The sequence below is a fragment of the Maylandia zebra genome, linkage group LG18 (assembly GCF_041146795.1).
Source record: "Maylandia zebra isolate NMK-2024a linkage group LG18, Mzebra_GT3a, whole genome shotgun sequence".
In the NCBI taxonomy this organism is placed as follows: Eukaryota; Metazoa; Chordata; class Actinopteri; order Cichliformes; family Cichlidae; genus Maylandia; species Maylandia zebra.
Window position 1 is genome coordinate 23319272 of NC_135184.1, and position 115292 is coordinate 23434563.

The 115292-nt window shown below is 41.1% G+C and overlaps 6 protein-coding genes across 13 annotated transcripts; 1 reads left to right on the plus strand and 5 right to left on the minus strand.

Annotated features, from left to right (window-relative positions):
- Positions 1-1354: 1354 nt before the first annotated feature.
- Positions 1355-4954, minus strand: LOC101485959 (pyroglutamyl-peptidase 1). Of its 2 annotated transcripts, none has more exons than XM_004542411.4 (5): positions 4803-4954; positions 4268-4320; positions 3758-3892; positions 2486-2718; positions 1355-2026 (listed from the first exon to the last, which is right to left on the minus strand). In XM_004542411.4, exons 1-5 carry the CDS (start codon positions 4831-4833, stop codon positions 1816-1818), a joined length of 663 nt encoding a protein of 220 aa, XP_004542468.2. In that variant the 5' UTR covers positions 4834-4954; the 3' UTR covers positions 1355-1815. The 2 variants fall into 2 exon arrangements, with proteins under 2 accessions (XP_004542468.2, XP_004542469.2); XM_004542412.4 differs by having other exon boundaries at positions 3758-3874; positions 4803-4953.
- Positions 4955-6870: 1916 nt separating this feature from the next.
- On the plus strand, positions 6871-8804 carry LOC101485682 (transcription factor JunD). Its single transcript, XM_004542410.6, has one exon. The coding sequence runs from the start codon at positions 7134-7136 to the stop codon at positions 8067-8069; it is 936 nt and encodes a 311-aa protein (XP_004542467.1). The 5' UTR covers positions 6871-7133; the 3' UTR covers positions 8070-8804.
- Positions 8805-9114: 310 nt separating this feature from the next.
- Positions 9115-21158, minus strand: rab3aa (RAB3A, member RAS oncogene family, a). Its single transcript, XM_004542409.3, has 5 exons — positions 21023-21158; positions 18073-18297; positions 16445-16563; positions 15935-16059; positions 9115-12249 (listed from the first exon to the last, which is right to left on the minus strand). The coding sequence occupies exons 1-5, from the start codon at positions 21023-21025 to the stop codon at positions 12059-12061; spliced, it is 663 nt and encodes a 220-aa protein (XP_004542466.1). The 5' UTR covers positions 21026-21158; the 3' UTR covers positions 9115-12058.
- A 1218-nt stretch (positions 21159-22376) lies between these two features.
- pde4ca (phosphodiesterase 4C, cAMP-specific a) lies at positions 22377-71609 on the minus strand. 6 transcript variants are annotated; one of them, XM_076876418.1, is made up of 16 exons: positions 71402-71609; positions 33644-33835; positions 32855-32899; positions 32321-32357; positions 31606-31679; positions 31455-31507; positions 30929-31041; positions 28194-28287; positions 27848-28020; positions 27645-27743; positions 27299-27463; positions 27106-27205; positions 26824-26978; positions 26592-26714; positions 26319-26501; positions 22377-25930 (listed from the first exon to the last, which is right to left on the minus strand). In XM_076876418.1, exons 1-16 carry the CDS (start codon positions 71413-71415, stop codon positions 25433-25435), a joined length of 2118 nt encoding a protein of 705 aa, XP_076732533.1. In that variant the 5' UTR covers positions 71416-71609; the 3' UTR covers positions 22377-25432. The 6 variants fall into 6 exon arrangements, with proteins under 6 accessions (XP_076732533.1, XP_023010387.1, XP_004542465.1 ...); XM_023154619.3 differs by lacking the exon at positions 71402-71609 and adding an exon at positions 63635-64302; XM_004542408.4 differs by lacking the exon at positions 71402-71609 and adding an exon at positions 58737-60057.
- A 2705-nt stretch (positions 71610-74314) lies between these two features.
- Positions 74315-79199, minus strand: ifi30a (IFI30 lysosomal thiol reductase a). Its single transcript, XM_012916798.4, has 7 exons — positions 78983-79199; positions 77826-78014; positions 77588-77662; positions 77356-77442; positions 77079-77231; positions 74696-74764; positions 74315-74621 (listed from the first exon to the last, which is right to left on the minus strand). Exons 1-7 carry the CDS (start codon positions 79100-79102, stop codon positions 74556-74558), a joined length of 759 nt encoding a protein of 252 aa, XP_012772252.1. The 5' UTR covers positions 79103-79199; the 3' UTR covers positions 74315-74555.
- A 2651-nt stretch (positions 79200-81850) lies between these two features.
- On the minus strand, positions 81851-114121 carry pik3r2 (phosphoinositide-3-kinase, regulatory subunit 2 (beta)). Of its 2 annotated transcripts, none has more exons than XM_004542403.4 (16): positions 113879-114121; positions 106654-107536; positions 97380-97472; positions 95852-95926; positions 95247-95396; positions 93990-94200; positions 93781-93866; positions 93579-93681; positions 92305-92403; positions 91957-92137; positions 91642-91761; positions 91332-91474; positions 91045-91221; positions 90830-90901; positions 90520-90690; positions 81851-89621 (listed from the first exon to the last, which is right to left on the minus strand). In XM_004542403.4, the coding sequence occupies exons 2-16, from the start codon at positions 106970-106972 to the stop codon at positions 89414-89416; spliced, it is 2208 nt and encodes a 735-aa protein (XP_004542460.2). In that variant the 5' UTR covers positions 106973-107536; positions 113879-114121; the 3' UTR covers positions 81851-89413. The 2 variants fall into 2 exon arrangements, with proteins under 2 accessions (XP_004542460.2, XP_004542461.2); XM_004542404.4 differs by lacking the exon at positions 113879-114121 and adding an exon at positions 109198-109324.
- Between the last annotated feature and the right edge of the window lie 1171 nt (positions 114122-115292).

Consider the following 115292-nt stretch of genomic DNA (forward strand, 5'->3'; position numbering starts at 1 on the left):
CTTATTTTTGTTTTTATGAAAAATAAGAGCCACATATGAGGATATTTGTTTAAAAGTTTGATAGAACAGTAGCAGTATAATGTCCTCGTAAGTGGATATCAGGCCCTTGTAGAGCAAAATTGAGTATTTTGGTCTAAATAACCCAAAATGTGATGTCCACATATGTGGACGCCAGGTCCTTGGAGGTTAAAATATAGGGTTTTAATACACACTGTTGTACTTTATCAGTTACTAATTGCTATGAGGTCCAACCAGATTATAGCATTTATGAGGTTCACATAAATCCTTGCACTTTCTTCTGCTATGGTATTTTAACGATTTTCCATCAGGGAAGTCAAACTCATTTTACATTGGGGCCCACATGCAGCCCACTTTGGTCCTAATAGTGCCAACTGTGAAAACTGTAAATAAGTTTAACCATACATTTAATCCCAGTGTTATCTCAATATAAGGAAAAGGAGTGCAATTTTAACAGTGCCTCAGTTTTACAACATGATAAAGAAATGCAGCTCTGTTTAACAAAATAAATTAGTCAGCATGACTCTTTGGGCTTTAATTGTAAGAAATGTGTGAAATTACAAAAATTATGGTTGCTTATTGCCCACACTGTCCTGTAAATATAAAGCAGAAAAGTTTTAATCAAAAAAAAAAGTCCCATTTGATTTTTTATTATGGACACATTGTAAAAGAACTTTCTGCTGTAGATGGTGAGGGGGAAAGAAAAAGGAAATCCTGTCATTTAATTACTTTTGTGTGACATGAACAGTTGTAAGGGATGTCTTCTTCAGTAGGACAAGCTGCAAAATGCCCAGCAGACTGTATTGGAGCCTTCTGCCAGGCTGATTCTGGCCCTCGCGCCTAATGTTTGACACCAATTTTACATCAGTAACAAGTGTTAAGGGGGGGGGGGGGGGGGGGGGGGGGGGGGGAGTGCATTAGAACTATAGGAGCAGGTTGTTTGTAATCATGAGCTTTCTCCACCTTCCCCCAATCCATCAGGTCAGAACAGGTTCAGCAGGTCTGTTTAATCACGCCCAGCATTACCGTAACTCAGCTGAGCATCACAGGAATCCGAGAGTACGTCAGTTATGAAAGAATTCAGTGTGACAGGACGTGTGACAAAGTAGTTAATTGTTTCACCGAGTACACTTCACTGTCTCGAGATAAACTGCAGGCCTAAAACTTTTTGCATTTTCAAGAGGCTGTACAGAGACTGATGAACAGCTGTTCAGGAACGGCCTAAAGGGAAATGGTGAATTTAATGACTGACATCAAGATCTGTCTAAAAGTTTGCAAGTGAGAAGTCCATAAATAATCTGACCAAAGATTTCAGATCAACAAGGACAAGACCAAGTCTGTATGAAGCTTTTTTTAATTATACACAGTGTTCCATTCGTTTTCCTTTGCAATCCTACCATACACACACAGGACAGACAAATTAAGTTAATCACATTACTGATTGCATTTGCAATATATTCCCTGAGATGAACACATTTTTCCAGGTTCACATTTTGAAAGTCATCACATTTCTGTGGGTGAAGTGCAAAGCGACACGGGGGAATGACAATTTCCAGACACCAACCTAATTGGGAGTGTTAGAGGCATAATATTTCTAAGACACCACACCCAGGTGAGGCACAGATGTGACAAACAAATGTGAATATCAAGCCCTCATTTTCTGCAGCTCCAGGTCGACAGTTGGCCCTGGATGTCACAGGTTTGGGAGCCGCACAGCTTCCCTCAGATGAAAACATTACACCTGGCCAGTTGTGCGTACCCTCATATTGTAAGTCAGTCAAAAGTGGTCAAGTTTTGTTAAGGATTATCACTGCTGTGCTTAGTGCCTTTTTGCACCTCCTCACTGTGACTCCCCTCCAGCAGTTTCAGCATTTCCTGTATGACAGCCTGGAGGGCCCTACCCAGATCCTTGCCGCTGTAGGGTTTTGCTAGAGGAGGCACATGGACAAAAGCAGCACGGCCCTTTCCCAGGTGCAGAGATGTGTAGTAAGTGTAGTCACACAGGTACCTGCAAGGGGCCAAAGTAGGTGGATGTTAGAAAAACTTGCACTCTGTAGCAAAAGTCAGGAGGAGGAACTGATGGGAGATGCACTCAAAGTCTGTGTGCCAACTCTGCAGTAATGGATGTATCCCCGACTGCAGTTTGTAGCACCAGCTTTAAGCATTTAAATAGAATAATGTGCACATATGCCTTCATTTTGTGATGAGATAAAACACACACTTATCGGCCCTTGTTATCAGCTATGGATTCTGTCTGTTGGGCCCGACTGCAGCATTCAGAACAGACGTGTAAACAAAAGCTGTGCAAACACACCGTATGTTTGCTGACTGTATGGTACCGTTTACTTTGAAAGATATCTTATTGTGTTCCTTTGCTACAAAAGGCAGCCACCCATATACGGTGGCTGAACACACCCCGAGTGTGCAGGTGAGTTATTTATGAAACATTTTCAAAAACATCACTAACCTTCCGGCATCCTCAGAAGTGGACACAGTGATGCCAATGCCAGCGTCATTGACCCTTTTACAGATTGTATCCATGTCTAGGATTGATTTTATGCAATCCGGGCCGTTCTCCACGCAGCACTGGGAGGCCGGGCAGAAGCTGCAGTTGTCTGGACGCGTGTAGCCCTTATTATGACCGCACCGTTCAAGAGTGACTGTGGTGGCTAATCCAGAAACACCGACATGCACCACCAGCTGTTCACAGGAAATCAAACAGGAGACACTGGTTCATTTGGGCATTTACTGTATACTGTGCAAAAGTCTTTTGCTTCCAGCAAGCAAACTTCTCATATTTTAAAGTGCTCTGGAGAACTATTACTCAAGACTTTCTTTGAATATTGACTGCTTTTTCACTTATGAGTCCAACCCTGACCATTTCCTGATTAACTAACTCAGACAACTTGACAAAGCACCACATTTTAAATTTTAACTTTTGGCACTTTGTTTACTAGAGGCCTGTCACAAGAACAATTATTTTGATTTCTGTATATGCGCTAATGATGACAGCTGACAGGCGTAAAAAGCACTGTTGCACCAACAAGGCGATTCCCACTAGTTCTCCAAATGGTGTGCAAATTTTGAGGACAGTGGAGATGAAAGGGTCAAAGTGGCAGAGCCAAAAACAAGGACCGAAATGATTCGTATACTGTTACTGAAGCCACATCAGAAATAGTTGTCAAGTAACCAGTCTTTGAAATGTTTGGTTCAAATCATTGTCAGGGTGGAGAAGGCCAGGAGAGAGGTTCAACAGTGAGAGTCAACAGCCTGTAAAACAGTAGACACTCTGCTATGATTCGAGTCTAATTAAAATTTCAATACCACCTGGAAAGTGTATGGCCACAGTCATGGACTGGCCTCCGCAGAGCAAGGACCGCAACATTTTTGAAACTGTGTGCGATCATCTTGATAAAGACTGGAACAAAAGGCAGCCAACATTCAAAGAAGGAAAATGCTTTGAATGTCCTTCAAGAAACCTGGAGAACTACTCCTGAAGAAATAACAAGAACACTTGCCTAGAAGAGTTCAGGCTGTGTTGAAGAATAAAGGTTGTCACGTTAAAACTTTACACTGTTTTTGCCTTACATACTGTGCTTCCACATGTTTCTGTTAAATCACTACACTCATTTCCAGTTTTCCTAACAAAATGTAAAGAAATGAGTGGCTCAAGACTTTTGCATAGCACTACATGCATACAAAACTCCATCTGTAAAATAGTGTGCATTTCTTTGAATACCTGTGGCTGATTCTCTTTCCACAGAGACGGCAGTAGGCGCTTAACAGCCTGGTATTCAACGGGCATCTCACACACATACAGATCTACTGCCTCGCCCAGTCCTAACTGCTCCAGCTCCTGTGAACACACCCAGTGCTTATGTACAAGATAATTGCAATTAGCTTTCCAGGCAATAAACAAACATGAGCACAAAGTGACAGACCCTTTAATCCACAGCTTTGTGCAATATGTATAACAAGCCCTTTGTGAATTTACTAAAGCATTTTTCCATATATGTTCATTACAAATTCACTTAATTTCTTACACTTATTCAATTCAGGGTCATGGTCAAGCTGGAGTATAGCAATTATAACCCCTGATCTGGCCTGTTAAGTGTAATTGGCCAGTGTATATGGTGTTCTTTTGTATTCATTTGTTGCATTTTATTGAGGCATCCCTTGCTTCAAAGCAGGACTTTCCCAACTTTGGAGATAAATTAAACCGTTTTCTTAATCATTAATCTCTGATTACCTGTACAGCAACCCAGCTGGAGTTCACGGTATGCTCAGCAAATGGCTCAAACCCTGCAGAAAAAAAAAAAATTTAAAAAAGAAAAAAGAATCAACTAATTAACCACATCTGTGGCGAGGCAAGCAACAGAGACAGAGTGCTTATCTTTAATGGAGAGCAGGTACAGGACTGATGTTAAAAAAAAAAAAGGGACCCTTCATTTAAAGTGTAAAGGTTACTTCAAGTTAAAAATTAATTGCAGTAAAAGCACGTGACACAGTGAAGAGAAACGGGGTGATTTCTTTGCCATTATCAAAGCCAGGAGACAAAAATCCTTTATCCCCGACAGCGACATTACTCTCTGCAGCGCGTTAACTTTGAAAGCAGAGCCATCATCCATTCATGATGTATTCACGACAGCTCAAGTGCAATAGTAACTGTGCAGCTCAGACATAAAGAACTCTGAGATATAACAGCTCTGCAAAAAAACAAAAAAAAAAGACTTGCAGACACACTGTGCCTATCTCCAGTCCTCTGACCAATCAAGAGCTCTCACCTGTGACAACTATTTTCTTCTTACTGGCCATTGTCCTCGGTTAATGTGACTGGAGCTGTGTTAAATGAGCACTAACAAGGATCCCAGGATTGTCTGCGCTTTGTGCTGTCTTCTTCTTATTCACAGCTGAAAGGAAACGGCACACAAGACGTGGATGGATAATACTGCCATCTATTGTTTGGGCATGCATCTCTCGCTCTCCGCAGCAGCTCATACTACACATAAACGGGGGGGGGGGGGGGGATTTGTGGATTATTTTTTTCTCCCTTTAATCGGGAAATAAATCAGAGACGGGAGGAAGCTGACAACAGTCATTTTTAATGCGTTTTAATGAAAGACAGTGCAATTCGAGCCACGGGAATACTGAAAATGAAAGCCAAGCATCTGTTTTGTATTTATAGATTTAAAGTTAGAGAAGTTTCAGTTGAAAGGAATAACAAACATGAACACCCTCTCTATTTTTTTTTTTTTTTTTTGGGGGGGGGGGGGTCTTGCCAGCCCCCAAGTCCTCAGGTGAACATTTAACCCCCAACCAGCTGCTCCGGTGGAGCTGCTCAGACGCACGGTGAGTGGAACAGGGTTTTGCAGAGCCTTTCTCCCCAGAGAGTCAAAGTCAAAGGACACTTCTCCGTGACTTACACAACCTCTGACACGGCCTGTTTACCTGAGTGTAGAGGACAAGCTTTCTTCTCGGTTTGTTGTTAGAAAGTCACGGCTAATCTAATTTTGCCTTGCAGGAACAGCCCTTCTTTTTTCATTCTCGGTACACTGTGCGGTCCACACCCCTGGGTTGCGAAATGACTCACACATTCTGGACACTGCATCCTGTGTAGCTGGCACAATGAAGAAAATGCGCTCTCCATCGGTGTTGGAAACATTATAAAGTGAATGCTTCACAAGATGTATCTCATTCATGTTACTGGCGCTGTGGCTACAGTCTCCATATCAAACACCCACACGCACAGGACACCTCCACAGACCTCCTACACAACCTGCACTGCAGTCGCTACCCCGCCCCTCCCTCTCTCCTTCTCCCGCCTCAACTCATTCACCTTTCTCTCAGTCTTGCCTGCGTCACTCACCGTGTCTCTGTTGCCACGGAAACTAACGATGCCCTCTCTGCTCTGGTGCTGATGCAGGCGGGCTGTTGACGTCACCGCTGAGCGGTGGGCGGAATAACAATGTTTTGCTCGACCGCAGGGTCTCAACTCGCTGATATACTGTACTGCAAGGATGCTGTATTTGTCTCTCGTACATCTCTCTGTTTATCCCACTCTGCTCTGTGAGGCTGTGAGGGTCTAAAGTACATTCGCCAGCCATATGAGTCATTTCATGCGGGTAAAAAAAAAGAAAAAATAATATTATAATTGCAAAGTAGCTGCACGCATTTTTGTTGAACAAATACATTCGGCTTTGGAGACCTCAGAAAAATACCCTACATAGAGTTTGTTTTCCAGCAGCCACTGATGGACATGTAAGGGCATTAACATTTCCACAAGTTACTTTCAATCACAGTGCACACTGGTTTCCTCCATTTACTTTCAACGTTTCCTTCCCTTTTCTCGTTTATGCTCAGTTTAACCAGGAACACCATGAGACATAATGCCTCATCTTAAGTCTGGTTTATATGAAAGTTACCCGTGATCTCTGAGCCTTTAATCAGGTCTAATCAGAGTGTGATGAATAAATAACGCTGTAATCTGAATTTGAACTTTAACCAACACAACGAGATAGCAAGCCTGCTCTGCTTCCACTTTTCTATTCATTTTCATCTATTAAAAACCTTCTTTTGACTGAGTTGGAGGAACATTTTCAGCAGAGCCTGCTGCGCTCTTCTCCCTTTCCTTGGCCTTCGCCTCTCACACCTTCCCCGCCCAGTCTCTGCTCACTTCTGGCGACCCTGAGCTTTTTTATGCTATGACATCAAACCACAATGCATTGCACTGTTTGGAGTTTACCTAATGTCTCCATGGCGATAAAGGCCGGCTCTGCCCCTTATTCAAATTGAACCGGAAACCAACGTCATTTTGGGCCAATCTCCGCGCTCTGGAGTGACATAATGGAATTTTTAGGGCTAGAAAGCGAGCAAGGTCTGGCGCTGCGCATAGCAGTCGTGCCATCGGGAAAAGACCATATCATATAGAAGCACATCAGAGCCCCAACAGGCACAACAGCTTAGTTGAAGTGGTCGACCGAGTGATAAGACGAGAAAGGAGATAAGGAGACCGGAATACACCAAGTAAGAGTCAGCTGATTTCCTCATGTTTGGATGTGACTGTTGAACAAACGTTAATGCCTAACGCTCAACACTCCCTCTCATGAGGGTGTAGAATGGAAACAAGCCTCTACACAGGCACCGTGGTGAATACTTCGAGGGTCTCCGGTATCTATTCCCAGAACACGATGATGAAGAAGGACATTAATCTGAACCTAGACAATCAGAACTCCGAACTCAAATCTAACCCGCTCCGGGACGCAGACGGACTTCTCAACTCCTCAGACTTAGGACTCCTGAAACTAACCTCTCCGGACCTAGAGCGACTTATTATCCAGTCCAACGGTCTAGTCACCACCACCAACCCGACCTCCCAGTTCCTTTACCCAAAGTCAGCCAGTGACGAGCAGGAATTCGCGGAAGGTTTCGTAAAGGCACTGGAGGATCTTCACAAGCAGAACCAGCTGAGCGAGACGGGGTGCGTCTCTGTGGACAGGCTGGAGCTCCTCGGATCATCCAGCGCAGCAGGCTCTGTCAGCCTTCAGGCATCAGACCTCCCTGTGTACACTACGCTGAACGGCTACGCGGCCAGTCCGCTCGGAGCCACCACCATTAACTATTCCACGGACACCATTCCCTTCCCGCCGCCGCCGTCTCATTTGGCTACCGCGCAGCAACAGGCGGCCGCTGCGGCCGCTCTGTCACGACTCCAGTCTGTCGGCGCTTTGAAGGACGAACCTCAGACCGTGCCGGACATGCAGAGCTTCGGGGAGAGTCCTCCTCTGTCCCCCATCGACATGGACAACCAAGAGCGCATCAAGGCGGAGAGAAAGAAGCTGCGCAACAGGATAGCCGCCTCCAAATGTCGCAAGAGAAAGCTGGAGAGGATCTCTCGGCTGGAGGACAAGGTCAAGACCCTGAAAACGCAGAACACCGAGCTGGCATCCACAGCCAGCGTGCTCAGGGAGCAAGTGGCCCAGCTGAAGCAGAAGGTGATGAACCATGTTAGCAGCGGGTGCCAGCTTTTACCAAACCAGGTCCAGGCTTATTAATTCCAATAATGGTGCTCTTTAGTTGATGTTTATTACTGCTACAAATGTGGCCCGAGGATACAGGCCTGCATTATAAAGAACATTTGTGCCCCGTGTAACAGAAAATCCCTTTCACGAGACGCTTAACGCGAAGCCAGTGTGGATGCATCCTCACGGCTATGGTTGGGAAGCATAAACAGAGACGTTTACACGGAAGTGAACAGGCCTCGATAAGAGCTGCAGGTCAACTGGAAAACGAAAGCTGGTGGGGACTACAGCTTGCAGTGTTTTGCAGCAAACAGACTCACTTTGATGTCCTTATTCTGGGAAAGCCATGTAGCAAAGTGCAATTCACTGAACTGGTGTGGCACTTATTTGTGTGTAAGCTGGACAATCTCAACGTGGGCGCAACCAAAACACCGGGGTGTCACCAAGTGCTGTCATCCACTGTGTAATATAATGCCTTACTTGTTTACAAGCACTTAAAAATGACAAATATCTATATTTTATTTACTGAAACATTTCTTATTTTACATATGGTCTTATTTCATTGTTTTGGTTTTTTTTGGAAAAATGAACACTGCATGTCTTGTCGCTTCTGTGTACAGTAACCTTTGTACTTTCCTTTATGATGGCTACTCTTGTACTTCTACTTGCCAAACTTCCATGAATGTATGTGTATGTGCTGAGAAACTCCATGTATCATGTGTAATGAACGAGTCTACAAGACATTATTAAATTCACTACATTACTACAGCTCAAACGTTTTGTTTCTTAATAAGAAGACAGCCTGCTGATAACAGTTTAAAGGACTTACACGACATCTTTTCTACATATCTCTTTTTGCACAGTTGACACTGTGGGTGTTGTATTAAGTGCTGTAGAGAAGCTGAATCAAACCATAGATGGTCAAACAACTCAAAGGGCAGAAATGAACACATCATTGTAGTACTGTGCCCTCTGCTGGGCACAGTACAACTTACTCTAAACCATTTCTGAGCCATCACATGTGCACTTCTTGTAAATCACCCACACTTTGGGAGAGGTTGTTGAATCCACACAGAACTCCAGCTTTGAGAAGTTGTTTATTGATTCCTTATTTTTAGTAAACCTGGCATTACACAGTTACAGCACAATTCACATTCCTAATGCCTGACGGGCAGAAAGTTCCTATTTACACAGGTTATATGTAACAGGGTGAGGAAAGAGGAGGAGGAGCTGGACGGGAGGATGTGTTTTCCTAAGTTATTAGCAAGTTTACAGCTGCAGTAAGATACACTAACCAAAATTTAAAAAAAAAAAAAAAAAAAGGACAAATGTGGTAAGAATCACTTTTTAATCAAGTGTTCAGCATATTCACTTTATTCCCAAAACACTTTTGATGTTTGGAGCTGCTGCACAGAGTAGAAAAACTACCAGACAGGTTTGATAGCACAAGTCCAACAAGCAATGTTTTTGGCTTTAAACACATCAGCAAGACCCTCTTTATAGAAACTGTACATTCAAACGCCCGAGTACAGTGCTCAAAAACTTTCAGCGAGGCTTCACTGTGCTGACGATGGTCAAAAAAACAAAACAAAAACAAAACTGTTCTATGCTCAGCCTAGCCTTAAAAGTTACATAACTGATATCAAAAGACAAACAAACTTCCCACCAAAGTCATGTGGACATGAGCAGAGGTTTTACACTGGAATGTTTAACTTTCCTCTCGAGGAATCATCTTAAGCTTTGTACACTGTGCACTGTAAACACACATCTAAAAGCTGGGACAGTTTAGCGATTGAATACTACTGAACATCTCTTAAAAAGTTGAGTGCAGAACACAACGCGTAATCTAGGAAGAATACTACAAATAAATTAAGTTATAAATAATACAAAATAAATAATTCATGTGATGAAGCTATGTCTTCGCATGCCTCAGCATATGTCTGAATGCACGACTTACAGGTTTGCACTAAATACACAAGCAAACAAATCCCTTAACCTGAGCCTCACAGAAAGAAAGGGAGAAATAAGAGTCACAATTTAACATGCTCAAAAACATCATATTCTGTCAAAAATAAATACGTAAAGACATAAATATCATCTACAAAGACATAAGAGGCTTCCTGGATATGGCAGGACTGTGCTGCACCAGTGCTCACACTGAATCACATGACTTTCTAGTGAGTGCACGCTGCACATTGTACGCATTGAATGAAAGTAATACAATGTGCAGGGGGCTGTGGGCTTAACATCTGAAACCTTTAGCCCCACCGGGTACCTCCAAGTATCTTAACTGCATGATAGGTGGGATTTCAAATCAGACAACAGCTCATACAGATAACCATCCAGTCAACCAGAATCCATTAAGAACATCAACGACATGCACCTCTTACTACGGCACAGGAATGAATCCAATATCCAAAATCATTCTCACTTTAATATATTATATATGCATTTCACCTTTAGAACATTTATACACTCTTCAGTTAGCGAAATAGATCCTGTATCCTTTTATTTTGTCCTGTGTTAAAAAGCAGCAGTAACAAAAAAGGTTAAAAAGAGGCTCTGTTGCTTTTTTTTTTTTTTTAACGCCGCATTAACATACTCTCCGAGTCTGCTAATAAACATTTGTTTAAAATTTCTGAGACAGGCCTCAAAGTAATTATATATCTACACTCATAGAATAAAGAAATGCACTTCTATTACTACCACTTATTTTCAAAGTTAACATATTTCATAACAAAACTAAAACTGACACACTGTATGCCTATGAAAAGTTTGCACTCAGGTGTTTCCAGTGTTGTAATGGTGAAGTGATAAAGACTTGGTAGGAGAACAATAGGCTCCTGATTCTCTGTCATGGTGCTGAGTACAAGCCAGCCGAGAGTTATTACAGAACAGTAAGAAGTTGACACATGTGCACACTAGCTTAAGTCATGGGCTTCTTTTTTAAAGTTGTACAACCACGGTTCCTATGGTGGCATGCGCATCTTCTACATTAGTCAGCTATACCTGACCATATGATCAAATTCAGAAATGCCTATACCTGCATCTTTTAAGGTGGAATGCACAGGTTCTCTTAAGTGATGTACGAATTTCAACCTGATTAAGCGTCCTGTTAATCTTGGATGCAAAATGTTATCAAAGTAAATGAGTCATACCTTTTCTGTTGACTTTTGTTTTGTTATGAACTACATTGGGGATAAATAAAGTCTTTCTGATTCTGATCTGATTTAGTATAAAATCTCCCTAAACAACAGTATCAGTGCATTTTTAGACTCCATGAGCATAGATGTCTTGATTGGTTGAGTGATATGCACAACTTGCTATTTTTCCACTAATTCCCTAAATTAAAGAGAGAAACGAGCTCTCAAACAACCCTGTAAGGACACCAAACTAAAACACAACTATGACAAGATGATTTCACATGCTCAAAACCACACCTGACCAATTCAAAAACAAAAAAACCATCAACCAACACAGCAACAAACATATTTTCAGTGGAAATAAATGTCGAGGAATTGCCAAATGATTGGTATCTATTTAGGTCTGAGGCATTGGTGCTGAATGGGAGTGGAGGCTGGAGGAGAATACTGCTCCTTCACAACCTTTTAGAGTTCAACCCAATCACAGACACATTAAAAATAAGGAATGATGTAGCCTTAGCCTGACTGGCCTTTTGCAGTTCTGTTATAGTGCGTGTGCAGCTATTGAAGACTTTTTACGATGGTAACCATGTTAAATGTTCTTTACCCCTCTGACCAAATATGCATAATCTCATAATTTCTGTACTACTGACAACAAAAACTTTAAGAACACCACATCTTTGGGGGGAACTGGCTGATGTGGACAGTAGTTGTGGTGTAGTGAGAGGGGTGGAGAACTGAAGAGCCATCTTGCGTCTGTCTCTATGTATGGCAGTTTCTGTGTGTGGTATGAAAACAAACAAAAAGAAAGCAAAACTCAAAAATAAAACCTAACAAGGTGTGTGGATCTCATGACAGCAGACGTGTGTGTAGCTGTGTTCAACAAGCACAATCCTGATGGGACCTCTGAGGCTGCTCGCTGAGCTGTGGCCCCTGTTTAGCTCCGGTGATGGTGGGGTCGTTGTTATCCAGACTCTCTGCCATCCTCTCACAGATGATGTCCACGAGCCGCTCGAATGTCTGCTTCACGTTAATGTTGTCTTTAGCGCTTGCTTCAAAGAACTCAAAACCTGGCAGAAGGGGTGACAGAGACAGATGCGCTGTGGTTACACTTATTGTTTCAATGTGCAGCTTATCCTCTTAACCCAGTGATCTCATCGTGGCAAGACATATCAAGACTAGTCAGGCAGGCAGCTCAAGTCTGATGACATTTTCCTTTATATCAGAGGACTGAAGAGATTTTAAAACCTGTCTCCCTTTGACTGGTGGTCTGAGATCGAACCAAATAGTCTAAGAGTATAAAAAACATCCTTCTCAAAGCTGCAGCTACTTAGCTTCTTTGTGCATTTCCATGTTTGTAATTTCTTAAGTTCTGATGATCTGATCTCTGTTAAACTTCAGATATCTTGTGTAATGCTCATGTTAGCAGTTCACTTTTGCTTAATTGCCTTTAATTTAGAGTTACAGTACTGTGCACAAGTCTTCAGCCACCCCTCATTTCTTTATGTTTTGCAAGGATAGTGGGAAACGTGCAAAAATACATAGAAAAAAGTATATAAAAAGGCAAAAAACAGTTCTCCAGGCTTCTTGAAGGACATTCAGAGCTTGTCTTTGGATGTTGGCTGTTTTTGTTCTGTTATCTGTCAAGATGATCCCACAATGCTTCAGTATTTTTGAGGTCTGGGCTCTGGGGAGGTCAATTAATGACCAACAGTGTACTTGTTCTTGTGTATTTTGGCACACCATGGCATTTTATAACATGTTTTCCTTCCTTAAGAATGGCTTCTTGACAGCTGCCCTTCCATTGAGACCATTTCTGATGAGGCTTTAATAAAAGGCAGCTCAATCAACTGGAAGGTCAGATGCATCTCTTAAGTCCTGTGTTAGGTCTGTGTTGATTTTCCTATTTTTTAAATTCAAATTCAAATTTCAAATTCAAATGTAAATTTTATTTGTCACGTACACAGTCATACACAGTACGATATGTAGTGAAATGCTTGGACAACTGCTCGTGACCTAAAGAAAACAAAAAAGGAAAAGGCTATGAATAAGATAGGAAATAAATATGAAAAATTAAAAAGGGTAAATTTAACTAGGTGGGAATAAAATATAAATTAAGGTTAAAAATGAAATAACTGTACAACACAAATTAGAATGAAGGGTAAATTTAACTGGGAAGAATAAGATAAAATATATAAATTAAAGTTGAAAATAAAATAACTGTACAACAAAATACACAATATAGAACTATATAAGAATGTATGAAGAAATATAAATAAATATATACACAATAACAGCAGCTGTACAAGTATTAACTGGAAATGAAGAATATAGTAACCAGTGTTGTGCAATCCACATTATGTCTTCTGCAGTGCAAATATGCTTAAAGTGATTTAAGTGATGAAGTGAAAACAATGTCCAGAATGTCCAGTGTGTGTGTAAGAACCATATGTGTGGGTCAGTACTGTGTGGTGGTGTGATTGAGAAACCGTATCGCCTGCGGGAAGAAGCTCCTCCTCAGTCTGTCTGTGTTGGTCTTCAGGGAGCGGAATCGCTTTCCTGACCTCAGCAGAGAGAACAGTCTGTTGTTGGGATGGCTGAGGTCCTTCACGATCTTCCTGGCCTTGGTCCAGCACCGCCTGCTGTAGATTGAGTGCAGGTCAGGGAGCTCGGAGCGGATGGTGCGCTCAGCTGACCGCACAACCCTCTGTAGAGCTCGTCTGTCCTGCATGGTGCTGTTCCCGAACCAGGTTAAGATGTTTCCCGTCAGGATGCTCTCTATGGTGCACGAGTAAAAGTTCCTGAGCACCTTGGAGGGCAGTTGGAAGTCTCTCAAGGTGCTCAGGAGGTGGTAGAGACGCTGTCGGGCCTTTTTCACCACGGTGTTGATGTGACAGGACCATGACAGGTCCTGCGTGATGTGAACTCCGAGGTATTTGAAGCTGTCCACTCTCTCCACTGGGCACTCGTTGATGACGGGGGTCTGGTAGTTCCTCTCCTGCTTAGTGCTGAAGTCCACTATCAGCTCCTTTGTCTTACTGACGTTTAGAAGGAGGTTGTTCCTCTGGCGCCAGTTCTCCAGATTCCTAATCTCCTTCAGGTAGGCCATCTCGTTGTTATCAGAGATCAGGCCCACCACGACGGTGTCGTCAACAAACTTGATGATGGTGGTGGAGCTGGTAGTGGCCACACAGTCATATGTGTACAAAGAGTACAGCAGGGGGCTCAGAACACACCCCTGGGGGGCTCCAGTGCTGAGAGTGGTGGAGGCTGAGACATGTCCGCCCATCCTTACTGCCTGTGGTCTGCCAGTTAGGAAGTTGGAGATCCACAGACACATAGATGAGCTGAGTCCCAGATGCTCCAGCTTGGTGGTGAGTGTGGAGGGAATTATGGTGTTAAATGCAGAGCTGTAGTCTATGAAGAGCATTTTAACATAATTCCCCCTTCTAGTGTCCAAGTGAGTGAGTGATGTGTGGAGGAGATGAGAGATGGCATCGTCTGTGGAACGATTTGGACGGTAAGCGAACTGTAGTGGGTCCAGTGTGTCTGGTAGTGAAGAAATGATGAAGTCTCTGACCAGGCGTTCAAAGCACTTCATCACTACTGAGGTGAGGGCTACAGGGCGATAGTCATTGAGAGAAGCAGGGTGGGGTTTCTTCGGGACAGGAACAATGATGGACTCTTTGAAGCATGTGGGGATCACCGACTGAGATAAAGAGATGTTGAATATCTCAGTGAACACAGGAGCTAGCTGGTATGCGCAGTCTCTTAGGATACGACCTGGGATGCCGTCTGGTCCTGCTGCTTTCCTGGTGTTCACTCTTTTGAAGGCTCTCCTTACTTCATGCTCGGAGATGACGAGCACGTTTCCGGTGCTGGCAGTATCTTCCTGTCTGCAGCCGTTAGCGCCGCTAGCACTAGCATTGTTGGAGTCCTTAGCTGCAGCCTCGAAGCGAGCATAGAAAGTGTTCAGCTCGTCTGCCAGAGTCACGGCCGCGTTCGTCATACCGGTTTAACAACATAATCAAGGATATGATTTACCTGCTGCAGACATTTTAGGCCTGCTACATCTTCTTGGGTCCTCCACTTGTCCAGTTTTCTCAAAACATTTTTTGACACACTGAACATCACCATGTTAGTGAAAAAAACTATTTTATGTCTGTCAAATTGGCAGTTTTCATAGATTCAGCTAAAGAAATGGTGACAGATGATGTGTTTCTCCAACAGCCTGCTAGTAACAAAGTGCCTGTCCAAAGAAAAACTCAGAAAGCCTTGAGGACTGTTGTTCAAGAGCACTCTAAACATTATAAGCAAGTCTGGCTCCTTGTATAAACAAGTGAGGAGTGGCTCAAGACTTTTGCACAGCACTGTATTATACTACTACTCTTACAACCTCTCATCCCACTTAAAACGTTGTCTGTAATGTTTTATGATGGCTGCGATGAAGGCCACAAGCCCAAACACACATTAAAACGATAACATTTCTCTGTAAGAGCTGCTGCAGCTTTAACCTCTTGCAAACATCAGTTTCACACACAAATGAAACGATGCAGTGCAGCAAAGCTGAAGAGGACATTAAACAGATATTAAGCATTAAGTTTGCTCCCATAACGACAGCCTCACAAACAAACAGTCTAATCAAAACTTGGCCATCGGAATAAACTTAAATATTCCTGGAAATGGGAGATACACACCCAGAGTGATACAACACCACACACAGTGTCCAGTTTTCATTCTGACCAAATGACTTACCCAGCTGTTCTGACAGCTGTCGGCCCCTCTCTGCAGCCACCACTCGCTCGTCTTCCATATCACACTTGTTCCCCACCAACAGGACCTGAGCGTTGTCCCACGAGTATGTCTTGATCTGGGTCGACCTGTTTGCAAAAACAGGATGGTTTAATGTTCTGACTCACAGAATCTCACAAGCATTTTTTGACATTAAAGCAATTTAATCAGAAAATATTTTGACACATCAGCAGTGACATACACTTCTTCCATCTGTGTTGCAAACACAGAGTTAGAAAAACCAACGGTTATTTTTAACATCACTGTGCATTTGTTTGCTGATTTCAGTAATGACCTACTGTAGTCTAATGATGTATTAGACTATCTCCATGTAGTGGAACCACAGCTGTACATCTCAAATTTAGATGGAGGATACGCTGAACTCAAAAGGAAAGCTGAGCGAAATTAAGAGAAAATAAGATTGCAGCTTAATGAGTCACCACTCTCACAGACAGACAATCAGCCGTCCCTCACCAGTCTTGCACAGCGTTGAAGGATTCCTCATTGGTAATGTCATACATGAGGATGAAGCCCATGGCACCCCTGTAGTAGGCTGTGGTGATTGTCCTGTAGCGCTCCTGCCCAGCAGTGTCCTACATTCAGAGACATTTTTGAGAATATGCAGGATTATTGTGAGCAGAGGACAAAGAACACTGACGAGGCACCTGCAATGGATTTGTGGCTGTGCAAGAGTCTCCAAACTCCCATGAGCATTACACATTCTTGTGGTGTTTCATGTAATGAGTACTTGGTTCCAGTGTCAGGCTTTATGGCTCGTATTAAGTACCCTTCAAGGGTTTACACAACAAATAAAATGAATCTAGGCACAGAAGAGGCCAGTTCTGGTACTGATTAGCGACACACGATAAGACAGACTCCACTGTCACTAATACGATGGGCAGGAAAAATCTGTATTTTAATAAGCAATAAGGTAAAAGGGAAATTCATGATAACTCTGAATATGATGAAATCTAATTTGTTTGCCAGTTTGAAAAGCTGGAGGAATTCATGTTTAGTGTTAGCTGGCAACGTTCTCAAAATGGATTTATCATTTTGCACGTTTCAAAGTATCAAGCTGCATGTGAGCATGCTAGGATCTGATTGGCTCAGGCAGTGAGTGTGAGCCGCCGCTCAGGTGTCAACGTTCTCTTAATTATAGTGAAACTACACAATGATGAACCAACTATGTGTGAGGCCTTGAGGCGGACTTCAAACAAGTATAACAAGTATGCTTACGGTAAGTGCTGTCTCCATCTGTCCATGAGTATAATTAGTCAGATAAATAGACTTCCTTTAACTTTGAGAAACTGGATTTGCAATCTGCTGTTGTTTTATATAGAATAACAATCATGTAAAAATATGAGTGCAAGTGTGTGCAGCAGTCATATGGACTTAAACCACTAAAAAAAAAAAAATCATAAACATGCACGCACTGCAGGCTGCATTTGGTTCAATTTAATTAGCTCTCCAGCTGTCCAACTCCACTGCAGCATAAGAAAATCTTGATTTCAGTTTGAACATTTAAAAATTATGTAATGTAGTGGAACTTATATTATAGTGCCTACTGCAAGTCTCATTCACACTATCACGCATACATTCACAACTCAATTAAATTCAATTTTATATACATGTGCAGCTCCAAATCATAACAACAACAGAAAAACCCAACAATCAAACTACATCCTATGAGCAAGCGCTTGGTGATAGCGCAAAAGAAAAGCTCCCTTTTACTAGGAAGACCTTGTGGTTCAGCTTCTTGCTCAAGGATACTTCATTACATGGAATGGAGAAGCTGGGGATCAATCAGTGACTGGCAGACACCTTTCACCAGTTACCCTCTCATTTCCCACATTTATCATTTTAAACCCAAAGATCTGCTTTGGTAACCACTACACCATCTGTACCTACAATCTCACCTCCTGAAGTTTCACAAGGAGCTACAGCGGTATGTCGGATACAGGTTATTACGTCAAAATGGGATTGTAGGAGATAGTAAGAACTTATAAAATTTGCTTTCATTTTCAATCAAACACTGACAGGAGTTAAGTGTGTTCCATAAAGACATACAAGTACTATTTTTGTGCTATTCATTACATTCTCACCCATATCTGAAGCTTTATCCTCTTGTCATTCCTGTAGATGGTCTTGACCTTAAAGTCGATGCCCACAGTGCTGACAAAGGCTGGCGTGAATGAGTCATCTGCATAGCGGAAAAGGAAGGAAGTCTTTCCTACGCTGCTGTTGCCAATGATGAGGATTTTAAACATGTAATCAAAGTTTTGGTCCGTAGACTCCTTCTGTCCGTATGTGGCATTTGCAGACGCCATCTACGCAAGGATAAGCATAAGTAAGTTATAAAGAACAAAAGCTTGAGGAAACAGCGTGCAATGTTACTTTGCATGAAACAGCAGAAACACATTACAGTATGCACAGTACAACAACTTAAAATACTGCAAACTACATTTGTGCAACCTGAAAAAACGGCAACAAATTTGTTGCAGATGTGTTGTATTTGTTATATTTACTTCCAGCAAATTTGCAGGCCATGTATTCGTGACAGTAACTCCTTAATTAAATAAACAATTCCTCTGCTGGTGGCTGAGAAACTTTATGGTTGGTGCAGTACCCATCAGAACATTTTTCCACCCACTATTCCCTCAGCCAGCAGATCAGAGCTTTACTAACCTGCAAAAAGACAGTTTAATTGTTTTATATACTCCTAGAATTATCTACAAGAGTAGAAAATTGTTTATTAGTACATTTATTTTGCATTATATTTACTGTAAATCTATATCAGAAAACTAATTAGTAACTATATATTTTTTGTAGTGAAATAAATACTGTGTCCACTCTTTAGACCAGGAGTGTCAAACATAATGCCTGGCCCTTTGGATGGCTTTCAAAATTGTGAAGCCGGATATAAATTCAAGACTTTTAACTGTATTTTCACAAGTTTTACAGCTTTTTCTACAAATAAAGAGGTCTCCCAGGGTCATTCATACTACACCAAAGCAATGAAGTTATAGATTTCTGTAGTTTTACAAGTTAACTTCTTATAATTTAAGCTCAAAAAGTCCCACTGGCAGATTTCTTTCATTTACTATAGCAGCATTTCTTTCTCATGCAGAAAAACTGAAGCATACTTCTGAAACGGTGCTTCTTTTTCTTATATTAACATATCTGATTATATTAGCATATCTCTTTCTGTACACTGAGAGAAAGACACATTTCATTGCCCACATAAAAGCGAGCTGTATGTGGCCTCTGATGTAAAATGAGTTTGACATCCATGCTTTAGACTCTCTCCTGCAAGCTGTAGGTACTGTTGCTTGAAAGAGAAAGAGGAGAGTTTCTACCAGCCTTCAGCAAAATTTAGTAGAAATCTGTCAAACTGAAATATGCTGGCACATTAAAGAGCTTTTACTTTATTTTTTTCATTCAGATCACTGCGTAAAAGAAACCCTTAAACTATCTGATTAGATGGTCTGGTGAAAGACTTCTGATGGTATTAAAATGTGAAAATACTGACTGCAAGAAAAACTACAAATTAGTGAGGATTCAGGTGAACTCAGCCGATGGAAACACTGGGCCAATCAACATGGCCAGCAAGCACTTCCATCTAGCTACTGTTCTGTTGAATCCTGTTGAACATGTTGAATTCTATAATTTTCATGCATTTTCCAGTTAGTCTTTAGGTGGTGAAATATTCAGTTTTCTGGCTAAATTTTAACCAGATCAAACAGACAGGAAAAGCATCAGAAGAAAACTACAGACGCACAGAAAAGCCAAATCAATCTATATTACCCACAAACATCCTTTGAAGCCTCTTTTTTTTCTAAACCAACATTTGTCTGAGTAAGGAAGTCAACAACTCAAAGGCACAGAGCTCTGAAATGCATGTACCACATAGAGATCAACTCTATTGCAGAAAGTACCTGAGCTCTGAAAATAATATGATGCAACAATTACGGCATCATGAACTCAATAAGATGTGCCTCATTTCATCGCATGCTGACATCTCTTGTGTATCAAGTGAGCCTTACAGCAGACAAATATGTTCTGAAAAGGAAATAGTCTAAAAATATAGCCATAAACTTGTGTAAGTTTCCAGCACTACAAGGATGGTCTGATAGAGGGTATTACTGCAATCTTACACGAGATCATAACTAAAAACAGCCTCATGCATACCCCTGATGGGGCTAGATAATGGCATTACGGTCTGTTGCGTGAGATTTTAAGCTACTGCCTTGGATGTATCAGGACAGGAATGAAAACTGATGCCGTTTCGCTCAGATGCTGCGTCACATCCAGCCAAAAACAGATCAGAGACACGAGCGTTTCTACGTCATATCAACATAGGTTGGATAAGAAATGCACGCCTCCACTCCACACAGATAAGAGGCCGGAAGTACTAAGGCTTAGCAGGCTAAGCGTCAGCTAAACTGACTACCCTTTCCCATCCAGGGAGGGCTGGGACCTGCGCGAAGCGCTTGGCTGTACAGCCAATTATGGATGCCCGTATGGTGGGCCAGAATGTGCTTCGTAGGGCATTGTATTTTGGAAACGGCCCAAACAGTAGTGCCCTCTCACATCACGTCGCTAATTTAAATGGCTTGAACCACACCACCAATTAACACCGGATCTTAGCTCCGCTGAGAATAAGCCAGAAATTGACAGGTTGGTTCACTTTAGCTAGAGAAATACATGGTAACACTATAACGCGCTTTCATGCACCTTAGTCACCACGAAAGGTAACAAAGGGGATTAAAATAAATTAACGCATTGCGCATAAAACGGAGGTGTTTCTACAAATAATCTGAATTCGGCTACCTTTAATGCTAACACAACAGCCACCGTTACTAGTATTTATATGTGGCAGCAGGGGCTAGCTAAGCATCCCAGCTATGTCAAATGAAGGTTACTCCTCTTAATTTACGGCTAAACACGCTATCAAAATCTCAGACTATATAACCGATTTATAACCCACATGCTTTCTGCTGCTACTGTCACACTTGACAAGGCCTAGAAATAACAAAAAACGCAGGAATTTACCATGAAATGGGTTTTCTCTTCGGCTTTACTGCAGCGGCTAGCCCTGCTTTGCACCTGCAGTAGCTCTTACGCTTCTTGATTGGCTGCCTCCGGCATAAGCAGTTGCTAAGTGTAAGAATGATTGGCATGAGACTTGACCAATCAGAGAAGAGAAAAGACTTCAACATTGCCAGAGTGACCATACAGCGCTGCGTGCGTTTTCTTTCTTAAATTGGCCAAAAGAGAGGACAGGCTCTAATAAAACAAACTCGGAGAATTTGAGAGTTACATGAGAGTTAACATACATGCATAAACCATCCTGTAGTTTGATAAAGTTAAGTAAAACTCTACTCTAAGTACCACTGGGTATTCTGTGTCTCGAACTGATTAAAGTTTGGTGCAGTACTTAGGTAGGATAAAATACAGAAATAAATATTCATCTTATCACTCCTTGATGTATAGCATTGTGTTTCTTAATTTTTTTTATTACTACATTTTAATTGCAATGTATAATACATATTTTGCACTAATCTCCAAAACTCAGCATTCAGTTCAATACATTCAATTAAAATTGATTAAATTTAGCTTTATTTACATGACACCAAATCACAACAATAGTTATCTCGTGGCGCTTTATATTGTAAGGCAACAAACCTACAATAAAAGAGAGAAAACCACAACAACCAAACGACCCCCATGACCAAGCACTTGGTGACATGAAAAACTTCCTTTTAACAGGAAGAAACCTCGAGCAGGACCAGGCTCCGTGAGGGGAAGGGAGTGAAGGGAGACAGAACAAAAGACAGGTTGTGAAAGAAAACTAGACATGAATAATAATTAATGATAAATGCCAAGTGGTAGGGACTATCCAGGGTCACCTGATCCACTCCCTAACCATAAACTTTATCATAAAGGAAAGTTTGAAGCCTTATCTTAAAAGTCGAGAGGGTGTCTGTGAATCACCTAAATACATTACAAACTGGGAGCTGTTTCCACAGAAGAGGTACCTCTCAAACTACTTTTAAATATATTAAGAAGTAAGCCAGCAGTCCAAAAGTGAAGTGCTCTGTTGGGGTGATATGATACTATAAGGTCTTTAAGATAAGATGTCTTTAAATACAACCATTTATCATCTTAATCTGTTATCCACTTAAGGTGACACGAGGCTGGAGCTTTCACAGAGCGAGATCCACCCTTTGGAAATTAGAACTGAAAATAAAATTAGCATTGAACAATGTTTGTCTGCAGTGTCACGTAGAAACGCATTCTCTTTGGAGCTACTTTTAAAAAAGCAGTAATCAATACTCATTTCCTTTAAGTGATAAATGCATTTATGACTTGCTTTTCTCATAAAAGGAGAAAACGGGACATCACAAAGTGAAGAGCTTTTCCTTTATTGGCAAGGCATACAGTTCTAGTTGGACAGAGGGCTAACGCAGCCACAGTTAAACAGCAGAGTTGGATTGTCAAAGCTGCAGAGTTTCAGTTTATGACACACATTCATAAAAATCTCCACGCACAGAAATACTGGTCTTGGTTGGCTGTTGAGGCTGTTCGACAACGTGACATCTTCACTAAGAGTCAAAGAGCTTTCAGATGAGTGCACGTACTCCGAGATCCTTTATGAACACGTGATGCGATCAGATCAGTGATGACAGAGGAAGACAGGCGATAGGACGTGATCCAGAAAACCCAGACGGAAATCTGTCACTCAGCAATTTTTACACCAAGAGAAAAGTGAAAGTGAGTATTCGCTCATGTATAATTTTATATTAGAAGTGAAAAGGAAAAGTTTCTCACACATGAAGCCACGTGTGAGTATTAAAACCTTAGACTAAAAAAAAAAGCTACTTGTCTGTCACATCGTTGCTGACAGGTAATACAGAAGCAATAAATAAACTGTACACAAAGTACTGTGAGGAAAAAGAACACTATGAATTAGTGACACACAGAGAGACACACACTGACTCTTTGCATGTTGTGCTGGTTATAATGTTGTTAAATAGTCCTTTGGTGTTGAAGGCATCTTTGAGAGTTGAGTCGTCGGCTACAGAAAGGATTGCACATGTTTTACTCCAGCATGTCAGTGACCAGAAAAAAATCCCAAGTTAAAAATAAGGCTTCAAAAAAAAAAAAAAAAAAAAAAGGAAGAAAGAAAGCTCAGTCACACATTTAAAACATAAGTTACACTGTTTCATGGTAATAAAAAAGTTTCTCGACAGGATGAGTTTGGTAAGTTCTCTGCATTACTTTCATAGTGTTTGAATCCGGCAGCTAATGTCACACATCTCAACAAAACACTTCTTTTGCACAGTCAATTAGTTCATTATAAAAAGGACCAAAGAAAAGAAAAGACAAGACAAGACAAGGAACTTCAGCCCTTCTGAGCGTCAATGGTCCAGCTCATCCAATTCAATTAAACTACCAGGCCGTCCGTCAACAGAAAAGTGCAGAAGTGTGAGAGAACCGTACAAAGTGCTTTGAGTTTTTTTCCTTCTTTTTAGCAAATACTTCAAAAAAAAGAAAGAAAAGAAAAAGAAAAACATGAGAAAGAAAACTCATTCACCCGGACAACAAACACGTCACTGTTTTAAGACAATATCAGTTACTGTTACGGTTCGAACAGGAGTTCAGTGAGAGAGAGAGAGAAAAGAGCAGAGACACTGAGGTCAGATTGGCACACTGGGTGCTACAATCAACCAACTTTATCAGTCACTGATGGAAAGTAGCCAGTGGCAAAATGGAAATTACAGTACGGGTTGTGTCATGCTTGCTTGGCACTTGTTTTGTCATTGACTACCGGCGTGTCCCTGTGGAGAGCAAAGTACTGATCAATGAGAGGGGAAAAAGAGGGGAGATTCAGGCACAGGGAACTGGCTCTTTGTAACCTCCTGGGTTTTTACAGTTACAGCGATGCTAACATCTGTCATTACAACCTCATCAAGACACTGCCCTCATTAGTGCAGTAATCTATGCTAGTGGATGTTACCAAAAACACTATTTCAGTAGGTAGATGCTGTGAAGTAAGAATAATGGAACTGTAATAGCTTAATGTACTCGTAACTCTACTGTGACACTGAGGTTTTTTTTTCTTTTTTCTTTTTATGTTTTTTTTTTTTTTTCATGATGTCTGTGCTAGTTAGTGTTTCTCAGTCAAAAGCCTCCAATGAGTTCATGTTTTGGCTCGAGCCCTTAAAAACAGACAAAAACGAAGGCTACCTATGAACAAAACTGCAAAGTGCTAAAACTTGAAGGCAAACTGATAAAATGGGCGCCAAACATCAAATCAAATAAAAATAATCCAAACAATAAAGCAATAAAAACAGAAAAATAACCGACATTTTTTTGGGTAGTCCTACAGTTAAATAGGTTTTCAATGTAAGAACTTGCAAATCATTTACCACAGTACCAAAACTTTAGTTCCACATGTGGACACTGGGAGGCACCATAAGCACAGCCCACATCGCTCTGGATGTAACTCCTAGAGCGCCTAACGCTACACTGACCCTGGCTCAGTTTTGTTGCTGACTATATCTCATTAAGATTATTAAAAATGGAAATAATACATCTGAAAACAAGAAAAAATAATATGCGGTGCCAGCTCAGTCGTTATAATCATTAAAGCAACTTGCCTGCTGAGTACAATTAAATCGGCTGTGCAACACCAGCTGAAAGGAGTGCTACTGCATGTATACAAACACAGTGATAGAGTCACTTCAAATATCTGCTACATTTAAGGTGTTTTGCAAAAAAAAAATCCTTCATAGCTCTTCTTTTTGTGCTATGAATTTGCTTACACTTCTTTCAAGTTTGCTGTTAGCTGTAGCTTCAATTTACTATGTGTGAATCTAAATAACAGACAACTGAATTAAAAAAAAAAACTTACTAAAAATTAAAAACCAAAAAACCCCCAAAAGGCAGGCAAACCAGCATTTGCAAGTTTGGCAAGAAGTCTTAAAAGACTTTGTTGTGTTTTCGCAGTCATTCATCACTTCCTCGCTTCTTTCACACAAAAAAATACTCCATTAGAGGAAGACACGTCTGTCTTTAGTCGTAGCGGACTTTAGGTTAGCTGGTAGAAAAGCGTGTATTTTTCTAACTTCTTATCGTCTCTGTGGAACTTCAGCCACAATTTGTCTGAGTGAGAGACACAGATTTCCTGTCCTTACTGGAACAGCGACTGGGGCTATCTGTCTCTCTCCAGTGCAAGTGACTGCTGTGTGAAACTGCAGACTTTCTCAGTCCTCCCCCACAGCCTCCCGCACTCCCGTACTCCCCACCTTGAGTCCTGCTCTTAAACCCCATCTGCAGAAAAACAGAGGTGGTGGCGTTTGCTCGAAGTGGAAGGTGGGGTGTGACAGAGGGCGAGGCACTGAAATCAAGAATAATTAAACGAAAGAAAGTCGAAAGAGTCGAAACTATTGACTGGTGCTATGTGCCAATTCGAAAGCGTGGAACCCCAGAGACGCCTTCATCTGTTTCTCTTTCTTCTGCCATATCTTTCTCCGAGTCTAAAGAAAACGTCCTGCCCGAGTCACTTGTAAGCATTTTGGGAAGCCTTCGAGATACATGAGAGGCCGAATCGGATCTGTAGATTTCATGCCTCCTGCTGCTGTGGCCCTCCTCTTCCTCAGGTGGACTCTCTGTGTCAGACTCCCCCTCTTCTTCTAAGGTCAGCTTAAACTGAAACTTGTCAGCAGAAGCAGACCCGCTACCCCGACCATGTGCCGAAGCTTCCCCTGCAAAGGCATCTTCCTGCTCCTCCTCCTCCTCCTGGCCCTCTGGGTGAGGTGATGGGCTGTGGGGGATCATGCTCTGATACCACTCTCTGTTATCCTCCAGCGTGTCCAGGATGTCCTGCGCATCAGGGTGCACCAGGTCGGCCCATGTTTCCCACAGAGGATGAACGATGTAGTCGATGAAACCCACCTGAAAGAGAAAGCAATGTTTAAGACTGCGAATAACAAACTCAGCAGTGATGCTTTGACTTAATCAAAGAACTCCATCTTTCCGTGAGCGGTTTTGTATCCGAACTAGTTTTCTTCCTGACGTCTACATCCATCAACCACAGGAAGCATGAAGCTAGATACGGCTAATTTTTACAGGCTGTCTCCCTATCATTAACCATCAGGTTCATCATAAAATGTATTTTGAGGACCACTTCAGTGCCTTTTTAGTTCCATTATATAAAAGAGAAGGGATCTCCAAAACCCCCTCACAACAGAACAATCTAAATCTAGGCTGACGAACAGCACCAAGAGGAAAAATACATGAATTTGATTTTGAGGCTAAGCTCGCGGTTTAGGTTAATCCCCACCTGGTTCTTTTCTACTGAAGCATTGTGCTTGTCGCACATGGGGCTGATCTCCATGCCTTTCTCTCTCTCTCTGTCTCCCTGTGTGAAGAACTCCACCATGATGCGGTCTGTCCACTGGCGGTACAGCTCGAGAGGTTTGGTCGGGTTACTCAGGTCTGCACAGTGTACCATGTTCTGAAGAACCTGCAGTGGCAAATTAAACAGGTGTTGTCACATGTCAAATATATAGATTAGATTAGATTGATTCTATCTTTGTATAAAAAGAGTTCTCACCTGTATGCGATCTGAATAGTTGTCTAAAAGCAGGACTCCCAGGCTGGTGACTTTCTTAGTCTCCACCATGGTCTTCAGGTCTGCTAACAGGTTCATGTGTTTGGACATATCTGTGGCGAGCACCTGCAAGAACAACATTAAACACATTAAACCAAACAGAAGTCACTGGGGAAAAAGAAGGCCTAAGCTGAGTGGAGCTACTGCACGTCTACGATCTTAATGGTCCACTCACCATGTCGATGACCATTTTGCGAAGCGACTGACGCTGCTTTTTGTTGAGATTCTGAAAAATATCACAGTTGTCTTCCTGCAGAAGCTTAAAGCCTACAGCCAGGTGGTGATTCTCTAGCACTGACAAGTCATTGTACATCAGGGCCAGCTCTGAGTCTGAAGACAAAAAGGCATAAAAAACTCTGAATGCAAAATAAATCACGATCTCGTCAGCTACATAGTTAAATACACTCAGCACCCACACACATTCAGATAATCCCTGCAGAGCTACGAGCAAACTCACTGGTGTTGATGAGAAACTGATTGGAAACTCCGGGGTGATCCACGTCGTGGATGGCGCTGGCGAACAGCGCAGCGAGGATCTCCAGATCAGTAAACACAGCCTTGGATGACACACAAAGAGAGACAGTTAGTTTTGTGTGTATGCGTGCGTGTATGTGAGGGCATCAACCTGGACTGTGTATTTGAGCGTTTACCTCCAGTGCAGGTGTGGACAGCAGCACGTGTGTTGATTGGACCACGTCTGCAGCATGGATGTTGTTGTGGTAGGCCACATCAGCATGATAGTGGTCCTCCAAAGTCATTGTGAAGGTAATGAAAGTATCCACTGGAATCTTAAAGGACTTCAGCAGCTCACGTTCCTGCAACAGCAGAGGAGAGGATGGCTCATCCAAGGTAAAGATAAATGACTGATTACAAATTGTCTGCTAAGTCATTGCTTCATTGACTTCAGTAAATTCATTATGCACTTGTTTGCTTTGCCGTGTTTGAGGCTATAAAGTACAGGAGCCATACAGTACGCTGTGTGCTGTGATGTGGTACCTGGAAAATGGTGTACATGGTGACTGTCAGTGGGCGATTCCCAGAATACTCAGAGACCTTAAAGATGTCAATACCCCATCGATTTATATCCTCAAGTTCCTGTCAGTGAGAAAGTATAAATACGTATATTAAACAACATTCAGTATGTGGGAAAAAATAGAGAATTAGCCTCAGGGAAATAACAAATGAACTAGTCCTCACACCTTAGCTAGGAGTCCTTCCTGGCTAGCATTGACCCCAAATCGAGGAATGGTTGAAGGAGCGAGGCTGGGACTGTGGGTGGCCTTCTTCACACCGCTGATCTGGGACATAGGACGCTTTTTCTTGTCTTTCTCCTTGGTCGGGGGAGACATGATGTCCATGTCATGTTGTTTCTCTGCCAGTGAAAGTCATCCAGTTAACAGTGATGAAAACAGAAATGCACCACTAACACTAACTTTCCTGCTGTCATGCATTTCAACTACTCCTGTCTGAGCACTGTCCTGTGATTTACATGCATATCTACATGTATGTGCAGCAGTGTGTAGCGTACAAAGACGGCATATTTACCCAGAAAGGTGCTGGAGATGAATTCAGACACCTGGTTCCCTGAGCGGCTGGTTTCTGACAGCTGGCTGAGCTCTCGGTTCAGCATCCTCTTGAACTGAGGACAAACACATGCAAGCATCAATGAGCTTGATCAAACACTCTGTTTGCTAAACTGTGGACAGACTAGGTCGGATCAACTCAGCCGCCTGCTGGAACAACAGTTATCTCTTAACAACAACGTAGAAAAGAAACACTTTACAAGCAAATCACTCTCTCTCAAAACCTGCAAACGGTTCAGTCAAATACAAGTAGCAGATGCCACAGATCATGCTGACATAAGACGTGTTGAGTCTCAGAGAAAGTCAGAAAACAAGCAACACGTGAACCTCAGGGAGTCTCCTACCCTCCCATCCAGTTCATCCCTCTCCTCCCCTCTCCTCACCTGAATGAACATCAACGAGATGGAGATGAAATAAGTCACTTCTGGCATTTCAGCGTAAAGTCAAGCATGGGAGCAAAAATAAAACGAGTGAGCTCTCAGGTTTAACACGCCTGTTCGACAAAGCTGCCTGTCTCGGAAAAATCCACCAGCGAGTGCTGCAGAAGCTTTGATTATAAGTCTGTGGAAGAACAGGAGAATTGAAGCATATGTATGTGGGAATGCTGCTGGATGCCAGGATGCAAGGCAGAGAAGGCAGACTCTCCCCGACTCTCCCTCATCCACTCAGTTACTGCCTGCCCACTATGTGTGTAAACAGAGGGAGAATGGGGTACTCTAATCTCCACCTCCTTTCAAAAATGCCTAAGAATAGCAGCCAATCAGACACCCGCTGCAGCAGCGTGTAGCGAAACAGAGAGCCGTCATTGGCCACGAGACATACACAGTAGGCAGGGCAGAGTGAGGTTGTGAGACACACCATGTGCACCAAGTTTGAAGGTATGAAGGAAAAGCTTTGAATGGATGGGGAGGAGGGTTCATTCTTGTAGCCAAAAATAAAAATAGTACATCACGCACCACAGAGACTTGGGTGCCCTGACCATTAACACAATCAGAGGAGCAAAAGACAAAATGCTTTGACAAAGAAATGCTTAAAGCGGGCTCCAAAAGTTCACTCACAGCTAAATCGTGCTCAGAAGCAGATAGAAAATATTGAAGGATAATTACAGTGGTCTTAATGTTAAGCTGATTTATTCACTTTTATACAAAATTCAAACTTGGTAGTAATTACCATCAGAGGAGGAAAAAAATGCCTATGCGGCATGTAAAAAGCTCTTTCTTAAATACCCTACTCACATATAAATAACTCAGTGATTAAAAGTGGTTGCACGATTGCTCAAAGACCCTTTCTAGGGTCAGTAAAGATCCAGTTTAACAAAGCGGTTCGATAAGGTCGTCAGGGATGCAGAAACATTGTTCACTTCAGCCTCCCATGCACCTGTCGCTGTTCCCAAGGGCCGGCATGGATAATTCTTTTCTTTAGCTCATTGACTGATCTGCAGCAATTGTGGGGGCTGGGGAGAGGAGTGGGCGTGGGGGTGCCTCCAGCGAAACTCCCCTCCGCTGCCACGTGAGTGACGTGTGGAATGGTGTATGCATGAAGCAGGAAGCAGGCACGGTACGTGATTGGTTAATAATGTAATTCAGATTTATGTGATGAGAAGAGGTCTGTTTCCTTATGTTTGGACGCTTCTATGAAGTGGGTGTTTGTGAGTGCTGATCGGAGAGGAGAGGGAAGGATGGAGGAAGCATGCACGGTGAGGATTCCATTTCATCCAGTGCAACATCTCTCCCACTCCCACTACTCATTCACATGTTTCTGCATATGATTCAGGGAAAAAGGTGTGTCCCTGTTTCTAGTCCCCATCTGCATGCCGGGAATCATCCTATGCATGTAAGCTTCTTCCATCTGCGGACAGATGGGGGCTTCTATTCATATTTTCATGATGGATTCTTTGTGTTAATGAGCCTTCAGCTTGGTTAAAGCATCGGTGATGGTAATTGTATTTACGAGAGGCCACACACAATCCTTGGGTTTAGTGTCGTATTTGGGGCCTTTTCTAATTTGGGCAGGAAAAAAGCACAGCCAAAGAATACATCAATTCATAAAGCATGAAAATGAACATGCCTCATGTACTGTCTATATTATCCATTCTAAAAAGAAATCGGCTGCATTTCATTTCAAAAAGGGGAAATGACAACAGTAAGCTGGAAGAAAATGACCGCACGGCTGCAGATTGAGCACCTTTCCCAGCGGTGAGGTCTAAAAATAGACATATACAGGAATAACGGCATAATCAGCCTCCAAGGTTTGTTCTCTGGTGCTTTCTATACCAAAAGCCCTCCAAAATATACAAGGACAGTCCAATAAGCTTCCAACTTGCAATTAGAGCAGGACCAGAGGACCCTGTCTTCAAAACTTCATCTCTCTGACCCTCATACGTCTTTTAAGCAACTACAGCAGATGTTTAATAATAATAATAATGGATTGGATTTATATAGCGTTTTTCAAGGCACCCAAAGCGCTTTACAATGCCATTTAAGCTCCCAACCTTGCACTTAATCCATTTTCTACAACTGCAAGATTCACTCGTGTGTGTGTGTGTGTGTGTGTGTGTGTGTGTGTGTGTGTGTGTGTTTGTGAAATGTCCAAAAGAGCAACAAACTTTCATTCAGTCTTTCAGTTGCCTAAATTACCAGCTTCTAAAAGTCTAACTTAGCAGGCTGTTGGTAGTGTGTTAGTGTTTTGTTAAAGTACCTTGTTGGAAGCCATCTCACTGACAGAGTGTCGGGTTTTCAGCGTCTCTAGTTGCTCCAGACACCAGTCCAGCTCATCTAGAGTCTCTATGGCCAGCTGCTGGTGAGGCTCCTCTGTATGTATATCACACACATATATATATATATTAAATTTCATCGGGGAGGAAATGTTAATGGTATTTCCCTCTCAAATATTGAGCTGCATTTTGTTTCATAGTAATTGTATCCATGGGATGAGGATACAAGTGACTTACAATAAGCATTAAAAAAAATCATCATTACAGGCACATGGCTGGAATACTTGCCCACCACTGGATTTCATGTGTTGTTGAACAACATTCGCTTACTAATTAAACAGCTGTGATGTGTTTCCAGTAACCCAGATTTCCCGATTCCCAATCGTGTTAATATCCTTGCCATCTGTGTGTGTTTGTGTGTGTGTGTATGTGTTTTTTGTTTGTTTGTTTTTTAACAAGTGTGTATTTTGGGCTAATAAGTAAATATCTCATTCCAAAGCCGCTACCAACCTGCGAGGCTGGTCTTGCACATGGATGGTGGGTTGCTGCCTGAAGATCGTGTTCTGTAGACAGAGACCATCCAAAGTGAACATATTAAAGACACAAGTCAGGTGTGGTGGTGAAAGAGCAAAAAGACTTAGGAAGTCTCCAAAACGCCTACTTGCTGGCCGTGCGATCTTGCTGGCCGGTTATGACGGCAAAGTTACTTCTGACTGTCCTCAGGCTGGCGAGGACCTACGAGAGGAACAAAGGAGTGAATGTATGAGTTCATCAAATGACGCATTTGTAATGTGATGAAGTGTAGCTTTAAATGCTCATAAAAGCTTCCACTTTCATTGAACAAGAGCTTCTCAACACAAATCACTGACTATCATTTGATACTGTGGCTCTCCACTCTTGGCAGATGTGCTACCCAAAGGCATCCCCCACTCCCTTTCTGATGTTTTCATAGCATCACTGACACTCCTCTAGGTCACATCTGCCACTGCATCTGTCACCAAACACTGACTCAGCATGAGGAGAAAGCCCACAGAGTATCAGATGTCCAGACTTGATCCATGCATGAGCCTTATCTGCCACCATGCATATCTTAAACAGCATGATCCAGCAGTATTGGATTCTCAGCTCCTTTCACTGTGTAAAGTGAGCACAGGAGTGACGCACATCCCACGCAAGAGCTAGGCAACACCAGCGGGATGCTGATCCTGTCGCAGGGCCAACATGATCCTGAGGGGATGTTCCGGTAGAGCACTAAAACCCAGTCTCATACCATCTGGAGGCTGTTTTTTTTTTCTTCTTAATTTGTCCATCTGCCAAATTTTCAAATAACACAATAAGTAAAACAGGCTGACTGGAAAAGATTTCAGAGGACTCACCTGTGCAAACGGTGTGACTATCATGTCTTCTGTATGTCTGCAGAAAAGACACACAAGAGGAAAAAAGCATGAAAAAACACAAAATACTGAGAAGCTCAACTATAAATCCCTAAACTGTGATACCAAAGAGTGATAAAAAGAAACCTTCCTCGTATCTATTATAGTTTATTTTAATTTATTAAAGACATGCACTGCTTCTAGTGAGGCCGGTGAGGAAACAGTCGGGGTGAGGTGGAAAGGGTGGGCGACACGTTATGAACAGTTAAATATGAGTAAAAAAAACCCAAAAGTGTGTTATTATACTTGACTCCGCTCTGATTAAGCGTCGCATGCAAGAACAAACAAAACAGAACGGGGTGTTTTAGAGAGCCTGACAGGGGTCACAAGAGAGGTTTTTGATATTTAGTCATCGGGAGAAAGGAGGGAAATGATCATGAAGCCATCCAGAGGGAATGCAGAAGAGGCCTTCAGGGGACAGAGCCAGTGTGGGTTTATTTTCGCCCTAATTTATTTTGTTTATCATGTTCTTCTCACCGAGATGACAACCAGTTGACTTCCCAATGCTTCAAGCTTTCTTCCCTTTAAAAACAGATAGGCAAGAGGTTGAAGAAATCTGTGACTGCTTCAATTACAAAACTGAAGGTTTTCTTTCTTTCTTTCTTTTTTTTTAGATAGCGTGAAATCTATAATGTCTTGCTTGGGGATGTAACTGAGACACACAGAAAAACAAACAAAATATTCCTTTCTTTAGAATCCCAGTGGAATAGATTTGACATTCAAGCACTTTGTGATGGGAAAACAGCTGCAAGCAATACATAGCATGTCCTAATAAAGTATTTGAGAAGGCTCAGTCTTCTCAAGGTGGACCTTTCTTAACAGTCCTCCTCACTCTATGAAAAACAAGTAAAAAAGTTAAACTGCGTGACAATTTGGCTTCAGAACTCAAACTGCAAACAGGTAAGGGAGCCAGCACGTAAATCGAGGCACAAAACTGCTTCTCCAGCCCGGAAACCTCTGAGCTCAAACAGATAGAGAAGAACAGAAAAGCAGAAATGCAAATATGATCCATGTGATCCTAGTGGTATTCCTTTAGGATAAAAAGCACAGCATCAGGAATGGCTGTTGATACTTTGAAAACTTTTACCCGTGTTTTTCAGATGTAAAAAGCTCTTTTTTACTTTTAGAGAACTTGATATCAACAGATTACTACATGTAAAGCAACAAGATTCCTAGGCGGGGCATTGGATTTATCCAAAGGGTTTGTTTTAGGCCCCTCTCAATACATAGAGACAGAGGATTAACAGTTTCAACTGGTGGACTTACAGGTCACTGGCAGTGGAGGAGTTTCTGGAGGGACCTTTGGGTGAAAGGTCAAAGTCGGAGTCAGAGCGGTAGAGGAAAGATTCCCTCCGCTGGCTGTGAGGGAAATTGGTCGGTCGGGCCAGACCGGAGTTAGGGCTGGCCTGAGGGTCCAGTGGGCTGCGTCCCACAGACAATCCATTCTCCACATCAAAACTAAGAAGACATAAATGCAAAGAGAATTTATTAAGGTTAGATGGCTTAAGAGGCTATTTAGGAATTTACCAGCTTGTAGATTTGATCAGGAAAGGAAATAGAAGAAATGAATCCATCCAAACTGTCCATGCTTCCTGGAAAGCTTGTTTTTCCATTCTTAGACACACAGTGCCATAAAATATCTCCCACAGAATATCTGCAATGTGTGCATTTATGTGTACAATAGCTGGTGTGTATGAATATATCCCTGAGTCTGTCACACAAATACAGTTCAGCACTTTGTGACTGTTTGCAGCATCAGGCAGGAGCAACCGAAAACCAGCTGTCAACAGCGTTATTGGAAATACACCGAGTGGCTGGTCAAGCGTGTCAGCATGCACTGAGGTGAGAAAACGAGCTCCATTAAGAGCTGCAGGCAGTATAAATGCAACAGCCATAAAATAAAAAGAATAAGGGAGAATAAATGTGGGAATAAGCATTTCCCTTCAGACCAAACTGACAGACAAACTTTTTACAAAATTCCAGTTACAAGTTAACCAGACTGCTGCTCCTCTGGTGCCAATAACATGGACACAGTTACTAAAAGATGGAATATTCATATCTAAAACATCGCTACAGACCTTATAAAGACTTCTATCACACAAGCTTTCAATCTGATATTGTCCTTTCTTGAAGAGGAAATAGTGTAACATAGAAGTAAAAAAAACTCAAAATTCAAATTTAGAAGGGTGACAAAAAAAGGATAAGACATTGTGATATATATGAGCTCAGCTCACAGCTCAGGAAGTAAGCTAAAATCAGCACCACAATTCAAGCCGAGCAACAATGGTGGTGAAGAAAACACATCCAAGTCAGACTGAGACCAAAATGAGGAGGTGATGAGATCCAAAGAGGAAGAATAGCTCTCAGCACTGGTGGCTGCATGCAATGCTATAGCTGATTTATAAATAGGATAACTAACCGCTAAAATCCATTAAGTGTGTTATTAGAGTGATCCAAAAAAGAGCAGCTGATTGGCAGGATGGACCCATTTTTCATTATTAATATATTTAACATTAAAAGATAGTATAGCATTTGAAACAGCGAATCAAGCGAAACCTGAGGCTGTCAGGCAACCAGCCTGGACGTACTTGAACTCCACAGCTACACAATCATCATGCAGAGAAACAGTAAAGGCATGAAATGTGTTTAGATAACGTGATGCTCTCGTGATACAAGTATGTGTATGTGTCCGCGTGCGCGCGTGTACATACAGATGAATCCCGACTGTGAGCGAACAGCAGAGATAAAAATAGCAGCACAGTACTGACGTGGGTTACACGAGAGAGGCGAGTCTAAAAATAGCGCAGCGTCAGGTGAAGAGGAGTTCCTCCTGAAAAACACCGTCTGACTACAGAGGAAAACAACAAACGAAGGCACGGCAAGGTCCTTCTTCACAGTCTAGGCATGTTTCTCCTGTGATCTACATTTCTACTTTCCCACAGCGTTGCTCTGAGCCTCGGAGACTTTCGGCCAGCAGCTCCGTTTGGCAACGCATCTCCTTTTGCTAAACAGCGTGAGGATCTCCAGAATAGAAATCCACACTTTAGTAAAACAACCATTAGCAGAACATGAAGGATTTTGCAAGGGCAGATGCTGAGACACACTTGATCCCTTTCAAATAAACAGAACGGGGAAACCAATATTTCAAAATAAAAATCTCATGGCGTAGGTATGGGTTCCAAAGTGTTAGAGAATAATAACACACAAACCCAAAATGTCAGTGATACAATTACCACAAAATCAGATTCTTGTGCAGCTGTGTGGGGTCTAGAGTGTAACAAAATGCACACATTGAAAGACGTTAACAACTGCCATGTCGCATATATACTCACTGTACACTGTGTTGCATACAGCAGTTGATGCTCGGTTTAAATGTTCGACTTCAAAGTGACCATGGCTACACGCCTACCTGCACCAAGTTGTTGCCATTCAACTGGCAGATGTTTCCATTAACAAACAGTTGGAGAGGTGTAGCTAACAAAGTCAGAGGTCAGTGAGTGCACAGTATAGAAGGTGGGGAGTAATAATGTGTTTTTCACATGGTCAACAGTTTTTGACATTTGACACGACTACCTTTTACTCCAATCCATGAGCGATTGACCAACTTTGGCATTTGCAGAGTTGTGCTGCTACAATCCAGCCTTTACAGTTGCATGAAAACACTGCATTCATTCCTCTCTTGCTGCGTTCTGCAGTACTCTCCCCCCCAAGACGTTGGTGTGTTACTGGCTATTACATAACAGCAGAAGCTGATTTCCATGTGACAGATTCAGACACACTGACTGCATCACAGAAGAAAGTGCGAGTGACTAAAATGTCAGACACAGTACAGTGGGACTGTGCCAGCGTGGCTGCTAGAGTGAGCGTGCACGAATGACAGACAGGCTGTGTGTGCAAGGGGTAAAAAAAATCATAATTTTATGTGTAAATAATACAAACAATGAGTCCCAATGATGTACGCCTACAATGTGTGTATTTTAATCTCAAATTACTGAGGTGAGGAGATGGTCACGCTCTCCTCACCTTTTCATGTTTCCAGTTTAACCCATCTCTCTCATCGTATCTCTGTATTAATGCTGCGCCCGCTGCTCTCCTCGCGTGCTCTGATTATGAATCTGTTTGTATTTCCACACGTCTCTGTCTGTGCAGCTAAATTTAACCTCCGTTCGCATGTGAATCCAGAAAGGCAACACTGCAGCTAAAAATAACCTTCAGGTAGAATTCAGAGCCCTCCTCTCTCTCTTTCGCTCTCTGTTTGTCATCTCCGCCTCACAGAGCAGCAGATTCTTCCCTCCATTCATGAATATTTATGGAGGAGTTTCTATTTGAAGCCGATACCGAGCTAAAATTAGACCGCGGATCAAAATACCGCCTACGCCATTCCCCCACTGCTTTTTTTTTTTTTCGCTTCCAGTTTTTTTCTCTTTATCTCTCGCTGAGCTGTTGTGAGCCCAGTGCAGGAAAGGGAATCCTGACTCACTCGTGACACTTCACTGCTCACCTAGTACTCCAGCACCCCAGCAGACAAAACACGTAGTATTTTTGCATTGTGAAATCACAATCTTCTAGTTGTGGTTCATACAGTTTTATAACAAATCCTTTAATTTATGTGGCAAAAAAGAAAAAAAAAGGGGGGGGGAAGTAGCTGTTACCATGGAAACAAGCGATGGAGATCTAAATAGGTGATAAAGTAAAACAATAACTCAAAAACACATGCTATTTTTGAAAAAAATAGTTGTTGTTGAGGCTGTTAAGTTGTGAGTTATGGAGTTTATAATTTTCTAAACAGCTGAATTGTGATATTCTATATTCGGAAAAAATGAAAAAAGCAGTTTACAGTTTTTCCCGTAATGTCGTTTCACAGTAAGAACAGTGCAACCAGAATATTCCAGTATTTTCTGCACACCTCCAATGTGCACAATCTTTAACTATACAGTTAACAAAATGTGCATTAACTCTGTCAGCTGAGGCATTCTGTAGTCCTAAGAGGTCAAAGGTCAAGGTTCAAGCTCAGTGTGCGCATCGTCTGAACAGGAAGCTCCCACAGAAGCTCCGTGGCTGGTTGGTCTTCAAAAATGACTCCTCCATTGTCTTTTTGTTTTTCACAACTGGCACCCACCCACCCGCCTGCCCACCTCTCCTCCTTCTCCGGCACCCTTCCCACTCTCCACTCTTCTCTGCTCCAAGAATAAAAAAAAGGGATTTTTAAAAAATATCCCTGTTAGTGTGGGAAGGTGTTAATTATAGTCCCGATAAAACTGGTGATGAGTGATAGCTAACGTGTATTTTAGGTTCTTCCTGCCGAATTAAAATAATCTATTCATTCTCTCTGAGGACAGAGTCCCTCTGCTGGGCCTTAGTGAAACTGCTACAGCCAGTCAATGTTCATGTCTGAACAGAGAAAACTAAGGCATGTTATTCATTTAATAATTTATTATTCAGATATTTGTATCATTGTAGCTTCAGCACAGACAAAACATGCATTCTGACGATTTTGGGGTGAGTCTTTGAACTTGCACATTGTATGCATTGTAAAATAATGAGGTAGAGACGAAGTTTTCTGCAGATAAATCAAATTAATCACTGAACAAAAACCCGAGCTACTTTTGTTCTTAATTATTGCCACGCTGTAAAAAAAAAAAAAACCCTGACTGAAAAGTTTTTATACGTGCAGAGACGGTGAAAATAAAATCTCATATAAAAGCTAAAAAGCCAGCTGAAATGCGTAATGTGCCACCTGTTGGAGATTGGATATGGTTAAATAGAACCATCCTAATTTGGCATCTGCATTCGCACACCAAGCTTCAAAGGTGGACATGAATGCACATGCACTCGCACACTTAATTACTTCTCTTGTCTAAAGACCAATTAGAGCCAGCATTCCTGGACAAGGCAAAGACTTTTAGTTTAAAAAAAAAAAAAAAAAAAGGTGTAAAGAGAGAGGTGTTACCATGTTTGTTATTTAAGTGGTTGGCTGGTAACAAGTGTGATTGATGGCAACCTGTCAGTGGCCCTGATACTTGACACCCCGCCTGCGTCACCGCCTGTCATGGCAACGTCAATCCCATCTGGGGAGCATTAAAATACAGGAGCAACGGCGAGCGAGAGAGGGAGAAAGCAAGGGCGAGATAGGCCCGTAAACCAGGGCAAGCTGTCATCTGAACCTTCATTCATCACTCCCAGGCCTTTGCTGTGACACAGCCAGAGGTAGAATTAGTTGCACCAAAGCCGAGCTGCGCGACGAACTGGGACGTTTATTCAAACGCTGTTTAAACTGATGCACAGAGCATTCGCTTCATGCAAGAGAAAATTGTGCTTTTGTAAAACTTGGGAGATAATCTGAAATGATTTCTAGTATGCGACAATGTGTCAGTGTGAAACAAAAGCAACAATGCTGTGAAATTATTACAGCACAAGAGGCACGAGAGACATTCTCCGCCCGGCTTGAGTGAGACCACAAAGTTCACACCAGCAACTAAGAGTCCACACGCTGTAGCTCAGCACACAGAACAATGGGAACAAAGGGAGAACAGATGTTGTAAAAGTGGTCACAGTAGAAATCCACAGAGGTGATTTTGATTCACCCAGAGGTGAATCAGCTCTATTTATCCCAGAGCACAAAGTCATCAGTTTGTGCTCTGGGATAAATGTTGGTTTTGTGTGGCCCTTCACACACACAGCCAGGACCACCCTGTTGTTTGTCTTGCGCGTCTTCTTCTTCTATTCTGTAACATCACGTTACTGAATCTGGCCGTGAAGAAACCCGATGGAGGTGGTATGTGTTTACATGTCGACAGTGTAGCTAGATTAATTCACAATTGCCTTATCTTTTTCCCAGAGCACCAGCTGCAATCCATCTCTGAAAGTACACTTATATTTTCATTGGTTTCTTGCATCTTCTAAATATTTTCTAAAAGCAATGTCATGATTATTTTATAAATCTGATTATGTTATACACTGTGGGTGGCTTAAATGAAGTATGGTAAAACAACACGTCTCATGGAAAATGTTTCCTTTTTCCATGAGTACATCTTATCAATTTACCTTCTCAAGCATGCTCTGGAATATGGCGCAGTTAAAGTAGTGTGTTTGAACATCATGCAAGGTCATTTGCCTTGAATTGAAGATGATAAAAAATTCTAAGCATCCAAGAAAATCCACCGAGTAATGGCTCAAAAAGAAAAGGGGGTCATGGAGAGGACTGTACTTAAATGCTGCGAAATGTGGATGTCAAACAGAAAAAACAAACAAAAAAAACTCTTTGACTTGTCAGATCACTAAATGAATGTTGCATGAAAGAGTGGTGAAATAAATATCAGACACAGGTCTGACAAATTATGCAAAAAACCTACAGGAAGTAAGTTATTTATATCTCAGTTGGCCCAAAATAAGCTTCTGAGGCTATGGGTACATTTTCTACAGGAGAACACTAAATCTATTGAGATTTTGATATTGACTGAAAAAAGCATGTGGTGTTTCACAGAGGATCAAATGTTCCTCATTTCACATGAATGTGTAATAAAGGCACTCACAACAGATTTAAGGAAAGAAACTTATCGGTTGTCTTGTCTGTCATGTCACTGACAACTGACTTGTGGACCATTAACCCAAAAAGGGAACAGCCTTGTGACAATTAGCCTAGCTAAACTTAGCTTAGCATGAAAACAAACAAAACGAGCATTTAATCTCATTCGAGGCTCTGTGCTGGACTCATGTTTTAGTTGATAGGACATGTTTATTAGTGAGTTTTACAGGAGCTTATAAGTAGATTTTGTGCCCCTTACACAAAGCAAAGTTAGCTTCTGAGCTAACGTTCAACAACAAAGCAAACGTGTATTTCTCAAAAAGCCAAATTAGCATTTAGCTGAATAAGCTAAATATGTAAGAATGTGTTTCTCTGTTCCTGAATAATCCTCCTAAAACACACACACAGAGCAGTTTTGCTATATACACTGTAGATCTTTCTCAAACCATACAGCAAAGCAGCACAGACATAAACCGGACTGCAGCTGTGACTGCTTAAGAAAGTAGTTGTGAATAGCAACACAAACAATAACCTTTTAGCTATTTTCACACTTTACAGCCAACAAAAACAGGCCCAGCAGGTCAGCCTCTGAGTGACAGAGGAGAGCTAATTATAGACATTGTGCATTGGTAATAGAGATGTCTAACCACTGTTCAGAATGAAGTGAACCAGGAAAAACTGGTTTTAAAAGTGTGTAATCCAATGTAGAAGACACACAACAAAGACAGGGACTCAGAATCATTTGCCTTATCTTATCATTGCCTTAAAAAATGAAGACCCAACCTATACTTAGATTATTACCTGCTGAATAAATAACATTTGGCTTAGAAGACATAAAAGCTTTTGTACAGACATACTGTAAGAAGTTACTATTCTCGTTAAGGAAGACTTCACGTTTAATGTGATTAACTATTAACCTAAAACAATGCATGATTTCTAAAGAGGCAATCCTAGATAGTCCTATAGAGGAATATATCTGTTAACACTAAAATTAACAATTACCATCAGCTAATTTCAAGCAACAAAAGGGTTTGGAAGTCAGTATCGGTAAGTAAATAGTTAGGATGTTGTTAGATTATTCTTGTTATGTCTGTAAGGAAAATCTGAACGGTTCTTGCAGGCAAGGAAAAAATTTTGGAAGGTGACTATCTAGTAGTCTATCTAGTATCATAACTCACTTAGCTGCAACCTTATTTTCTGGTCCAGTACTGATTGCTCGGAAATGACTGTGTGCAAAGTCTGGAAGGATGGATTCCCTCCTCACTACGGTCAAGGTGAATAACTACCAGGATTTATACATATATCACACTCATGCAGTATTACATTACATTTGTCAAACAGCATTTATTTAACTTAGAGAAAATGAGTGTCAGAGGTAAAACACTGCAGGTTCCTCAGGACTTTCCCTCTGATGGCTTCAGTCACCCAGCTGTCTTCCCCCAATATTTTTCTTCCTTTGAAAAACAACATAAAGTCTAGATGTGGAGCTCTGATACCGTTTACAATGTGAAATGACTGCCGAGGACAATCTTGCTGTCAGTCATCAGTTAGCTGATACAGTGTAGGCAGTGGTGAGATGTCACAATCAGAGGTGCTGTGGAAGAAGGAAATACTCGTTTTTCCAACAAATGGTTTTAAGTTACACTTACACAAGCGCTGTCAGCTGCAAGAATTCCAACAATTTCAGTGCAGCCAAATTGCCCAGATATTTTTTTTTGCATATTTTGTGCCTAATCTATGAAATTGAACTTGCATAAGGAATCTGTCACTGCAAACACATTCCATTTTCTTCAAATGTTCCTCTTTGCCTTTCCTTGAATGAACCCTGAAAGAGAAACTCGCTGTTAGAGCGACAAGCTGTAGAATGATGTGTGGATATCTTGCTGGCAAAAGATAGATATGTAGCTGACCTCTATTTCACTGCGAACTGTTGTTTAAATTGCAAGTGAACAGTGGGTCATACACATACATAAAGGACTCCTTGCATGGGAAAACCTCTAACTTCAACTCCAGATTTTAAATAATAAATAAATCAGTATTTCCATTCAGTTAAAAGCCACTTCAATGCAAGTCCACCTCATGGTATTAACTTGAGGTGGAAGAGGAGGTGGAGGTGGTCAACAAGTACCTCGGGCTGTGGGTGGACAACAAACTGGACTGGTCATGCAACACAGAGCACCTGTATAAAAAAGCCCAAAGCTGACTGCACTTCCTCAGGAGGCTGAGGTCTTTTAACATCTGCAGGAAGCTCCTGAGGATGTTTTATCAGTCAGTGGTTGCTGGAGTACTTTTCTATGCTGTGGTGTGCTGGGGGAGCAGCACAGCAAAGAAGGACTCATCCAGGCTGGAAAAACTGATCAGGAAGGCTAGCTCTGTGGTGACAGTGGCAGAGAAAAGGACACTAAAATTGCTGGACATTATGGACAATGCTGGGTATCCTCTGCACACGGCCATAAACAACCAGAGGAGTCTGTTCAGTGACAGGTTGCTTCTCCCAAAGACAAGAACTAACAGACTTAAAAACTCCTTTGTCCCACACGCCATCAAACTGTTTAACTCCTCTCTGGAGGGGAGAGGGAGGGGAAACAGGAGGACAAAGGAGGGGGGAACAACTAAGCTGTAGTGCAATACTTTTTGTTAATATCCAACATTGCAATAAACTTCAATACTTGAATGTGCAATTCCCTTGTATTCTTATTCCTATTTATTCCATTTATCCCTTTTGTATACTCTTTATTTATATATGTCTCTGTATTTATATATGTGTATATATGGTATCTGCTCACATTCTGTAACTTCTGTCGGTGCTGTGCTATTTGGAAACCGAATTTCCCAGAGGAACCCACCCGAGGGATTAATAAAGTTTTATCTAATCTCTAATCTAACTTCAACCAAATTTCATTTAATGAGGAAAAGTCTAAAAACCACTGCTGTGGCCATCGCTCCTCTAAATAACAAACTTGACAGCAAAGACCAGTGATAGGAGCACCTCAAAGGAAAAAATACTATTAATCAAGCCAAGCATTGGAAACAAACAGTTTTAAGTGAGGCAACAAAGGGTTAAATTCCAGCTTTACTCATAGACGTAATTGTTTCCACATTAAAATGATTCATTAAAACAACAACAACAAGCAATATTGCTAACAACAAACCTCAGACCAGAGGAGGGTGAAAACAACTGTCAGGGACGACTCACAGCTCATTTGAATGTCGAATGTCACAAATGTAGGATGACATCAAGCGACCTACAAACTGAAAATGGCAGCCGGGGTGAAATGCAGGGGGCAGGTCTGGAGTTGCACAAACAAGAAAGGAGGAAAGAAGATCCAACCTAAGGTTTGCAAAAGACTGTAGGGGACTCGTTTACCCGGAAGGACCTAACCTGGTCGCGTAATTGTTAGGCAGAGAGGCCCGGAGAGGCCTACAAGCCACACAATCAGTACAGGGCTGCATGGATGTGCATCCACGGTCTCTGCAGTGTCAACAGACTTCTGGATAAAAATATAAAAATAAGGTACTTAAAAATATCATCATTAAGTTTGTAAATTCTGAACGTATTTTAATGACCAACAAATCACTCAGTTTGTTAACACAACAAAATAGGTATGCACACGGGTGTTCACTGCTCGTAGACTTAAATTACACCTTTCTTGGCTGCTACTTCAAAGCACATTGTGCGCTGTCTTTCCTGCGTGCTGCACAACAACATTGAATATTTAGTATTTACTGCTGTTTACACTTAGCTAGATTAATGCGATGGCGTTGTGTTTAGTATGTTGCTTTGGGGTTTTTTTTTGCTTGTTTTCTATTCTTCTTTTCTCAACAGGTGATCCAGGAGATTTTTTTCTCCCCCCCTTTCTCACTGTCCCTCTCCCCTTCTGTTTTTCTTTTCCTTCCTCTTTCTTTCTCCCTTTCCTATCCCTCACTCATGTCTGTCCCGTCTGTAACATCTGAAAATAAAATATAATAAATAATAAAAACAAAGGTCGATCAAATGGACCAATACAGCAATGCCACGATGATCCATTTGGCAAAGTAAATCCATTGGGTATCCTTGTTGGTCTTCAGACAACAATTCTGATGGCTAAAGAACCAAATGGGACAGGCAAAAAGAAAAAAGAAAAAAAAAACACAACAAAATACACCTCTCAGCTTTTCATGTATTTTGAAGGTGTTTTTTTGGAGACCTGGAATGTAAATGTTCCTGTCTCTAAAGCACTTTGGGTATAATTATAAGCTGTAAATAAAATAGACAAGACAGTAAAGACAAAAAACTTTACGCTTCTTCTTTTCCAATAAAAATAATTTATTCAACACAAGTCAGTGGGCTACATACTAATGTATTGCCCACATTTTCATGCCTGTATCAAGCAACCTGATTCCTCTTTATGAAGAAAATGACACAATTTCAGAACCCTGTGTGGTTTTCATGCTTTGTAACAAACTGAAGTGCACATACAGGCCATCCATCCATCCATCTTCATCCGCTTTATCCGGGGCCGGCCGCGGGGGCAGCAGCCTAAGCAGAGAAGCCCAGACCTCCCTCTCGCCAGCCACCTCCTCCAGCTTAACCGGGAGAACACCAAGGCGTTCCCAGGCCAACCGAGAGATATAATCTAGCCCTGGCGGACTGATCCCCGGCTGCCAAGACACATACAGGCCACATCTTTAAATATAAGTAACCTTTGCATGATGACTCTTCCTGTGAGGTCATCACCGGCTACTGAAACAAAGTAGTCTTCAACTCACGTGTCCATTTAAAAACACAGGTAAGAGAGCGGTTTCACAGCCATGCTCGTCTGTGCGCCTCGGGCCTGCAACCCATCAGCGGACCTGCTGCCTCCGTCTGAGACAGATGGTCCATGTCACTTCACTCCCCCGTGGGCCACACCATGACTAGGAAGCGTTGATGAATTAAGAAATGCTTTGGAAAGACTTTCAGGAGACATTTATTACGACAAAGTGGCTTTTGGCTGAGAAACCTCCTCTACTTCGCCAGGACCTGTGAGAGTTATGAAGCGTAGCGGGCACAAGATGAGTTAATCACTTCTGCAAATGAGCACGGCGACTGAAAGCTTGGATTCATTTATCAAGCCCGCAGTGACCTGGCAAAGTCAGATAATATTTGACCCCGGCACAAGTGTTGTGCGATTATCTCAAAGACAAGAGTCTGTGTACGTAAATGAAGCAGTAACAAGAAACATCTATCTAGAAACTACTTAACAGGAGTTGGCATCTAAAGCGTTAGAGTGGATCCAACATTCACACTTAGAGACGTTGATAAATTAGGCAGATGAAGATTTCTCTTTCCTCCTCCTCTCCTCCCAGGTTGAACTGACAGGGGAGAGTGTTGGGTTTCTAAAAACGCACGTCTAAAGCTCAGCTTTACTGCCAAAACTGTCAGCATTGTAACGCACTTAATTTATATTAAATTACCCTGAGCATAACTCCCAAACACCTAACAAAGCCCACACTTGTATTTGCCATCAGTGGTTTATTTAGAAATAATCTTTAGGATTTTTCCATCCCTTCCATCACTGTCAAACCTGCATGATATTCCGTGTCACTGTTAATTTTGCGCGCAGCCCTCTGCTGACACGGCTGAGGTAAACTAGATCAACAGCCTGTGGACACACAGCTGCCTGCAAATGGGCTCGAGAGAGGGGGAGAAGAGAAACGGCTCGAATCGATGGAGCTAATCACCCAGCTTTTAATTTTCGACCCGACAACAAGAGCGGGCTCTGTGATTTGTTATGCAGAAAATAACAACGTAAACCTTTTACCCACGAGAGGTACAAAGAAAAAGAGCCATAAACGTCCTGCTGAGGACGATTAACTTTGCAGGTATTTCCGCTGGTCAGTTTAAAAGTTTGCTTTTAAAGTTTGCTGTGAGGGATTCACCCTGAGATCACCATGAATGTAAAAATGTACTAACTGTGACCCACTGCAATAGAATTACCACCATCATCTATTTTTCCATAATAAGGGATGAAGTCAAACCACTTTTACCGACTCAGAAATATTGTTACCATGCCATACAATGCAACTACAGTTACCACAGTGTTGCATTTATTTTTACTATAGCTTGACTTGCATGCGAGCTCCAAAACTGTTTGGCTTTAAGTTTGACTAGGGAGTAAAAGTGAAGCTCCCAGCTGGGCCCCAGCATGCTGAAAGGTTGAAGATGAAATTCTGTATTATTAAAATAGTTTGTTGCTGTCTCTGTCTGCCAGTTTTTATATTTGGTCTTAATATTTTTATAAATTCACCCAATTCTTCCATCTTTTTCCACTTCAACTCAGGGTCAGCGTGGGGCTGGAGCCTATCTCAGCTATCACAGAGCAAGAGGCGCGGTACTCTCTGGACATGTCGTCGATCTGTTGCAGGGCTAACAAAGAGGGACAGACAACCACTCACACCTACAGCCACTTTGGAATCACCAGTTAAGCTAACATGGAAGTTCTGGACCGTGGGAGGAAGCCAGCCAGGCGGATTCAAACACAGGAACTTCTTGATGTGAGGTGTTGGTGCTAACCATTACAGCTATTGTGGCCCCCTCTCCAAAATCATGCTGTTCTCAGCAAAATAGAAGCAAATATAATTAAAGTAGACGTGCCTAACAGGCTATTTTAATACCTTAAGGCGAATATTACTTCCACAACATTCAAATTAAAAAAGCTTTACACGCCGATGAGCTGCGACTGTCCCATGAATTGCGTGGGAATTTCTCTATCCACGTTTCAGCAAAGTTTAAAACAGTTGAAAGGAGAAACCAGTAACCACCACCGGACGCAAAAATATCGTCAGCACTCACCCACCAACTTAAAGAAAATAGCATGGCATGCATAAAAGCACCAACCCTTCTATCTGCTGCGCTCACAGACATGTAAAAACATGCATAACCTCAACACATATCCATCTAAGTCGAAGGCCTACTTTCATGTTTTCTTCTGCAGTTAAGTGAGATAATTGGCCTTTAAATCACGCACTGCGGCCACATGAGACGCTCTAAGTTTGGTGTCTGATGTCAAACGCTGCAGATTTATATCCTTCCTCCCCATGCAGGTTTAATTTGTCAGTTCATCTCATGCCTATGTGGGAATCTACTCATGCATGACTATATTTTATAGACAAAAGGAGCCGAGGCTGACATCAGAGTGTCTGCACTGGCTCCATAGATATCAGCTGTGATCTACTTTATGTGGACTGGCTAAGAAATAACAAAAGGGAGGATTAAAAAAAAGAGGGGAGGTATGAAAAAAGATATAAAGAGCATAAAAATGGTTTATACTACTGATTATAAAATAAATGCATATACTTCATAAGGCTGTCTCTGATAATCTCATGTGTTTCTAATCTGCTTGGACTTCCTGTAACAAATTACTGAAAGAAAACAGGCCATTTATTGGAACTCGGGCTCCAGCAAGAGTCAGTTCTTCCATCAGCATCACCAGCACAACCTCCCAGATAAAATAACTCAATCCAAATAAAGATCTCTACCTCCCGGTTTCTGATTCCCCTCTTTGAGCACATTTACAGATCTACTCCAGCAAAGACTGCTGCTCGTAAAGCTCTGACCTTTTTAGATCCACGGGTGGAAGTAATTCGAGCAGCAACGTAATGAGCAAACGTCCAGTGTCTCCACAGTTTGACATTTTTAGTTAATTTTGCTTGTTTAAGAGTAGAAGTCAGTTGCTTTTCCTGGCACGGGTCCCCAAGAGCAATGAAATCATATGGGGCAACTGACCGTTAAAAGCACCACTGCTCACAAATGTTCTGCGTTACATCTGATAAACAAAGACCCAGCCTGAGAAACAGGACAGAGGACAGTAATGTAAACACGGCTTTATCTCCGAGTCCTCCTTCAGAGCCTCCCTGCTGGCACTGAGGATTATGTGTGAAATTACAAAAGTTCTGCGGGAATTTTTCCTATGAGAAGGACAGCAGCATTCAAGCTGCATGTCAGATAGATAAGCTTTAATGAGAAAAAAGTATTGCGTTACGAAACAGGATTTCTTAAACTGATGTGCGAGACACACAGAAAAAACATCCTGACGTTTTCCTTCACATGAAAACTTTGTTAATGTGTAACAGAAACAGGCTGGCTCACTGCTACAGCAGCAAAAATCATGAATTAAGTAAGCCACCATGTAAAATCAGCATCTCTGAAGGGCAGCAGGTATTCGGTAAAGCAGTGAAATCCAAATGATGAAGAGTGTGTGGATGTGTTTTCTCCGATTTTACCATTTTTGTTGTAAAGGTATTAAACCTGTTACATAATTGCTCCACTTCACTACTCCATCACTGTATAGTCTGCATTAAATCTCTCACACACATTTGAAATTACAGTTGGACTTGTGTACTGCTTTCTGCCTAACACATTATAAAACCTTCTTGGATAAGCCACGGTGGTAATTATGAATTTAAAAAATATCTGGACAGCAACCAGAATTTTTGTTTTTTTTTCCCCCCCAACCAGGATATACTGCAATATTCAAATGATCCAAAAGCTAATACTTTCACAAGCCCTTTCCCCTCTCTTAGTTTGACTCTTGTTGAAAGCTGCAAGATGTCTTCATAATGAAAAAAAAGACACGACAGCGGGCACTGTTCTCATCTGGAACAATGCCTGAAAGTGGCTGAAGAGGAAATGTGATTAAAACAATATATATATTTAAGGAAATGCTGATTTGGACCAAAACAACTGATAAAGAAAAAATGTTTTTGTGAATATTGCAGCTGATAAAAATAGTTTGAAGTCTAAACACTTCCATATTCAGATATACAGTACAAAAAAAGAGGTTTGTTTTTTAATCCCATTAGAGTCACTCCTGTATGTTCCTGTTTGAACTATAAGGATCTAAAAGAAAAAAATAGACAGTGATACCCTACGAGCGATGCAGTGTTTTAGGTACTTGGAAATAAACTTTGGTTTCAATAAATGCCAGTTTTACCAGTAGACCCATGCTCCACAACTTCATGCACATCTGCATAATGACACGTTTGCTGTGTATGTCTGTGTGTTTAAGAGATGAAAGAAGACATGAAAAAAAAGGAAGACAAAAGCACCGAGAGTAAATAACATAGCTCTTAATTACCGCCTGCGTTTCTGCATGATGTCAATAGGCCTGTTGACAGCACACGGTGATCCCCATATGTTCCCACTCCGCACTGTGATACTCCGTTCCACAGAGTAAAAGAACCCACAGTTCGTTGGCACACTCATCTTTTCTTTAGCCTACTCTCTGTAACTCGTCCTCACCCTCCTCTTCTTGGCGACTCCGCTTGTCTCCCTCTCTTGGTTCTCCTCAGCTTGTGGCCGCTCTCATCTCTGTAAAGTCCGTCCCGCTTCCTCGTCTGTCTCGCTCGATCAGGCTGTCCAGCTCTCCACGGCTTCCCGGGAGGTGGCATTACCTCTGGCAGGAGTGGACACCAGCACTATGACCAGCGGCTCCAGAGGAGTGCCAGGATGAATGGCACGATGGAATCTGCCGCCCCGGGCGAAGCTGTCGCTCCTGTATTCTGGTGAAGATTTGCTTTCTCTGGGATGATACGTATAAATTTTTGAATGTAATCTGTCCTGATCACCTGAATTCCTCCAGGCTGCACTCTCCCAGCTGCACGTCTGTCTGCCTTGCAGGCTGTAGAAAAAGCTTTTCATCACTCTCAGCAGAGCTCCATTAATCAGTCCCCCATGTACATCTTGTCTTTGCTCTGGGTCTAAATGTAACGCTACACTGTTGCCCTCTTCCCCCTCTCCCTTTCTGTCTGTCTGCTCTCTCTCTCACACACTCGTCTTCTGTTTCTCTCCCTGTGCTTCCTCCTACCCCCTTTGGCTGCTACACCTTTAATCACCGAACAAACAGACTTATTTCCTTTCCCTGGACAAACTTGCTCTCCTGCTCCAGTCTGTCACAGTAGTCCTGTCATCTGCGTGTGTGTGTGTGTGTACTTTTTGTTCAGACGTGCCACAGAATGTGCACAGAGCTGTACAAGCTGGTTGTGTAAATGTGTGTGTTGGTGAGCGTGTGCACTGCTGAACAAGTGTGTATGCAGGCATGTGACTCAACAAGTGTCTCTAGGTGTGTGTGTGTGTGTGTGCATGCGTGCCTGCGTGTGTGTATGCATTAGACTTAAAGGGGAGCAAGTTTCAGAGTGAGGTCAGAGCTGAGAAAAGGGGCGGGAGAAGAGCCAGCACAGTCCCTGCCTTCCCTAAATGTTATAGACATTTTAACCCCTTCCTGCTCTCTCTCTTACACAATCTTAATACCACTGCAGGATCGCACTCTCTCGTTGGGCACAGTGTGTGTGTGTGTGTGTGTGTGTGTGTGTGTGTGTGTGTGTGTGTGTGTGTGTGTGTGTGTGTGTGTGTGTGTGTTGGGGAGGCCATGTATGTGTTAGGTAAAGAGATTGATGGCAGGATGAGTGTGATACGGTATTACAATAAGTAGCTCTTGGGACACGGACTGCTGAGAACGAAGAACACACACACAAGCACACACACACACACACACACACACACACACAATATGTACTCATGCACAGGCTTAGGCACACGCAAGGTCACCCATGACCTAAACAGATTGTGTATTTGAAGAGCATAAATGTGAAAAGTAAATATGAAACCTTAGCTTAGGTTAACTTTCTGTCTCCAAACGAAATCTTTCATAGAAGAATATTTAACAAGAAATCGGCAAAATGAGACACGAGGCAGCTATTTTACAGACAGAGACAGATTAAATGTGGTTGTTTTTCACTGAGGACAAACAGCTTTGTAAAATTTTTAATAATTTGATAATTCCTTGTTACAATTTAGAGAGCATTTGGTACTGAATATCAGTTTTAATTGTAATAGTATCCACTGACCAGGTGCTAAAGCTGGACTATAGGACATTGCAGCCTAAAGATATGAACTGTGGTGTTTTTTAATAAGTATATATTTTTTTAAACTAACTAAAACTGCAAGCAAAGAAGTAGAAGCAATTCATGGACAACATGTGTATCTGCTCTGCCTAACAGATACAAGATATTTAGGACCAATACAGATATTTGGTGATTTAAATATCTGATATTTCAATATATCCGCTGATATTTTCTGTTTTTTCAGACATAAAAAACAAAAGCAGAGTTGTTTTGTGTACTTTTTCATTTACTCATTTATGTTCTGCCGACTCTGCTTGGATCAGCAGGTTGGTGCCAACACGGAATTTTGCAGAGTGCCCTCTGGTGGACAAACTAGAGAATATGAACACTCGTAAGATGTTATCGTCATACCATAAATCATTACATTTGCATTTATGAGCCATAATAAATAAAAAATAGATAAACAAATAGAGAATATTTGCTGATAACGTCGTTCCGCTGATAAATCGATCAGCCTCTAATCTGCTCTGGCACAAACTGCAGTTCTTAGCATATCCATGTTATTTGTAAACCAAGGAGCTCATCATTAACTATATGCTTGTAGTATTAATACTATTAAACTGTACTGTTTGCAGCACTCATGTGAAAAATGAAGTCTTCACAGGAATCTATGCACTCCTCTTAAAAACTTTGTACACCCCATGATTCAGCATCACATTTATCTGCAATAATTTGAGGTAACTGCTTTCTATATGACTTCATCAAATTCCTCCACACCAACAATTTGACCCACTTTTCTTTGCTGTTTCAGTTCAAGGAGGTTTGCACAACTCACTTAAGATCCCACCACAGCATTTTAATCCAGTTGAGGTCCACCTCAACTCTTTTCTCTTTAAATCATTCTGTTGTAGATTTACCACTTGTGCCCTGGATTATTGTCCTGTTGTGGAACCCAATTCAGCTAAGCTTGAGCTCACAGAGAGATGGCATCACATTTGAGTCTAGAATACTTATATCGAGGAATTCATGGTTGCCTCAGTGATTGCAAAGTGCCCAGGTCTGCAAAATGAGCCCAAATCATCACCCCTCCCTTTTCACAATGCTGCACACCATGTATATGCTTGTTGCATACGCACCTGTGTAACATTTCCCCACTGTGTAGCCCCCAGCCTTAGAAGAGGTTAGTTTACACTATTGGTCACTTGCTCATTCTGTTTATGAAATTTTAAAGTTGAATAACCACGGTCGGTGTTGCACGAGACAGCACTGCATTGTTACGTTCAATGAAAGCACGTAAGCTAAATGACCAAAAGAAGCTATTTTAAGATTAGGATGAATTCATGTTAATGAAATTATGTCAATCTTTTTTTTTTGTCAATATTTAAATTTAAAACAAGCCAACAGGAGCTATTAAAAAGTGTGATAACAGACATTGCTGATAACATCTTCAAGCTACTTGAATCTTTGCAAAACCACCTGCTGCTAGCTAGAAATCAGAAATGTGTTTGTGTGCCTATAACTTTGTTGTTTAAAACGCAAGAATCGTGAGCAAAAAAAACTCATAGCTACAACCAGGACGAGCGAAAACCCCAGCAGACATAGAATGACCCGAGGAATGACGACTTACTGTCAAGCTACACAAAACACATGCCCATAAATGGCGTTGTGCTTCATTCTGCGCTATGATATGCTTCAATTAAATTGGCAAATCAATCAATAGCATCACTTCATCATCATGGAATTCACAACCGTTAGCACGGAGACAATAGGTGAGAATGGAAAAGAAAATGCAAGGAAATAAAAGTATCACAATATAGACTCAATAGTTTCCTTTAATATGAACCAGGCTCCTTTCAGAGGCCAGAGGGTTTAAAACACATCACAGGACCACTGCTCTGCTACATACATATGAAAATCTTATTACCCTAAATGAAGAAAGGTCGTTTCATTTTTTTTTTCATACACCTTGGTTTTATATTACAACTTTATATTTCCATTGGTTGAGACACACACACAGCACAGACAAATTACAACTGCAGTGTTTGCTCAGTCAAAGTATTTGATATGACCCTTTACTATAATACAAAGGTTCTGTGTCTGCAGTAGTCAAGAAAAACTTCCATTTAAGGAAATCTGAAGAGGTGCACACAAAAAGGACCAATCGTAACCACAATCTGAACAGACATACAATACTGCTTTGCATTACAGCTGCGGCGAGACTGAACTAGGAACGGTCACAGCTTGTAAATCCAATCACACCGACTACGGTGAATTCAAATTTAGCCGTGAGCAGGAACGACTGTGGAAGAGTATTAGAATCAGATCCATCATTATTTGATGAAGGAGTCACCAAATCTAAGTCTAGTTTCCTGCTTGTATTCACAAATATCCTTTGTGAATTTATACACTACAAATATTGTACTAGCGTCCAAGCCAGGCTTATGAAAGGGAAGACTCGATCCCCTGTGGGATGAACAGTGTCCTGATGCAAGCGGGATGAGACTGTGCTATGAATTAAACTTTACAGGCTCTGCACTTTCTGACACGTTTTCATGACAGGAAAATTGTTTTCATGTGCAGTTAGAAGAATTGAAAGTGCTTATACAACACGGTGCAAGAGCATTGTTCTTTGTAATCTAGAGTGGACATGAATACACAGACACACACACACACACACTTGCTGGTTGGCAGCATACCAGAGGATTTCAGAGTGTTTCATGAATCTGCGTCACTGGTGGTGGAAGAGACTTGATGTCTGAAGAAAGACAGACATTAAATGTTTGGTTCTGCTCAGTGTCTTCACTTCCCCACTTAAGAGAGTCGAGCTCCGAAGCGCTTGGATGCCAAGGCCGAATCGATGTTACAAGGTCACTTTTGGAACTCACAAAATGGTAGATTCTGGCTGAACTTTCAGTGGTGGATTTAATAGTCCACTATTTGCAAAGCAAGCCTCGTGACATCATGTGTTGGACGCACGAACGAATGGTTAACATTCTTGAATAACGAGCTGTTTTGAAGACTGTCAGCGAACACACCGTCTCTGATTTGTAAAAGTAGCTAAAACTAACCAGATGTTTAAATGAATGCAAAAAACCCCAAAATATTTATTTTAAAAAAATGCAAAAAAGGACATATTTAAATTGCAGAATATGTAGGACATAGTTCTCCAAAAGATGTACATTTTATTTGCCTTTGTCATCCAGAGATGACAAATCTACACACCTGCATAACATCTAGTCCTAGATAGAAGCTTCAATCAAGTGAAAAATGACCTTCAAATTGAATATGTGGGTATGTGTGGAAGCCACACTGCTTCCAAAAAAAGAGTTAAAAGCAATTAAGTAATGCCCTCTCATTGCTCAATGCTTATCATGATCTCATTCCAACAAAATTAAAACAGATGGTTGCAAACAGTTTGTTCTTCTATATCTTGCGCTGTAGAAGCAAGGAAATGCTCTGTAAGTAAACTGCACTGATCGCATCACACAGATGTTAGACGTCACATGCTGTCCTCCTAAATTTGCCGGTGCAGAACATCTGGGTGTGAACACACCTTCACACCCAGACTTCATGTCAAATCAAGTGGAAATGTTCTAAATTAAGCTTTTGTACACTTTTTTTTGTCGTAAATTAAATGTGTTGACTGAGATTGGCACAGCAAAGTTTAGCAGTGTTATTAAAGCAGCTGCACACAAACATACACACACGGCATGTAACAGGATCACCAGGAAGGAATATTCACAAAACTAACTGCTTCCTTTAAAGGAATTACATGCTGCTGAATACGTATCAATTACACATCTTCACAGCTACCTGAACTGCAAAACTGACACCACCCCCTCCTCACAAAAAACACAAAACCCCTCCCAAAAAACAGGCAGTTCAACTTATTTCTTCACAGGCTAAATGTCATCAAAAATATTGAGCATGTAACAAAGAAGCAGCACCAGGTGTCAGGCTTTGGCTGTTGCTTGTGGCCTATATTTAACTTTCGGCGTCTCTGTGATGTCAACGTCATGCTACACCGTGTACTGTAGTAAAGGCTAGTGTGTCACCTCATGATTCATTAGGCTGCCATCTGCTAGCACGACGGCTTGCTTTTGAGGCTCATTTTATTTGAGGATTGGGTGGATGACAAACTTGCGCAAACAAAGACACGCACACATATGAAAAACCCACAAATGCATACACACAAAACTCACATTAATAAGCACATGGGCTTGTGTGCACACTCAGGTGAATACTGCTTTACCAAGGATGTGATTATGGAATAAAAAAAATTAGGAAAATGTATGAAAAAAAGAATCTTATTTCTGCCAAAAAACAAATAAATAAATAAGAAAAAAGGGACTTTGCATACGCCCTAAGAGAGGGATGGCAAACTTAAGCCCTGGGGATTAAAATTGGCCTATTAAAGACTCAAATCTGGCACACTCCATGGCTTTAGGAAATGTAAACGAGGGCTTAAACATGTGGACTTTTACTGTATTTTCACACGTTTTATAGCATTTTCTGCTGATACAGACCTTTTCTTAGTTTTCTAATTACAAGTCAGTCAACCAATGAGTTACCAGAACTCTCTCCTGTAACTTTACATATGTATTTCCTACAGTTACATATGTATTTCCTACAGTTACATATCTATTTCCTACAGTTACATATGTATTTCCTACAGTTACATATCTATTTCCTACAGTTACATATGTATTTCCTACAGTTTAAGTCCAAACAGTCGTGCTGACACATTTCTTTCATTTCCTACAGCAGCATTTATATGTGACGTGGAAAGGCTGAAACATATTGTTGGAAATGCACTTCTTTTTCTTAATAATAATAACATCACATTTCAAGGGTTAAATGTGTAGCTAAACTTCTTTGAACAGACAGAAAGGATAGTGTCATTGCTCTGGCCGACTATGTGACCCTCGTATATTCAATAAATACGTCCATGTTTGTAGTGGGTACAATTGTTGCAGTAAGGTTTGTGAAAAAACTAGTTATACATACAGTAAATTAATACCTCACTGAACAATAAATGTACTTTTTTTAGAAACTAAAAATGCAGCCGATCATCCTGTAACTACACTGTTAGAGTTGACCTTTGTTTGGAAAGCAGCCATTTAGTAAAAAGTGAAGTGTGAGGATCAGTTTTGTTTTTTTTGTCTGGCAGTGTTTTAGACTCTTAAAACCTTCAAACTGAATAAGAATAAAAGCGATGGCCCTCGATGTGTAACGACTCATCTAGAGATTCAGAAATAAAAGTAGTCAAATTAGTAAAATTGTGAATTTGAAAGACAAAAAGCTTGTCACACAGAGCAATGCGTAATCTAATGTAGTGAATACAGCATCACTACACAATCACAACATGGAGTCTGTTTAGTGGAACTAAAAAAGCCTATAAACACAGTTATAATGCATCAAATGCACACAGCTCCCAGTCGTTCACTGAACTCTCGCTCGTTCTGCAGCACGTCTCGGTATAACTTAGTCGGTTTCCCCCTCTAGTGGTAGCAAACCATTCGGCCTGGTATTGTCGACACACAGATTGTGTTGGAAAAAAAAGTTTGTGGGGTTTTTTAAGAAATGCCAATATTCATCAGTAATTATCTAAACTTTCTCTTGGAAAACAATCATGTAAGTTGTTTTATATATTTATTTATTTATTGGGGTTTTTTTGTTTGCCGAATGATCCTCTCTGAAGTTTGGATAAAAGAAAGGCCTGTTACGTCCTCTCGCACTCTGAATACAGTAGAGCAGCTGGTGCTGAGTTTCGGCAGCGTTAGTGCTGTCCCAGGCCGCTGCTCGGGAATCGATGAGGCTCTGGAGGCGATTGGGGAAATCAGTCATGCTGAAAATATGGAGTACAGCAGTGACGCACAGAGCAGCTTCACACAGGCCCTATTGACTAATCTGGGCGTGTGTTTGTTGTGGAGGGGGGACGAGCAGCTATATTGGGACCTCTGACATTGACACTGTTAACCTTTGGTTGAGTGACCTTACATGGCACTTTTTGTTTTCCTTTTTATTCTTTCCAACATTTCTAAGCATGTCTACAGAGTATCGTTATATTGTGTTTTCAGCCTGGGAGCCTGCTGTCTCTCTTAGTCTACTACTGCACTCGTTATCTGTGTGCTAAAAGCCGCCCTATCTCCACCCAAGCACCCTATCGCTCCTTCACCACCCTCTCTTCTTTCCCCCCATTTCTTTAGATAATTTCTTTTTCCACTCGATCAGCCATTGCTGCTGTATCTCTTACTTTCACCTCACCATGTCTCTCCCCATCACTCCCTGCTTCACATTAATGGCGTCTCCTCAAACTATCTGCTCATGATACCGTCTGAGAGCTCTCGTCTCCGGCTATGTTCGCTTAATGCAGCAACATGATGAGGGGTTTTTTATGCAACACACGACCAGAGAAGCCATAAAAATGTGTTGTGTGTTGTGGAGAAAGTTATAAGGAGTGAAGTGGAGGGGGGGAAGATGAATAGTGTCCTGGTACTGTCAGTACAAAAGACGATGAGAGTGTCATTATTGTGATGGTCACATTTGGATAACACAGACTCCTTTGTCTGTGTTTGTGTGTGTGTGCGTGCGTGTGTGTGTGTGTGTGTGTGTGTGTGGGGCAAGAGGGCAGAGATATTATTTTTCCTAAAGATTTCAAATATCTATCTAAATTAATTTCAGAACTATTACTCCTGTCGCAATGGCTTCTTCTCATTATCGCACAATAAATAAACTTGTCGCCGTCTTTACTTGTGCTTAAAAAGAGAAACTTCCTAAATGCTTTCAGGGTTTCTTTTTTTTTTTCAATCAGAAAGTTCAATGTACAAATCAGGTAATAAGAGAATAGAGGCTTGTTCTGTTCCCTTCTGTGCTTCTGTATTTCTGGCTGTGGTCTTAAATCTCCTGCTTTGATCTCCTCATATGATCCAAACAGGCTGGAGGAGTTCGGATGACACTCGTGAGGCACATGCCTTATGCCCATAGTTCAGAAAAGTTTGCTGCAATGCATACTGCACTGTAAAAAAAAAAGAAAAGAATCCACAACAGCTCCAAAATGGGTGTTTTTAGTAAGAAGATTAACCCTCCCCACTACATCTGGAGTCATTTAGGTCCCCAGGTTCCCCACGGTGTGCATCAAAGTTCTTATTTTAACAATTTAAAATCTCTGTTTTGTTTTCTTTTGTTTTTTTATGTCTGTAAATTGAAACAAAGTGTCCTCCGTGGTCTTTTTCACAGATTTAGTAGATCAGACATTTTTCCTGATTACGCACATCTCCAATTACGCCGGGTGTTCACGTCATCAGTCTCCCCAGTAAGTTATCACGATTGTACTGTAAGATTTGACAGATTATTTAAAGGACTACATAAAAACACAGATGTTGTCTCCCACATCTGCCACTCGTATGGACATTGCTCTTATAAAACATAAAAGTCCTGCACCACATGATGATGATACCGTGCCTAACGCAGACAGCACAGCTTGGCTTGAGTCCCACGACAAAGAGAGACGTCAGAGAACATAGACATTGATCCAGCATGCCACCCAAGGCCTGCACCCCAACAGCAACAGCCCCTGGCTCTGGCACACACACAACCACTTGCGTTAGTTTTAACGGGCATTAGACTGGATTTAAGTTAATCCAGAGTTTTAAACAGCACACAGGTGCAGATTCAGCATTACATGCACTGAGTCAAATACATTTTACCTTAAAGCATGAACTATGGCAACTACTGGAAAAAATACACAACAAAGAATGAGCAGATGATCAAATCGATATGATGCGATGACAGAGACGAGGTGTCTAATTGTTTCCCATCAGCTTGTGTTTTATATTTATATACAGCCAGAAACAGAAACAAGCCAGCTTCCAATATTTCCTGAATGTCTGCAAACTCATGTTGCCTACACTGCCCATCACTAAAGATCATCGCAATCACAGTACCCCTGACGCACAACTGGATACATACCCAATGCATGAGTGCCTGCGGGTGGAGAAGTTGCTGTGCATCTTCCTTGAAAAGCGAGAATCCTTATTCATCATTTTATTGGCGGGTTCAAAAAAAAGTTTGCCTGAGTTTAGAGAATCGTCAAAGCACCAGCTTCTGCGTCAATAAAGAAAAATAACTTCTGCCGTTCGAGCAAAGCCCCCATACTGTCTGGAATCAGAAAGAGAGTCTGCACAAATTCCTTTATGTCGACTGCCGTCACAAGTTATGGCATCAGGAGGCAGGTTCCCTTGACGGGACGGAGCAGGAAAAACAGATCCAAGAAGGACGAATGCAAAACAACTGCAACATGCAAAACAGCAAAACTCATCAGCTGCACCTGACAGGAGCAAGAATGGGAGTGAGAGCAACAATAAGCCAGGCCTGTTGAGTCTGCGTTTATCACATAAAACCTAATTGTTAGAAATGATTCACTTCCACCTCAGTGCAAAATCCATGAACCAAAGTGCATAAGAAAGAAAAAACTGACTGGCTGTTCTGGTTTGGGTCCCAGCTGTACGGATATGTCCATTTGTTTGGAAGGAAAATCAGAAAGGTTCAACTCAGAGTGTGTGCACGTGAACAGCCTAAAAAGGCAAAGAGTCTTGGCTGTTAAAGACCTATCGCACAGCGAGTTAGCATATCGCCTCACTGTATGTGAAAGTATGGGGCCGAAACAAATCTAATGAAACTGAGGATGGTGTCAGCTGTCAGTGCTCATCTGGGACTAATTCCTCACTGGTTCTCCTTTCGGCTCACCACAGATGTGCCAAGATAAACGCTTCTCTTGTATTTTTTTCTCTCTCTCTTTCATACTCCTAAATAGGAAACACCAAGCTTGAATTCGTCCAAGTGAGCTTCTAACTGTCAAAGCCGAATTCCTCACCAACAACCTCCAGGTATTCTTTATCTTTAAAAGTCAGGTCCGACAACCTCAACACAGTTTTGCCTCTGTGAAAGTGGACTACCAACAGAATGAGTAGAGTTATTCTGAGCAGGAGGAAGAAAGAAAAAAGCTGGAAAGAGTGTTATAATCCCATCAGATGCTCCCTGGAGTGGGCTGTCCCATGTAGTCCCAGTCAGCGGGCCATAACAGACTTCTGCTCTCTCTTCTCTTCTCTCCTGAGAGTGGTGGGACCAAACCGGGGCTTAAAACAACAAACAACAACACTGTCTCCACTGAGAGAGGGAGAGAGAGGGAGAGAGGGAGGGAGAGAGAGAGAGGTGGGTAGGATGCTGTGTGGTAAAGAGGGAGAGAGTGAGTGAGAGCAACTTGCACAAAGAGAGAGGGTGTGGACAATGATGGTCACTGCCTGTGAAAGTGGACTAATATTAAAGGTACTTTGTGTTAAAGATTTATTTTTTTTTATGTTTTAAAGTGAAAAAGAAGAATTTTAAGAGTGCATCATTTTTCTTTTGGTGAAAAAAAAAACAACAACTAAAAATTGGGTTTCCTTTTCCAATATTGAGCTTTTATGATTTTAAAATCATAAATATAAGTCCATCTTTTTTATTTCATTTTATTTATTTATTTTGGGGGGGGGGGGTACAGTGAAACATGTAATTGTGGAAATATTTCAGAGAAGTTTTCTAGTAAAAGAGGAAATATTTCCTAATGAGAAGGAAAACAGTTTTGGGGTCATTACTCCAATAACTAATTAATTAAGAAGCGACTTGGAAGTGAAGAATTCTCAGAAACAAAGAAACAATCAAAATGCAAAACTTAAACAACTACAGGCTGCTAAACCTTCTGCTGGAACATCGATAAACTTAAGACTGTTTGTAATCCATCCATTACTCTTAATACTTATCAGTCCAAGACTGAAAGGAAAGAAAGAAAAGAAAATTTCTCTGATCCAGTAACAACATTTCTCAACAGCATCAGGCTAGAAAAACATTTTTCATCTCATTTCCCCCCTAAAAATATTTGAGTCCCCACAGAGTCGAACTCCAGCAAAGGAAATGTCTCTTTCCCCGACTCAGATCCATCAGAGAAACACAAATGCATCCTCCGGAGAGGCTCTCTGCCCGCATCTCACAACTTAATGTCCTCTAGTGGAAGAGAAGGGGAAATGCATGTTGAGGATCCTCAGCGTCGCCACACGTTTTTCTTCTGCTATTTTAACATACACCTCTGTCGAGGCTGCGAGCGCAGCTCACTGGGTTGAGCAGATGACCCATATGCAGAAGTTCAAGGTTTAAATAAACAATGTACCCATGTTTTAATGGAAGTAGTGACCCAGGATTATTACTTCAGTGGCTCAAATTGAAAGAAATAAGTCAGGATCATCACCTATAAATGGGGGACAAATGAAAATGTGTATTCTGAGAGGAGTAATCTCTTCCATGATGAAAGTGCTCTCATCTGCAGGGCTTGAGGGATCCCTGAACGGTTTATTGAGCATGAAAACAATCACATCCTTTTCCCTTCACACCGGATCTGTGCAGTTTAGCACCTGTGGGAAAGTTCAAAGCTTTCCAGTATTATCATCAAAACAAAGCACCGAAGGAGGGATCAGTTCCAGAGACTTGAACAGTGCTCTTGCAGATCATGGTGGCACAACACCTTGCTAGGATTTAGTTTGTTGGTTTTTTCCCCTTTAATTTGTCACCTGTCTACACAGCCACTTCTCTAAAAAGAAATACAGTCGACGATCTGCAAACTGAAACCACTTTAGTTGCAAGTGATAACGCTGCTTTATTTATTTTAAAAACTCCTGCTCGAGAAATGAATACATCCAATAAATAAAGCAACAATTTGCGTGTTTTCTGGACAGTTTTTATTTCCATTAATATAACGTGACTGAAACACTGAATGGAAAAAAAAACCTGTCATCACAGAGCTGGCTTGAAAAAAAAGTTTATTGAATGTTTAAAAGTTTTTCATGGAAAAAAATCCTTTTGACTCGGTGTCTCTGAAGGGGAAAAAGAGACTTCATCAACTTAGACACAAAGTGAAAATAAATTTGCGCGCACGTTCTATATTTGAGCGGCCTGCGACATTAATTTTCCGCCGGACCCCCAGTTTGTTTAATTCTTCCTGCTTGCCAGTCATCCTGCAATAACTCATGTCCATCCATTTATTTGAGCTGTGACACTGCAGGCGGAAACTTCCTCAATGGCCTGGCCTCAGAGCTGTGTAAAACAAAGCCTGACATGTTGAGTATCTGCGCTGCCCTCCAGATATCTGACAATCAAGACTGAGCCTTGAAGTCCACTTGACTTCTTTTCCTCTAATATTTAGATTTTTAACAGACACCCCGAGCTCAATTAAACAGTTTACAATAAACTCTGAAATAGAAACATATCCACCAATGTCAAATACACCACCGTTTAAATGCTGCATGTTTAGATTTCCTACGGGGGACCCAGCTCTCGTAGGAATGCTCCTGCCAATAAAAGTAAGGCAGGAATTTACAGCACCAGCTAGAGTTTCTCTCGAGCTTTTAATCTGATTTCACTGAGGTGGATGTGCCTGACATCAGTGCAACAAGCTGGAGACACCGTGCAACAGCGCCGATTTGCATGGTGCCTACATCTGAGTGTTTATATGCTCAGAGTACACACTGGAGACATTTGCTTTTTAAAGTGCTTTACAATTTTCCACAACAGGCTCTTCTTTTGAGGACACCAACAGGTGTGAGGGAAGAGAAATACACAGTCCCGCCTGAGTCCTGTTTATTCTCCCTATCTCAAGAAGTTATGGTCAAATGCAATCTAATTGGGGGACTAGGTAAATGTTTAAATTGCACTGAAAAGAATAAAATCATGAGCCTGACGTGATTCAATAACGGATCATAAAACTAAAGCTATCAACAGGTACCAGAGCAGCGCTGCCTGATAGAGAGACTGCTGCGTTGTTTCCAAAGAGATTTATGACCGCTGCAACGGAAGAATAAATTTAAGGTGTTTGAAACTCGGCAGGAAATATCCAGTTGTTTGAGGCGTGCTTTCGCAGCGAGTGCAGCGATTAAAAAGTGCGGCTGTTAAACAAGAAGACATTGTTGAAAGATTGAAGCGTGTCCTTAACAAGTGGAACAACAAACTGCTGATCCTGTGACAACAAGGATGTCGCTGAGCTGTGTTTACTGACATGATGGAAAGCAAAAGGTGAACAAAGCTTAGGAAAAACACTCCTGGTAATTCAGCACTAAAGCTGACAGCGGGTTTGGAAAAGCATCTCTTATTATAAACTCAATGCTCATCAGCAGCTTTGCTGTGAATGAATTCTATAATTAGCAGATTTCATAGAAAGAAGAAAAAGCTAAACACAAGCAGGAACCACGCAGTCAGTAAATAAGGGCAGGTCTATTTATGGAAATGAAACTTTAAAAAAAAATGCACATCATGAGAACAAAATTTGTATTAGATCTTTCTTACCAAAAAAAAAAGGCTAGTTTTATCCTGGCAGAGGAGAGCAGGCATGACTGAAAGGCATGAATATAAAAACATCTTGTGGTCAGTCTTACTTTAATAAGATAAGCTTCAGGGCAACCATTTTTATGGTGTGAAACACTTGGACAAAAATACACTTGAACGCATCAACATCTCCAACCAAGTGGAGTAAAGATTGGCCATAAGGCTGCTGTTCTTTACCAAATACCAAAAGGAACAGCAAAGAGCACCAAACAACCCCACCCCCCTCCATATGCATCATCCATGTCTAAATGATGTGCTAAATGTGAACATTCGATAAGAATAGATGGCTTTTGAATGATAAGAATCCTAGTTGGTGGATTTGGAGCAGAACTTGCATAACATTAACACATCTTCAAAATCTGCGAAAAATAACCTTTTTTTTTTACATTATTTTGAGTGAGAATAATGCAAAGTGCAACAGCTGTCATCTATATCATCTTGGCTGCAGTCATAAACTCTACCTGGGGGTGTGGGCCAGGGTGAAGCGGCGCCTCTGGAGGTTGATGCTGCGGTTCATCAGCAGCTTCCTGAAGAGCAGCGGGGAATTTCGAGGAGACCCGCGCGGCGAATCCTTGGGTGAAACCTTTGGAGATCCTCCCGTGGAACCCCCTACGGTCCTGGACATGAGCTGAATCACGGGAAGCCGGGACAGCTTTTGTTCCCGGGGGGTCTCATCGACTTCAGATTGTTCTTCCTCGGAGCTCTCGGAGCACAGGTCGTTCATGATGAATAGATAGATGGTCAGTGGTCAAGCGATCGCTCCCTCTTTGCTCGCTCTCCCTTTGAAAAATGTTGTCGTCAGGTTTGTTTAAAGACTTTTGTGTGACATGACATATGAGACGGGTGAGGATCTGGTCCTGCTCATCATTGCTCCAAAATTCTCTCAGAGATCTCAAGAATAAAAACCTGTTTTTGAAATCTAAAATGGACTAGACAAGACTGCTCAGAAAATCAAAAGCTACCTCTCTACCTTCAGTTGTGCTCTATCAGCTCCGTTGTCTGTTGTCTCTTCCTAAAGACCATGCTGACTGCCGTGCTAGCCGTTCAAACATTAGTGTTGATGATAAACTCTCCCTGCCTTCTTCCCTCCCCCAGGCTTTGTTTACATTACTGTGAGGCCTTCCCTCTTTCCAACTAAATATGGACGTCTGATTTACAGGGAGTGGAAGCATGACAGATTACCTCCTTCTGCTCCTCTATCCCTCTTTCCATCCCTCTACTTCCCCCCTCTTCTCTCCCTTGCAATCCTAAGGAACATATTGTTCATCAACTTCAAACTGTGCTTCATAATTACTTCCTTTCCAAATTCCGCCTGTGTATAAACATTAAGCCGTCGCCTGGCTTGGCCTTCGAGCTCACCTTACTTACTCTCACTCCCAAGTTTGCATACTCAGGCTCCCCCCCCTCCCCCCCTGCACTCCCTGAGGTGCTATCTGTTGTGAAGTTGCCTATTTCCTCAGAGACAGCTTCTTTGCCTTTCACATGCTCTGAGCGCACCAGGAAGAATCACATGAAGTGCCTCTGACTATAAAAAGCAGAGGTAGATAAAAGCTATAGAGAGCATGGGTGCTGTCACGATGGCACTCTCTATCTGTGACCAGAGGCAACAACATCTTCTCCCTCACCCAATCTCTCTGTTTATTGCCGGAGAGTGAGAAAAGGTCCTCCTGTGATTAAGGACTCATAACTAAACACCGGCGCTGTCTAGAGTAACTAAAATAACCTAGGGAGCTGGAACATCTGACACAGGACTGAACCTATGACCAACAGCTGTTTAGGGAAAGCAGGAAATAAGAATTGTTTGCTTGAGAGCTTTTGTGTGTGTGTGTGCATGTGTGTGTGTGTGCATACACTCATTAGCACTGCACTGCATTAAATTTGGTGCTGTCATTTCTGCTTATCCATCCTTATATCTAGAAATGAGACAAATAATCTTTTGCAGCTCATCTCAGAATGTGTTTTACTGTCATTTTGTCTCGGTTCACTCTCACTTCGCTCATTAACCCGACCTTCAGGCTCCCCTTTATTAACTCTGTACCTGTATGTTCAGCACACTCCAGCCAAAGTTAGTTAACATTTAACATCCAAAGAAACATGTTTTTTAAGCAGTCACTGGAACCAGGCAAGCAGCAGCAGACTAAAGCACAAACACGATTTGTCTGGCATCTTAAGGTTTCGTTTTTTTCAGAGCGACGATATCAGCGAGCACGGAAACAAAACATTTCTGGCATTTCTGCAAGTGGACGGAGCTACAGCACAGCCAGCCGGAGCCAAGAGGACTGTGAGGAATATGGAAATAATACTATATCACTTGGAGATGTGCAATCATGAGAGCAAAATGAATAGATGAATAAAGTCAAATTATGGGCCTGTTATCGTTGTCATCAACTCTCAGAGCCACAGAGGCTTAAGAGCTACCCAGTGCCCAATCAGATTCAGATTTAAGTATTCCTGAGGCACATCTGGAGTGGAGTTCCTCACACTGAGGCCATTCGTGTGTTTCGAGATGTTCCCCTTTTTACAGAATCCGACATCGAGACAGCACCATCAGCTGGATGCTTCTGTCAGCATAAAGTTTGCTTACAACTTTTCAAGAGTGGCTCAGACTCGCAGCCTCTCATGTGACTGCTTCTATGATAACTGAGACTGAGTAGTGTCTGGAATGGGATGACTGTTAGTTTGGAAAAAGGCTTTCTGCTTGTTTCTCGATACGAGATTCACCCGAAAGTTTATCCCGCAATGAAGCATGCCAAAGACAGTAAGAACAAAAAACCCCCAGAAAAAACAGGGCTCATAGAAAACATTACGCTGACTCACTGTCTCCAAACATCCATCTGGAGATCCCATCTGCTGTGGACAGAGCATGCTTACAACCTTCTCTTTCAGAGTGATGTTGTAATTCCAGGTTTTCAGGCCTCAGCTGCCAGCAGGAAGCGTGCATCAGACACTTTCAGACATCGAGTATGACACACTTGGAGAAAAGGCTCACACCAGATCCACTTTGTTTGTAAACCATCTGCTTTATTCCGGGTAGGAAATGGTTTGTCTTTTGAGAACATTCTTCCTCAGATGTTTCATAAAAAGCCGCATCCCTTCCAAGCTGCTGAGGTCCGTTCTGGAGTCATTTAATGCAAATTTGATGTATATGATGTAGAAAAGGAAAAGGAAAAGGTTATCCTAAGATTTGCAGCATTGTCAGCTATAAAGCATCCTGAGACTTCTCTATAAACACTTTCTCTGGCATCCCATCAAAACTGCACTACCAACTGGTAAACAGGAGAGCACATGGCTCTCTTCATAGAAAGGGAACATAATGAAAGGCTTTCTAGTCCTTCGATATCCCTGCTGTCATGTTTGTAGCCGTGCTACTTTATACCTGCTGTCATATAAACATTTATGAAGTAAATAAAAGTGAAACATCACAGTACTTGCACCTATTTTTTATGTGCTGCGTTATAGCAGTAATCCGTTAGTATAAATCTAGATGTGATGTTTATAGTGCATCTGAAGGTTTTTTTCTGCATTTTAGGGCCCCGTACGTGCATAAAGAGGCTGGCAGGATAGTGTTTTTCCAAACCCAATGCTGAAAAAGGCGGGATGCTGCGTAAAATGTAAATAAAAGGAGAACGAAATGATTTGCAAATATCATAAACAGGTATTAACAGAACACAGAAAGCGCATCAAATGTTTGAATTTGATGGCAGCGACATGTTTAAAAACAGTTGGGACAGGGCGATGTTTACCACTGTGCACCATTCCCATCTTCTTTTAAACATCTGGGAACTGAGGAGACCAGCTGCTGGTCTTTTGTTGTCTCATTCTTGTCTGATATATGATTCTAGCTGCTCATCAGTCCTGGCTCTTCTTTGTTGAAGTTTTCACTTATTTATGCTGTAAATGTTTTCAGTTGGTGAAAGGTCTGGACTAAAGACAGGTTAGTTCAGCAAATACAAAGTCATGCAGATGTAATAGATGTACAGAGAACAGAACAGTTTTTCACTTTGTTTCAGTCCATTTTAAACGAGCGTCGGCTCAGAGAACACAGCAGCGTTCGTGGATCGTGTCCAATTACGGCTTCTTCTCTTCATGATAGAGCTTTAACCTGCATTTGCGGATGGCACAGTGAACTGTGCTCACAGTTCCATGACAGAATCGTTCCTGTTTTTAATGCAGTGCTGCCCGAGGGCCAAAAGATCATAGCCATCTAATATTGATTTTCAGTCTTTTCACCTGCACAAAGAGATTTCTAACAATTTTCTGAATCTTTTGAGGACATTATGTACTGCAGATGATGAGATATTCAAAGTCTTTGCCATTTTACGCTGACGATCATGATTCTGCAGCTGTTCCACAATTTGTAGACACAGTTTTTTGCAGCTTGGTGAACCTCTGCCTCTCTAGGATGCACTTTTTAAACCCAATCATGTCACTGACCTGCTGCCAGTTAACCTGTAAAATTTTTCTCCACCCGATTGTTGCCCTCGTTCCCATGTTTTTAGATGTGCTGTTGGAATGAAATTCCAAAATGAGCTAATATTTTTGTTAACAGCAGTACAGCTTCTCAATTTACATATTTGCCATATTGTTCAATTGTGAATAAAATATCTGTCAGTGAAAAAGCAGTTAAAGCTACTTAACCAGGAAGTATCAATCTTGACATTAAGATTCTCTTTTGAAAGAGTGTCTTTGGCAGGAGAGTGTGCAGCAACTGTGTGCAACTTCCCCAGGCTCTACCCGCTGGGTGGGGATTGCAGCGCATTGGTAGGGTCTGCAGGAGAGTGAGTCAAGAAGTGGTGAGAAGTTCACAGTGAAGGAGAGCACCTTTGATGGGACGTGTTATGGCCTAAGACTGACTATAAGCTGACCTGACCTCCTACATGAAAAGGTCATGTTTGATCAGTTGACAGTTACACAAGCACATGAAACACAGTGTGTGTTGTTGCAGCAGAGCATGCTATAAAGTAAAAAAAACAACAACTTATGACCTTTTATAGTTGCATAATATGTGTCAAAAGACTTCAATTTACCAGAAAACAATGAGTATCTTTTCCAGCTTGCAAAGTCTCGTGCTGCAATCAATTGTATCCAAATGTGACTGTAATACTGAGAACTGTTACCGGAGATGACCCACAGAATGCATTTATGTAGTGCTCTTATTGACCACTGAAAGTGTTTCGCATGATAGGCCACTCATCGATCCACATGCAAACATCATAAAGTACTTTTTCTACTCAGTACATACATCGCTATTCCTATCACACAAACACACGCACACATGTACACAGAGAAAGAGAGAGAGATGGATACACTGCATTAAGTGGAGAGTTTTTTGTGGTTCGGCATGAAAAGGACGAATTGACATGCCAACAGAAGAAGCCAGGGATTAATGAATGAATCATTTCACCTCCAGAGCCACATCCGACCCCAATAACCTGCTGTCCTCGTTGCCATTACAATAATACATTTTCCAATTTTGTTGGCTACTTTTCAACAACACTGAACATGTTTGTGTTCCCTTCTAGATTTCTAGTGAGCTATACTGTCTCACAAAAGTTGCATTTCCTGCGAAAATGCCGAGTAAATGCCATATAGTGAAAATCGTCTTCCGAAAACAGCTGAAGAAGCGGAACAATTTGCTGAAAAGAGGTGAAGAAGCTGAACTGTGTGATGAAGATGGCTTTATTTGAAAGGGTACACTAAAAAGTGTCAAGAAAGCAGAGGGAGCGAGAGCAGGGAAGACATGCGACAACCGCCACGGGTAGGATACGAACCTGCGCCTGCTCTCAAGAAACAGGAAATCAATAGGTTGAATGCCTATGGGATTCACCCAATGAGAACTTGGCAGCAACGTTCCCAGCTCTGTTCTCTTATATCTCCATCTCAACATTGCAGCTGTCTTCAAATATCAGGGACTCACTTAACTTTCAGTAGTCTGTGTACATCAGATCCTGATAATAGAGCCTCTGAAAAGTCCAGAGTAATCCCTCCTCTTTGGATCAATGATTATATTCATCAGGATAGAAGAGAGCACAAAAAAGCTGAAAAGAGATGGGAAAACAAAGATCTCCCTTTTCACTTTATTCACATGAAGAACTTATTAACCACGCTCAACTGAAAAAACGTCCGACTTCACTGGCTCCGTTGAGTGTCAATTTTTTTTTATTATTATTTTATTATTTATTGCTAGTAAGATCTATGGTATCAGGTCACAGTTCACGATTGGATCCTATCACCTTGTCCAAGTGTAGTCATCTACTTATGCCTATCTACTGAAGCCTATGGCAGCTGGGATAGGCTCCAGCCCCCCACGACCCTGAAATGAATTACCTGAAAGAAAAAGGAATGGATGGAATGATCTCCTTGATATAGTTTCTAATATGTGCACTTCTTTCTGCCCAGTTGACACTATTTCTCCCAAATTTCTTCAAGAGACTCTACCTGTCATTTCCCCTGGGTTTCTCTCAATTATCAGTCAGTCACTCTTACTTTTAAACAGCTGGTATCATCCATCTCTTTTAAAGACCCTCCATGTATCCCACTGTTTTTAAACAGATTCCAAAATCAATTTCTAAAATTCTAGAATACACTAAAACCAGCCTGAATCATTGATACAAGGCTGGATGGATCCATGCCTTCAAGCTGTTTACACCAAATTCTGACCATATCCTCAGAATGTCTCGGCACGTCTGCTATCCAATTTTGGAAAGCCCAAGCAAATCTTGTTCTTATATAACAAGAACACCACTGTGCTCTTATGCTGCTGTGGCACATCTACTTCATTAATGGTAGATGGACTGGTTCTTATATAGTGCTTTTCTAATCTACCCGAGCACTCAAAGCACTTTATACATGCCTCATACCCATTCACACCCATTCACGCAAGCTCTTTTTTCTCTGCTCAAGTGCTTTCTATCTAACATTCACACACATTCATTCTCTGATGGATGAATCGTAGAGCAACTTGGGGTTAGTATCTTGCCTAAGGATGCCTAGGCATGGAGACTGGAGCAGTCAGGCATTGAACCACCACCACCTACAGCCAACCAAATAATAAACTTTCAAGGTAGTTTCTCATTTTCAGACTCTTCTCTATAAACCTTAGAGGTGACTGTGTGGCTAAAATCCCAGCAGATCAGCAGTTTGTGAAATCCTCAGACTAGCCCGTCTGGCACCAAACTCTAAGCGACGTTCAAAGTTGGTTAAATCACCTTTCTTCCCCATTCTGAAGCTCATTTTGAATTTTAGCAGGTCGTCTCAATCATTTCTAAATGGCCAAACGCACAGAGTTGCAGCCATGTCACTGGTTGATTGGATATTTCATGAAGTTGTATAGGTGTACTTAATAAAGTGGCCAGTGAGCGTATAAAGAGCAATGCAAAAGAACAAAACACCACATCACTCTCAGTTTATCCAGTGTTTGCAGAGGTGCTACTCAACAATGAATCACATGACAAAGAAGAAGCCAACAGGGGTTCACCTGTGAGGTTCACTGTAACTAATAACAATATCAAACAGATGTCTCCGGATTCCATCAACAGGTGGAAAAAGAGACGTAATGATGGTACACGTACACACACGTTCACAGACGCCAGCACACGCAGACACGTACACACCCACACACGAAGTTTAGAGAGGCCGAAATTGCTACAGATGTATTGCTGAAGCAGCTTGAATGTTGTTGTGAAAACAATAATAAGAGCCTTGTTTGTCTGATCTTTTATGGCGATAATTGTTCAGCAGTGTGACAGAGGCGAGCGCAACGCCTTAAGCGGGACACTTTGTTCAATCATATGCTCGAGAAGCAACTCAGCTTTTTTCAACCTAAATAAACAATTACCCCCCGCCCCGCCTAAAAACAGATGATCATTAAGTACTCCTTAATCTGTGTTGATTTACAAGACCACAGCTTGCTTCACAGGGGCTGGTTTCACACTGAACACATATAATTTTAATCATTAAGCTTGAGAAGGGGCCCAGCTGTTGGGAAACTAGGAAAAAATTAACTCCTTTCCACACAGAGCGCTGGTTTTGGGAACACTTAAACTCCAGAGCTGTTCTTTCTAGAGGAAATCAGAGGATATTTAAAGAATGAATTTAACATGTGTGAGATACCTGAAGTATCATGTGTTCCCAAACATGCTTTTGAAGCAGGATGTGTGATGTTTTGGTATGCACATTTAAATTCATTAGCAAAATGCCACTAAACATGTTCAACATCAGTGACTTACAGGCCTCTGGACATGCAGCTGGTCAGAGTCCCGTAACTTCTCGAGTGTTTGATCCTGTAGGTCGCAGGGCCCAATGGGGCGACGGGCGGAGGGCCATCCTGAGCAGAAGATCTGCAGGAAAGCTTGGGCAGCTGCAGGTTTCCCGAGAAGAGCCTCTTCACAGCCCATCTGATATCACAGTCCTGGAGAGGCTCTACAGAGGAGGTTTGGTCTAAGGAATCCCACTGTCTCTGTAAGGCAGATAAAAGGCAGGCGATTTGTTTTTTTACTGAGATGATATATGCATACATGTCTAACTGTAAGCTAGAAAAAGAAGAGTGTGATGGTATAAAGACGGGATAAATCTGCATTCATAAAGACTAGATTGGAGACAAAAAGGGGGGCCAGCTTTTTAACTTGTTCACTTTTTTGCACTGAACTCAAAGGTTTGGAGTGAACTGCAGACAAGAAAGGAGATTTTTATGAAATGGAAACTGCTTGGTTAACTCGATTTTCTTTCATATGCTTTGCATGTCAGCTTTCTTACTGAAATGAAAGGGATGTGCATGTGCATGTGCTGTGGCGCTAACAAGATTGATTGCTATGCATCACAAAAATCAGCAGCTCTGTGCTTTTCAACAGCAAACCCTGGCTCAAAGCTACTTGGCACTCATTCATCCTATAATTTAGCTTATGTGCAGCTTTCTGGGCTATTACTTTGAAATATGAAAATGATGTTCAGAGAAAATTTGCCTTTTTGTTGTTAATAGTTTATGGCCTGCAATAATTACAAGAACTACACAAACTGGTGACAGAGCAACAATACAGAAGCAGCATTTTAGCAGGGATATCACAGAGACCATACATAAAGGAAAGCTGCATGTTTGCCAGCAGGGAGAAGTTTTTATATTTCCCGAGCTTCTTGAAAAGTCTCTGTGAAGTAAAAAAAAAAAAAAAAGACCATCTGTTGAGATCTAAAGGTGAGCCATGCACAGGGCTGTTTTTATGACGCTACTAAAAATGTGACAAGCCTCACAAAAGCCAACTCGGGCATTATTTTTGGAAGGTTTATCTGATTTCAGGTCCTGAGACCAAACACACTATCACCTTGGACACAATAGACGGTTCTTACAGGGAGACAGTGTTCGGGATTTCGCTCTCAGGGCTTCTCTGTTTCAGCGTCAGCGTTGAGCGGAAACAGATAAGAGTCCTTGTTTGCCACTGTATCCCGTGACCCTATCTCTCCTTCTGCTTGGAAGTTTCACCTTTCCATAAACAAACGTCAACAGACTCTGGAGTTTTATTGTTGACCGTTTCTATCCAAGATCACCACGAGAGGGGCCGATGTGTGAACTTCATGGATTATGAGTTGGATCGATCAAGAGAAAGCTATGCTGCAACACATTATCTTTGCCACCAAATGATTTCCTTCCTTAATGACACAATTTTACACTTTAATGCTGTTGCTTATTTTCACACACAAGCTCCCATTAAAGTTTCCACAACTATTTGGCAACAGGAACAAGAATGGAAAACAAAACACGTAGCAGTGCAATTACAGAATCCACATTAATCACACATCATAGCTTTCCATTTAGTTTTTGCGAATGTGTAACCAGTTCACTTTCTTTTGAGTTCATAAAAGAAAGCAAATGAAATAAAGAAAGAAATAACCAAGCCAAGCGTAATAAAGGTTGCCGAATTTCTTAAACGTGAAATTATTACTCTTACCTCTGTGAAGTTGAAAATTTTTGAGTTATTTCTCCTCATACTTTCAGCTACTGGGAACCAGACAAATGAGAAGGAAATGCCAACGAGGAGGATACAGGAACTACAGTTAAGATGAGATATGAAGCTGTCTGTGGCACCAACATTTAGCTGGGATGTCACTCAGTACAGACCAAACTGTCTCCCCGCCTCTTCAAAACTTTCAGCTGTCATCACATCGGTGATAAACAGCAAACTTTCTTAGTAGTAGTAGTAGTAAACCGATTTGACCCAAAAGCGATGTTTTGGAAAATGACGACAATTAGTCGCCAAAACAGAAAGTATGTGGAGGCTGCAGATGCTGGTACAGAGATTGAGGTGGTGGAACAGCCTGCGTGGCATGCCATTAGTCATGCGAGTCTGTCTGCAGAATCTGTGGACCTTGCAGATCCAGACCTGCCGGTCAGTGCAGCAAAACTCTGGGTTTGATCAAGCGGTTGCCTAAAATCTTCTCATTTAAGCTTTTTTTCTTACTCCATGAACACGGTTTAAATTTGTAGCTGTAGGTGAGTCTGTGTTAAAGATTCAGGAGATTTTGTGAACTTTAATGAACCTGTGCCTCCTGATGCTAAGCCCACATTAACTCAGGTTTAAAAAAAACAAACAGAACGTGAAGTATAAGGTCAACTGTGACACATGTTTTCAAGGCCATTAGGCATGAGCTTTAGATTACCTATTATCCTACCATTTACATTAAACACTTACTCTGACGCTGTGGGAGACTACAAAGACAAAGAATCTAGTAAATAAACTCAAAATATCAGTTTTAATACAGCACTGTGACAACACTGTCTGTGTCTGTCTGTGTGTGTGTGTGTCTGTGTGTAAGCTTACTATATTTGTGGGGACCAACGGCCCTTTTGGGGACCAAAATCCTGGTTCTCACAAGTTTGAAGGGAATTTGGAGACTGAGACTGTGGTTTTAGTCACAGTGTAACAATTGGTTATGGTTAGGTTTAGGGCAAGGGTTAGGCATTCATTTTCGATGGTTAGGGGCTAGGTAAAGCATTGTCCCCACAAGATATGAATACCCTACTGTGTGTGTTTATTACCTCTAACAAATGATGATTTGTGTTTTTTGGATGATTTGTGAATTTGTGTACCTCCATCTAAACTGTTTTTTAAAAAGTTAAGCAAAAAACACTTTAAATAAGGCAAATACCAAAGTACTACAAAAGCCATTTATGATTTTTTGGTTTCCATAGATATTAATTCAATGACAACACAGTCTCTTAAGAAGGTAACGTGTGTTTTTATATTTTGGAATTACAAAAGTGAAGTGATCAAATTCTTAGAAACAAAGTTCAAAAACACAAAAAGAAAAAGAAAATCTTTGATGACATTCTTCAGTGTTTCTTGTTTAGAGGCCACACCTGGCTAGTAAACAGGCATGTGCAGAATTTCTCATTCACACTTTCTGGCAGTAAGTTTTGTAGTGCATCTGGCTCCCCCCGCAGGCCGCAGGCTTAGTGCCCTGAAAAAACAAAACAAAAACTTAAGTTCAAGTAAATTACAAGGCAGATATCTAGTAGACATTGATGACTGTACCTTGTACATGCTGCAGACGAGAGAGAGGAGAGAATTCATGGCTTTGTCCTGCAGGTCGTCTGTATGCTCCTACAAATCAATGAAAATTAATATTCCCAACATTTAAAAATAAGTAACTTCTCATACCTCAGTTACACAGTTTGAATGGTTTATTAAGGCAACAGACACTTAGCAGTACACTTTAGGTCTTAAACCTGGTGATACTGGAATGTAAAACAGCAATAAGAGGCCGTCAGAGACAGATCATCTGATTGACCTCGTTAGATTGCTAGGTGCATGACTTGCAGGTGATTGCAGGTCACAGCAATGTCATATAACTGTAAGGAAGACCGGTGTGAATGACTAACGTGGTAAGTGCAAAGGCTGAGAGAGACCATTTCCAAAAAGGGACAGGCAAATGCAACAGATAGAGCTGAGCAGCCTGATAACCTTATATTGTGGATGATCTGAATTTAGCATTTGACTTGCTTTTCATAGGAATCCCCCAAAAATGTGATTGCCGTCAATCTTGGGTCATGTGATCTTAGCAAAATTGTAATCAGGTGAGGCACACTTACTATGCACCTATTGTCATATGGATTTTGGAAATCTAAATACGAAAAGAAGACCTTAAGTTGGTCCAGGAAGTACAGTACATAGTAAAACTCCTAACAGCAAAAAGTGTGTTTAACATTCCAATACTAACGCCTCTAATAAAGAAGAGGGGCTTACGTGGGCGTGCCTGCAATTCACATGTGACTTGCTTTAGACAAAACTTCCATTTTTATGTTAGGGTACTGCATGATGTCAAGTGAAAAAGAGGCAGCTTTACATGTATCAGTCCCAGCTTTCTTTCACTAACAGATTTGGGCTTTGAGGCAGATCAAGTGTCAAACTCATCACTGAAAAAGTAACAGCACTTCTTTTGAAGGACAGAGTCAACATCAGATCTGGATCATTTCAAATCACTTTCTCCATTCCAGTCTGATGTCTTACAGTTTCTCACCTCTTCATTATGTTTTTATAGAGTAAAGGAAAAACGTCCACTTCCATGCTGTATGTCATTCAATTCTGTCTTCTCTCTCCTATAGTTTGTATTGTGTCCTGTCTCCCTTTTCCTTTCTGCTCATGCCCCAGTTGGTTGCGGCTAGGGATGGGTATCGTTTAGGTTTTATCCGATACCGGTGCCAAATCGGTACTTTTGAAACGGTGCCGTTGCTTAAACGGTGCTCAAACCGGTGCTTAAAGAATGGAGAACACAAACTTTGTCCAAAAACCTCTCATGTTCAGCTGGTTTTTTTTGTAAAAATATAACAATGTTAGCCTTTTCTGCAGCTATGTGGCATATATGGCATCACTCTTGGCTGGAAGCAATGCTTAAACAATGGAAAAAACACAAACTTAAACCCTCTCATGTTTAACTGTTTCCCACTTTTTCTTTGGTCATTTTAGCCTTTTTGGCCAGGGTGAAGGGAGTATCTGCCATCAAACAAGAGGACAGCCGCATGTAGCTATGATGATGTTTGCTAGTTCACCTTACATGCATTAATGTAATAACGTGGTTAGCCTACTCAACGTAAATTACACATGACCAACATGAAGCTACTCACGCAGAGAAGAACGGCTGCTGCTGCCATCATCATCCGTCATCATTTCTGCTACACTGGCAGGGCTAGGGGCCAGGACTCTATTCTTCGGGTTTTTGGGGGATGTTGCTCCGGGTCCGATAACTGGCAACCCACCCGACGTGCACGGTGTGAGGTCTCGCAGCAAGCTATCAAATACGGCGCATTTCTCGGCTTTTAAAAAAAAAACGCTATGCGTCGCCAGCTGTTTAATCGGATTCTTGGTGTTACCTCCTTTGACAGTATCACAGTATCAGCTTAAAGCACTTGCTGCAGGCTGCTGAGTTTGCATATTTTGCTGTGAAGTACAGCCAGACTTTTGACCGCTTCGCCTTGGACATTTTTAATCTGTAGCTCTGCTCTAACAGAACGTACGTACCTGGCCCCGCCTACTATCCTCGGAAACATAAAATGATTGGCTAGAAGTGTATCACAGCTCAGGAAAAAAAAGCACCGAAATAAAGCACCGAAATGTGCGCTGCTTTTCGGTCTGGTTACTACCGTTTATGTCAGAACCGGTACCCATCCCTAGTTGCGGCAGATAGCTAACACAGAGGAGGAGGGTTTTTTTCCTGTTAAAAGGTAGTTTTTCCTTTACACTGTCACCAAGTGCTGCTCATTGTAGGCTGTCTGATTGTTGGGGTTCTCTTACGTCGTAGGGTCTTTACCCTATGAGATAAAGTGCCTTTACGTGACTGTTGTTGCGATTTGGCACTATATAAGTAAAACTGAACACCATGGTATTTGCTGGATAGGCTGTTACTGCAGTAAAGTCTTACCCCATTAATGGTGATCCAGGGCACGTACTGGTGCGGAGGTTTCAGGGCAGCCGTCTCCAAGGCATTTTGATGCATCAGCTGGTTTCCTTGAGGACCATTGACGCAGCTCATGACTTTGTCCCAGCTCAAAGTGGGGTCATAGACTCCAGTACACTACAACCAAACATGGTTGTAAACGGAAATTTATTAGTGACCGAAAAAAAAAAAGTCATGGACTGAAGTGGTCTAGACCAGTCAATTGCCTGCATAAATCAAACAAACACGCACACACACTTACAGCTTTGGCTGAATTGATGACATCAGAGGAGGACTCCATACAGAAAATGATTGGAAAAGCCATCTTGGACATGTTCATCAAACAAGTCTAGAGAAAAAACAAAAAACAAATATTTCATTCTTTTAAAAAAATTAAGCATTTTGAAGCAACACAGCAAGATGCTTTTGACACCAGACATGACACATTATTCAGCAGTTTGAGTTGTTGGTGTGTGTCTGGGGTGCAACGTCACCTCAATCATGTTGCCCAGACACTCCTGTTCTCCATGCTGGCAAGTAAAGACGTACTTTTCATCCTGTTTGACCTCCTGAAATGGAATACAGTTACCAATGATGTACTTGGGTAAATCTTTTTAAATTTTTGACAGATATAGTGATGAGAACTCTTGGGTTGCCTTTAACCGTAAATGTCTTTGCACAGGTAGATTTACAATCGCAGTCTGCAACCAAGCTGCTCAGCCGACTGCTTACCTGGGCATTGCCGAAAGGCACCAGGTTAACAACCATGATGTCATTCAGGAGGACCGCTGTGGGGAAGAGCATCATAACGAGAAACTGTCTGCACCCAGGACACAGACTCTCGTAGTAAAGCCCCACCTCAACGGGATCGTCTGTCTGTTGGGACTTTGTGTAGTTGGAATGAAGGCACGACTTCAAAACCTACAGCAAAGAGCAAAACAGGGAGGTCAGCTTCTTCAAAACGCCACCACGTTCAAGACTCCAGAGGAAGCGCAGCATCAGTGAGAGTTATACTATGACTTTTCATCAATAGCATGTGGTTGTAATTACTTGTGATCAAGCCAATTTCAGCTGAAAATGCTACAGAAAGGTTGAAAATGTGCATTAGCTGGTCCTTTTTTATGACTTAAAAACAGCATACACAGATTACCTATCAAGTTGTTGCAGCGATCGTTTTTAAAAGTTTGAATTATATTTATATTGTTTATTGCATTATAATTGTGATTGTAATATTGTTAATAAATCTATCACCATTTACATGACTATATCTTTTATTCACTGTATGCCAACTATGGTAAGACCAACTAAACTGGCTGCTTAGTGGTACATGTAAAGACCGCACAGCTGGCAAAGAACTGGTATTTGAAATTTTTACTTCCTATTTCCTTAAAACCTAAAAATAACCGTTTCTTTCGAAGTCCAGTTAACAGACAAAAAAGGTTACAGAGTTTTAGTGAGTACTTGTTAGCTAACACCGAACATTAGCTATAAATAATTACTTAATAACACACGTGACGTCATTAAAAGATGAAGACAAGGGCAACGCTTAAGGATGACTCTGATTTTTGTAAGAGACTGGCTCCGCTAACTTCATGTGCATGATAATGTTTCACCTCTCCACATTCAGACTATAATTTTGAAGTCTTTATCAGAGGAAACCATTATTTGCGGTCAGGTCAGTTTACTCACCTGAAAACTGACCGCATATCACATTACAGCGACGCACTCATTGGTGCTGCTACGCTTTCTCTCAGTGGGTTTTTTTTTTCTCATAAATATAGAAACTTTTATTTAGCTATTGCCTTACCTATGAAAGTGGCTAACGTCGTCGACACTAACTAGCCATTCAAAATTAGCTCTTGATAAAAAGTTATGTATAAAGTTCTTACCCCGCACTCAACAGCCGAGTCAACAGATGAACACCAGTTTAATGGCGACTGGGAGCATGAGGAGTACACGGAGGAGCCGACGTACCCAAAAGCCAAAAACAGCAGCAGTAGTGCCTTCATCCTTACCTACAACTGTTTATAACTGTCACTAGCACCACAACACTGACCCACAAACAACTGTGCGAGTCCACTCTTTAATACTCGACCGCGCTTCCTCGTGCAGGTTAGCTGTTTTTTGATTGGCTGTGGTCTTAAGCGTCACTTGTAACTAGGAGACATCTATCCAAAGAGAGCGAAGTCTCTGCTGCTGTTCTGAGGAAATAGAACTGTCATATGATTGGCATGTTAGTATGTAGTAAGTTTACACATCCTGAAGTTCGTGAAGTTCGCAATGATTTAACTACGTGGACATTTCAAGTCTATCAATAAAAAAATAACGTCGTGTACAGGCACAATAGCTCACGTTTTTAAAAGGAAATACATATATATCTGAGTTATTTATTTTATTCACAAAGCGTTTCAAGGTATAATTTAAGAACATCCCGTAACTTGTGTGACATAAATTGTATCTCTACAATTAAAACCTAATACTGGAAAATGTTTATTTTACAATAAAGATTCAAAAGGGCATTTTAAGACGATGCAACATCTCAATTTTAAATCTTATCATGTTCTGTAAAGGTTAAGAAGTTCCCTCTTAAGATATGTTAGGGGTTTTTTTTTTCCAACAGATGAATGGGGAAGTTTTCTGTCTATTGTTGTCATTCTTGTTTTGCCTCATTATAAAACAGAGGCGGTCCAAAGGTCTTGCTCAAGAAGAGTTGACATGCAGAAAATCATCACACACCTTGTGCACTATATAAGGATTACCTGGTGATTCTCACATGATCTGTAACAGCTTTTGTCTGTTTTTGAAAACAGGGAAGTGAGCCATGACTGTGTGATTCACTCAACTTCCTGACTTGCGGCCCTTTATTTTGTATTGGGTGTAGCTGGCAAAACCAAAGCCCCTCACTTCATTGAAAATCAAACCTTTTTTTGGGGAGGGGAATTCAAAATTTTCTTTCCTTTCCCATATTTACTGTGAAATATGATTTGTGGTACGAGGCTCGGCCTGAAGACCCAGGGCCAAATACACAGGCAGGGGATGCAGAGCACACATTAGAGTAGCAAAAAATTAAATATTCTGTGTGTGAATCAAAAGTCCCCCCACACACACAAGGCATACAGAAACTGAGGCAAAACAGAAGTCTATTTAAGGCTGCGGTCTTACACCAAAATTAAGGGGAAAGCATATGGAGGTCAGAGTTCCTCAATAGACACAGTGAGTAGCTGGCATTAAAAGCTGGCAGGAAATAGAAGAGTGGATGTAAAACTGATGAATTAACATAAATAAAATACAAACATATGAAAAAGGAAGTAGCAGAATCCCTGCAGGTTGTGCCAAAATTACAAAACTCATAGTTTCTTGCTTCTATATGGTGTCATCTTTCAAATTCCCCAAATTTAAATGACCACATTTCTACAGTAGAGTACAAAGGTCATCAATATTTTGCCAGGTAAATGGAAGTTAAGAGAAGCAAATTATTATTTAAAAAAAAAAAGTGCAAACATCCATGGAAATACAGCTTGAAAGTCCACTTTTGGTACAACCACTTTATCCTTCAACATGGTCTGAAATCTCTTAGGCAGCTTTCCGTTTTTTTCTTTAAGCAGTCTTCAGGAATAGTTGTCCAGGTCTCTTGAAGGACATTTAGAGCTCTTTTGTTTCTGCCTTTTGTTCCGTTCTCTGTCAAGATGATCCCACACTGCTTCCTTAAGGTTGAAATTCAACATTTGGATGCCTCTATCAGACCTGTTTCCACTGATTCTCCGTCCAGTTCTTATGTATTTGGCATGCCTCAGTCTTTTCTCTCCATTTCCTTTCCGTAAGAATGGGATGACGAGGCTGATGTGAACAGTTTGTGACAAGCTAGTAATGTCAAATAACACTATGATACAATTTAAAATTTGTTCTTTGCCAAGTTTTTTGGATTTGACTCTTAAATTAAGACAACCTACCACTTTTAAAAACCAGCAAAGATTCTGTTCTCTTTCTATGTAGGAAGTAGGTACCAATAGGCACTGAACTACTGGTTCTGACTTTTTTCTAGGTAATGCTAAGTGGAGTGTCATAACATGCAGCTAATATGGGAGCTAAATAGACTGCTTTGGATGATCAGTAGCAAAACATATTTGGGCTAGAAAAGATTACTATCAGTTTAACTATAGGTTTAAAGTTTTTTCAAAGCTACTACTGTCAGACAGCTCTGTTAGTCAAACCATGCAAACAAACATGGAGGATCCTGCCAAGCACCTGCAAGCCCAGCAAATCCATTAGCACATCCATCATCACATGAACAATTAGCCAGAGGAAAATGTGAAACTTCACTTTGTTGCTGTCACTGAATTACAGCTATTGACAGACTAAATAACTGACTTATAACAACAAAACTCATTCTAAAAATCAGGTCCACCATATTTGATCCAACACAGATCAAACACAGCATTGTGACACACATCGATTTTCACCAGTTGGAACTCTGCATCCTCCAAAAAAATGATAAACACTTGTGTTTTAATAATAGTTGATAATTAACTTTTTTTGGCATTTCCTTACCTGGATGATTGAGCAAACCTCTCATGTTGCCTCCCGCCTCATCACCTATGTGCCAGTTCATGACATTTGTTTAGATGTCATGAACAGCATATTCTGTATTTCTACAAATATGCAGTGCCATCATGTTTTATGCCAAGCTGAATCAGGACAGACATGTAAAAATGTACCAGGATAACACAGGCAGGGAAAAAAAAGAAGAGGACAACACATGGCATTTTAGATATCTTTTATTGTCTTTTTAAAATCATTGCATTAACCTAAAGAAATAACCGTACAGATCAAAGAGTACCTGTCTGAGGACATACCACTCTGAAGCAAGCCGTACATGAGAGAGAAAGAAAGAAATGCCGCATTTGAGTTAAGACAGATAAACGGAGGGAGGATAACACAAGAGAAGAAGAATAACCATCTTTTCATGCATCTGGGTCGGGCACATTGCAACCAGTAGGCCCCTACTGGCTGAAACAACAGTGCTCCCTCTGCCTTCAATTGCACTTTGGTGTAGAGTAGCTTTATCTGACGGTCCATCTCTTCACTGTTTTTGAGTGAGAGAGACGGAACATCTTTACTAACTATAATTTTTAGCTGTATGTCTGCTGAAGCCGGTGATTCAAGAGGCAACTCGGTGGGCAACGCTGCAATGCAATGTGTGCTCTGATTAGGGTAAAGATGTGTTGATGCCTCTTAAATTTTTGCTGCTGTGTAACACTGCCCAGCCTGTTGCAACATGGACCACCGTCAATGTTGCCTCCAACATGAAGAGTGTGACGCAATATAAACTACTGTACACCAGTGAACGATACTACAACATTCACATCAGGTTAATCAAACAAATGCCAACTTTCCACACGGAGGAGTGACAATGTGAGAAGATTTAAAAAACATAAAGGGAAATAAAAGTGCTGCTCTTAGCATATATAGATAAAAAGAGAATGATAAGATTTTTTTTAAGTGAAATAACACACAGGCGGAACAAGCTGCGACTATATTGGCTGAATTTTGGTCTTAAAAACTACTTAACTAACCAAAAGAGCAATCGTTTCAGCTTTTTATTCGACTATCATTTGCTGCGTAGTGCAAAAAAACAACAATAGGATGCCTTTAGATAGTCATTCCTGAATTCTAATCTTCGCTTATGTACTAATCTGTACTCAAGTATTTTTACCAAGTGGCGCTTTTGTTTTTCCTCTTTTTTTGTTTTTTTTACTAATACACAATATGAAATTCTTTGAATCCTTTACCGCAGATACATCAGTCAGATTCATATTCGAATTCACCAAACTGTGCATGACAGAAACAGCAAAAGATGCAACAGGGTCTCAAGTTAAGATTCAGCACATACAAGGCTCAGTGTAAGGTGAAGAAATCAGCAGGTAAAGAAAGACTGACACACAAATAGTTCAACTACATTGCTGAGTAACTATTTTGCAATAGAGGGAGCACTGTTCACAGGAAATTTTAAAAAAAAAAGATGAACAAAGTGAAATGTGGGGGGAAGAGAACAAGCAGTCATAACATTTTCAAGTTTAAAATGACAGAAGAAATAAAGAAATACAAATCAATCTATCACAGCCGCTTTGAGGGACAGACTGATTCTCAAACGCATATTTACTATTTGGTTAATTACATATTGTAAACATTTGTATTTGTGTTTTCTGTATAGAGAAAAAAAATTCAAGCTAGCTTATTTTTTCTTTATAGGCTCTGTAAGGTTATCATTAAAGATATAAACAAACAAAACAAAGAACACTTGGACAAACAAATCTATCAGCTTTTTTAAAAAGCCAAAATAGAAAGAATTATATTCAGGCACCATAAAAGATCACTTTAATGCCATCAATGTTCCAAGTAGAGGAGCAATCGTGAACCATTGAGTCGTGTACCTTCCTCAGCGTCAGGTTTAATTTTCTTTTCTTCTTCTTCTTCTTTTTCCTCTTTCCTGGCTGTAAGCACATAACCACCCCCCACCCCCAAAAAACCTTCAGCAGCCACTGAGATCTGGCGCAGTAAGACCGAGTGGTAAGATGGATCACCTTTTTACAGCATCAGTGTCCAATCTGTGCCAGATCTCTGCAGCAGCATCGAGTGTATCTTTTGTGGTGCAACTTTTTAACACTGCCTCTACTCACAAAAACAACAAACAAACAAAAAAATCAAAAACAAACAAAAACTGTCTTCCAAAAGACAAAACAAGAAAACAAACAAACAAACAAACAAACAACTAACAACTAATATTTAATAAAATGCAAAGCAGCCAGGACTGCATTTAACATATAGACTCAGCTCTGTAAATATTAACACATGTACATGAGCTTGCTTCATCCTCCGAACACACCTGATAATCATGCGTAAAAATCATGAATGTCGATCGACTGTAACCACAAAGTTTTAACTGGTGATCCTGATGAAGCTCGCTGCAGCGGGTAAGTAAATATGTCTGCATTTCAACAACTGCTCGATTTCAAAGCAGCCACGGAGCTAAAAGTGTTCACATCAAAGCCTCGTTCTGATTCGTTTCAAGCGCCAACCAAATCAGAATTAAATCATCCAAAAATATAGATATCTAAGTATATATTTGAAAATATTTATTCTCTAGTATCTCTCATTCCTCAAACCTTAATAGACAACAAATATGTGTTTCTTTGTAGTCAGTGAAAGATGTGCTTTGTGTATGAGGCCGTTTCAAGGTTTATCATTTACAGTGTACCAAAGAATAATGAAAAAATATTTAATTGCTTGAATGATTATGTATCATATAGAAAAATGTTTTTTTTGTTGTTGCTTTTTTTCTTTTCAAGAAGCTCCAAGATGCATATCTAATAGAGAAGCGGGATGAAAGCTTTGAGTTTGAGAGTTTCAACTCCATGTCAAAGCGCAATAAAGTCTTCATCTCCTGCTCTTCTCACGCCCGTCTCACTGTGCGACCACATTTCACTGCAGCTAGCATTGCTTCTAGCCAATAATCGTGTAAATAACATGGCGTACCAAAGTGTTTAAGCACACTGCAAAAATGTACATCATAACAAGTGATGCTGGAAGCTGTTCAGTTCTACATTTCTAGTTTTCTTTCAGACACTAAAAAGTTGAGCAAAACGAAGCAGAACCACCTTTTTCATTAACTTGTGTCACACCAACCAGTTCTGGGTTAAAGTTTGACTCCACTAGAAGGACTTTCCCTAGAAATGCTTTACACAAAATCACCTTGAAAATCCCCGACACTGCTTTCACTGACTCCTTGTGGCATCAAGCCATGCATGTAGTTTCACTTCTATGTCCTCACCCGAATGGAAACAATGTTCCATTGTATTCGTTAGGAAACGCTACAGTTGGCCACCTTTTCCATATCTCGTCCACAATGTAATGTTTTCTTGACCCATGCTTTGGAGGAAAATGGTTTAAGGAAGTTTGAAAATACCTCATTTGTAGTGCTCAGAGAACATTAAATAGGATCACTTTTCTAAAAAAGAAAGCTGTGGGTACTCTGGATAATGTATAGAGTCACTGCAAACTGCAATACACTGAGTTTGTGCTGATGCTAATGCCAGTGGAGGTTTGGAGCACTACAGTAACTGAGTCAGCAGGGTCTCGGTGACTTATGCACTCCATGTGACTCTGTAACTTTGTGTGATCTGACACTTGAACTTTGGAATAAAAACACTTACAGCTAAAATCATGGACGGAAGAAATTTCACAAAGGTTGTTTGTGTTGTAACAGTGATATCCTCTTTTGGCACCATGGCCATATTCAGTGAGCTCTTTAGAACAACCCATTCTTTCACAAATGTTTGCAAAGGCACACTGATTGGTTGGTTGATTTTATACACCTGTGTCAATGAGACTGAAAACACCTGTGGTGTTGTGCAATACGCTTGTTTACACAGTGTAGAACCAAATAAAAAGGTAGAAAGAGTGCAATTATTTGCATGTTTAAATACCACAAGGAATAAGTGAAAACCTGGATGAACTGAAGCTTCTTCTTTTTTAAGGAAGATTTATGTTTTTCATGTTTAGCTGGACACTTCTGCTGTGCGGATGAGAATTGCATAATGAGCTAGCAGCTCTCCTTAAAGTAGCTTTGAAAAGTACTACAGAGTTTACACAGCCCACATAGTAAAACTAATTCTATAACGAAAACATTGCAATCAGTCAAAAGCATCAGATTTACAAGACAGTTGTTGACTGCGAAACAACAAAAGCATATACTGTACACTGTATACTCTGATATCATAATGAAAATGTCAATCATTCCTGATATACTGAATGAATAACTATCAACAAAAAACACTATAAACAACTCAGCATCACCATTGTCTGTTAGTTTTCGGTGGTTGGGCGACACACTAGTCTGAGTGTGTGAAACAAAAACAAAAAAAGTGCAGTCACAAAAGTGTTGGTCCAACAAACTGAATAATGGTGGATGATTTAATCAGATCATCTGTTTACTAACTTAATACAAAACACTGAGAACTGCTGCATGCATTAGCTTGAGAGCTTACCAAATGAGCTTTAAACAACTGGTCTGGGCCACGGATGTGTACTGTTCACATTTCTATATCTTTTATGAGTTTTATTCAAACACACACCAGACACACAAACAAACAAAAAAAACAAACACTGAAGTAGGCTAGCCTGGGTGCACCAAGCTACTGTACAGGCCCCACTACAGAAAGAAGGAATATGTAACAACTATAAATGCAATACCAAAGAGGCACAGCTAATATCTGCCACTCTCTTAACTAGAACATGCTCAGATTTGCTCTAACACGCACACAGACACTCACAATCACACACAATAACTACACTCGTTTGCAAGATACACCTTTGTTTTGATAAATGACAAATGTGTGAACGGTGGGGCACTACATGTGGTTGTGGTTGTGGCATCGTCTTATGCAGCAACGCTCCAATGAAAACAGGGAGACGACCACCTCATCGCAACGACTAAAGGCACTTCTAATCTTTCTCACTCGTACGTTTTTTTTTGTTTTGTTTTGTTTTTTTAATAGCCCTCTAATCAGAAGCACCTCTGTCACCTCCACTTTAATTCTTGGGGTCCTTTACTTGCCAAGAACTGTGCAAAGTACAGTACAATAGATTCGTCCTGACTGAAATCAAAATGATTAAAACTTTTCAGGTCAAGGTAGGTTTGATCAGAAGACTGGGTTGGTATGTCTGGGAAAAATGTTGCTACCTGATGTCTGAAACTGAACATTTCAGAAATAGAAAAGCACTGCGTTTGTTTGAAGCTTGGGTCTAGCTCAGATGACTTAACTAATCACCAACAGAGTAGACGAATATCTCATTTAAGAAGAACGTCTAAATTTTTCTCTCTCTCTCTCTCTCTCTCAACAAAAAGGAACCAAAATAAGACCAAGATTTTAAAACACATTTTTCCCCATTTTCTATTGTTAATGACCCCCGACTCTTCTATATCCCACTACAAAAATAGTTTTTCTTCTTTTTGGCTTTCTCAGATTACTAAATGTAAAAATGTGTAAGATTCATATTAATATTTGTTCATCCGGGAAAAAAACACCAACTACATGAATCAAGTTTAAAAGCAGCGTCATTTGACGCCTCTTTTCAGCTCCACATTTTCATTGAGAACATCAATATAACTGAGTAACCCTGCATCTACGCCGCTGTGCTTTGAACGTGACATTGAACGGAGGCGGTACTACCTACACCTCGAGCCAACACGGAGAAACAAATAGGAGAAATTCATCGCCACATCACCGGGAGGGAACTGAACCCAAGTCTAAAACATATATGCATACAACCGTGTTGTGCATAGTAAGACCACATGCCAGTGAATACTGTATATTCACTACAGAAAGCACAATTTCAACCACTAATCGAAGTTAAAACAAACAAACAAAAAAAGATAAACAACAACCCAAATGAAGGACTCCATGCATAACATACCAGATAATCTCTTAGACCGCCAAGGTCATGCTAAATGGCAAAAAGGACTGTTTCTTTTTTCATTCTTGCTACATGAAAAGACATCCTTCATTTGGCTCACATTAAAATGGATAATTTGCATCCTTAAACAGAATCTAAAAGCATAGCAAATCTTCCGTGAAGGAACCGTATAAAGTCACATACACAGGCTGCATGTGTGTCTGAAATATACTGTACATGATTTATATTACTGCTTTCTTTCTTTCTTTTATCTTTTTGTACATAAATGTTCTACAGCTCTGTGAGTCAAGCTTGTGATGAAATGAACAGTCGAGCGCAAGGGAGAAGAAGTACCGTGAGTAAATTTGCATATAAAAAAAAAACCAACCTCCAAAACAATAAACATCTGCAAGGACACTGTACCACGGAAACAGTCTAATCTAACTAGAGATGAAGTAAATACAGTACACGAGATACAATAATCACATAGGTCGATGCTCTGCAAGTGTCTTTAGCATATAGAAACAAGACACATAGGAGGAGCACTAACAGTGCCTTAAGTCAATGGCTACAGGTGCTACAGTATTACAGAGGATGAAGAAGGAAGTCTGAAACGAAGAGACGCAGGAGTATTTCCACCATTTCCATTTTAAAAGGAAACCTGAATCACGTGGAACTGCATTTATCAATGTACCTCTCCATCTAGTGTACTGTGATTAAAAAACAATTCTATATTCACAATACACCAAATATGTACCATGCATTTTTATCCTGTTATACAGCAATCACTGTACGTTGTACCTCGTCAGATCAAAAGGACACCCACTGAGAAAGAGAGCAACAAGCCAAAGCTGTTGGAAATAGAGATCATTTCATAAAAATATACCTATGTGTATGTATGTTTTTGTTTAAAGCTGTAGCTTTGTCTATGTCGACAACCGTTTACTCCCCCCCCCCCCCTTCTCTTTCGGTTTGTAACCTCGACGTGCCCCCTTATTCTAGTGACACAGGCTTGTGGTCATTCAAAGCTATTACTATGGCACTTGAGCAAGCTTTTAACTGAATCAATCTTTTTCTTTTTTAAAAAAAAAACCCTGAAACAGCAACCCTCTTCACCCCCTTCCCCTCCTCAGTCTCCAGTGACTACACTCCCAGCCCATTGTTTTTCTCAGCCACCTTTAAGTGTGAAACGAGCAGCCTGGTTTAGGCAAGCCAGTAATTTCCTCGGATGACAGCTCAGGCTTTTGTCTATGGAGAGTTTGCAGGCAGTCTGGGAATGACAGATCGGGCCTTTGTCTGTGGACATTTATCTCGCATTAAAGGCAAAAAAAACCCAACAAACCCTAAAAACCAAATGTGGCTCCTGTAATTTCTACCATCATCCCACCATCTGGTCTCTCCGCTTTTTAAAGATTTAGAAAAAAAAAAAAAACCCCATTGTGTGTGCCTTCCTTTGATGTATTTTAGTCTTTTTTCCTGAATAATGAATGTTCCTATGAATTTCTCACTTTTTTCCATAACCGACACTGGACAGTGTGGCTGGCTAATGCACCACTCTCATCAGCTTTTAACTGACTGCATCAGCCAGGCTAACTGTACAGTGCTTCGTTATCAGTAGTAGTGTGCTTATTGTGAAGCCATGCTGTTAGCAAGGAGTGCTCTTTGCTGGACTCTGTGGGAAATTAGCATCAGCTTCTGGCCAAAAATACATGATTTTTTCTTTTTTTTTTTTTAAATCCTGGCAATTGAGTCTGTTTTACCTGCCACAGGAACAAGCATTGTCCAGAGTTCTTTTTTTTTTTACCCCCCCCAATGCATATGTCTAATTTTCCCACTCTGGCTGGTGTCCTATGCTGCTGGTGAATAATTCATCTGGGGTGCTGGTTCTGATTCTGGGAGCGGGCCAGGACTGGGTAGGCTAGATTTACATTCAGCTGGTCGTTGTGTTGGACCAAGGAGACATTTTTGTAGTGGAGCACCAGGTCTTTGAGGGACGAATACAGATTGTAGGGCTCGGCGAATCCATACCCCGTGACTGTCTTGTAGATGACGCAGTGTTTAGAGTCACCGTCCACGCTAGAAACAAGGAGAGAGATCGTGTTTAGAGGTGATCTTAGTCTTAAAAGTCTTTCACAAACCCACCAGTAATGTAACTGTTAACTTCAGTGTCTGCAGAAAATTTACTTGAGTTATTCCTCCTTTTAAATTTTATTTTATAACTTAATGTATCTGAATTGAATTTCTGCATTTCGGTTTTATGAGACTGGATTAATCTTACACTTTGGGTTGTGCATGAATTCAAATTTGTTAATAATTCACCTTTAGAGGTACTGCTCTTAACTTACTCCCTTATCTTCAGAAAGAGCTACAGTAGTGAATTTAGCCTTGTATTTGCAGTAGTGACAGAATAATTATTCTCACATAATTTCTTGAACTTGTGGCGAAAACAAGTGTGAAGAAGAAGAAGTGATTTCCAGCCACATTTTTTGGTACAACCAAACATTTTCAATTATAAATAAAAATGTTTTAACTGCATGTTTTCACACCTGTGCTGTTTAGTCCATTTAAATCGAACTGGTTCATTTTCCCTCACTGTGCTGCTCGTTTGTGCAGATAAGATCACAGTAAAAGCACTCGGGGGAGAATCAAAACAACACTGAGACCCTTCGGAGGAGGTGATTTTGGTTTCAAATGAACTCCAGTGCGCTTTGTTTATGGTGTGAATGTGATCTGACCTCTATCGAACTATACCAGGTGTAGGATGCAGGTTTGAGCTTAAAAAATGAGCAGACTGAACATTCTCATGTAGTTGGTAGTGACGCATTTTGGTTCACTTGTATTCTTCTCTGTGTGAAAACAAACCAAATCACGGGGAAAAGCTACAAGTTTACAAGCTTGAATGATTCGGACCAGCATAAACAAACCACAGGTGTGAAAAAGCCTTTAGACCTCACAGGGTTAAACACAAACTTACACTACGGAGCAGGCGTAAGAGCCCTTCTGTGACTGGCTCTCACGGATGAGAAAGGTTCCATCGCATTTGCCTCTCAGCATTTCCTCAGCCTGGGTGCGCTTGATGTCGCCCACGTACCAGGTACACTCGTCATGGTGGGGTGAGCCCTCATCTTCTTCCAGTGAGAAAGAGCTGAAGATGCAATGAACAAAAACTATCAAGCAGGAAAGAAACTCCAGACAGAACAATGAGCTTAACTACTGCCTTCATTACTGTCAGAGGTGCAGCTGCCTTCACTCATGACAGCACAAGCTGCGGAGCAGTCACTTACTCATCAGCATCGTTCTTTATACCCAGCCATTCATTGATCTTCTTCTGCCTCGTCCCCTTCTGCGTCAACCATCTGAAAAACCAGAGGACAACAGAATTAATGCTGACCTACAGGTTACTTCCTGTGCACGACATTTAAGGTTCTCACGACTGTAAACAGAATAAATATATGAATGTGTAAAGTTCAATTTCATGCATGGATAAAAGTTTACTTACATTAAGTACTGGTCCCTGATCTTGCGAAGCTGCATGAGATCTGGCTTGAGGCTGTTCATCTTCTTGTCAATCTCTCTGTTATCAGACACCTGCTCTCTCAGGTCCTGCTCCAGCTTACACTTGCTGTCGTGGATCTCCTTCACACGAGACTGCAAACGCTCCGAGTTGCTCTGGATTCTAATTTGCAAGAATTCGAACATTATACCTTCAACTCACCAAAATGTTGTTTAAATATAGCAGCTTTGTTTGCATCTGTGCTAAAAACAGAATTATGCATACAAACGTACTTCTGTATTTCCTTTTCGTTGCCCTCACGCTGGAATCTCTCCAAAGACTCTTTGCTGTACCGCTCCTGAGTCTCAAACTGCTCTTCAAAGATCTTGATGGTCTCGTTGAAGGCTTCAATGGCTGTGCGTTTCATCTGCAGCTCCTGAGACAGAGAGAGACGTTTCAATCCAGCTCCATTTTATCTTCAGGATAAACTGCATATTGTTACGGATCACATCAACAAACACTACGCACTATGCTAGTTTAGGATTTATAATACTCTGAAATACATCTCTTGTTTGTGGTTGTCAGCATGTGTGCTATTCAAACCTGCGAGGTATGTGTGTACTCCTCGTACAGAGAGTCGTACTCGCGACTCTTCTCCTGGTACTGCTCATGATAGATCTTCAGTTGCTCTCCCACCTCCTCTATGCTGTTCTCCTTCACCAGCTGATTTTTTACCACATGAAAAACAGACGACAGCAAGATCACCACTTACTGAAGATTCAGGCCGACTACATTCGCGTGTTATTAATGAATATCATTCTCGATTTGTAAATGGAATGAGGGAAAATTATGAGCTGGATGATTCACATCTTGTGATGACAGCTGATTTATTTTAATGTAATGTGCAGCTTCACCCACCTGCTGGTATTTGGAGATGGGATACAGAAGCTTTGTGTCCAACTTGCCGTTGTACTGGGCCAGTGACTCGTGGCGGTAGTGATTGATGAGCTCCACTACAGACAGGAAGGTCAGAGGCTCTGAGAAACCATACCGCGCGTCTCTGTGATAAATCTTTATAAGCTTGTTGTTCCCCCCCTTCCTGCAGACGGAGACAGGAGCCAAAAGAACATGGTAGTAAATAAGACGATGTACTGTAATACATGTTGTCCGTCAAGTAGCAAAGGCCTGGTTTGTTTCTACTATATATCATTTTCCTATGGCTATACTAAATCTGAAGTGAGTATTGAAGAACAGCTGTTACTTCACCTGAGTGTAAGAGTGTACTCGCCCTCCAATTTACTTGAAGCATCTCGGACCAGAAAGGTGCCGTCTGGAGTGTCTCGCATTTTCTCATTCACCTCCTCTCTGCAAATATAGCAGCATATTTAGATAGCTGCAAGAAGCAACGAGGAGGCCAAGCAGGAACTTGGTTTTGTGTGTTGCAGCACCCCCCAGTGGTCATTATTTTCTTGGCTGATCAGATGTCCCACTTTTTTCAGGATTTTGATTGACTCTAGTTTTTAAAGTTAACACTGCAAAACAGATACTTTAAATACTGCCGTCATCAAAAGTACAGGTTTAAGCAACTACTGCAAAGAAATGAAAAGGTATGACAAAGTCTGGAAGAAGCTTGTGGAAGGAGAGTCTGGCTTTTTTGTTAAATGTTCTCCCCCAGGCTAAGAATATCACACTAAGTCACAAAGAACATAAGGTTAGGAAAAAAGATGGATGCTTAGTTACTGAAATGAAAGATGATCAGCAGACACATCGGCAGCTGAAATGATACTTTTCACCATAAGCTTATAGGAGCTGCTGCAGACTGTATATAAACTGAGCACAAAAATTTAATTTGTCTATGGGCGACTATTTCTTTGTTGTAACAATGAGAATTACACAAAGCCACGACTGCTGTGCGACGTCATTCTGCAGCAGTGTGTGACCAAGCTGGTGAGCAGCAAGAGGAAGGGGTGCCAGGCAGCTGTGGCTGTGTATGGGTCTTCCACATGATACTGAGCACCCCGTTTGTTAAATCAATAAATTCTTAAATTACCAATATGTTTCTTCAGCGCTTTCTTCTAGACAACCTCAAACAAGAGTCAGTAGCAGAATAAGCCGTTTGCCATTGGCAGAGAAGATTTAGCAAGTCTGCCACATGCTGCTCTGCTGCTTGACCCACAAATGTATTTTCATTATGAACGTGGCACCATTTAAGAAAATAAACAAGTTTCCAATGGTGTAATATTTATTGCCAAGAAGCATCATTACAACAAAGAAATAATAGACCAAACACAAATTAACTTGCATCTAAAAACTTAGCACAAAAAGTAAGTAAAACATTTGAAACATTAAAGGTGTGTTGCTCTTTAAGAAAAAGAGGCATTGGATCTTATTTAAGAGCAAAATACTAACATGATTTCACTAATTTTAAGTATTTTCAATAACATAGAAATCTTTATGGATCTGTCACAAGTGTCCATTTAATCAGACATTTCTTTAAACAATACATCAAACAAAATCAATATTACGAGCCCAAAACTTGCCTGGATATTTCGCCCCAGTACCACTCTGCATCATTCAGCAGGCTGCTCGTGTCTGTCATGGCTGATGGTGTCATTTTTGACTTCACAGGCTTCGCTGGGAGAACTGCAAACAGACACAAACGCATCAGAAACCCACACCTCCTTCAGCAGTATTTTATAATAAAGGAATGGATCCAAGCAGTGTTAAAACAACATAACTTACCTGGAGGAGTGAGGTCTTGACCTGTAGTTCTCTCTATCAGCAATTTCTCCACCACCAAGGTGGGGAACTCATCATCCATTGGAAACCTGCCATTCAACAGTTCACATTTCCAACATGTAGATTTAGATTTGCTAACTCTTTATCATCATTTCACCTTTACATATTTGTTACACATTTGTTTCATGAAAGTAAAAAAAAACCCTACTTACCAAGCAGTGGAGGGGCCGGTCCAGATAAGCAGGGGGCCAAAGATCTTTCCCAGCGTGTTTGTATCCAGGCCATTGCTGGCCTGTGCCTGAGTGACCTTAGCCAGGTGTGTGAGGAGATACTGCAGGGTGAGACGGTGATGGAGAGGGACGGTGGTCGAGTTCTCAAGCACCAGGCTGACTTCTCTGTTGTGGCTTCCAGCTACCGCACCATCTGAGAGAGGCATAAACGTTGTGAATAACTGTTTAGGCTTCAGTTGTGCATCTTTATTACAGCTGGCTGAAAAAGGAGAATATAAGGAGTGCATTTGATTGTATTTGGTAGTTAAAACGCATGTGATTAGTTCATGTCGCTGAAAACAGGACAAACATATATATCAAAAATGAAATCAGAGAGTCCTTTGTGTGGAGGAGAATCAGCTGAAGCATATCTAACATGCCTCAGGGAGCTTGCCCTCCTGCTTCCATTCTCTCAATGCTGACATCAGAGTGAACTCAAACAGCAGTGCACAAGGCTGAGTTTAGTCCTTGTGCAATTTTTTCGCTTAAATTATAGTCACTGAAGCACTGAACGGTGCCTTTCTGTCCACAAAAACAACGGCGGCAGCAGCTCATTTGTGCCTGTGCTGTTCTATAACACTGTACTGCCATTTTGTCCACACCCCATAAAATCTCCATCTTAATCAGTCATTCTGCGTATGTTTTTCCTATAGTTATATGTGAGCCCATTTCAATAAAACAAACAAGAATATACCCCAGAGTGAGATGGTTTCACCTTTTATTAATTATGTTCTTTTGCTGAAATTGAAAAAGATTTGGCACAATGAGGTCCTGAATGCAGCTCTTTTGTTCACGTTTAAGCCCATTAAGTACAAACTGTGTGTGCTGCAGATTTTCCGGTGAATACTCCGGGATTTTAGATTCATTTTTTCAAGCTTAAGGCAACACTCATTGTAAGTCATGCTGTCAACGTTTGAACGTCAACTTGTGCAAACTTGACTTTCTCTTGAAAAGCCTAATTCATCACGCAGACACCAGTGACTGTTTCAAACGGGTCCTAGGGTTGCTTTTCAAACTGCACCTGCATAAACTTAACTGCCCTGAGCAGGCAGCTGCAGAATATTTAATTTGTACTGTTAACATTATTGTAAAAAGAGAAGAAAATGCACAAAAGATGACACACTGTCCCTGTTGGAAAAACTAAATGCTCAGTCAATACAAGCAGCAACTTTAAGATTTTCAATCTGTGATCTGATGTACCTGCTGACTGCTGTAGGACATGCTGCTGCATGAGAGCAGTTTGTAGGTGAGGGTAGACACAGGCAGGGATGACAGGTGATGGAAGGTCTCTCAGGTACTGCAGGACGCTCTCAGACAGGAAACCTAGATCCCTCTGAACCACGTCACTCTCTGGATGATCAATACATAAAGCAAAAGACCAAAAAGGTGCAGTTTGTTAGAATAAAAAACTCAAACAAGCGTCAGGGAGAAGTTTAAGGAATAAAAAGGCAGTTTAATCAAGGAAAGTACACAAGAGTGAACATATCATGTCAGTGTTTGGTGTTTTTCCCCACTTCAAAGCTATGAAACTAACCCCGAAGCCTAACACCAACTGTATCTTCTGGAGACCAAAAAATGATTTTTTTTTTGAGGAAAAAAGTTATTTTCCAATTAGCTTTTATTTTTATTTTGTACTGACTTGTGTTGTTTCAGTTATTTTCTGGAGTGGATTTTCTTATTTAAATCACTGAATTGGACCTGCTGAAGAGCATGCAGGCTGAGAAACCATCCCAAATATACCCAAGTTCTGTTAAAGAAAAGGATCAAATAACATCTAAAACAGATAAATGACAAATGTAACTCACCAGAGCACAGGCTGTACACCGGACTATCTGAACCTGAGGAGCTAGGTGTCCTGTACAACGTCTTGCAATCCAGACCTGAGACAGACAGAAAGAGCAATTTTAGTAAATGTGTTCAGAAGGAACGAAGAAGCAAAGAGGACACATTTAGATGGAAAACAGAGAAGTAGTGACAGATTGTTTTCTGACTCTATGGCTGTGGTCTTGCACTAGATAATTTAACGCAGTGCAACAAGCTGGAAATGGAAAAAGAAGGCAAAGGCAGCGCAATGTAACTATGAAATCTAGAAGTAACAACAACAAGAACAATAATTAAAAATAAGAATGTGTGTCATTACTAGCTGAATGTCTGTAAATACGTGACAGTTCAGTACTGTATCCAACAACAGAGAGAATGTGACCAGCCCACAAAGTTCAAAAGCAACATCTTAAAGACCGAAGAAGGACTCACACGTTTGCAGTGGTGGACTTGAATTTTCAAGTTATCCATTGCTTTTTAATTTTGGGGATTCAGAGACTTTTTTTCTTTCCAAACTGTGGTCATCTCATCTATTTCACTCTCAGCACTAATCATCACGTTTCAGTTCAACTCATTTTTGCCAAAATAAAATTTATTTTTGGACAAACAGCTTATTGTAGTTCCCTGCGAGTAGAAACTCTAGCTCTCCCCCAGGATTTTGTGTTTTTCTTGCTCTGATGATGAAAAAAAAATTTGAATTCATATTTTTTGTTAGTGATAATAACTCGCAAAGGACATATTCATATTGTAAACATATTAGACTAGGTATAAAATATACTCTGCTCTATACTCTGATACTTTTTAAAAACAGAACAAGCCCACTTATAAGAGTGCATGCATCCCAGTATTTCTGTATAAAATTGTATATTATGTATTTCGGTATACTTGATATACTGGATTTTTTTCCAAGCATACACATAAATGTTGAGTAAATTAAATGCAGCTGTCTCATTATCCAACACTATGTAACTCAATTCACAGACAAACTCTCTGATTTGTTCCTGCATCTCCGCCGTCACAATTTAGCTTTTCTTTGTCTTGCATGAGGGTAAACGCCTCGTCTTGGACAACAAAAAGCCGTAAGAAGCCGTGAAGCAGTTTTTCACAACTTTTTAACATTCTGTACATGAAAGAGTTTGTGAATTGGTGTGAATGACACAGAAAGTTAGAAGGAAGAGAGAGAGAAAAAAAAAGGCAAAACTGTGAATGGAGTCCCACCGAGCTCTATTTGTTAATAACACGGTGTGAATCAAACCCACTGCGCAGGACTCTTAGCGGGTCTGCTCTCAGTTAAACCACACTGAACTTATATGTACTGAATGTGAATGCGCATGAGCTTGTGAGAGCACTTGTACCTCTGTGCGACTGTCTGCATGTCTGCACATGTGCAAACGCTGGCATGAAAGCAAGAAGCAGATGGCGAGAGGGAGACAGTCGCACGTAGATGAAAAGACAGCAGAGGCAGCGTGACAGACAACAGATGAATATCTTGGCTGGTTTGTATGAATATACCTCTCTTTTCTATGGCTTGTATGAGGCCGACGAGGGCCGGGGGAGCCGTCTCTGGTGGTGTGAACTGCTCGCTCAGGTCCGGCACAGGAACAGCTGAAACAACAGCACAAATCTCAGTCACACTGCTACATTGACAAACCCCGCTGTTAAGTACAAGCACTTAGAGAAGCAGAGCACGAAATATGTTCATAATATGTACAAAACTTATGAGGAACACAATAAAACATAATGGATATTTATTTCACAAGCTCAGCCATTTTCAAAAGCCCCGTGGGATTTATTTATTTTGCATTTGTTTGCACAGTATTTATTAAACAAAACAAAACACTTCTTATAAATAATTAATGGACAGAAATGTCAAAGGCTGGGACATATTGTCCTCCTCAAATCTGAATGATGGGATATGACAATAACTGCAGAACAATTTACTGACTGAAGAAAGGGGATTTCATGCAGGAGTGAAAGTAAAAAAGGTCACCAGAAAAAAAAGAGGCATCGAGAAAAGAAAAAAAAAAAACTTTATCTACTTAACAATTCCCCACAGACTAAATCAAACATCTTTTCAGTTGGAGAGAAAGAGGAAAGGAGAAAGCTAGAGGGAGAAAAAAAAAAGAAAAAAAAAGGGAGATCCCATTTCCCTCCCTCCCCCTCTTTTTACTCCCTTTTCTTTTCTCCGCTCTCGTTCTCTCTCCTCCCCTTCACTCTGTCCTGCTCAGTGTTTCGCCTTAGCTCTTTGCGTGAGTGGAGCACAATAAAGGATTTAATCAAAACTCCTGAACAAGCAAAAGCCCTGTGGCAGTGTGCCAGGCTCGGCCCAGCTAGAACAGGCAGGCAGCGCCTCTTATTCGGCCCCAGAACAGGCCTGTGAGCTGGGTCTCTCTTTTTTTCCTCCCCCTTCTCTTTCTTTCTTTTTTTAAGGAGGGGTAGTGGAGGGGGGTCTGGGAGCAGGGAGGGCCTGGCCTGGCCGGGGCTTGGCAGTAGGCTCCTGTTCCTGGCACGGCTCTGCTAAACCACTGCTGATTATTAATTTGGGGAGTTCAGACAAGAAACGCCGCGTCAGCACATTCCTTGCTCTCTCTCCTGCTCCTCCATGTCTCTTAGTCTCACTCGCTCTCTCTCATTTGCTCTCCTGTTAGTGGATTTTTTTTCTCTTGCTCCTTTTTGTTTTAACCCCCTTTAGGCCTCTTTAATTTAAGTTTTTATTCGACTATTTCCTTTCTTGTTTTTTTTCCCCCTTCCTCGCTGTTTCTTTCGCGCTCTGTGCCACCATGTCGGCTTAAACGTGGAAACTCTGCCTAGCGGTGTCTCCAGCTCTCTCGCAGGCACCGACAGCTCTTCGTCTTCTTTATACTTGTTGGCCATTTTGGATTGCAGCCTTGTCCCCCTCTCATCGAGCTCGCTCTTTTTTTTTTTTATCTGGTTTGCAGTCGGGCGATGTGTGCAAGTGAGAAGAAACCCAAAAACAGTGTTGTGTGTAATGTAACCACCTTTCTATACACAAAGCTGACAATTTGAAGGTCAGCTCAGTGTTGCAAATCCAGTATTTGTATGTTTGCACTGACTCGCTCGCTCAGTCCGAGGTAAGCCTAAGACAGGCAAGAGTAGGCTTGAGAAAGCAAAGCTATGTGAAGCAAAATATTTGCTGGATATCTTCTCGATCAGTGTGCTTATGTAATATGTAGCTGGCTGTGCTGCGCTCTCCCTCTCAGACCTCTGTGTCAGAAGCTGAGATTTTTCCGTGTACAGCATGAATTCCCAGGTCGAATTAAACCTCTGGAATTTCCTTGCTTTAGCCTAACACTCATGCAAAACACACTTCATGCTGGTCTCAGGTTAATGTCTTAAGTTAGGGTGTGGCTTTCAAGTGCAACAGCAACAATAATATGTGATAAGCTTCACAAAAAAAAAGAAAAGAAAAAAAAAAGAGAAAAGCATTCATTATTTAAAAAACAAACAAATGTTATTTTATAACCATTTACATTAAACACAACATGGACAAAAGCACTGGGCCACCCACACGACCGCGAAGTTCCCAGTGCACAGTTCTTGTGCTGATCTTAATGCAAGAAGAGATTTGGAGCTCTGTGGTCATGGGGTCAGAAGAGCGTTGTTGACTTTGCAACTACACCTACTATCGCTATCAACCGACAAGTAGAAAAGGCTGAACTGCTTCATTCTTGCTTATTGGTTTCAATAAAGTAAAACTGCTGGTTTCAATTAGCCATCGAAACACTAACTCTGCCCGTCTGAGTTTCCCAACATTAGTAAATGTCAAACCCCAGATAAACACTGGCCTTTGGTCGGTATCGAAGCCTAACTTAAGTGTTTCCATTCCTATAAAAAGGTTTGATTGCTCTCCAAATGCACTTAATATTTGAGGCTAAAATGGAAAAAAAAACAAAAAACAACAACTTTGGGATAGATTTTTGCTCGCATTTTGAACCATGGCAAGTGATACCATGAATGCGTGTATTATGTGCAGTGGTGACAGGGCCAGTTGGTGTCTGGCTCACAGATGGTGGGTAACACTGTAAGTTGCTGGTCGTGTTTCACCGCTACATGTCTTCACTGCACTCCAACTATGTTGACAGGCAATGCATCATGACTGGGCACACCATCCACTCCTGTCACAACATATTTCAAAGCTACACGTGTAGTAGTGAGCCCCTGAAAACTCAACAAATGGAGGTGATCTGCTCTCAGTGCTCAGTCTGGTTTTACTGGCCTCCAGGCATTACTGGGAAGAACGACAAATGGCACTAAAGACACTTTCTGTGATACCCGTAAGAGTAGGCTCACTGGGAGTTGATTCGTGCAACATAAACATAGCATAAAAGATGAACACAGCCACCTTCTCACCACTCAATCCTGGGTGTGATGCATTGTAGCTTCAATGTTAGGATCACACTGTTTATTTGGAGCTAGACGTTACCATATTTGGATGATGGCATTCTAAGTTATCAGCTAACGCCAGTTAGATTTGTTACCGAGCTGATTATAACCTTTACAGGTGTACTGCAACAGCACAGATAGGCATGCACAATTATTAAAATTTTCAATCTCAATCACAATTTTGGTTTTTCACAAATAAATGAGCATGACTGTGCAATATTTACAATGCATGCTGAGCAAGCAAAAGGGCAGCTGGAAGTTTGTACTCTGAGACTACCTCAAACAGAGTACTAAGAGAAAAGAGACACTATCATCGGGTTACGTCAAATTTTATTGTAAATGCACACTGCTACAGTTTCTAAAACTGAAAATTATATTTAATGCTTTAGTAAGCTCATTTATTATTATATGGCTGTTAATTCATAAAGATACAATTAAACAGATCAATGATACAAAATCATTTATCATTATTAACACATTTTAAAAAACTGCCAGAATAGACTACAAATGCACACAAATTTTTAAACTTTCTATGTCAATCCATTTGCAGCCACCATCGATGTGGAGTGGGCACAGCTCGCCAGCTTTTCTTTATCCTTTCACGTTTTTTATTTTCCCCACAGCATCTTGAGTGACTTCTTTTAGTCATTTACAAACACATTGCCACAATTTGAACGACTTTATTATCTTCCTGTGCTTTCACTAGTCAACAAGGTCAATCAATACATGCTACAAAATACATAAATTAACATTTGATTTACTGAAGCTTTTACCATACCATACCACCTTTATTTATAAAGCACTTTAACATAAAACCAGAGTTCACAAAGTGCTGTACATGCTAAAAGCATAAGTAAAGAAAATTAAAATGAGATAAGATAAAATAAATAATCGTCAGTAACACAATTTCGCACCTAAATAAGTTCTCCTGTACGGCAGTAACATTTTCTCTAGCTGCAGAATGCCACAACGATCGGCAAAGAAAAGAAAGTACAGCTGGTTTTCTGTATCTGCAGTTGGATAGGGTGGCCTTTGCTTACCCTATGACCCGTGCCTCCCTCCCTTTCCAGCCTCTCCATAACTTTCCCATTGTCTTTTTCTACTGTCTCAACCTCCCTCCCACCCTTCTCGTGTGGGTTCTTTGAAAGTGTTTTCCTGGTAAGGCGCAGAGAAAGCGAGGAGGAGAGGCCTCTTCTTTCAGAGAACTGGCTTCGTGAACATGGTTTATAGCCGCCCAGAGACACTGTCAGATGAGTATGTGAATCAGGGCTGCAGAAATGGAAGGAGGACGAGAGAGGAGAGAAGGGTGGGGGTGCGAGTAGGAGAACAAGGGAGGAGTTTGCAAAAATGCCAAGCCATGGTTCACTTCAGCAGGCAGTTAAAGTGAGGCCAGAGAGAGGAGAGAAGGAAGGCAAAGAGGCGGAAAAAAAAACCTTTTTTCAGACTCGTTACCGTCGCAGGTTGAGAAATATCATGAGTTCATTTTTTCTCTGTTTACATTTAATTTCTATAAACTCAACAACAAAAGAGCAGCACATCTGGAGTGTGAGTCAGTTAGTCTATCGAAGTCCCCCTGTTTCTTTTTGGGTACAAAATGCTTGCACTCTATATGACACCATCTGCCAAGCCTACCCTCGCAATGTCACTTTAAAAAGCAGAAAAACTGTTTGCATATTTTAGCCAGCAAGAAATCTCCGTTTTGCATTTCACTCGCTACTGCTGAAAAACAATGACGCAGTTTTTGCATGTACTTAAGCCAAGTTGTTGTCGACATTCTACGGTAACCCAATTTCTCGAATGCAAATGCGTAATCTGGTTTCTTTCACCAGATGGAGATGAAAATAATGGTTAACAGGAGGACTTCTGATTAAAAAAAAAAAATACACTTGGGTTCTGAGAATTTTACAAGCTTTTGCATGAGGCTGAAACATTTCCTCTCCAGCTGCTGTGTGCAGTGTTCAAATTAATTAAATCCAAATATCTGAATAAAACCAAACACAAAAATACCATACAAGTGTAAATGAACCACTTTGTACACACATGAGGAGAGCAAGGGAGACATATTACAGACTTAGTCCTAAAAAATAAATGCATAAAAAGCTTCTAGAGCAGGGAAGCCAAACTCATTTTATATTGTGGATCACATACAGGCCAATTTGATCTTAAGTGAGTCAGACCAGTGAAAAATCTCCTTTCTGTCACTGTAACATAGTCTAACTGCATATTTAATCCCGTTTATAATACAGGAAATAGTAGAGCAATTACAACAGCACATCTCAGGTTTTCTACACCATAAACAAATGATGATGTAGTAAATGAAAGACATCAACAGCATGAATCTTTGGGATTAATTTGTAAGAAATAAATGTGTAAAATTGCTAAGACTGCCCTTTATTTATAAAGCAGAAAGCTTTTGTTAATTCCCAGAAATTGCCCGTTCAAAAAAAATCATATTTATTTTAGTGTGGATACATTGTGGAAACATGCATTCTATACTAGATAGATACAAGTTCCTGTTTTTTCACTAAATTATTTGCTTACCTATTATTTAATTCCTTTGATGTAGTATGAATGACCGTGGGGAAGGTCTTTATCAGTAGGATAAGTTGGAAAACTTATGAAAACATAAAGCATATACAAGCTAAACTGTCAAGAAGCATCTCTGTACTGAGTAAAGTTAAACATTTGTTGCCTTCCAAATCACTCCGGGTACTTTACTGTTCACTTATATTGCCATATTTGGAATACTGTGTGGAAATCTGGGGAAATACATACAAAACTTCACTTCAACCACTATGTAAAATTCAGAAAAAAGCAATCAGGATGATTACTAAAGCAGGATTTAGAGACCATACTAACATCATGTTCTTGAAATTAAAAATTCTGAAGTTTATGGATCTTATAAAATATAAAACTGCAAAAATTATGTACAAATCAGATACAATATGTTACCAGGAAATTTACATACGATGTTTTTTGACAGAGAAGGGGACTATGAATTGAGGGGAAAAATTAAATCTGAAGACTCTTAAAGCACGGACAAAGGTTAAAACCTTTTGTGTTACTATTTATTCCACCTGTGGAACAGTAAAATTGTTTCAGTTTTACTGTGGACCTACAGCAATGTTCAGGCATTAGTCAGGTTATAAAGACGTTTCGAAAACCGCTTTTGGAAGAATATGAAACTGATAAAGTTGATGATCCATTGTATATATAACTATGCTAAATTGTATCTAAATTATATCTATCACTGTAGCTATGTTTATACATGTTCTCCTTGTTTATTGTGTGGGGTAAGTGATGATGGGAATAGTGGGATTCAATAGAATGTTGAGCATGGGGTAGCGATTAATAAGTATGTTATACTTCTTCCTACTCCATTTCAGACCTAATAATTGTCATTTCATGTCATTTAGACTTTGTTTTATTTTATTTTTATGTTTTATCTGAGCACATACATGTGTGTATTTACATATATATTCGTATTTGTAAATGCAAGTATGTGTACTTGTGTATATATTGTTTTTTTTTCTGTATATGTCTGAAATAAAGCTACAATACAATACAAAATACAATTTAAAGTCCATTAATTTATGCCCTTGTTAAAATTTTCCAAAAACATCCAGTGAGCTGGACTGGAGTCTTTGCTGTGGCGATTCTGGCCCCGGGCCTTATGTTTGACACCCCTGTTTTAGAGTCTAAAATTATGCTCAAAAATGACTAGCTAGCCACTATAGTAAGTAAACAGCTGTAAAAGTAGGGATTACAGAGAAGAGGTGAGTGTATCGCATATAATAATTTTCACTTGAGCTATGACCTCTCTTGTTGTGCTCTACACAAATAAATTATAGTTTAACAGCTTTTAGTGAGGCTGAATTGTTCTTAGTTGCATTCAAGCCTGTAAAGTAGTCAACTCCCCTAAGCACCAGGCCTGGTACTGGTAATGTTACCATCTCTGTGAATAGCAAATGGTGCCACAGCAACAATAGCTCTATTCACAGCAAGTCTAGGGCCTCTGTTCTTTCAAGGAAATGAAGATGATATTTGTAAAAGTTTGACCATTTCTAATGTACAATGCACTTTTGGTGCTGAGCCAAAGTACCCCTCCTTGAGCCACTGCCCTGCCTCCCTCTCGCCCACACCTCCCCCCTTTCTCTTCCCCTATTTCACTTGCTTCTTCTGCCCCTGTCTTTCCAAATCACAGACACAAGCGCCAGCTGCCCAACTGGTTTGTCTCACTGTCGGTCAAAGCACGGGGATACTTACAGTATGTCCTTACCTGCTTCTGCTGGAGAAAACCCCCTGCTTATTCCCTAATTCATGTCCTTCACTCAGCCTTTATTTAAGTATCGGCATGAAAAAAGCTAATTTGATAATTCTGCAGACATTTGTGCTACAGCTATGATACTAAAAATGGTAAATGAGAAATAAAAATGACACTAGTTGAATGAGGCCCCCGTGTATTTGGCCATACACCATGATCAGCCAATTGGATACACCAGAGGTAATTCAGAGTTCACAGCCTACATGCTCAGAGTGGTACTAGCACATCTGTCATTTTAAAAAAAAAAAAAAAAAAAAAAGAGCAAAAAGGAATTATAAGGAGAGGAATGTGTGGTTTTATGTGGAGAACAAGGAAGCAATAAATTAACCAGCTGAATCCAAAAGCAATGAAGTGCAAATTAGAAGAAATTGATGGAAATCTTGGGAGTGTGGAAGAACTTTGGTCACAAATCAAAGTTTTCCTTGAACTTGAGCTTGCTAAGGTAGACCAGTGCATGCCAAGTCAATGTTTGACTTGGAAGCTGCTGCAGCTCAGAGCAGATTCTTAGCATTATTAATAAATGTCAGTATTTTAATAAAAGCCATGGGAGTGAAGAGTGTGACAGAGCAGAGCATTATCCCTGAGTAAAAAAAAGGCTGTTGTATTCCTTTTACTGTTGAATAACTCCTCATTTGTACAAACTAAAAACACACCTATAAAAATGTCAGTTTGTCAAAAGAGCCAGTATCCTTAACCCAGGCACGTCCAATTGAAAACAGCATCAACAGGCCCTCCAGCCATTGTGATTCTTGATTACACTCGGAGGGGTCACAGGCATGCATTTTTGTGCACTGCAGAGACAAGTTTTCCTGCGTCAAGAGCCGCAAAGACCGATACAATCAATACCAGACCAGTAGAGTCTGATAGAGTCTTGTCAGTCGACGGATTAGCACTTTATTATTCAACGCAGACTTAAGTTGGCTACGCTTACAAAGAGGTAAAGCTTACTTAGTATAGCTTAAAGGGTCAACTGGCGGTCACTGCCAAATGTGAGAGCCTTATGAAAACATCAAGTACACCAAACTAGCTGCTGCTAACAGCTGGGCATGCGAGAAGTTGTGTTTTTCTTTTAAAACTTGAGGAAAAAAATCCCCCCAAAAAAAATAAAAATCAAGAAATCTCTACACTGTGAGGCTAATGAAGGAGCACCATGTTTGTGTGTCTCCCCCTGGTCTTTGTCCCAGTTTCCCTGTCTTCTCCCCGCTGTCTTATCAAACAAAGACCAAAAAGCTCCCCACCTCAAAAAACAAATGCAGCTCAAAATTACCAAACATATCTTAAAAGGTAAAAGGGAGCAAAATAAACAAACTATTATTTAGCAAATTTCTGCATCAATATTTTCTGCACATTCAAGGCCAACTAACAAACTAACACCAACTAACTAATTGTCTAGACATTTAAACAAGAAAAAATGAGACTAGCTGACTAAGAGGCAGAAAACCCTCAGCAAAACACTTAAAACTACTTTAAATGGACTCATTTAAATTCAGGCCCAAAAAATTCTATATAGGAGCTTAATGAAACCATTTATCATTTCCTCGTTAATTAAATCATATTTTAAATGTCGCCAAATTGTGCGCCCAACATACAGCCACTCGTTTTTACATCAAACTACAGCAGAACAGCGCTCGTTAGGGTCATTCCACCTTTACTCGTTCACAGCTTCTATTCAGAGAGCGTGCAGGATGCAGCAATAACTGTCAGGGTGGAGGTCAGCAGCATTGTAACATCTTTGAAACAGTGGCTGCTGTACACTAATAAAATAAGAATAATTTATTTAGTCAGCTAGCATGTCTGGCACGTAATGATTAAATGCCTACCCGACTAGTCGCTCACATCCCCATATGTGCAAGTTAAATTATTCTGATATTTTAAAAATGCCACAAAGTAAAATTTAATGATATCTCACTCTTTTCTCATTGTTATTATGTTATCTTTTTTACTTTAAAGGCCACCTTTAGTTTACAGTAGTGATGTGCCGTGAGCGTCTCACCACTGGCTGCTAAAAACAAACAAAAAAGCAGAAAAAAAGAAAATGATCTAAATAGTGCCCCCTACCTTGAGTTGACTCTGGTTTGGGAGCTGCAGGCAGGGGTCGCTGGGACCTTGGCTGACTCGATGGGAGTGCCATCTTGATGGGGCCCACATACTCAACATACGTCCCTGGGAAGTCGCCTCTCTGCTTAGTGCGCTCGTTGTACCCGAGGAGCCAGCCCAGACGCTCGGGGTGCTCCACGCAGCCCTCCTGGTAGTTCTCCATGGACATCAGAGAGGCCTTGCTGACTGTAAGAAGGTCTCCAGGCTGCAGATCCAAGTCCTCGTCCTGGTCCTTGGTGAACGTGTAGAGGGCACGGTACTGGAAACCTTCCACCGCCATTTTGTGACAGAGGCAAAAAGTAAAATGGCCACCGCTTCGAGGATTTAGGATCGGCCTGAGTCCCGCTGTAACAACAGGGTTAGGCTAGACAGAAATCCACCTCTGAAACCAAAATTGTGGCTGAGTTACTCGAGTCTGGTGTTGGTACAGTGGCTTAGAGGGTCGGGGGGGATGAAAGGAGGGGAAGTCAGCCGAAGCTCAGCAGCATTTTTAAAAGTTAATAACGAGGAGCTCTGCTGCTTTTGTGTCTGCAGTGGCAGCGGCTTTACACCTGACCGGTGTTGGTGGACTGGTGCACTTTCCTCAGCTTGATACCCCGGTTGAGCCAGATGATGGAACAGAGGGAGATCGTTGGCAACATGCTTTTTCAAGCAGCAAAAACCTGCTGGCTGGGTGCTACTGGAACAGCCTGGAAAAGGGTTTTCCCAGTGACAGGCCCCGTGTCGTTGGCTCTCCGCGGTTAAATCAAGTGGCCCGATTGGCGAGTGCCAGGGTGGGAAGGTCTCTAATCCTCTCTGGCTCTTTCAGATATCCCACATGTTTGGGGCAGGAATAATGACCAACCTGTAGGAAATAAAAAGTGCATAAATTAAGAAAAAAAATTTGGAAAAAGACTTAAAATTTAGTCGAAAAAATTAAAGTAAATAAAACTATTTTAAAAAAACAATTAAAAAAAAAAAAGGATTAAAGGTCAAATCTATTCGATAAATGGCAATAATTAACGCGACTTATATCTATGTGAAACGAAGCCTAAAGCGGCGCATGAAAATGGCGAACTGCGACAGCTCCATGCATTTGTGCAGTCTTCGGTTAGGACAGAGAGCTCGGATGATGCTGCTGCGTCATAACCAACAGCAGACTGGGTCCCTGGACAGGAGCCTCCATTCCCTCCACTCTACATTCACACACTCAAAGCCTTAACTGACTCGTCACAGTTTCCACAGGAACAATAAGTTTTCCTGTGAAATGAACGTCTCTTCAACTCACACAACAGCACGTACGATTAACAGAACCGCAAAAAAGGGGTTTTAGCTGAACTGGCATGCAAAGGAAAATAAGGACTGCACCTCGACTGTAGGGCGACCAGAATTTTCTAAGGCGTGCAGAACCCTCTGCAACAGTTCACTCTCCATCAGAGAGAAAAAAGGTAGCTCTGTGTTGCCTAAGAAATATTTTGACTTCTGTCAAATTTACTGTACCAAGCCTGCTTCAGATGGGAACGTTGAATGGACAGCCAACTGAGAAACCACAGTGAACCATCACCATTCATATTACACCCCTTGAAGTCACTTATCTCATAGCTTCCACATATAGCAAAAAGGTCAGTCCATGGAAATGTAACGAACGTCCTCTGATAAAGCCGATTGCAAGGCCCAATTAAATGCCAAGCGCAAGTGCGCAATATATATCCTATAAAAGCGACACAACAGTCTGAAAATGCTAAATATTATCAGTATTAAAGGTTTGACTAAAGTAAATAAATGAAATCTGTCGGTCAATCGACCAAAAATTAAAAATCTACATTTTTTTGGAGTACATGTTGGAAACACTTGATTATAAAATCCACAGTAAATCGTGGAAAAATTAATGGGCAATTTTGGCCGAGTTTCGAGCGGCTGAAATTTAAAAATGCTAAATGCTAAACTGCAACTATGCTGGGAAATGAGACGGGGTGGGCGAGAAAGAGAGATTATGGTTTCCAGATTAAGTACGACATCTGTGGTCTGTGGACCAATCAAGGACAATGGTCCTACTAACCTCCCTGGACGTGATGTCAAAGAGGAAAAGAAGCAGGTGGAGAGTGAAGGTGAAAGTGGCACAATGACTGATAGAAGTTTCATCGTGGTATGGCAGTAACAAGGCATTTGGGGCAATTTTCCAAAACGTCCAAATCTCAATAACCACAGGCCTGGTTTGCGAGGCCCGACGCTGTACCAGCGTTTCATAAATGTCCATAAATGGACAGTATTTTGAATAATGTACTGCAGACGCTTAAATACAGTTGAGTAAAAGCATAAAAAATTCACCGAAACGTCCAGTTTGCAGCCGTGAATGCCAAAGTGCATGCTTTTGAACCTTAGTCTAGATTATCCTCTCCACCCCCCTCGACATTCCGAAAGCGAACGCACATTCACTGCAAAGCTTTGTGAATAAGGACGTTGTCTTTAATAAAAAAGGTTCAAGAGTTACTGTGATAACAGAACGCTGCACAGTGCAAAACTCACCCCACTTTAGGTTCAGAGGGAAGCCGGACAGGCTCAGCCAGACTCTCGGTCCAACATCCTTCGAGTCGAGAAGCAAGAGGTGCCAGGCTAGACACGTGGCACTGGCATACCCAACCACAGCCCGCAATCCTCACACCACCATTACCCCCCCACCCCCACCCCCAAACTCCCTCCCTCTTCTCTCCACCTGCTCTCCACTCCCCCCCAAACACACAGAGTCCTGCCTCCAACTGACCCCCCCTCCCGATCCTCAGCCAGCGAAAAAGTCAAGCCGTTTTTCCAGTTGCTGTAATAATTTAGTTCTTTATAGTCCGAGTCCGGCTGCAGTAAAGCAGCAAAAACAAGAAGAAAAGGAGGCAGAGGAAAAGGCAGAGCGCTCTTATTCACCAGTCCTCTTTTAGTATTTAGTTCCAGAGAAGAAAAAGTCGCACAAGGTGAGAGAGGAGTCATCTCTGTTCCTGTCCTACTCTGGCAGTGTTGTAGTAGCTCACAGTTCAGCACAGCAGCTGGAAAGCTCAGTGTCTGTGGACCCATTCGTTTTTTTTAAGACTCTGCGTTCAGTCTGAGCAGACAGCGGCAAAAAGCAGCGAGAAAAGAGAGTGAGAGACGGAGCAGTTTGCTATCAGCAGAGTCCAAACGGCTGAGGAAGACCACAGGAAAATAATTAATGAATAGGCAGCGAGTAACTCACTGTTGCTAGAGAGAGGGAAAGCTAATCCCAGCCTCTGATTGGCTGCTGCTCTGGCCATGTGCTCCCCAGTCACCAGAGAAACCGGGCAAATCAAGGAAATGTTCTAATATTAGAAAATGTATCTAGGCAGTGATAAAACATCTGACCTAAACAACTCCACCTTTTCCAGCACCTTTGACTTTTTTCATCTTTGCAACTGTGATGACTGTTTGTAATATTTATTGAAGTGATGATTTAAATCAAGTGCAGCTACCCTGGGAGAAAGATGTAAAAGAAAACATGGAAAAACTCCAGACTAAGTGTGATTGGAGAAAACTCCATGAGTCACAGTGAAGCTGTGCAATGGGATGAAAGGAGATGATGTTTGTTTTTCTGAGTTCACAGGGAGAGGGATACAGTTAAAAAAAATACAATAAATAATATAAAATAAAATACTTATTAAAAACATGTCACTAATAATTTATTAGTCTTTCACTGTGTGGGTTTTTTTTTTGGTAACTGACATTTTATATATTGCATTTATTATTGGTGTGATTAAATCAAGACCTACAAACTGAAGTCTGCTTTCTAAAGAAAATAAATGATGTGTTTAGTCAGCCAGCACAGTGCTGACCTGTTTGTTGCACCAGCATGCGTATATAAAATGCCAAATAAGCTATTAAAGGCATCACTGACACTGCTCGAGGATCAAAATGCCACACATCTTACATCATCATTACTTGTAAAATCGGTTTGTGTAACTGAATCAGTGGATTTTAAACAGATGTAATCTTTTATTTATTTACTGGTTGTTTTTCTAATTTTTCTAATGTTTATATACAAGTGCAGAGGCATGTGCCAAAACTCAAATGTGAACAAATATTTATCTTTTTCATGTTATTATCATTGTTTTGGGTTTGGTCATCAGTTTTAACAAAAGTAAACAAACTTGATGTTCATGATGACTAATTTGCCAATTAAGAGAAAGTGATTTCGAGGATGACATTTAAAATAGAAATGTTCATGTAGAGTATCACTGTAGCCAATTTTCCCTTAGGACCGATCCATGATGGTGATTTAAATATATGTAATAATTGTTAGATCATTAGTAATTACACTGTTTGTAACTGGTAGATTAGTTTCTATGTAGATCTAGATGCTGGGGAGCTTCTTTACACTCAAAATGCAAATTTTGATCACTTCAGTCATAGCGAAGAAAAATTATGATTTCATGATGATTAAGAACTTTTTTATTTAACACAGTAAATAAATATATGTAATAGGTAATCAGGTTATTTTAGTTGTGGTAAATAACAGACCCAAGAGGCTAACATTGCCATATGCCATTTTTAGCTTACTACTTTCACCTGAACAGCTCAGTGGTCATGTCTGAGAAAGTTTATTACATTCAAGAAGCTTAACTTTGAGAAGGTCCATCTTTTTGAACATTTGTGCACATGTCCATGTCCCTTAGCTGGTTTAGTCCCCCTCAAGCAGTGGTGCAGTGTGACATTTTAAGCTGTTACACCAGATGTATAACACCATGTTGCTGATTATGATTTTTTGCAGTATTAATCTTCTTGAGAGAATGAAAACAAAAAGGAAATTTAATGAGCAGTGCAATAAAAGCTCCTCAAAAATTAACAACACATCTAAAACTACTAGAGAGATTGTGCGTGAACAAACAGTTGCTAACTGGCAAGATCCCTCACATCTCCATGTCACCAAAATAAAGAAACACTGATTACATCCATGTAGGCCAGAAAGAAAGTAGTTACTACTGCATCTGAAAGTGGCAAGAGAAACCTGTCTACCAAATAATTATTTTTTAAAAACAGCTGAGGAGTTTAGGATTTTAGGAATGCACCCTAAGCTTAAAACAAACAAAACAAAAGATTAACACGTCACATTACAGATCACTCCCTGTTCCACAGACAAAGTTCTGGGATTTTTTTTTATTCATAAGCATTACTATCATTTCTTCTCTTTAAAACTTTCATAATCACAACAATGCAACCAAAAGTTCAGACATTTATGTGGGCACAAACAGTGTATTTGTGTATGCATGTTTTGGTACTTCCCGGGCTGCTGGGGAAGTACTGACTACAGAACCACCATGCATGCAGTCTGGCCGCAGGCCATCTGTCCACATGGATCTGAAAAATCTGCTGCGCCACAGGCAGATAGGACGGGCCAAAAACACTGGAGTCTGCAAAGACTAACTTTCCAGACTAAAATTGGTTCTTACGAATTTTATGATTCCAGTTTCGTTCACCTGAATTCTATCTGTCGCAAATGAAGCCGAAAAGCTCACTTTGCTAAATAGAAACATCTGCTAGATTATTTAGCACCAAGACTGCACTGTTCAGGAAAGTCAACTATGCTGCAAGGCTCTAAAGTTAAAGAGGACTCGGTCTATTTATCAGAAGCGATAACTTCAATCCATCTGGTCAAGATTATGGATTTAAACATTTCCACTTCACCAAAGAAATCAAATCTGATAAACCTGCAAAGTCTGCATCACTTGAAAACACCAGACACAAACAAGATAATGTGTGCCTTTATCTCCTCCTCAACTCCTCAAAGAAAAAAAAAAAAATCTCCCAAACCCTTTCATAACCAACTACATTTGACCAAAAATTGGTAATATGCAGGTAGCATACTGCAGTCTACATCTATATCACATTTATGACAACAAATCTAATCAAATTCTAAAAGGAATCTGTTTAATCTGATACAATAAAGACGTTTTAATAATGCAAGTTATTCCTGGATTGCAGGAAAAAGAAAAGGACAAGTCCCAGATAATTGCAAGTGACCAATAAGATTTGTGTCCAGTGTGTTGTGGTTGGGAGGGTAATCGATTAGGACTTTAAGTAGACTCATGATTGTCTCTGGGAAGTTAGAAAAAAATCACAACCCCACAAAGCACAGAATATGCAGTATTTCCAGGTGAGACATGACTAAACTGTCCTTAAAGACGAACTCTGCTGCTGTTTTGATCAAACAGGACCATTTCAGTTTAACTTCGACATCAAACAAAAATAACCACAGCTTTAGTGCCTCTGCTGGAACTTGAGGCTAGTTTAGGTTTTCTTCACCCCCTCTGAGAGGTGTCACTCGGCATTTCAAGAAGCACCACTATTTCCTCTCTTTTTATTGTGTGTGTGTGTGTGTGTGTGTATGTATGTGGGGGGGCATTTAAATACAACAGCCCTGCCAGTCACTCAGAGCATTTCAAGACATTTGAGAGAAGAATGAAAGCCACAAGTCATGCATCACACCGATAAAGCATATAATGGAGGACTGACATTTGGTTGCATAATGCTCGATTCATAATTACAAGACAGGGGGGTGCGGGGTCTCAGCACAGTTGAGTGGCTTGTCTCATTATGCAAGTGGCACAATTTCCATTAACTCCTCGATGGATGCCAAATCCTTAAACCAGGGATGTAAGAGACGCATCTAGTCAGGCCTTCAGCTACTTTAGGCCTCCCATAGTCTGCAGCCAAGGTAAAGACACTAGTAACACATATTAGCAATGGTATACACAGGGAGTACACTGCAAATATATTGCAAATGGGTCTTTTTAGTAGCGTTAAAATACAACTAAACAGTACTAATGAGACACTGACATTACAGAATATTTTAGCACTAATGCTGGCAAACTTGACAAGTCATTTTTAATCGTTTTCACGTCAACAAATAAGCCAGGGAAAACGGTTTAAACTTTGAAGCAGCTTAAAAAAAACTTGCTCGGCATTTGTACGTCAGCGAGCGCGAGCACCGAGCAGTGCGGCGCGAGGGCGAATTAAAGTTAACATTTCACCGCAAAGAGCACAGAAACGCACACGAGCGCGACAAAAAAAGTAGGTCTCCTTTAAACTTTAAAAGTAGGACACAAGTCACCAACGTGAAGCTGCGTGCGTGGAGCACACTTGCAGCGCTTCCACCATTTTCCAGTACAGTGGCTGCCGTACTGGAAATGTGCAATAACTTGGAAAAACTCACCGCGGATATTTCTTGACTCTTCGCACTTTTGGGTTCGGAGCAAAAGTCGCACACAAGATTCCGAGTGGTGGCTTGTCTGCAGACGACGGCTTCTCTGTGAGCTCTAAACTTCCAGCAAGCCTTTGGTTCACTTCTTAATTCCGCGTCTTTCTTTTCGCTCTTTCTTTCTTTTCCCGTTCATAACTCCCTGCTCCAACACACAGCCATTTTCCAGCTCAGCACGGTACAGGGAAGGAGGGCGCGTGGGAACTATATAAGAGTGCGCGGAAAGTGACGAACGTGAGCGGAAACGTCCGAACCATCAGTGAGGGGGTCACCGAATAGACTCGGAGACGAAAAAAAGAAACAAACAAAAAACAAAACGGAAATTTGAAGCAGACAGTCTCCAAATCGTGTTTTTTGAGCTGCATTTAAACTAAAGAAATGTGTTCATGTGGAAAAAAAGAAAGCGGTGAACCACGCGCTAAATCCATGTGCGTCAATTGTGTCAATTAGCGTAAAATACTTGATCATCATCAAATGTAAATTATTCTTCAGCACAGCCTTGACTCTCTTGAGCTGCTTTCTTGTAAGTTCTTGAAGTAGTCTTTAGGAATAGTTCTCCAGGATTCAGAGCTCTTCTTTGGATGTTGGCTGTCTAGATGATCCCACACTGCTTCGATGATTTTGAAGTCCGGGCTCTGGGGAGACCAATCCATGACTGATTTGCTTTTCTTCCTAGGGATACTTTCACTTTGCATTGGCAGTAGGGGTGGAGGAAAAATATATACAGTATGGCATTGCAATATCTTGCATACAGGAACACCAGATATTGATATTAAATAAATGAAAATACTCTGGAAATTTTATGAACAAGAGGGCTCATCTCACCTTAAAGAAGGCAACCTTTCCACAAAGAGTTGCTGTCTGCAGATTCTGCAGAGAGAGCCGCTGCATGGACCAGTGGGTACCCATCATCAACTTGCCTGAACGATGAACTTTAACCAGCAACAAAAATGTGTCCAGAGACGAATTTTATCTGCACACAAAGAGAGGCGTGAACCCTGATGGACACAGATTACCATCCAAAGATCAAATTCCAAAGCACTGCTGATTTGGGGGGGAAGAAAATTCCTGGAAGAAAAGAGGGGGAAAAAAACCCTTGCTGTCTGTATGAGATGATGTATTTAAAGGATGAGGAGGGGGGAAAAGCAGGGGTTGGATTTTCACAGGACTGTTTGGAGTTGCATCTGTCAGCCTTGGCAATCAAGATGAGACGGCAAGGTTCTTGTATCATCACACGGTGGAAATGTCATGCTTTTTTTTTTCTTCTTCTTTTCTTTCTTTAAATGTGACACTGGCTGGACACAGTACAGACGGATACTATCATGTGTTTGTTTGGTAAAGGACTCTGTGACGGAGAAGTCAGAGAAGT

What these genes read in the sequence shown, in the direction of transcription:
- ifi30a (XM_012916798.4), bottom strand. Translation starts at nt 79,102, where the DNA reads ATGAAGGCACTACTGCTGCTGTTTTTGGCTTTTGGGTACGTCGGCTCC. An exon ending in TGCCTTTCGGCAATGCCCAG is followed by an intron (nt 77,663 to 77,825) that starts GTAAGCAGTCGG and finishes ATTCCATTTCAG; the next exon opens with GAGGTCAAACAGGATGAAAA. An exon ending in GTCTGGGCAACATGATTGAG is followed by an intron (nt 77,443 to 77,587) that starts GTGACGTTGCAC and finishes TTTTTTCTCTAG; the next exon opens with ACTTGTTTGATGAACATGTC.
- LOC101485682 (XM_004542410.6), top strand. Translation starts at nt 7,134, where the DNA reads ATGGAAACAAGCCTCTACACAGGCACCGTGGTGAATACTTCGAGGGTC.
- rab3aa (XM_004542409.3), bottom strand. An exon ending in TTCAACGCTGTGCAAGACTG is followed by an intron (nt 16,060 to 16,444) that starts GTGAGGGACGGC and finishes TTTTGCAAACAG; the next exon opens with GTCGACCCAGATCAAGACAT. An exon ending in ACAGCTGTCAGAACAGCTGG is followed by an intron (nt 12,250 to 15,934) that starts GTAAGTCATTTG and finishes CCCTTCTGCCAG; the next exon opens with GTTTTGAGTTCTTTGAAGCA.
- LOC101485959 (XM_004542411.4), bottom strand. Translation starts at nt 4,833, where the DNA reads ATGGCCAGTAAGAAGAAAATAGTTGTCACAG. An exon ending in GAAGAAAATAGTTGTCACAG is followed by an intron (nt 4,321 to 4,802) that starts GTGAGAGCTCTT and finishes TTTTTTCTGCAG; the next exon opens with GGTTTGAGCCATTTGCTGAG. An exon ending in GGAAAGAGAATCAGCCACAG is followed by an intron (nt 2,719 to 3,757) that starts GTATTCAAAGAA and finishes TCCTGTGAACAG; the next exon opens with CTGGTGGTGCATGTCGGTGT.
- pik3r2 (XM_004542403.4), bottom strand. Translation starts at nt 106,972, where the DNA reads ATGGCGGTGGAAGGTTTCCAGTACCGTGCCCTCTACACGTTCACCAAG. An exon ending in CAAACCAGAGTCAACTCAAG is followed by an intron (nt 97,473 to 106,653) that starts GTAGGGGGCACT and finishes CTGTTGTTTCAG; the next exon opens with CTGTTCCTGTGCCGGACCTG. An exon ending in TCTTACGCCTGCTCCGTAGT is followed by an intron (nt 89,622 to 90,519) that starts GTAAGTTTGTGT and finishes CCTTGTTTCTAG; the next exon opens with CGTGGACGGTGACTCTAAAC.
- pde4ca (XM_023154619.3), bottom strand. Translation starts at nt 63,897, where the DNA reads ATGAACGACCTGTGCTCCGAGAGCTCCGAGGAAGAACAATCTGAAGTC. An exon ending in ACCCTGGCCCACACCCCCAG is followed by an intron (nt 33,836 to 63,634) that starts GTAGAGTTTATG and finishes ATGTCTTCTTAG; the next exon opens with TTTTGATGTGGAGAATGGAT. An exon ending in ACTATTCAGATCGCATACAG is followed by an intron (nt 26,502 to 26,591) that starts GTGAGAACTCTT and finishes TTGCCACTGCAG; the next exon opens with GTTCTTCAGAACATGGTACA.